The sequence below is a fragment of the Ovis canadensis genome, chromosome 4 (assembly GCF_042477335.2).
Source record: "Ovis canadensis isolate MfBH-ARS-UI-01 breed Bighorn chromosome 4, ARS-UI_OviCan_v2, whole genome shotgun sequence".
NCBI lineage: Eukaryota > Metazoa > Chordata > Mammalia > Artiodactyla > Bovidae > Ovis > Ovis canadensis.
Genome location: NC_091248.1, coordinates 64,392,491 through 64,507,703, shown reverse-complemented (window position 1 = coordinate 64,507,703; position 115,213 = coordinate 64,392,491). Strand labels below are relative to the sequence as shown.

Sequence of the window (115,213 nt, the reverse complement as noted above, 5' to 3'; positions counted from 1 at the left end):
GGTTCAAGGACTTATTGTACAACACAGGAAATACAGCCAATATTTTGTAATCACTGTAAATAGTAACCTTTAAAAATTGTATAAAAATTTGAACATTTTTCTAAAGGTGCTCTATAAGGTGGGCAATCAGTTGTATGTTTTGCAAAACTATGGCCAGCTCCATAATGAACTCTCTGTCCTTCATTTTTTATTTCCTGGCACTGAATTCCCATAAAGCAGTAGCTTCTAAGAAAAAGAAGTCAGAACTGTTAGGAGATACAGGTTCTTACACAGAGTTTTGTTTGTTTTCCCTGGAGGATTATAGAGTGTCTGTCTGTGTGCCACGTGTTAACTGTCCATGAACATGAACATGAATCTTCCTTGGGTTCCTTTCCAAGGAGATTTAATTTTTAGAGCAAGGCCACCAGTGTGTTCTGGGGCACAGCATAAACTATGTGCAGATGTTAAATCAGTGAGGCCTAAACATCCTGCTCCCTGGTGTCAAGGTTGTTTACACATGGGTCCAACTGCATGTGTCACTGGACACTAGTGTGAACAAACCTAGAGTTTGTCACTAGAGTGACCACAAACAAGATTGCATCCGGCAAAGGGAATTCTCTCACGAGCGTTGCGCAAAACAGACCCTTGTCCAGCTGCTAGATTCTGACGTTTCAAGAACAGGAACTCAAAATCCCCTAGGGCATCAATCCCTTACCGAGGCCTGCGTTTTCGCGGGGTCAGTTCAGCCAAGAGCAAGTCCCTGGGGTGCGCAGCAGGCCTGGGTGGCGGCCGGACTTCCGTGGAGCCGATGCTGATGCTGGTGCTGGTCCCGAGGATGAGGATGAACGCCAGGATGGTTCGGGCAGCGGAAGAACGCCAACGTTTCCCTCCACCCGTCTCCCTGCCCGCGAGCCCCGTCCCAGCCACCTACGGACCGAAATCCCAGCACGCAGACCTGGGCGGCAGTTACAGAGCAGTTGGCTCCCAAGTTCGTCCACTTGGTGCTGCCTTCTTGCGTCTGGGTACTTGCAGCGTCTCCTTTCCTCCTCCGAAATGCGTTGCTCAGTGCAGATTCCATCATCTCGTGCACTTGACGCCGGCCACGGCTGCTCACCAAGGGCAGTGTGAACTCTATGCGCCTCTGGTTGGAAAGACGGGCTCCCCAAAGTCCAGACCAGCCAATCCTCCAGATTTCCTTGTGCCTACCTCCCTTCTTCATCTTTAAAAAGTCATTTAGAAAGCGCTTTAGACTTACAAGAAAATTGCAAAATGAATACCCAGAGCTTCTATACCTTCTCCCCTTACCTTATCTTTCACAATCATATTGAAGCCAGGAGGCTAAAGGTTGATACAATATTAGCTACACTACAGACCTCATCAGGTCCTTTCCATTTTCCCAAGAATGTCCTTTTCCTGGCCTGGGATTCAGTCCTGAGTCCCACATTTCATTTACCTCTCCTTGCTCTTCTCTCATCTAGAACCATTTTTCTAGACTCTTTATCTTGTAAAGCCTTGGTGTGGGTGTGAGTATGTGTGTGTTATTTCATTATGTCATTTGCAGAATTTATATCAGGAAATTTTTAAAGTAACAAAAAAATAATACTCTCCTTTCATGCCATATTAATTTGATCACTAAAGTTACTTTAACTGCCTTTTCAGCTTGCTCTTTTTTCTCTTATTCTTAGGATTCAAATACACCAAATACATTGGGTCAGCTCACTATTTTTCATGATGATTTTTTGCTGTTGTTGTTTTTTTGGTGTCTATGACTTTTTCTGTGAGTTAGTTTTTAACAAGGATTGCCTTTTAAAAACTATTATTTTATTCAAGTATAGTTGATTTACAATGTTGTATTAATTTCTGCTGCACAGCTAAGTGACTTGGTTATACATATGCTTGTATTCTTTTTCATGATGGTTTATCCCAGGATATTGAATATAGTTCACTGTACTATACAGTAGTACCTTTCTGTTTACCTATTCTGTATAAAATACTGTGCATCTTACAGGGATTGCTTTTAGTCTGAGTGTCTGTGACATGGTTTCCCTGGTGGCTCACATGGTAAAGAATCTCTTGCAATGCAGGAGACCTGGGTTTGATCCCTGAGTTGTGAAGATCCTTTGGAGAAGGGAGTGACTACCCCCACTCCAGTATTCTTGCCTGGAGAATTCCATGACTCTGGAGGGCTACACAGTCCATGGGGTTACAGAGTCAGATACCACTGAGCGACTGACTCTTGCACTTTTTTTCACTTTCTGTGACAGGACTGCAGAAGCATGGCTACACAATGTCCCATGCGCCTTTGATTAGATTTCCTACTTCCCGCAGCAGAAAACCCGAATCTGTATCTATGATTAGCATAATTCTGGGACCTGAACTTCTCATCAGTGAGTTTTTAATCCACATAGAATTCCAATGGTTGGCAAGCACCTCCTGCCACTAGTCCAATTGGAGGAGAAATGTTTATAGTCCCACTTCAGAAATGGGATAGCCCATCTTTATTTCTAGCAGTATACAAGTAGTTTCAGCCAACTGTGAATCATAGCCTCTCAGCCCCAGAGTGTGCGGACTGGCAGGGATGTAGAGGTCAGAATCCCAGCCCCATCTGTGAAAGTTGGTTCTCCATTCTAATACTCCTATGAAGCCTTTCTGGTCCAATAATGCTCACCCCATGATTTCAATTTCCTGTGGTGCTTCTCTCTCCTAAATATTTCTTTCTCTTAGTTTTCAGCTGCATTTAAAATTGTTGTACTAAAAATTTGAGTTATTTTATTCAGTATTTCCACATACTTAGACCTAAACTGGGCATCTTTGTGCAGCAGTTCTGTCAACCACATTGACTGGATCTTAGCCTGCTGATTTTTCATCACGACTTCCTCTGTGATTATTGCTTCCCTTATCACTTTATGATTCTTCACTTGGCTTAAAAATCCATACAATATTGTAAAGTAATTAGCCTCCAATTAAAATAAATAAATTTATATTTTTAAAAAATCCAACATTCCTCAAGTTTTCTTTAGTGTCCTACAGTAGGTAATCTTAGAGCTGGTGCTTCTGAGGCTTCCTTAGTGCCTGCCTCTCCAGGGGTCTGACTTCCTTTTCCCATTGCCCCATGATGTGTTCTTTCTCATCACCCCTCCTCAGTGGGAGACTTGTTCTATTTTGATACGGTGAGTGGCTGCTTGGCTTGGGAAGTATTCTGTACCCACTTTTATGGGGGATGGGGGCTGAATTCTCTGGTAATATCTATACTTAGCGTACAAGTCATGTGTATAACTTCCAGTCTATTCCCTGCTTTTAGCAAGTTTCACATGGGTCACTCCATTCCTTTGAGGTGGCATCTTTCTCACTAGCTTTTCAGTTGTCTGATTTTCTGGAGAAGGACAAATTCAACTCTGACTGCCAACATTCCCTACACGGGTCCATCCTGATTCCGATGATGCAACCTGGGAACACGCCTTCCACCATGAATTGCCCCATTCACAGTGTGCTTGGGTTCGGGGTTTGTTTGTTTGTTTGTTTTTGTTTTGTGTGTGTGTGCGGGGTTGGCAGCGCCATGACAGCGTGCAGAATTTCTCAGACCAGGGATCAGACCCGTCCCTGCTTCAGGGAAGCACAGAGTCTTAAACACCGGACCACTAGGGAACTTCCTGTAGCTTTTTTTTATAACGTATGTCACTATTTCTTGATTTTAGGCCAGCAGTCAACCTAATTTCCGGAGTCCATTTCACAAGCTTTACTGTTTTTATCCCAGTTCTTCTCATAAGTTACCCCCAGGAAGCCATCTGGTAAACCTCTGGGGAACCCAAGTTTTCCTTTGGACTCACGTTGACAACAACATAGGTACCAGAACTTTCCTCTTTAGGAACCTCCTCCTCTGTTGACAGCTGTTGAGATGGATCCAAGCCAATTTACTGACAATCTAACCCTGGTGAAGCAGCAGTGATTGAAAATATATAATACTCCTTCTAAAACACCAGACGGTGAAGCGCAGGGACAATACATACTCTTGATATATATCCTTGATAGGGTAAGGTCATATCAGAAATTCTCTTGCAAGTAATTCTGCTCATCTACTTGGTCCACTGTGGGAATAAGGAGCCTGTTTACAAAGGTCCATTGCATCTCTTAACCCTATAGTTGCTTCCTGTACTCCAACCCATATGCAGAATCTGAGGATCTTTTTTTTTTTAATGAAATTTGTGTTGTTAACCTGAAAAGATGCTAATGTGCAGCACCCACAGGAAGCATTTAGCAAGTGCCACAAATGTTCATGCACATGTTTCAATATCTTCACATATGCTTTTACTATTTAAGGGAAAACGTCACTACTACAAAAAAAGTTTCAATCTATTCTCAAATGATCACATTTACCAGAGTTCAAGACATGCATGGCAATAGGTGAAACTGAGTTTTTAAATATCATTCCTACTAATTGCACAAAGCTTGAATGTTGAGGTTTGGAAACATAAACTTGAAAAGCTTTTGATTTGGGTCTTTTTAGTAGAGACTGCAAGGACAAAGTGCACTCTGAAACTGTTATTTAAAAGAAAATATATTTATATTTGATTAAAGGAGAGTGTAAGTTAGAAATGTCAAAAAGTCTCTGAGAGGTTTTACTCCTGAAGGATCTAGTACTTTGTTTTTCTTCTAGAGTGTATTTGACATTATCTTTCAAGTTTCATTCAATTTTCATTTCAATTCAATTGAAAGACAAAATCTTTCAAGTTTCATTCGAAATGCTTTTTCCTACATTGACCTGCCACTTTGTTTGTTTTGGTCCTCACACAACACTATCTGTAGCATTCCATTCTTTTCTTGGCTCATAGGTTTATTAGTATCTTACTGATTCACTTCTAGTTTCTCTGTATCTCTGAATATATAGGAAGGCCCATAGGAGAGGAACTGGGTTGTAAAACTGCCAAATTTTTTTCACTTTGCTCTCTTCTTGTGGTTATCTCTGGCACCTGGCAACATCACTTGCACAAAAACACTCAAAAATTAGTTGGCAAATTAGTGCATTTGGAAATAGCAGACATCCTTGACACATTTGCAAACTGCTTGATGAGGATTCCTATTTTTGAATTTTAAACAAAATCCCTATTTTTAAATTTAAGCACTCTGGTCCAGGTCATTAGATGATAAAATAAATACTGTAGGGATTTACTTTAAGTTTATCACTTGAGCTAGAAATAGAAACAAACTAGTCTATCTAGGAGAAATTTATGTACATTTTTGTTAATTTTCCCTATCTCCTTCAGATCAAACATTTTAGATTCTGAATGCCAATTTAAATGTCATTCAAATAATAATACTCTCTTTTCACACTAAATAAAAAATTAAGGTTCTGAGAATAATTAAAACATGTAGTATGATAAACCCTAAAGATAAAGAAATAAATATCGTTTAGTTTCTTCTCTGCTCTCACTATCTGACACCGAGGCTTATAATGCTAGACGAAAGGTGTTGTGATAGAGATCTATGTAAGATAACAGGGGGGTTGCTTAAATAGGAGTTCATAACTCATTCTGGAAATAGGGAAGGGTCACCACGAGATCTGGTCCATGCCTTTGGAAAAGACAAGAATACAGTAAGTCCCCTACAAGTTCTGTTCCAAGACCATGTTCTTAAGTCTAATTTGTTCAGAAATCCAACAAAATTAGCCAACTAATACCATCAGCTATATAGTACTGTACTGTAATGAGTTTACAATGCTTTCACACAAATAATACACCAGAAACAAACACAAAAAATTAAAACAATTGTTTTCATCTTATATTCAGTACCTTGAAAAGTACAGTTGTGCAGGACAGCAGTTGGCATAAAGGGGCTGGCACCAAGTGAGCAGGCAAGAAGAGTTACTGACTGGAGCGGGGAGAGGAGGTGGAAGATGTAGAACCGAAGGATCATCAGCAATAGGAGATGGAGGGTAAGTTGCAACATGTGAACACACGTTCGCATCTTTGAAAGTTCCCAACAGGAAGGTTCATATGTAGGGGACTTACCGTAGTTAATTGCTCCCTCCACTCACCGTGAAGGACTGGAGGCAAGAGCAGAAGGTATGGCAAAGCTCAGCATGGACCACAGAGTGAGGCCATTGGGATGAAGGGGGTACGAGGAAGGAAGGTGACTACAAGATGGAGAAAACAGAATGTGCCAAGTCATAGAGGATGAAAGAGTCAGACACGGAGAGTTCAGAAAAGCCATCTGTGGCTGGAGCACAGAGGTCCCATACGAACAAGATTAAGTGTGGGCTTCATATGAAAACAGCGTCAATGTTCTCAAGGCTTAAAGTGGGAGGATTTAAAATTGACAGTTGACATAAAAAGATTTCAATTCTAGGAAAACCACCGTGACATCAGCCTGGTAATAGAAGCAAATATGATTGGTGGGGGGCGATGAAACAGGAGGTAATAGATAGAAGACTATTTTAGCCACCCAGGAGAGCTGGGCTAAAGACCTCAATGAAGGCAGAGACTAGAGGTACAGGATAAAAGAGACAGGTTTGTGGAATACTTGGGGCTGTTATCAGTGAGACTTGGAGACCAACTCTTTGTCAAGGTGAGCAAGTGGGAGAAAATAGAGAAATAAGTTTCAGGTTTGAGTGAGTGAATGATGTTTTTCACATGAATGTGAGGTACAAAAGGAGGATCAGACCTGGAGGGAAAAATGTGAGTTCAGGTTTTAGGATGACAAGGTGGAAAGAGAAGACTCATTACCACTATTGACAGTCAAATCCCCAGAAAACAAGTAATTCTGCAAAAGCCCTTGTGCATGATCGCGTTGAGTAATCACACCCTCTGACTCAACCTTGCTCTGTGTGACTGGTAGTTTGTGACTAAATAAGGTTATTACGCTAAGGCTTTTTCTAGAGCCTTTCCTGGTGGTCCAGTGGTTGAGACTTTGCCTTCCAGTGCAGAGGGCACAGGGTTTGATCCCTGGTTGGAAAGTGAAGATCCCATATGCCTCAGGGCCAAAAAACAAAAACATAAAACAGAAACAAATATTGTAACAAATTCAATAAAGACTTTTTTAAATGGTCCACATCAAAAAAAAACTTAAAAAAAAAAAAGTCTTTTTCTAGCTAATTTGTGCTCTTCCTTCCACCCAACACACACGTTTTCTATGAAATCCCCATGAAGCAATATTAGATACGGTAGTCTTTGTGATCTTAGGCAAGTTTCTTAACCTCTCTGTAGTCTTTGTTGTTGTTTAGTTGCTAAGCCACATCCAACTCTCTGCAACCCAGTGGACTGTTGCCCACCAGGCTCCTCTGTCCATAGGATGTTCGAGGCAAGAATACTGGAGTGGGTTGCCATTTCCTTCTCCAGGGGACCTTCCTGACCCAGGGATCAAAACCGAGCCTCCTTCTTTGGCAGGTGGATACTTTACCGCTGAGCCACCCAGGGAAGCCACTCTGTAGTCTTTACTGGAGCTAATAACAGAGCCTATTCAATGACTGCTGTGTGGAGTCAATGGTTTAAAAGATATAAAATGCTTAAAACCATCTCCAGCTAATGGCGAGTATTCAATTATTGTTTTCTTTTGTTGTGCAAAGATATAACTCTAAAATATTTTGATTAGCCCACCTGTGTGGAAGTCCTGTCTACCTAAAACTTGCAAAACCAACTTTTCACAAAAATGCCTATCTAGTTAAGAATCGAATGGAGATGGTAGAGAAAGAAAGCAGGGGAAACGGGAGTGGGCATGGAGAAGGGAGAATTACATGACTGAAATGTTTCCAGATGATCAATGCTGATGTCCTTTTACACAAATGAGTCAGTGATTAATCAATAAAAGAAAGAAGTAAAAATCTGATTACAACCTCTGTAAGTAGGTCATCTTCATGCATGTGTGCTAAGTCACTTCAGTCGTGTCCAACTCTGTGTGACCCTATGGACCGTAGCCCACCAGGCTTATCTGTCCATGAGATTCTCCAGGCAAGAATACTGGAGTGGGATCTTCCTGACCCAGGGATTGAACCCACATCTCAGGCAGATGAGTTCTTTACCACTGGTGCTGCTGCTGCTGCTACTAAGTCGCTTCAGTCGTGTCCAACTCTGTGCGACCCCATAGATGGAAGCCCACCAGGCTCCCCCGTCCCTGGGATTCTCCAGGCAAGAACACTGGAGTGGGTTGCCATTTCCTTCTCCAATGCATCTTTACCACTAGCACCATGATATTATCTGAGACAGATTGCTGAGCCCATAGATAAGAAAAAAGATCATGAATAGTTGTGACATGTTGTTATATATTAAATTCCTGTGGTTCTGGCCAAGATGGAGTGATGGAAACCAGATTAAACATACTACAATAACAACAATAACAAACTGACAAGATATGTGTAACAATGGTTTTCAAGACATTGGATGAACATCAGGTAAAGAAGGGCAGTGATCAGTGAGAAACAGGAAATAAAGGAGATGAACCCTCTGATTGCTTTAAATCACTGCCTTGTCAGTTTCTAGTGTGCCACATAGGGAGGAGAACCCAGGTGGAACCAGACACAGTCCCTGGGTTAAGGAGGCTGAGCTGAGAATGCAGGCAATGAGAATTTTTAGGGAGAGGTAACAGAAAAGAGAGAGCAAAGCAGAGAGAGAACTCCAGACACTTATATAACCACCTTCTCCTTGAATGTTCAGCTGAGTACTGATCTGTCTAGGGAAGGAAGAATGAATATTAGAGGATCAGTGGGAATTGTGCCCATTGTTCACGTAGAGTTGGGAATAGTACATGTTCCCACCAGGCATATTGAAGAATTTAATAATTTATGGGACACTAGGTATAGAACTCAGCAAGTTCTTGCTTGAATAATGTGGAATAAATAATCCTAGATGTCGTATTGCTCTGGATCTGCCTCAGATCTTAAAAACAACACCTTAATGAGGAACAAACTGCCTCCCAGAAGAAAGTTCAAGAATACTTACAAAAATACAAAAACATCTAACATCTAACCAAGTGAAATTACAATGAATTCTAGTAGAGGGTAGGAAATAATAAGATTTACAGTGGATATAAATAAAAAACAGGGAAAATCAACATAACCGAAAGTTGATTCTTCAAAATGATAATAAAAATTAATGTTTAGCTAGACCAACAAAGAAAATAGGGGAGAAACACAAATATACAAAATCAGATATAAGAGTGAGAACATTACTACCAAGCTTGAAGAAATAACTAAGGATTTTAAGAGAATACCATGAAAATTGGATAACAGGTTAAATGTGTAAATTCCTACCAACATAATCTTACATAAAATGATTCAAGGTGAAAGGGAAAATCTCAACAGATCTATAAGTAGAGAAATGAAATCACTAATCAAAGACCCTGCAAAGAAAAAGAATCCAGGATCAGATGACTTCAAAACTGAGTTCCAGCAAACATATAGAGAAGATTTAATGCCAATCTTTCTCCAACTCTTCCAGAAAATAGAAGAGGTATACTTCCAAACTCATTTAATGAGGCTAGAAATACCCTGAAACTAAAGCTCTAAGTAAGAAGACAGTGGAGGAAAAGAACTGTCAGCCTAGAATCCCATGCCCAACAAAAGTGTATTTTAAAAGAGAGATGAAATAGAAACTTCTAAAAAAAATACCAATATATATGTTAGAACTCCCTTTCTGTGGTCCACAACCAATCATTTTCCTGTTAATTCTTCTTAATTTTTGAAAAAATTTTCATGTAATTGTTTGCTTTTACTGATCCTGACTGCCAGATTCTTTACCATGTTCTAAACAAATTCTCTTTTATGAAGTTTTCAGTATGAGCTTCATCTCTGAAATTTTTATGTTGCTTATTCTTTGAAATGTGTCAGCCTATATTTTATCATCTTTTGGACATTTTTTTTTAAATCACATCTTACCATCAAATTTGAGCTCTGCTTTTTTGCTTCTGTTTTAGGAGCAATGACTTCAATAAAGAATATTTTTGAAAGTAGGGGTTTGCCAACATTTTTGTCCATGATTCTCTATCCAGAAAAGCTTACTTGTATTAATCACCTCAACAATCTCCCTTGCCTTCTGGTGAATTCAGCAAATAGAGAACATCACCAAAACATTGGAGGGGTGGAGAAGGATAAAGTGATGGTATGTATTTCACTGCTTTGTTTTCTACAGCTTTGCCATGGGATGATTGATTTTTTGGCCTAAGGTCATAGCTTCTTTCAAAGCAGCTCACTCCACAGTTGGGCTTCCCTTGTGGGAAAGATTGAGGGCAGGAGGAGAAGGGGATGACAGAGGATGAGATGGTTGGATGGCATCACCGACTCGGACTTGGGTTTGGGTGGACTCCAGGAGTTGGTGAGGACAGGGAGGCCTGGCGTGCTGCGGTTCATGGAGCTACAGAGTGAGCGACTGAACTGATCTGTGGCTCAGCTGGTAAGGAAGCCTCCTGCAACGCAGGAGACCTGGGTTGGATCCCTGGATTGGAAAGATCCCCTGGAGAAGGAAAAGGCTACCGACTCCAGTATTCTGGCCTGGAGAATTCCATGGACTGTATAGGCCATGGGGTCACAAAGAGCCAGACACAACTGAGCAACTACTCCACAATACTCCTGTTTCCACCTTTTGGTCACCAGTACCCCTGTTTGTCATTTTGGGCATAAGGATAGTGACAGCACTACTATTACTAGCCTTGGAGTGCCATTGTTTTGGATTTCCCTGCATTGTATACACTTCTTTATAACTAGTCTCTCATCATTGTGTTATCCTTGAATTAGCCTAATTTGTGTGGGACTTCATTTCCTGGTGGGAACTTGACGACAGGAAATGAATATTTGATCAGCTCACAGTACTTTGTCCAACTGATATCCCCTTTGTAAGCCTGAAGCACTAAAGGTTCTGGATTTAGTATAAACAAAGTGGGTAGACAGTTTATCTTTGTTTTAGCTCCTTACAAATGAAGGAGTTAATAGTAACCTTTTATGCATAGAGTTTTATTGAAGATGTATTTGCTCTAAAGTGGCAAAGTAACTGCTTGAGAGAAAAAGAAAATTACTGGTAAATCAGCTAATCTGAAGATGTATCCTTGATCTGGTTAATATCTGAGATCTAGAGTACTCTTGATCTTAGTAGTTTTCACTCTGAAATATCAATATTTATCATCATCCAGATTGAGAGAGACCAGCACAAACCTCCATCTGACCAGATTTATGAGGTCATTGGTTTATTACCTGTTGGGTAAGCAGCTTCCACCTTGGGCTCATAGGACAGATGATCACTACTTGAGGACCAAATTTGCAATTCCCAGATCTCACAATATCCAACCTATAGGGTCTGATTTCACACTTTTCTAACTTCAAGACCAGTTTAATTTTCAAGGCAGGCTTAAATATACGCAATCAAATAAGACCCATTCCTTTGGTCTGAAGTGTGGAGCATATAAGGGATAATTACACACAAACATACTTATAAGCAGAGAAGGCAATGACACCCCACTCCAGTACTCTTGCCTGGAAAATCCAATGGACGGAGGAGCCTCATAGGCTGCAGTCCTGGGGTCACTAAGAGTCGGACATGACTGAGCGACTTCACTTTCACTTTTTGCTTTCATGCATTGAAGAAGGAAACGGCAACCCACTCCAGTGTTCTTGCCTGGAGAACCCCAGGGACGGGGGAGCCTGGTGGGCTGCCGTCTATGGGGTCACACAGAGTCAGACACGACTGAAGTGACTTAGCAGCAGCAGCAGCAGCATACTTATAAGGCAATTTGACAAGGGCAAAAATAGATGGTCTGTACAAATACATTTGTTAGGTATCTGATGGTAATAACATATGCTTTTCTATATTATCTTGATAGTTACATTTCATTAAGATAATTTCACTAAAGAAAAAATGTTCTTATCCCTAAGAGAAAAACATTTTTACAGGGAATATTGTCATTACTTGAATAGTCTTCAGGAACAGTGAATTTCAGATTATTTTGATCTTATATCTTTATCAGTAAAAAAAAAAAATTGTATATATCCTCATTAAGTAATATTTATACATAGTTTACACCCATACATTGCTGATAAGTTCCTTTATGAATATCAGTACAATAAACTATATTTTAATATAAAATAAATAGAAATAAATTTCTACTACTACTCTTTTTACATTCCACTAAATTATTATTGTACCCACTCCCACTCTGAAGACTACTGTTCAAAAGTAAATGCATTTTAAAAAAAAAGATTGTTCCCATATAACAGGTTTATGATATTGACCTTACAGTATGGTAAACTTTAGGTACTGTACAATTTCTGTCTGGCACAGGGGGTACAATTTTCCCTGCTTTTCCAGTAATCTACTTGACCTTCTGTCTGATAGACCCAGTAGAAAATCACAAGGAAATGAAAACTCAGAAGCCAATTTCAAGATGCATGTACGTTTATAATTCTTGGTGAACTTTTTTCATTTCTCTCCAAAATCCAGAATGAGTGGGAAGGATTTTTGATAAGAGGGTAATGGAGCCAAGTCAGAACTTCCTGCCAGATTTTTCAGTGCCCTGGCATGAAGTTGTCTTGGCCAAGACTAAAGCCTCTGGCCAATTTACTAGAAAGGGAAGAAGTGGTAAGCCCTTTCTATGGAGTAAAATTATAAGCAAAGCAAAGTGTAAGGACCTATCGATGTCTGTGTTTGATAAGTAGAATCTGAGTTGGTTGTCTTGGTTGTTTTATTGAGTTTAACTGACACTGACTGATCTTGTATAACACTACCTGGTTGTATATGGTGTCTTAAAGAAGCTTCGGAATAGTCCCACAGCCTCAGAGGCATGGCTCTAATACAGTCCGCCAGCATGCCTAGACTAAGTCCAGTTGTTTTCCACCTTTTGCTATTTCTTTTCCTGCTTTATAGCTGCATGTCTGGAAAGGGAGATCTGGGGGGTAATCTCAGCTTCCTGACTCTCTGTTATATCTTAATCAGAATCAAACCACAACAATGCCCCATCAATTCCGAAAGAATTTCCTCTGGGTCTCTTGACTTTCTGAGCTAATTCTTTCCTCCAAATATGGTAAAATATCAGTAATTTTCAAGATAGAGCCATCGCCAAGTTGGCCATAAGTTGAATAAGTTAAGGCTTCTGTAGAGTCTTTATCTCTGGGTTCTCTGGACCTTGAAGAACATTCTAGGATCAAAGCTCAGTGAGACTAAATGCAAAGAGACTACATTGAAAAAGCCAACAGCTGTGTATAGTGGAAGTAAATATTACAAGAAAAAAAGACATAGGGGTTGAGTCTGGATGGTTGGGATCAACTTGTGTAGAGTTAAGGCAATTGAACATATTCAATTAGTGAAGAACTAGTAACAGTTTGCTGAGAAGATGGAAAAAAAAATCAATCCTCATTACCTTTTTGTGAAAAAATCATTTTGGTGATGATTAAGAACAAGAATTTGAAAAATTTCGAAATTGTGGAAGCAGCTACTCAATGGAAACTGTTTTATCATAACAGTGAGAAACTGATCACAAAGCAAGCAACATAGGCATATTTAATGGATAACACCACCTACAAAACACAGCATATCCAGGCAACAGGCTGTAGTTAAAGCAACAAAAATTTCATTATAAAGAACTAACTCAGAATTTTCTGTCTCTGAGTAATGTTGAATGAAGTGTATCCGGAAGGCATGATGGGGTATAAAACAAACCACTATTATGAGAAGGAAGAACAAGCTCTTGATTTGAGCTCTGTACTCTTGATGGGTCCACATGTCTGGCCAAAGAACTTTTACCAGTTGAACAATGACCCACATCTGTATCAGAAAGAGGATCACAACTGTTGTCATCATAATGACAATCATAGAGTAGTTCAAGACAATAAACTCCTCACGTTTGACGTCTTTGTAGAACTCAAAACATTGTTGTTCTGAGTAAGTTGGATTGGTGCCATATTGTAAAAAAAATATTGGCAAAAAAATGACACTGCCCACCATCCAAATAATAATGCTTAAAACCACCACATGGTACTTTTGGAACTGAGTTTGGAGTTTCTTAAAATACATGAGCAATCGACTTATGATGATGGCCACATAGAAAACAAAGGTGAAATACATATGACCATATATTATGCTGCTAACCAATCGGCAGGTGAAGGATCCAAACTCCCAGACAACTAAGACATAATAGCTGAGGCGGAAGGGAAGGCTGAACAGGAGGATGGAGTGAAGCACGATGATGTTGAGAACAATCGTGGCGACGATTGATTGGCTGTTCCTTTTGAGCATCATATAAGACATCGCAATGGCCCCTGCAGCGCCTCCCAGCAAAACCACACTGTACAGTGATAGGAGAGCTATCCTGCAGCGCCTGTCACAGCGACTCAGCTCTGTGTTTGAAGCGTTTGACAGGGTGGTCACGTTGGTCAGCTCCATCTTTCACCGCAAAATGCTTAGGAGGCCATATGTCCTTAAATTAAAAGTTTTACAAAATTAGAATGGATATATTAAAAAGGCACAGCAACTGCCCGTGAACTGAGTACCCAATAAATATTGTCAGAGACTCATCTTCATTACCCAAAAATACTGAAAAGACAGAGAGTGAAACAAAAGGACAAAAATAAGATTGAATATAAAACTTGTCATTGGGCAGTCAGGCATTCTGTTCACAGATGTGTCTAAATTCACGTACCAGCACAGGGCTGAGCATAAGACATATTATTCTCTGGCATAAAATTTAAGGAAGGGCTAGAGACTCAGTCATCAAAATAAGTAACAGTCTAATGCAATATTTTTTAGAAACAAAACTAATGCAAAAAAATCATGATGAACAAAATTAAGTTTAAATGATGGTAAGGTCCATATGTACCCAGCAAACATCCATATCAGATCTATAATATAAAAGCCATCCTTCCTATTGTTGGGAAATCCAGTTTGAGATACTGTAGAGATCATGTAAGTCACATGAAATTGTTGTAAGAAGATCTATCAGACACTTGAAAATATTTTCTGTGAACAGCTTTGAGGAAGAAGTGGCCTATAAGATACATATTACCATCACTCTTTTCTTCTTCCAAACTCTGAAACTTTCCTGGATTGGTGTGCTACATTTGGTAAAAAGGTGGGGTTTGAGGGTAAGTTCTGTTTAGCTTTCAGTTTTTCAGGTACTGGATTCATAAGGGGCAGTGATCGTATAGCAGAAAGACAAGAATGCTTGGCAATGTGCTTTGCCATACTTGAGTGCCACTCGATAATTTGTTCACTGTTAGAGCATGCACAAGTCATCTGGCCTCATGGAACTCTAGCTATGAAATACAGAAGATCACACTGCCTACAATAGCTCAGTTGGTAAAGAATCCGCCTGCAGTGCAGGAGACCCCAGTTCCATTCCTGGGTTGGGAAGATCAGCTGGAGAAGGAATAGGCTACCCACTCCAGTATTCTTGGGCTTCCCTTGTGGCTCAGCTGGTAAATAATTCGCCTGCAATGCAGGACACCTGGGTTCTATCTGTAGGTTGGAAAGATCCCTTGGAGAAGGGAAAGGCTACAGAGAATTCCATGGCCTGTATAGTTCATGGGGTTGCAAAGAGTTAGACAAGACTAAGCGACTTTCACTTCACATATTGCCTACATCACTGTAAAATTAAATGAGTCAGTGTGTTTGAGACAACTTTATATTTTAAAAAAAAAGAGCTACACAAAGTAATGATCCTAAGGTGAAACAGCAAAGACAAAAAAGACATTATTTACTTTTCTTCTCCTTACTCTACATAGGGGCAGATACACAGTTATGTTACATAAAATTGTTGTTGTGTTATTAAGTACATAATAAATATTTGACAATTAAAAAAAACTTTTTCAGATCTTTGATTAGATCATATGAGATCCAGGCTTCAACAAGTCAAACTTTCCCATCTGGAATGATCTGTGTCCATTTTCCTCATGTCTCTGCTCTCCATGTGGCCAGAAGTTTGAGCATATGTTTCTGAGAGAGAAGTTATTCCACAGTGAATACCTTAATATCCTAGGATTTTTCTTCTGCTACCATGGAATCTTCTTAGAACAATTAAATCTTTGTTTATGAAAAAATTTCCATTGGCCCTGTCAGGTTGACTACCCTCAAATAAGATTTTATTGTAACTTAGAAATATAATTATATTTTGCATAACAATCTAAATTTTATATGCTGAAATATGCATTCTAGATGAGTACATATACATAAAGCACATAATGCTTATATACTTTTTGTGTGAAACAAAATAGTTTTATGTGACTTATGAAAAACAAATACAAAACTACTAAAATTTTAAAGTGTCAGTAGTCCTGCTGTCTAAGGAGACAAGATGAAAGTTTGAAATAACTTTAAAGCAAGGAAAACTTAAATAATCTATCAAGTCCAACCAATTTAAGTGGTTTTTTTATGCTTAACACAGAAGTTGCCTCTTCAATCGCAAATATGGGAGTGAGATCTAGTTTGTAAGAATGTTATGAGAAGTAAGAAAGATTCCATGTCTAAAGAGCCAACAAATTCCCTGACATGGACTTGGTCTTAAAAGTCTCAATGCTACTTTTGCTTCTACAGTGTATACAAAGATATATCATAAACATAAAGTTCCACCCTTTTGAAGTTATCTCTCAGAATCACCCTATAAATATTCAAATGCATTGGGATAAATTTTTAGCAAAGAGACAAGTTGGATCATCCCCTTTCCTTTATATCAGGACCTTACCCTTAGGACCGCCAACCCCAGGAAATTTCTAAGTATTTCTTTGCTTGTAAAAACCAAGCACTGAGATTTCTAGCTCTGTTTCACATGCAGAAACCATTAAATAACCACCCAAACTACTTACTTGTTCTTTTCCTCTTATGATTTTCTGCTGGTGGAAGACTCAAGACAACCTGGTCATTTGTTGGTGATCTACATCAGAGCAGGTAATAAGAATCGTTTTCTAGAATCAAGTCTTCACTAACAATAGTCAAAAGAAGTCAGGGGATGAGTAATGAACTGGTGAAGAGCTCAAGCTTTAGACTGAGAACTTCCGAAGTTACACAGTCAGATGGAGGGTCCAGATAAAGCATCTGGGCCACCAACGGATGTTTATCTCTAAAGCTAGTGGTGAGACAGACTCAAATCATTCTTCTTAACTTAGGACTTTCATTTTCACTATCCATTATGTCTTTGCAGTTATTTTTCTTATTAGCATGAAAATTTTAGAGCTTTTTTTCAAGCCCAGTGCTGTTCCTTATTGCACTTATTATACCCAACATGTTTCATATTCAGTACAAGAATGATGGAGAGGAGTCTTCCTATGAGACTTTCATATTCTCAGCAGTAAGCTCAAAATATTTATCTCTCTAGTGTTCAGTTTCCAAAGACTCCCTTCCCTCAATAACTGCCATTTGGAGATATGACTCCTTTGGAGCTTGACCATCTGATGATGTAACTTCCACAAGAGGGCTCGTTTTGTTTTTCTCAAAAGTCTTAAATATTCTTCCATCAGTCTTCTTACTTCCTGTTCTAATTACATAGTCATCTTTAGCTGTCTTAAGGTCTCAAAGCGTAATTTTAAGGAAATTGGGTTTAGTACCCTGAAAGATGAAAGAAACCAACATGCCTTCAATACTCACAGGCAAATGCAGTCCCAAATCATATTACTAATGTTCAGCTACAGGTATTTAAAAGGCCCCAAACTCTATAACCTTTAACGCAAACTCATTATGACCTACATTTCAGTAACAACTGATAACATTTTCATTTACTTTGGAAAGAATGAATATCATCACCACCTACGCCATCTGCTAGATGATCACCCAACAGTGTTTGTAGCCACAGAGATATAAAACAATAGAATCTAAACATAATAGAGTCATGCACTTGATTATTTCAAGAAAAACAGTAAAAGATGAGATTTCCAGCTCTTACAGTCAAAAGCAGATCTGTACCAATTCAACTCAGAAAGATTTCTCATGGAGTCAACTTTTCAATCCATTTTAAACATCTCTTCTTAAATCATATTATTTTGAAAATAAAAAATCTGGATCGTGAGCCTAGACTTTCACATTCTATCTGGCAGGTCTCATTTTTCAGATAAAATGTGTTTCTTGGAATCTTCAAGATAAAGTATGTTCCCATAGAAACTATGCTATATTTAGGATTTGCTTCTCTGACGAAGGACTAACTAGGAAATGTCAGTTGTGACCAACAGTGGAGCCTCAAAATGTCAGCTATAATTCAAAACAATGGCCAGCACACAGATTAATTGTTCACACTGACAGCATAAGGAATTCAAAGTATTAAAAAGTGTATATATTGTAGTTAAAACACAGCTAGAAGAATGAATGTGTTTAGTATATTTTTCTCACTATACTCAGAATTCAGCTCTTTTCATTCAGGTGTGCCAAGATTTTTAAGAAAAATAACAAAACCTTAGTTTGAGAGCTTAGAAATTCCCCAGTTCAGAACAATACAATCCTCTTCTTTTTTTAGGTTTATAATTTAATCATAAGTATGATTTATTGCAGTAGAGTTGTTTACAGTTTTGTGTTAAATTCACGTGTATAGCCCAGTGATCAGTTGTACGTATACATATATCTATTCTTTTTCAGATTCTTTTCCCAAATAAAATAGGTTAATACAGAATACTGAGTAGAGTTCCTTGTGCTATACAGTAGGTCCTTGTTGATTATCTATTTTGTATATACCTGTAGTGGTGTGTATATGTTAATCCTAAACTCCTAATTTATCCCTCACCACCCACATTTCCCCTTTGGTAAACTTAAGGTTGCTTTCTGCTTTTGTTTTTTAAATAAGTTCATTTGTGTCATCTTTTTTTAGATTCCACATATACTGATATCATATGATGTTTAGCTCTCTCTGTCTGACTTCCTTCACTTAGTATGACAGTCTCTAGGTCCATCCATGTTGCTGCGAATGGCATGACTTCACTCTTTTTTTGTCTGGGTAAAGTTGAATTACAGTGTTGTAATTTCAGGTGCATCTGTGAGTCTGCCCAGAGTGCTTTTCTCACTTTCACACATCAGGCTGCCTCTGGTCACTCAGTTCTCAGTGCTAATGTTAACCACCTCTGAGAAGCCCTCTCTGACTGCCGCAGTGTTAGGCAACTGCTCAGGGAACACACCACACTGCCCCAGTTGAAGTTTTTACATATGATTTTCCACAAGGTGTTTTAATTGCTTAATTGTTCATTGTGGGTCTATTGCCTGCCTTCTGGTCTACTGAGATAAGCTGCCTGGAACATACCTAAGGATATGCTGTGTCCTTAACTTTTGGACTCTAAATCAAATAGGGCACCCTGCTTGGCATTTCAAAGTCTCAGTCAGTGGCTTAGACATGTAAGCGAGGTTTGAGAATTATCAGCTGCTGATTGATTACCGCTTTCCTGAGCCAGATTTCACTGACCCTAACTGTACCATCATTGTCACTTCCCAGTGCCCAGACCAGTGTGCAGCACATACTTGTTGAATGAGTTCAGTATTTGTTGAATAAATGCATAAATGTATATGATTTTCTAAAAGTGACTGTGAAATGATCCTTCTTTTGGAGATAATGACTTAATCATTTTAACTTCATTCTTACAGGTTTTCAAAGATGAGTGTAAGAGCTGCTGCTGCTGCTGCTGCTAAGTCGCTTCAGTCATGTCTGACTCTGTGCGACCCCACAGATGGCAGCCCACCAGGCTCCCCCGTCCTTGGGATTCTCCAGGCAAGAACACTGGAGTGGGTTGCCATTTCCTTCTCCAATGCATGAAAGTGAAAAGTGAAAGTGAAGTCCCTCAGTCGTGTCCAACTCTTAGCGACCCCATGGACTGCAGCCCACCAGGCTCCTCCGTCCATGGGATTTTCCAACTGACCTAAAAGAGGCTCTAACAAATCCAAATACTTCATTTTACAGAAGGAACTGAGGCAGCCCAAGTAGAAGCCACACAGGCACCCTGCCTCTGAGACTTCCAGCCCACCCTCGTTTATGACCTGCCCCATCACCCAAAGTGACCGTCTCCCAAGCCACTACATCTGGAAGCTTCACTATATTCCAAAGAGTCTTGTCTCTTTTTTAGGAAATTGAGTCTTTTTAACTCTTGGGATATCCCAGAGCATGGAGACATTCAACAGAAAATGAGAAAACATTTGTTCAATGTAAACTTTTTCTCCAATCTTTTTAGCTTCAGATCTTTAAACGCTTTGCATGAGTCTTCTCATAAGCCTTGGGTAGTGACCTGATTTCACAGTCAAGCTGGTTACCTGTTTGGAGAATGTGGTTTAATTTTTTTTCTCTTCTATATTCTACTCCTTTATGAAAGAAAGATAATACTTCCTCAGAACAAAGGAAAGGAAGTAGTGGTTTTACTAACACATGATACCCCCTCAAGAGAAGGATCAGATGTAGCTCAGGTCAATAGATTAAACTCAGTTGCTTTCTGAAATGAAAGACTTAGTATTTTGACATCCAGTGGGACTTCAATCAAGACATGATTAATGAAGTATTTAATTAATGTATTGAGAAGGATTTTGTAAAAGTTCACAGAAGGAAACGTCTTCAGGTATATTAGTAGCCACAGATGTACTGGGATATAAACAGGTGTCCATCACTATAGTGCTTTGAAATTAAACTTTCTAAGCAATATTTCTCAAATGTTACTGTGCTTATGAATGACCTGGTGATCTTGTTAAGATGCAAATTCCACTTCAGTGGATCTGGGGTGGGGCCTGAGATTTTGCATTTCTAACTGGTACCTAGGTGAGGCGCAACCTGCTGGTCCCACAGACCATGCACCATGCACCATCCTTTATGTTGTGAGACTCTACACTATCCTGTCCAATATGGTAGCCATTCTTCACATTGTGGCCATTTCAATTAAGTTAAAACAATTCACTTCCTCAGTCATAAGTCGAATGCTCAATTACAGAAAGTTCTGTTGAATAGACTTACTAAGGAAAACATAGTGCATTAAATAGTTCCTATTCCTTCCGATCTCACCTCCTTTCTTTTCTAATTGTAGGTTGCCAGCTTTTATGTGGAGAATAACAAGCATTGGTAAGATAAGCAGGTGTGCTTGAAGCTGGGGGAGGTGGGGCAGAGGAGAACCAGGAAGAAGAGTTGTTGAGGAATCCAAAGAATAAAAGGATTTCAAGAAAGGTAAAGGTCAACAGGAACAAATATTGCCATGAGAACAAATAAGCTAAGGGTTGAAAATTGCCCATTGAGAGGTACCACTTCACACCAGTCAGAATGGCTGCGATCCAAAAGTCTGCAAGCAATAAATGCTGGAGAGGGTGTGGAGAAAAGGGAACCCTCTTACACTGTTGGTGGGAATGCAAACTAGTATAGCCACTATGGAGAACAGTGTGGCAATTCCTTAAAAAATTGCAAATAGAACTGCCTTATGACCCAGCAATCCCACTGTTGGGCATACACACTGAGGAAACCAGAATTGAAAGAGACACGTGTACCCCAATGTTCATCACAGCACTGTTTATAATAGCCAGGACATGGAAGCAACCTAGATGTCCATCAGCAAATGAATGGATAAGAAAGCTGTGGTACATATACACAATGGAGTATTACTCAGCCATTAAAAAAAATACATTTGAATCAGTTCTAATGAGGTGGATGAAACTGGAACCAATTATACAGAGTGAAGTAAGCCAGAAAGAAAAACACCAATACAGTATACTAACACATATATATGGAATTTAGAAAGATGGTAATGATGACCCTGTATGCAAGACAGGAAAAGAGACACAGATGTGTAGAGCGGACTTTTGGACCCTGAGGGAGAGGGAGAGGATGGGATGATTTGGGAGAATGGCATTGAAACATGTATACTATCATGTAAGAAACGAATCGCCAGTCTATGTTCGATGCAAGATACAGGATGCTTGGGGCTAGTGCATGGGGATGATCCAGAGAGATGATATGGGGCAGGAGGTGGGAGGGAGGTTCATGTTTGGGAACTCATGTACACCCGTGGTGGATTCATGTCAATGTATGGCAAAACAAATACAGTATTATAAAGTAAAATAAAGTAAAAATAAAAATTAAAAAAAAAAACAGATAAATAAGAACCTACTGTATGGCACAGGGAATTCTACTCAATGCTCTGTAATGACCTATGTGGGGAAAGAATCTAAATAAGTGAATTCATGTATGCATATATCTGATTCATTTTGTTGCTCAATGGAAACTAATAACACATGGTAAATTAACTATAATCCAATAAATTCATTTAAAAATTTAAAAAAAATTGCCCATTGAATGTAGAGGCATGGGAAGCAGAACAGGTGTAGTTGATGGAATATAAAACTAAACCAGGGCTGTTAATGAGGAAAGCTTCTGGCTTATTTACACTGGAGTTTGGACTCATATGGGCACCATATCACTTTGGGCAAGGGACAGAGTCTTTGAATCTCTTTATTTGTAAAATAGGCAGTATATTGACTGTACCCACTTGACTCATAGCTTCTGTGGGGGCAAAGTGGAGATTTAAACCCAGGGCCTCAGGCATCATCTCTAGAGCCCTTTCTACTACTGTCTCTAAGGGGCTGGCAGGAAGGCAGGACCCCGGTCCTCAGTCTTGCTCTCCACTCACTCACCTTTCCCCACTTTCATCTCTTGGAGCAGGAGTCTCTTGGGCTCCTGGGAAGGGAGGGTTTCTTGGGCCCATGGGTTGGAGTGGGTCATATAGCACTGTCTTCATGACCATGTAGCTCATGTTGAAAATTAAAGGTTTTGGGTTTTCTTGGGACTTCTCTGGCAGTCCAGTGGTTAAAACTCTGCGTTTTCACTGTCAAGGGCCCAGGCCAGTTCCTGGTCAGGAAACTTAGATCTCACAAGCCTTGTGGCAAGGTCAAAAAATAGTTTGGGGCTTTTCTAAATAAATACATACATAGGTACATACATAAATACATAAATGAATGAAATAAGCAACATAGAATTTTTTCCCTGCCCTAAGAGTTTTTTTTTTTTTTTAAGGAACAAAATGCAAAGCTGACAGATATTTCAAAAGCATTTTGATTTCATAATATAGCCATGCAGTGCTGACCTAGCTCTCATGCGCCAATCATTCTCTAAGTTTATGGCTCAGGTTTTTCTTTTAAGGAATTTTTTTAAAAAAATCTGAGTTTCTAATAATTAGTGGATTTCAGACACTTGGACATTGGCTCACTGAGAACTTACAGATGCAATAATTACTAATTTTGGCTTAATAGTGGGCACTGGGGAGAAAGATTGAGCCAGAAAATATGGGACCAAGGAAATGGACTCTACTCAGTGGACTGGCCCCTAGGGGCAGGTGGGCAGTCCAATGACATGTCCTGTGGAAGTGACAGACTTTGGTGGGCTCAACCTGGTGTGAAGGGCAAGAAACAAGAGGAAATCCAGGGGGATGCAACCCAAATCTGGGTAGGTAGAGGCAATGAGACTGGTATTGTGCTTTTTCTTGCGTGGGCCCCATGAAAGGACAGTCAGAGGATAAGGCAGAGTTTTCAGCTTTCACCAACATCAGAGTTAACTAGACACTTATTACCACAGCACTTCCTGAGAGCCTGTGGGTGGGGCCAGGCACCCATACTTTTAATAAGCTGCCAGGTCATCCTGACTTATCTTGATGCAGTCCTTCAGAGGACCACTCCTGAGAAGGGTAAGAGTGGGTTTCATCCTTCAGGTGAAGGACTGGAGTTTATTTTGGGGCCAAAAGCCTAAAAGGAAACTGAAGTTGCAGAGGAGACACTGAGGCAGAGTCACAGCTTTATGGAGCATGGAACAGACTGCTAGGCAGAAAATGTCCACCTCAGTAGCCAGGCTCACTGTATACACACTGGCAAAACATCCTGCCCTACCTCCTGCATTGTTTATAGTCTGAGAGACATGACCCTAGAGGTGGGGCTTCAAGGCAGATCAGAGTGGGAATACACCACATCTAAATGTCAATAACCTCAGATATGCAGATGACACTACCCTTATGGCAGAAAGTGAAGAGGAACTAAAAAGCCTCTGGATGAAAGTGAAAGAGGAGAGTGAAAAGGTTGGCTTAAAGCTCAACATTCAGAAAACGAAGATCACAGCATCCAGTCCCATCACTTCATGGGAAATAGATTGGAAACAGCAGAAACAGTGCCAGACTTTATCTTTTTGGGCTCCAAAATCACTGCAGATGGTGACTGCAGCCATGAAATTAAAAGACGCTTACTCCTTGGAAGAAAAGTTATGACCAACCTAGATAGCATATTCAAAAGCAGAGACATTACTTGGTCAACAAAGGTCTGTCTAGTCAAGGCTATGGTTTTTCCAGTGGTCATGTATGGATGTGAGAGTTGGACTGCGAAGAAAGCTGAGAGCTGAAGAATTGATGCTTTTAACTGTGATGTTGGAGAAGACTCTTGAGAGTCCCTTGGACTACAAGGAGATCCAACCAGTCCATTCTGAAGGAGATCAGCCCTGGGTGTTCTTTGGAAGGAATGATGCTAAAGCTGAAACTCCAGTACTTTGGCCACCCCATGAGAAGAGTTGACTCATTGGAAAAGACTCTGATGCTGGGAGGGATTGGGGGCAGGAGGAAAAGGGGACGACAGAGGATGAGATGGCTGGATGGCATCACCGACTCAATGGATGTAAGTTTGAGTGAACTCCAGGAGTTGGTGATGGACAGGGAAGCCTGGAGTGCTGTGATTCATGGGGTCGCAAAGAGTTGGGCACGACTGAGCAACTGAACTGAACTGAACTGGACTGAAATTAGCCTCAGTGTGATTTAGAGCCTAGTGATTCTGCCTTCAAGTAACAATATCGATATGAATGTCTTGAATGAGATGAGAAAGCTCTTCTCTAGGGTTGCAAGAGTTCCAGGATGCATGGCTCCAGGGCAGTTTCTCTTGCGCCATCAGGGCTGGCCGAACTCTGGGCTGGTTTCCCAGGTGTCCCATGACTTTCCTCTCACTGATACGAAATGGCGGCTGTTCTTGCAGTCGTCCTCACACAACCGTGCAGACAAAAAACCATGGTGACTCTTTTTTTCAGGAAAGAAGACATTCTGGAAGCCCTCCAGCAGTCCTGTCTTTACACCTTGTTGGCTAGAGGGGTTATTTGTTGACTCCTCATCCTATCCTAAAACCTCCACGGTTTACATTCCGTGGCTGGGAAGAGGCCTCCCTTTCCTGTCTCGCGCTACTGAAAGCACTGTGGTACAGTGCACAGGGAGGGATGGGGTAGATATTTTCAGGAGGCAATTAGCAGCATCTTTATCTGTCATCTCAGGAACACGATGAAAGGATTCTGAATGCTGAGAACAGGTCCACAGTTTACTGCATGAACTCCTTATGGTCTGTCCACTGTTAAATGAAGGCAGTAAAGCTCAGGTTAAGGAGCTAAGCTTTTGCACGTGACTGAGAGCACTGCCAATCCTTCCATTTATCCTACTCTAGGACACAGCATACATTCCCAGCACACATCCTCCTGTACAGTGTCCTCCAAGTCTTCTCTTAGGGCCATCTCAACATCTGTGTTGCACTTCTTAACATGTTGTGTTGCACTTCTTAACACAGACATTTTCTCACATTCTATTTAAAAACCAAAGATCCCATCTTCCAACCTCCTTTTTATTCCATATTAATCAAACGTCTCAGATATTGAAACACTAATATACTTCCTTCTTCAAGGGAAAGTGAAGAAACATTTCTTCACAAATGCTGTAAGAAGGTAGTCTGAGTTCTGTTTTTGAAATAATATGAAGTCATGTTTTTCTGCATGCCCATGAAAACATGAATGCTTAATAATTTCTGAGAGTCATGCAACTTAGAAACCTGTAGATTTCTTGCTTGATTCCAGAATGATTCATTAATTTTATCATCTGCGTGTGTTCATGCTAAATTGCTTCAGTCATGTCCAACGCTGTGTGACGCTATGGATTGTAGCCCAACAGGCTCCTCTGTCCGTGGGATTCTCCAGGCAAAAATACTGGAGCAGATTGCCGTGCCCTCCTCCAGGGTTTCTTCCCAACCCAGGGATAAAACCCACATTTCTTACATCTCCAGCATTGGCAGGTGGGTTCTTTACCACTAGCACCACCTGGGAAGCCCCAATTTTATCATCTAGTTTGTGCTTTAAAGCTATTTCAAGAGAATAAACGCATGTGGTAAGAATGGCATCACCGACTCAATGGACATGAAATTGAGCAAACTCCCGGGAGATGGTGAAAGACAGGGAAGCCTAGTGTGCTGTAGTTCAAGAGGTCACAAAGAGTCAGAAATAACTGAGCAACTGAACAACAAAAGAATATTTTAGTTGATTTTTGTATTTCTTCTTTCCTTTTCCATTCCCAATATTAAAATAAAGAAATGAAATATGATCATGATATCAAGACAATATAAACTGTTGAAGGCAGTAACCAAGAGGATGTCACCACTGGCTGACTCTGAGCAGGATCCAGGCAACTGAAAGCTCCTCTCTCCTTCCCTGCCATCCTTGGACTGTGCAGTCCACTTGCCTTCCCTGAGCTGGACAAGTAGAGTAAGTAGATCTTCCAAATGCCCCACCCCTATTCCTGTGGTGGCCCCTGCACCCTGTGGAGAGAGAAGAAAGAAAATCCCCACTGATGGCTGATATGCAAATGGGTCTAAAGGAGACAATTCATCCACTTGGTCTGCAGTAGCCACTCAGTCCAGCAGTGACACCATCTGGATAAAAACAGGACAGCAGCAGCCAGTGCGTGAACCTCAGAGCACTGGCTGGTGGTCACTCATAAGCCCTGGTCATTAACCCTTTGAACTCACAATTGGGCCCTTCTAAAGAGATTGAACCTATGGCTTGGACAATGAAAATCCAAGGGGCAGGTGATATAAATAAGCCCTTGTGGAGTCAGGATATATGGAAAGACATTTGGGTTCACCTGCAAGAGCCTCAGGCAGTCCTCATTGTCTTCCATGTCCCAGCTCATAAAGCACTGACACCCCCTGGTAATCAGGAAGCTGATGCCTAGCTCTCGTACGAACACAAAGAACTGATCTTTCAGTACACACAACAGATTGAGTGCAAAGAAAGTGACCACCACAGTGCCCTGGTAAGATACCATATTGCTAAGGACCCTGGGTTGCTCTTGAAAGACAGTGACTTGATTAAAGCAGCAATAGCATGTCCTGGATGCTCTAAACAATGCCCAAAGCAACTGCCAAAGGAATCTGGGGGCATACACTGGAGATCCCACCTGGTAAGAGGTTGTCATGGCATCCGGTCCCATCACTCCATGGGAAATAGATGGAGAAACAGTGGAAACAGTGTCAGACTTTAGTTTTGGGGCTCCAAAATCACTGCAGATGGTGATTGCAGCCATGAAATTAAAAGACGCTTACTCCTTGGAAGAAAAGTTATGACCAACCTGGATAGCATATTCAAAAGCACAGATAATGCTTCGCCAACTAAAGTCCGTCTAGTCAAGGCTATGGTTTTTCCTGTGGTCATGTATGGATGTGAGAGTTGGACTGTGAAGAAGGCTGAGCGCCGAAGAATTGATGCTTTTGAACTGTGGTGTTGGAGAAGACTCTTCAGAGTCCCTTGGACTGCAAGGAGATCCAACCAGTCCATCCTGAAGGAGATCAGCCCTGGGATTTCTTTGGAAGGAATGATGCTAAAGCTGAAGCTCCAGTACTTTGGCCACCTCATGCGAAGAGTTGACTCATTGGAAAAGACTTTGATGCTGGGAGGGATTGGGGGCAGGAGAAGAAGGGGACGACCGAGGATGAGATGGCTGGATGGCATCACTGACTCAATGGATGCGAGTCTGGGTGAACTCCGGGAGTTGGTGATGGACAGGGAGGCCTGGCGTGCTGCGATTCATGGGGTCGCAAAGAGTCGGACACGACTGAGCGACTGAACTGAACTGAAGAGGTTGTCAAATCGATTATATTGGGCCCCCTCCCTGTGAGTAAGGGTTCTAAATGTGCCTCGGTTTGTGTGACCACCTTGTTAGGCTTAACTAAAGCTTTCTCCTGTCATTGTGCAATAAAGGGTGCCTCCATTGTTGGTTTAGAGAAGCTGAGTACCTTGCGTGGATACCTGAATAAAATCGACAGTGATCAGTGGTCACATTTCAAAGGTCATGACTGATCAAAAGACCATGACATTAAATGGAAGTTCTGTCTCCCCTGTAATCTGGTTGGTAAAAAAGAAAGAATGTATTAAAACAACAGATTAAGTTACTAACAGGTAAAACCACTTTGGCCAGGTGACCTGAAATACTGTCCCAGGCTTATTTTACATTTGAGTGATCAAACACTAGGACCTATTATCCTGTATGCCATAGTGGGGACTTCTGCTGAGGCATCCAAAACCATAAAGGTATAGAAGTCACCAGAAACAGCCTTTGCCCTGAGTCTCATTCTGCATGAAGAAGCTACGCTGCTGAGAACACCAAGCACCATCATGCCTGGGTGTGGCATTATCTACTGGAATTTAAGATAGGAAGTTCTGCTGGGATGGGTAAGCCACTTCGCACCCCAGGGTTGGGGCGGAGAGGGGCTAGCCAGTCTCCACTGAGATCTCATTGTCCTGCTGTAAGCGGAACACACACCGTTAAAAGAGGGGAGAGACTGAGGGTACTGCTGCGGCACAGCCCGCCCCTGACAGTGCTGCCTCCCCGGCTAACATGTCTGGTAAATACAACCAGGCCAAGTTCCTCAAGCTGCCAACCTTGTCTCCTCGTGGCCAGATGAGTATGTTTTGTTTTCCCCTGGTACACTTGGCCAGCAACTAAGTCCCCTCCTGGAGGACGTTATAACACACACAGAAACAATAACTAAATTCACCCAACGTCTTAAAAAATATAAAATTACATTAAAAAAAAAACTCAGAGGGACCTCTTGTGTTATAGAAAAGCATACTATTATTATTTCCAAGTTTTCTGTAATCATTTCTTTCCATCATTTTGCTATGCCAAATGATATTTGCCAGGTACTTTGATTTTTTTTTTTTTTTTGCCTCTGGTACCTCGATTTTTAATCTGATAGAGGATGTTTTAGATAGCATGTATCCAAAAAAGCCACATAGCCTCTAATGTAAAAATATATCTTGGCATTCTTTTGAATCAAAGAGTAAAATGGTGGTTACTGGGGAGCAGGTGGGGTAGGATGCAGAGATTTGTTAAAGGGTACAAACCTCCAGATGAAGTTCTGGGGATATAGTATTCCACGCGGGGATTATAGTTAATAACACTGCATCCTATACCTGAGCATTGCTAAGAGGCTGTATCTTAAATGTCCTCGCCATTAAAAAAAAATGATAATTCAGTGAGGTGACAGAGGCGTTAGCTAACAGTGTGGTTTTCGTAATCATTTTGATATATGTAAGTGTCTCCAATCAACATGTCTCAAAATTTAAACTTACACAAGGTAGCATTCAATTATATCTCAAATCTGGGACAGGGAGAGAGAACACATGTAATAAAGAATTCTGACTTTCTGCACTGTGAAGTGTTTTATCAATGAGTGGGTATGCTGCCCAGTCTATATACACAGATAGAGATATTAAAGAACAAATGTAATTAAAATGTACTACTTGGGGGGGAAAAAAAACTCCTATGAATCTGAATAAAGTTAATTCATTTTTTAAAAGTCTGACCATACCTGAAGCTATAAAACTGCTTTCTTAAATACACATGCTTGAAGACAGAATATTGCATGCACAGAAAGCCCACTCTGAAACAACTTGCCAGTCTTGTGCAGCACAATACTGTCAGTTGGAAGAGATGTGTAGAGGCAATGAGGCTTTACATCCAGTTGTACAAATCATTTGGGAATTAGTAGGAACTGGTTGAGTTTATGAAGAATCACAGCCTCCCCTAAACTTTGTTTTTTAATCAAACATTAGAACTATACCAAGGAGTTCTAATTTATTGGGCCTCTGAGAAATGATTCCATCATCATTTATTTATCAATAATAAATATTATTTTTAATTATTATGCTTAAAAAGAAATTTTAAGACATCTATATAAGTATTATAAAGCTAGCTAAATCACACTAGTCAAAATATCTTGAGTTCTTTAGATTTAAGATCCATTATATGGAATATATATATATATATACATATATATATATATCGATTTTATTCTGGGCATAAAGCAAAGGCAAGAAATTTGGGTGTGAGTTTAAAAAAACTATGAATATAATTACTTTATAATATAGAGTATATAATCACACCTATATAGTGCTACTAGTCATTTCTTTTATTGTTTAGAGAAGCTGGTTTTTTTTTCCTTTGAGGTATAGTTGATTAACAATACTGTGTTAATTTCTGCTGTACAGAAAAGTGATTCAGATATATATATACACACACACATATATATATATACATTCTTTTTCATAGTCTTTTCCAATATGCTTTATCATAGGATATTAAATATAGTTCCCTGTGCTATACATTTGGATCTTCTTTATCCATTCTATATATACTAGCTTGCATCTGATAATCCCAAATTCCCAATCCATCCCTCCCCTACACTGGCAGCCACAAGTCTGTTCTCCATGTTGGTGAATTTGTTTCTGTTTCATAAATAGGCTCATTTGTGCCATATTTTAGATTTCACATATAAGTGATTAAAAATGATATTTGTCTTTCTCTTTCTGACTAACTTCACTTAGTATAATAATCTCTAGGTCTAACCATGTTGCTGCAAATGATATTCTTTTGTTCTTTTTTATGGCTGAGTAGTATTCCATTGTATATATGTACTGCATTTTCTTTATTCATCTGTTGATGGACATTTAAGTTGTTTCCATATTTTGAGTATTGTAAATAGTGCCACTATGAACATAGGGTTGCATGTGTATTTTTGAATTATAGTTTTGTCTAGATATACGCCCAGGATTGGTATTGCTGGATCACATGGCAACTCTACTTTTAGTTTTCTTGAGGAACTTCCATACTGTTCTTTGCAATGGATGCACCAACTTTCATTTCCACCAACAGTGTAGGAGAGAGCTTTCTTTTCACCACACCCTCTCCAGCATTTGTTACTTGTAGATTTTTTAATGATGACTTTCTGACCAGTGTGAGGTCATTGTACTTTGATTTGCCTTTCTCTAATAAATTAGCGATGTTGAGCATCCTTTCACAGTGCCTATTGGCCATCTATATGTTGACAAGCTATTTTTTTTTATTTTTTTTGAAAGTTTTTTTTTTTTTAATTTTTATTTTTACTTTATTTTACTTTACAATACTGTATTGGTTTTGCCATACATTGACATGAATCCACCATGGGTGTACATGCGTTCCCAAACATGAACCCCCCTCCCACCTCCCTCCCCATAACATCTCTCTGGGTCATCACTGTGCACCAGCCCCAAGCATGCTGTATTCTGCATCGGACATAGACTGGCGATTCGACTCTTACATGATAGTATACATGTTTCAATGCCATTCTCCCAAATCATCCCACCCTCTTCCTCTCCCTCTGTGTCCAAAAGTCCGTTATACACACCTGTGTCTTTTTTGCTGTCTTGCATACAGGGTCGTCATTGCCATCTTGCTAAATTCCATATATATGTGTTAGTATACTGTATTGGTGTTTTTCTTTCTGGCTTACTTCACTCTGTATAATCAGCTCCAGTTTCATCCATCTCATCAGAACTGATTCAAATGTATTCTTTTTAATGGCTGAGTAATACTCCATTGTGTATATGTACCACAGCTTTCTTATCCATTAATCTGCTGATGGACATCTAGGTTGTTTCCATGTCCTGGCTATTATAAACAGTGCTGTGATGAACATTGGGGTACACGTGTCTCTTTCAATTCTGGTTTCCTCAGTGTGTATGCCCAACAGTGGGATTGCTGGGTCATAAGGTAGTTCTATTTGCAATTTTTTAAGGAATCTCCACACTGTTCTCCATAGTGGCTGTACTAGTTTGCATTCCCACCAACAGTGTAAGAGGGTTCCCTTTTCTCCACACCCTCTCCAGCATTTCTTGCTTGCAGATTTTTGGATTGCAGACATTCTGACTGGTGTGAAGTGGTACCTCATTGTGGTTTTGATTTGCATTTCTCTAATAATGAGTGATGTTGAGCATCTTTTCATGTGTTTGTTAGCCATCCGTATGTCTTCTTTGGAGAAATGTCTATTTAGTTCTTTGGCCCATTTTTTGATTGGGTCGTTTATTTTTCTGGAATTGAGCTGCATAAATTGCTTGTATATTTTTGAGATTAGTTGTTTGTCAGTTGCTTCATTTGCTATTATTTTCTCCCATTCAGAAGGCTGTCTTTTCACCTTGCTTATATCTTCCTTTGTTGTGCAGAAGCTTTTAATTTTAATTAGATCCCATTTGTTTATTTTTGCTTTTATTTCTAGAATTCTGGGAGGTGGATCATAGAGGATCCTGCTGTGATTTATGTTGGAGAGTGTTTTGCCTATGTTCTCCTCTAGGAGTTTTATAGTTTCTGGTCTTACATTTAGATCTTTTATCCATTTTGAGTTTATTTTTGTGTGTGGTGTTAGAAAGTGATCTAGTTTCATTCTTTTACAAGTGGTTGACCAGTTTTCCCAGCACCACTTGTTAAAGAGATTGTCTTTACTCCATTGTATATTCTTGCCTCCTTTGTCAAAGATAAGGTGTCCAACACAGAAAATAGTGTAAAATGTGCCTTTTGCAGCTTTCAAAATTGCTTAAAAAGTTTGAAAATATTTGAAATAATGTTTTCCAAGGAGGTTGGAGTCAGGTTTTACTTCCTCTTTCTATTTGAATTGCAAATACATTTTAAAGTTAAAATTACTTTGGTAATGTCAAAGGAAGAGGAGGAAGGAACGCCAATACCCTCAGATGGTTTCCAGCAGGTTGTATTATGGATGTTATTGGGGTAGCATGCTCCCCATCTCTTCCCATTGCCCACACCACGTTTGGTGGACTATTTTACTTCAGTTTAGGAAATTCTCCCCTGCACAGTCTAATTAACTCAAAACCATTCATTTGAGTTATAGTACCTGGCACATTAGCTAGCAGGGCACCTCTCCTTCCACCATGCTGCCAAATTACTGACATTTGTATGTTTTTGGCTGAGGGAAATGGAAAACTTTTCCATCTGTGCTTTCTTGACGTGCTAAGATTCTCTCTTGACTCACACAGTGTGATTCCCTTGAATAGTTTCACTTCCTGCTGTTTGGGGATTTGTAAGTACATCATAGTTTCTGAATATTTCAACTGCATACAGGCTTGCTTTGCCTTTGTCTATTACTCACATATCTAAGTATTAACTAATTTTCCTAGAGAGAACTAACTTCCCATTTCTTTTAAACAGATCTTTTCCTCTTCTCAAGGTGTTCAAGTATTTTTGGTTGTTTATTCATTTATTTAATTTAAATTAGCTCATTAATAGTTCTGCCACTATTATAGCCACATTACATTTGTAATGAATTTAAAAATGGAACAAAAAGTTACAATACCTATTTCACCAAAATTATACCCCACTGTAAATCATCATCAAAAAGAGTGAATTTCTAAGTCAACCATCCAAAGCTATTTGTGATTTAGCTCTTGTAAAATTTTCAGCTTTGTCTCCCCACCCAGAATCTAAATTTTGACTTTTACCCCATTCTCAGGAAAAGCTGTGTACAGCCCTTATTTTCATTTATTTGTTCTGTTATTTTTCTTATACTAAATGTTTTTCTTTACCTATTCTACATTTTACACATCCTTCCATTTGGAAATAATTATCAATGGCTTCTCATCAATTCTTCCTAATTAGTTTAGCCAAATAAAACACAAGATGCCCTGTTAAATGTAAGTTTCACATAAGCAACAACTAACTTCCATAAGCCTCTTATCCTTCTCCATCAGAGGGTAGACAGAATGAAAACCACAATCACAGAACACTAACCAATCTGAGCACATGGACCACAGCCATGTTTAACTCAATGAAACTGTGAGCCATGCTGTGTAGGGCCACCCTAGACAGATGGGTCATGGTGGAGAGTTCAGACAAAACGTGGTCCACTGGAGAAGGGAATGGCAAACCACTTCAGTATTCTTGCCTTGAGAACCCCATGAAAGTATGACAAAGCAAAAAGACATGACACTGAAAGATGAGCTCCCCAGGTTGTTGGGTGCCCGATACTCTACTGGAGAAGAAAGAAGAAATAGCTCCAGAAGGAGTGAAGAGGCTGAGCCAAAGTGGAAACAACGCCCAGTTGTGCATATGTCTGGTGATCAAAGTAAAGTCTGATGCTATAAAGAGCAATATTGCATAAGAACCTGGAATGTGAGATCCATGAATCAAGGCAAATTAGAAGTTGTCAAACAGGAGATGGCAAGAAGGAATACTAGCATTTTAGGAATCAGTGAACTAAAATGTACTGGAATGGGTGAATTTAACTCAGATGACCATTATATCGACAACTGTGGGCAAGAATCCCTTAGAAGAAATGGAGTAGCCATCACAGTCAACAAAAGAGTCTGAAATGCAGTACTTGAATGCAATCTCAAAAATGATAGATGATCTCTGCTCATTTCCAAGGCAAACCATTCTAAGACTCCAAGTTTATGCCCCGACCAGTAATGCTGAAGAAGCTGAAGTTATATGAAGACATACAAGACCTTCTAGAACTAACACCCCAAAAAGATGCCTTTTCATTATAGGGGACTGGAATGCAAAAGTAGGAAGTCAAGAAACACCTGGAGTAACAGGCAGATTTGGCCTTGGAGCACAGAGTGAAGCAGGGCAAAGGCTAATAGAGTTTTGCCAAGAGTATGCACTGGTCATAGCAAACACCCTCTTCCAACAATGCAAGAGAAGACTCTACACGTGGACATCACCAGATGGTCAATACTGAAATCAGACTGATTATATTCTTTGCAGCCAAAGATGGAAAAGCTTTATACAGTTAGCAAAAACAAGACCGGGAGCTGACTATGGCTCAGATCATGAACTCCTTATTGCCAAATTCAGACTTAAATTGAAGAAAGTAGAGAAAACCACTAGACCATTCAGGTATGACATAACTCAGATCCCTTATGATTATACCATGGAAGTGATACTTAGATTCAAGGGATTCAATCTGATAGACAGAGTGCCTGAAGAACTATGGACAGAGGTTTGTGACATTGTATAGGAGGCAGTTATCAACACCATCCCCAAGAAAAAGAAATGCAAAAAGGCAAATGGCTGTCTGAGGAGGCCTTACATATAGCTGTGAAAAGAGCAGAAGCAAAAGGGAAAGGAGAAAAGGAAACATATACCTATTTGAATGGAGAGTTCCAAAGAATAGCAAGGAGAGATAAAGCCTTCCTCAGTGATCAATGCAAAGAACAGAGGAAAACAATAGAATGGGAAAGACTAGAGATCTCTTCAAGAAAATTAGAGATACCAAGGAAACATTTCATGCAAAGATGGGCACAATAAAGGACAGAAATGGTATGAACCTAACAGAAGCAGAAGATATTAAGAAGAGGTGGCAAGAATACACAGAAGAACTGTACAAAAAAGATCTTCACAACCAAGTTAATCACAATGGTGTGATCACTCACCTAGGGCCAGACATCCTGGAATGTGAAGTGAAGTGGGCCTTAGGAAGGATCACTACGAACAAAGCTAGTGGAGGTGATGGAATTCCAGTTGAGCTATTTCAAATCCCAGAAGATGATGCTGTGAAAGTGCTGCACTCAATATGCCAGCAAATTTGGAAAACTCAGCAGTGGCCACAGGACTGAGAAAGGTGAGTTTTCATTCCAATCCCAAGGAAAGGAAATGCCAAAGAATGCTCAAACTACTGCACAATTGCCCTCATCTCACATGCTAGCAAAGTAATGCTCAACATTCTCCTAGTCAGGTTTCAACACTACATGAGAGATTGAAGGCAGGAGGAGAAGGGGATGACAGAGGATGAGATGGTTGGATGGCATCACTCCCAGAGTTTGAGCAAGTTCTGGGAATTGGTGATAGACAGGGAAGTCCATGGAGTCACAAAAGAATTGGACACGATTGAGCGACTGAACTGAACTGATGGTTGGTGGGGAGAAGGCGTAACAATTTGACAAGGAACACAGCTGGCATTAGAAGAGCAGCTCCTGGCTGACAGCCAGCAAAGGAATCAAAACCTCAGCCCTATAGCTGTAAAAATGAATTTATGCCTACAACCTAAATAACTTTTAAAAGAATGTTCTCTGACAGAGCCATCAGAGGTCAGCCTAGGCCAGCTGACACCTTGATTTTGATCTCCGGAGACCTGGAGCAGAGGACCCAGTTGACCCTGCCTGGACTTCTGACCTACAGAATTGTGACATGATAAATTTGATTTAAGTAATTGACTGTGATATTTTATTTCAGCAGCAAAAGAAAATTAATACAATTACCTTTACACAGTTTATAGACATTTTGTGGGACATACTTATACTAAAATGTTCAGTTCAGTTCAGTCGCTCAGTTGTGGCCAACTCTTTGCAACCCCATAGGCTGCAGCATGCCAGGCTTCCTTGTCCATCACCAACTCCCGGAGCTTACTGAAACTCATGTCCACTGAGTTGGTGATGCCATCCAACTTCTGTCGTCCCCTTCTCCCCCTGCCTTCAATCTTTCCCAGCATCACGGTCTTTGCTAGTGAGTCAGTTCTTCCCATCAGGTGGCCAAAGTACTGGAGTTTCAGCTTCAGCATCAGTCCTTCCAATGAATATTCAGGCCTGATTTCCTTTAGGATGGACTGGATGGATCTCCTTGTTGTTCAAGGGACTCTCAAGAGTCTTCTCCAACACCACAGTTCAAAAGCATCAATTCTTCAGTGCTCAGTTTTCTTTATAGTTCAACTCTCACATCCATACATGACCACTAGAAAAACCATAGCCTTGACTAGACGGACCTTGGTTGGCAAAGTAATGTCTCTGCTTCTTAATATGCTGTCTAGGTTGGTCATAGCTTTTCTTCCAAGGAGCAAGCATATTTTAATTTCATGGCTGCAGTCACCATCTGCAGTGATTTTGGAGCCCAAAAAAATAGTCTCTCACTGTTTCCATTGTTTGCCCATCTATTTGCCATGAAGTGATGGGACCAGATGCCATGATCCTGGTTTTCTGAATGTTGAGTTATAAGCCAACTTTTTCACTCTCCTCTTTCACTTTCATCAAGAGGCTCTTCTGTTCTTTGCTTTCTGCCATAAGGGTGGTGTTATCTGCATATCTGAGGTTATTGATATTTCTCCCAGCAATCTTAATTCCAGCTTGTGCTTCATCCAGCCAGGCAGTTTTCATGATGTACTCTGCATGTAAGTTAAATAAACAGGGTGACAATATACAGCCTTGACGTACTCCTTTCCCAATTTGGAACTAGTCTGTTGTTCCATGTCCAGTTCTAACTGTTGCTTCACTTGCATACAGATTTCTCAAGAAGCAGGTAAGGTGGTCTGGTATTCCCATCTCTTGAAGAATTTCCCACACTTTGTTGTGATCCACAGTCAAAAGCCTTGGTGTAGTCAATAAAGAAGTAGATGTTTTTCTGGAACTCTCTTGCTTTTTCTATGATCCAGCGGATATTGGCAATTTGGTCTCTGGTTTCTCTGCCTTTCCTAAATCCAGGCTGAACATCTGGAAGTTCTTGGTTCATGTACTATTGAAGCATAGCTTGGAGAACTTCGAGTATTACTTTGCTAGCATGTGAGATGAGTGAAATTGTGCAGCAGTTTGAACAATCCCTACTACCTGGGATTCTCTCTGTCTTTTCTTCTACCACATCACTACTGCTGCCAGCATGAGAAAAAGCTCATGTAATTAGATTGAGACCTCCTGGATAATTTGGGATAATTTCCCTTTTAAAAAATCTATATCCTTAATTACATCTGCAAAGTCCCTGTTGCCATGTATTACAATGTAACATGGCTTCCCTGGTGGCTCAGAGGGTAAAAACATCTGCCTGCAATGCGGGAGACCTGGGTTCAATCCCTGGGTTGGGAAGATCCCCTGAAGAAGGAAATGGCAACCCACTCCAGGATTCTTGCCTGGACAATCCCATGGACAGAGCAGCCTGGTAGGCTACAGTCCACAGCGTCACAAAGAGTCAGACCCAACTGAGTGACTTCACTTCATAAAGTAACATATTCAGAAGTTCAAGGGATTAGGCCATTATTCTGCCTATCACAGTATAAATTCTTCTAGGATTATTTTCTGGCATATCCTTCACTTGGATGATTTGGAGAAATATCTTACAGCAATATTGCTTAATTTATTTTGGCTACAGCATTGAGTTTTGTGTCAACAAAAAGAGGCTAGAAGTTCTTTGAAGAGTTCTTATAAGCCAAACTTTAATAATCAATAGAAGGAGAAGTTGACTATTGATTTAGAGAAAGAAAGGTCTATAATAGATCACTGGTGAAACTTGTAAATCAAAGGAGAACAAATAAATGATACAGGAGTGATGTGGATATCTATTTTATCTAGGAGCCAAAGGATATAGGGTAGAACAATGACTGTATTTAACACATTATTGCAAGTGTGATCTTTTCCTGAAGGATATTAAATATCATTAGCCTGCTCTTAAAAATAGAAGACAATTTCCTATTTTGCACACCACTGAATTTATAGCATTTAAAATGAACTGAACTTCTCTTTTCTCTTGAATTTTTTTCTAACATCAAAAGAATCATGATGGGTTTTAATTTCCATTTGTAACTTATTAACTGGTAATCTGAATGAAATTAAAAGTCAATAATATAGAATTTTAGAGAATCTACACTTTGCTGGGTAGTATGCTAGACCCAAAGGACACACATACAGTTATGTTATACTCCATGCCTACAGGAAACTCACAGGCATATAAACAAATACATAAAAATACTGTGCAGGCAGGGAACCTGGAGAAGCTAGCACACATGGAAGGCATGTTTTACTCACTGTTGCTGTTTTTCTCTTTTCAATTGCACTTTTTTTAGAGCAGTTTTAGGCCCACAGCAAAACTGAGAGGAAGGTATAGCTATTTCTCATATGCCTCTGCCTTCACACATACATTACAGATTGTGATATCGCTCAGTCAAATCCGACTCTTTGTGACCCCATGGACTGTAGCCCACCAGGCTCCTCTGTCCATGGGGTTCTCCAGACAAGAATACTGCAGTGGGCAGCCATCGCCTTCTCCAAGGGGTCTTTCTGATCCAGGGACTGAAGCCGGCTCTCCCACCCTGCAGGCAGATTCTTTACCATCTGAACCATCCCGAAAGTCATCCCCACCAGAGTGGTACATATATGTTTCAGTCAATGAATGTACGCTGGCACATCATAATAACCCAAAGTCCACAGTTTCTCTTAGGGTTTGCTTTTGGTAATGTATATTCTATGAGTTTGAGCAAATGTGTAATGACAGGTATCCATCATCAAATATCACAGAGTGTTTTCACTGCCTTGAACATCCTCTGCCTAATTCACACACTGCCCCCATCCCAATCCTTAATAACTGCTGATTTTTTGTTTGTTTTTACTATCTCTATATTTGCCTTTTCAGAATTTCATATGGTTGGAATCATACGATATATGGCCCGTGTAGATTGGTATAAACATTTAACATTTCGCCACATCTTTTCATGGCTGAAAGTTTGTTTTTAGCTCTGAATAGGAGATCCAACCAGTCCATTCTGAAGGAGATCAACCCTGGGATTTCTTTGGAAGGAATGATGCTAAAGCTGAAACTCCCAGTACTGTGGCCACCTCATGCGAAGAGTTGACTCACTGGAAAAGACTCTGATGCTGGGAGGGATTGGGGGCAGGAGGAGAAGGGGACGACAGAGGATGAGATGGCTGGATGGCATCACTGACTCGATGGACGCGAGTCTAAGTGAACTCCGGGAGATGGTGATGGACAGGGAGGCCTGGCGTGCTGCGATTCATGGGGTTGCAAAGAGTCGGACATGACTGAGAGACTGAACTGAACTGAATAACCCATTATCTGATGTACCACAGTTTACTTAAATATTCACTTACTGCAGGATATCTTGGTTACTTCCAAGTTTTGGCAATTGTGAATAAAGCTGCTATAAACATCTACATGCTGGTTTTTGTGTTCACACAGGTCGCCAAATCCTTAAGGTAAATACCAAGAATAACAATTGCTGGATCGTATAGTAAGAGTATGTTTAGTTTGGTAAGCTTTTCTAGTTTTGAAGGAGGTATGAGCAAAGGTACTGAAGCATGAAAAAGCACAGGGTATTCGAGGAACCATAATTATGGCCAGTCTTTGGGGTCACAAAGAGTTGGACACGATTGGGTGACTGAACAACAAAGCACGGCCAGAGGGTAAAGAGCAAAGGGAAAGTAGTGAAATTAAGGCTGGAAGCTCGGTAGGCTTGAAGCCTATCACGCCCTGCACTTGATTCCATGAAGAGGAAGCATAAACTTCTTAATCAGTGAAATCACGTGATTGGACTTGCACTTTAGAAAGACTACCTTGGCTTCCCAGAAGAGAATAACTCTGGGTTGGAGGTCAGTTACAGGATTTCCCTGGTAGCTCAGATGGTAAAGCATCTGTCTACAACGCGGGAGACTTGGGTTTGATCGCTGGGTCAGGAAGAACCTCTGGAGAAGGAAATGGCAATCTACTCCAGTACTCTTGCCTGTAAAATATCATGGATGGAGGAGCCTGGTTTGCTACAGCCCATGGGGTCGCAAAGAGTCGGAGTCGACTGAGCGACTTCCACTTCACTTCACAGGCTGGAAAACCAGTTTAACAAGATTGAGGATGAAAGCTTAAACTAAAGCAATGGAGGCCAAGATGTAGAGCAATGGAAAGACTTGAGAGATCCTCCACTAAGATCCTCAGACTTCAGGATGGTTAAAGTTATGGGGAAGAAAGAATAAAGGAGAAGGATTCAAGAGTTTTTAAAAAATTCTGGCAAGGGAGGAAAATGTAGATATTTGATAAAGTCTGACTAAATTAGGAAGTGAAGGAAAACAAGCAGGGGAGGGGGGGATGGATGATTGGATGGTGACAAAAGAGTTTCTCATTCGTCAAACTTTGATTTCTCTGAGCCCGCTTCCATCAAGGCTTCTGCCCCAGGTCCTGTCTTTGGTCTTCCAAGTCCAATTTTATCAAGAATCCTGCTGAGTCAGTTTAGAGAAAATCTCCCACCCTTGATATCTAGTCACACTGGTCAGTCTTTAGCAAGAATCACCCCTACCCTTGGCGTCCCCTCTTAGTAACTTTTCATCCACTGGCCCTTCTGCTCCTTGGCTACACATCTCCAACTGTCTTTGTTGTACTTGTAATTCAGCCCAATCTCTTTCCCCAATGGCAAAAATCTTGACACCTATGGCAAAAGTCCTAAATAAAGTCTTTACTGTTTTAACAAGTATAATTTTTTTTAACAACAGGGAGGAACGTCTCTCTGAAACTAAGGTTACTTCCATATGCCTCTAAAGTGTAGCTGGTGCATGTACATTTTAACTATAGTATGGCTAAATAACCTGTCTAGATCACACACTGCAGGGGTTTATCAGGCATTATGATGTACATAATCCAGCCGTTTGTGTCCCAAGAGCTTGGCAAGCTGGCTTCCTCCCCTTAATTAAAAAGAAAAAACGAGGTGTAAGTCTGACACCCACTATGTGACAGCTCACACAATTCCTCCCTTAAACACTTCACAATCATCTTATATGGACTAAAGCAGTAACACTCACCCGTGCGAGACATGACAAGGCTAGAGAAAAGAGAATCTGTCATGGCAACATTTTGAGGTTAGTAATGACTACTTTTCTGTTTTCTAACCTCAACTTATTTAAAGGAAGCTGCAGTAACCATCCAAATTTTCTGTTTTAGCAGTAAAGCTTCTTGACATATAATGGCTATGCTCGAAAAAAATACCTTTTTTTTTAAAAGACATTGAATTTGGATTTCTTGTCAATGTCACGTGTCCCAACAAGTTTGGTTTTTTTTTTTAAAAAAACGATTGAAAATGAAAACCCCATTCTTACTTTGCAGACGTACAGAAACAGGCCATGGGCTGTATTTGCCTTATGGGTTGTATAGGCTATTTGCAGACATGGTAGGCATAAAACGTTAGGACTGAAAAACCAACGTGTGAAGTGTGGGACCTTCTGGAAACAAGAGCATAGCGGGGCTTTACTGGCTGACTTCCAACAGGATAACGTATGTGAAAGAGCTTTCCAGCGATTTTTAGTCCATGTGGCGAAGCTAAGGAATGATGACAGCAAGAGTGGTTAGGACCCCGGTCCATGCCGCTCACCATCCTCCAGGCGGCTGGTACGCAGCCCCGGCTCCGAGAACCTGAAGAAGAGGGGACAAAACCTCAATGGACGCGGAGACAGATGCTTAGCTCAGCTGATCGCTTACTGAGTCCTGCACACAAGCCCGCAGAGCCAAAGAAACTCCCACGGCTGGTCGCCAGGCGGCGCCTCTCCTGGTACCCGCAGGCGCGTGCACGCACGCACGTCTCCCGCCCGCGCTCAGCCGTGCTCTATTGCGCATGTCTGGGAAGGGGGCGGAGCGGCGGCTGACGGACAGGCAGAGGCCTCAGCCAGGCGGAGGAGCTCCTCCCCGGTCGGCGAGTAGACCTGGGCCGCCCTGCGTCACTTCCGCTGGGGCGGGACGGAGCTGGGGGAGGGTGGCACCCCAGCTGCCGGCCGGGTGTTTGTGCTGGAAGCTCAGCTGATGCTGGCGGGCGGAGGCGACGCGCGTCCGCGGAAAAGGCGCTTCGCCCCTGCAGCCCAAGTAGTTGCGGCCTGCATCCGGGTAGGTGGCCCGTGGGGGGCCGGCGGGACGGTAGGCTGGGGGAGAAGGCCGCGGGTCGCCCCCGGGACTCCTTTGGCCCTCCGGGACTTCTGATCTCTCCTCGGAGGGCGCTTCCGGGGCGAGAGGGCGGGGAGACGCCCGGACCCGGGCTCCAGAAGGCGACCGGGCACCGGAAGGGTCCGCAGGTCCCAGCCCTGAGGGGTGCGCGATGCTCTCCCCGTCTTCCGGCCTGGTGGGCTTTGCTGGTCCGCACGGCTCAGGCTGTTTAGGTTTTTCTGGTTCAGCTCCGAGCTGTCTCTTCCACCCCCCCGAGCCTCGCAGCCGAGGGTCCCTGAGTCTGTCGGACTTCCCCTGGGCAGTAGGTGCTCCGACAGTTCCCGGTTGCTTGTCAGAATCGCGTCCCTGTTCTACCTACATGATTCACCACTGTCAGTGCACCTGATGAGTCGGCTGCTCCAGGTTTTTAATTATCAGCAGTTTCTTTGTAACCCCACCCACACTGAACTCTGTCCCCCGCTCCTGTTGCTTAATCGGTTTCAGATGTGTGCCGTTTAATAGGTGAAGGTTTGTTGCACTGCTTCCAGTCGCTGTCATGTAAATCATCATGCGGGGAGGAAACTGGTTTCTATACCTAATACTATGATAACTTTAAATAATAAGTGGTGACACCTAGGAAAAACTTAGATGAGGAGCTATCACATAATCCTATTTAAAGTGGTGCTTTTTACTTATGCTAACATCCCTGTTGAACTCCATCCCAATCTACAGTCCCGATTATTGAGCTTTCAAAAATGACAAAAGTAGGTTTCAGTGTATCGAGGAAATGCTGTTAAGACAGTGAAATACTAAGCATTTTTAAATCTGGGAGTTTTAGAAACGTTTATTACACTGTAAGCTGAGAGTTTAATGCCTCTTTTCATGCCCATTGTAGCTGTTTATGTCAAATCTCTTGTGCACATTAGTTGTACTTTGAGTATAAGAACATATTCTTACTTCATCATTTTTCTTGAACTTTTTTTCTCAGTGTTGATCTTGTTTTTCTCTGTTCCTGGGTCAGATCTCAATTAAAACCTTGAGAGCAATGTCCTTTTAACAAGTCATGTTGGATGAAAAGATATAAACATGTTGGATGAAAACATAAACTTTCACTAGTTTATATGTTTACTTGCTTCAAATGCAAAGTTAATCAAGGCACATCTTTTGAGTTGTTTTTTGCTTAGTAATAATGACGGAGGATTTGTGCCGAAGGGCTCTTACTGCTTGGTGTGTAGAACATATATTTGTGAAAAGGTCATAGAACTCTTAGCAGGACATCTTCCTGTCATGTCTGACCTTTATTTCCCATGTCTTATATTTTATTTCATTCACCGTCCAGTACTTTTTCGGACGTCCTGCCATTGCCCTGAGCTTTTCTGGATGTCTTTTCTCCTGTGCTTTTTTTATTCCTGCTTGGCAAGCTACCTCTTCCTCACTCTGAATGGCTGTCAAGGCTCTACCCTTGTTCTCTCTACACCAGAATTTTAAAATTTGAAACCCAAGGAATACTTTAGTACTTCTGTAAATATCCTGAAATGTCTTGGGAAATATAGTGTATATATGCAGATAAACATTTTTTCAGGGAAGAGAAACTTTTATCAAATTTTGCAATCCCCAAATTCTGGAGAAGTGTTAACTGTATATCCTTCTTTGGTAAATCCAGTCTTAGGATTTCAGCTGTCATTGTGCTAGTAACTCCAAACATAAATCCAACAGCCTATGTTCCTGTAGTATGTCTCCATGTGAATGCCCCACTGTTTCTGCATTCTGTAAAACCAAGAGATTTTTTATTAAATTGGCTCCCTTCCAAGCTATCTCATATCCACAAATGGCATTCTCCCTGTTTCTCTGACTAAAAACCCTTAAGTTGTCTTGACACCTCCCTCTATTTACCCTATTCTTTCCTGTCACCAAGTCCTGTGTTTCGCTGATTGCTCTGTTTTCAAAGTGTGGCTCAGAGCAGTAGTCATCTCCATTATAGTTCAGTTCAGTTCAGTTCAGTCGCTCAGTCGTGTCCAACTCTTTGCAACCCCATGAATCGCAGCACGCCAGCCTCCCTGTCCATCACCAACTCCCGGAGTTCACTCAGACTCATGTCCATCGAATCCGTGATGCCATCCAGCCATCTCATTCTCTGTTGTCCCGTTCTCCTCCTGCCCCCAATCCCTCCCAGCATCAGAGTCTTTTCCAATGAGTCAACTCTTCGCATGAGGTGGCCAAAGTACTGGAGCTTCAGCTTTAGCATCATTTCTTCCAAAGAAATCCCAGGGCTGATCTCTTGTAGAATGGACTGGTTGGATCTCCTTGCAGTCCAAGGGACTCTCAAGAGTCTTCTCCAACACCACAGTTCAAAAGCATCAATTCTTCGGCGCTCAGCCTTGTTCACAGTCCAACTCTCACATCCATACATGACCACAGGAAAAACCATAGCCTTGACTAGATGGACCTTAGTCGGCAAAGTAATGTCTCTGCTTTTGAATATGCTATCTAGGTTGGTCATAACTTTTCTTCCAAGGAGTAAGCGTCTTTTAATTTCATGGCTGCAATCACCATCTGCAGTGATTTTGGAGCCCCCCCAAAATAAAGTCCTACACTGTTTCCACTGTTTCCCCATCTATTTCCCATGACGTGATGGGACCAGATGCCATGATCTTCGTTTTCTGAATGTTGAGCTTTAAGCCAACTTTTTCACTCTCCTCTTTCACTCTCATCAAGAGGCTTTTCAGTTCCTCTTCACTTTCTGCCATAAGGGTGGTGTTATCTGCGTATCTGAGGTTATTGATATTTCTCCCGGCAATCTTGATTCCAGCTTGTGTTTCTTCCAGTCCAGCGTTTCTCATGATGTACTCTGCATAGAAGTTAAATAAGCAAGGTGACAATATACAGCCTTGACATACTCCTTTTCCTATTTGGAATCAGTCTGTTGTTCCATGTCCAGTTCTAAGTGTTGCTTCCTGACCTGCATACAGATTTCTCAAGAGGCAGGTTAGGTGGTCTGGTATTCCCATCTCTTTCAGAATTTTCCACAGTTTATTGTGATCCACACAGTCAAAGGCTTTGGCATAGTCAATAAAGCCATTACAGTACTTTTATCTTAATCCAGTCCAAACCTCTGTCACTTCATGTCTGCATAATTGCAGTATAACCAAATGAAGTCCCCCATAAATTAATTCTTTCCTTCCTTAGCGGAGCCTCCACCTGGCAGTTCCTGAATATCTTGTAGTTACAACTTCATTCCATTCCCCAGTGGTTGGTCTAAGCCTCACTCTTCTGTTTGTGCCTACATCTGTATTTGTGTAGTATCCTACAAATAGAGAGTCTGGTCCTCCTGCTCTTTTCTGTTGATGATGGCACTTTACAGTTTACCTTCTTTATCTGTTTGTAATCTAACTTTTGCCTCAGCTCAATTTGCTTTCCAAACCCTTATCTGCATTTACTAGTGTTGTGATTTGGGATCAGTTAAATTCAGCTTGTTGATTTTGTTGACAACTCTTTTTGGCAGTTTTGGCCTGATAACTGTCGTTTCTAGAGGGGTGTTTTTAAATTGTATGATCATGAGATTGTCTAGACTTCCTTAATTGTTCCCCTTTTCAGATTTGCTTTATATGCTGTATTTCTTTGCCAGATTGATTAGGTGTATTGTAGTTGGTCTTGAGGATTATCTCTTACTGGAAAGAAACAATGCAGATCCCTTACTGTAATCCCAGCTTTTATAGCTCTGTTCTCTGCTTGACTCTTGGATCCATGTCTACCATTTTTCCTTTTCCTTACTTTCCTTTAACTACCTTACTCTTACTGTTCCTGAATAGACAAAGTTCATTCCTGTCTCCAAAGCTTTGATTGCTTTCCCCTCTGCCTTGAGTGCTTTTTTCCTGGATACTTTTAAATAATTTGCTTCCTCACTTCATTCAGGTCTCCAGTAACATGTCAACTCAATTCTCCTGACTACATCAGCTGAAATAGCCCTCCCTGGGCCCTTTTCTCCCCAGCCTCCAGCTTAATTTTTCTTCATGGTACTTCTCGATCTGTTGCTTTACATTGTATTAGTTACTTGTTTATTAATAAGTTGTCTTGTTCTCTAAGACCTAGGAAACTGAGGTTTAATAACTCTCAATAAATAGATTATTCCTTTTACTATGAAATAGTATGCCTTTTTTGGAGAAGGCAATGGCACCCCACTCCAGTACTCTTGCCTGGAAAATCCCATGGACGGAGGAGCCTGGTAGGCTGTAGTCCATGGGGTCGCTAAGAGTCAGACACGACTGAGCAACTTCCCTTTCACTTTTCACTTTCATGCATTGGAGAAGGCAGTGGCAACCCACTCCAGTGTTCTTGCCTGGAGAATCCCAGGGACGGGGGAGCCTGGTGGGCTTCCATCTATGGGGTCGCACAGAGTCGGACACGACTGAAGCGACTTAGCAGCAGCAGCAGTATGCCTTTTTAATCTTATTTAATGCTTTTGCTTTAAAGTGCTTTTTGCTTTCTTTTGATTATATAGGCCTTGGTGTATATTTTCCCCTCTTCCTTTATTTTCATCCTTTCTTTGTCATCATGTTACAGTAACATCTAGTAACTAGCTTGTAGCTGGAATTTTCATTTCTAAAATTTTACTCTTCCTGTAAATTTTGTGGAGGTTTTTTTTTTTCTTCCTTAATTTTGTTCTATCATTGCACGTCTTAAACCTACTTACTTTTTTTTCTATTATTTCTAATCTCGATTACACTTTTTCTTGTTGGCTGTACTTGCCAGTAGTCTTGCAGTGATGGTTCTTTAACTGTGAGTTCATCTTCAGTGGGGGTTGCTAAACGAGAGAGTCTCTTGCCTGAGCTTTGGAAGTGTCTTTCCATGGTGGTTTCAGTGAACTCTGCAGGGCCACATGGAGTTCCCTAGCTCAGACTAGTTTCCATTTCTTAGTCTCTGCACCTTAAAGGAAATGTGACTGCACATCCAGGTATGTGATACCTCTTCAACCGTGGGTTTTCCACTGTTGGTTTTGTTTTATTAGGGGTTTCTTTTAAAAAAAAAAAAACAACTTTATTGTGGTAAAAAAAATCATAAAATTTAATATGTTAATCATTTTTAAGTGTATAGTTCAGTGGGATCCTCTAGATTCAAAATTGTCGTGAAACAGATCTCCAGCACATTTTCATCTCGCACAACTGAAACCCTGCCCCATAAGCAATGCCCCTCTGCCCCATCCCTGCAGCCCCTGTAACCATTATTCTGCTGTCTGTCCCTGTGAGCGTGACTGTTGCAGAGCTCTCCTGTAAATGGAGTCATATAGTACTTGTTCCTATTGTAACTGGCTTATTTTACCTCATGTCCTCAAGGGTCATCCATGTCAGCGTTTGAGGGGATTTCCTGCCTTTTTCAGTCTGCATAATGTTCCATTGTGTGCATATACATGTTGTTTATTTAACTGTCCATGCACATTTGGATTGTTCCCACCTCTGCTACTATGAGTGCTGTTGTGAACATCGGTGTGCGAACTTTTTTAAGTCCCTGTTTTCAGTTTCTTTGAATATATACCTAGGATTGCTGGATCTTATGGTAGGTCTATATTGTGAGGAATTGGTATACTGTGTTTTTGTGGTTTACCTTTTATTGAAGTGTAGTTGATTTATAATGTTGTGTTTCACTGTTTTCCATAGTGACTACACCATGTTCCAGTTCCACCACCAGTGCTCTGGTTCAGTGCTCAGCTTCTCCACATCTTTATCAACACTTGATATTTTCTGGCATTTTTGTTTTGTTCTGTTTTTTGGTTTAAACAACAGAATTTATTTCTCAGGTATTTTTTTCTTTTCTTTTCTTTTTTTGGTAATAGCCATCCTGATAAGTGTGGGATAATACCTCATTTGGTTTTGATTTGTATTTCTCTGATATCAGTCTTGTTTTTCATCTTTTCTTGTGCTTATTTACTGAATGTCATCTTTGGAGAAAGATGACGTCTTTCATCTATTCAAGTCCTTTGCCCATTTTTTAATTGAGTTATTTGATTTTTGTTGTTAAGTTACAGGAGTCCATTATTAGTTTTGAGTATAGCTTTTTTATCCATGAGTCCTTTAGATGTATTTTATCGTGTATTTCTGTGTTGGGGGTTGTGGAACATTTGTGTTAATTCAGCTTATTACATTGACTGCAGATCCTGAGGGGTTCAGAAGAGCCAGCAAGGCAGATAGGTTTGCTTCTTTTCTTTCCTCCCCTCTACAGATTTTAAAATAGTATGCTCACGTGAAATTTGGAAAGATGTTAGTTCAGACTATCTTCTGAAGAATCACGATGGGTTCTTGATTCCTGTCGTTCTGTCTTGTCCTGTTACTCCATCTGTCAGAGATCTGCTGGAAGCATCTTCCTAATGTCATTCCTTTGCTTAACATAGTTCATTGACAGTTTGATCTTTAATGTCTTTGCTAAGATTGTCAGACCCTTCATAATCTGGCTCCTCCTGTCTTTGCAATATCACCTTTGGCCTGTCCCTCATTAATGGCTCCAGGTCTTAGAAAGAATTGACTGTTTGCAATTTTTGCTTATATTGTGTGTGCTTTCTTAAATGCTTGTTTGTTTGTTTGTTTGTGTTTGTTTTCCCCATTATTTAGAATTCTCTCCTTCCCCTCTCCTCTTTTACCATGTGATGAATTACTTTTTTGACCAGTTTTCAGCATTTTTTTTTTTCAGACTTACCTGGATGTCTACTCTGACTTTGTGTCTTCCATTCATATAGTTCAGTTCAGTCGCTCAGTCGTGTCCCACTCTTTGAGACCCCATGAATCGCAGCACGCCAGGCCTCCCTGTCCATCACCAACTCCAGGAGTTCACCCAAACCTACGTCCATCGAGTTGGTGATGCCATCCAGTCATCTCATCCTCTGTCGTCCCCTTCTCCTCCTGCCCCCAATCCCTCCCAGCATCAGAGTCTTTTCCAATGAGTCCACTCTTCGCATGAGGTGACCAAAGTACTGGAGTTTCAGCTTTAGCATCATTCCTTCCAAAGAACACCCAGGACTGATCTCCTTTAGAATGGACTGGTTGGATCTCCTTGCAGTCCAAGGGACTCTCAAGAGTCTTCTCCAACACCACAGTTCAAAAGCATCAATTCTTTGGCACTCAGCTTTCTTCACAGTCCAACTCTCACATCCATACATGACCACAGGAAAAACCATAGCCTTGACTAGATGGACCTTTGTTGGCAAAGTAATGTCTCTGCTTTTGAATATGCTGTCTAGGTCGGTCATAACTTTCCTTCCAGGGAGTAAGTGTCATATGGTACCATCTGTTAAAGTGCGTTGCATTGTTTTCTTAAATTACAAATATGATGCTTTCTCTTTGTAAATAATAGAATCCATCCAAAAGTAAAAGCCCTTCTCAAAAGCCCTTCTCTCAAAAGCCTTTCTTTTTCAATTCTACTTCTCAGTTCACAGGAATAAACAAACAGGTGCTTACCCTTTCAGAATGTGTGTATGTGTGTGTAACCACAGATTTCAGCTGCATATATAGGTTTTTGTTTTCTTGTGTTACATAATATCTTTGTGTCTACATCTGTGTATCCTTGTGTGTATGATATTCATACATATGTTATTGCAGCTTGCCTTCCTCTCTATACTGTATATAAAGGAGATACATTGGATCATCTAGTTCCTAACTGCTATATAACATTACATTGTAACTCATTGTATTATATGTTATGTACCGTAATTTATTTAACCATCTCTTTCTAGAAGACACTTAAGAGTTGTTTATCAGTGTTCTGATATTTCAAGCAGTGTGGCAAAGAATGTATGTATGTACCTGTACTCCTATGCAATTATTTCTGTAGGATAGATTCTTTATGGTGGAATTACTAATCAAAGAACATGTGCCTTTAAAATTTCGATAGATAGCTATTAAAATTTCATTAGATTCTGTCAGGTAGCCCTCTGTGTCCCTTTTTCCCAGGTTATTATCAGTATTGGATATTATCAATTATTTGCATTTTACCAACTGAAAGAACAGAATGTCTGTTTTAAACAGCCTTTATGCTGTGGTTTTGAGCCCCTTGTCTGTTAGGTGTTGCACATAGTTTTGGAGAAGGTGTGGCAACCGTACTGTTGCCTAAAAAATCGCTTGGACAGTCCATAGGGTCTCCAGGAGTTAGACTCTACTGAAGTGACTTAGCATGATTGCACAGTTTATTCTAGTCTGACTTTGATTAAATGAGCAGTTACTACTGGACCATGAAATCTTCTTTACAAGGCTATCTCAAGCTCTAGACTGAAAGTTTCTTGGTATCCTCTTTGTGGTCTCAGCATTTAGGACTGTATCTGGCATCAAGTTGTTGAATGTGTGCCCGACACACAGTGAGGCCAGACAAACTGAAATGTCCACGTTTGGAGTGGAGAAGGGTTTATTGCAAGAGCCATAAAGTTGGCAGCTCCTGCTCGAAAGACCTGAACTCTGATGGGTTTGGGGGAAGAGATTTTATAAGCAAAATTTGTGGGGAGGTCTCTTCTGATAGGTTGAGGTGACAGAATGGTGTCCCGGGAATCTTAGTCATCAGCTTTCTGGTTCCAGCCAGTCTGGGGTCTCAGGGCTTGTGCTCAGCCTGCCATTAACCATCGTCTTCCCGGGAATGGGGTTAGTTCCTGTAGAAGAACTCAGAGATTTCTATAAGATTGTTACATACATCCTCCCAGGATGAACCAAGACCCTGTCCCATCTCTGTGCTGATGTCTGTCTCTGCATTCCCTCACTCTCTTAATTAACTGTTTGAATCTGCCCTTTGGAACTCAGGGAGGGTCTCAGAGGCTGAAGGGCTTTTTCTTACAAACAAGAAATTGGGAACACAAGCTTTCATGCATGGGAGGGTCCTATAGAGTCCTGCTTGGTTTCAGTCCCCCCTTTTCTTTGATATGCCTCAATCCTGAGGGGAACAGGTATTGGACAGAAGAATAACATTTTGGATAGAGGTTAATAAATTTGACAGAGGAACTCGGTTTCATGGGGACTAAGTTTCAGATTAAATGTTCTATAAATGGTTTACAGTGAATAGGAGTATAAGACTTAACTATTGTCCTCAAAGAACTTAAAGTCTAATGTCACATAAACTAGTTAAGACTTAATAATAAAGAAGAAAAACAGCAGAATATTGTGTCAATGAAAAATTAATCAGTAGGTCTAAGAAAGAATTGGGAGATTTTATTTGAGCCAAATTTGAGGATTATAACCCAGGAAGAGTCTCTCAGAAAACTCTGAGATACGTTCCACCTATTAGAAGTCAAGACACAGTTTATATAAGATGTTTTGAAACAGAGGGCTGTACATAAAATAATAATCCAGACTTAAGTACCAGCACAGTGAGTCACATGGCCCTTTACAAGGTCAAGAAAAGATGTTCTATCTTGCTGATGTTGGGAGAATGTGGAACAGGTATTCCTGCTGGTGGGGGAGGTGTGGTAGGTAGAGAGTGCAGGTAGAAAGGAGGCCAAGGGGCAGAGAAGAACCTTTATGTTTAAGTTTTCCTTGTCTTACCATGAATATAGATTGTGTTTCATAGTTGCATGTTCGGTTTTGTGTTGTAGGAGACCTTATCTACCCGGTAGTAGTAGTAGTGAAGTTGCTCAGTTGTGTCCGACTCTTTGCGACCCCGTAGATTGTAGTCTGCCAGGCTCCTCTGTCCATGGGATTTTCCAGGCAATAGTCCTGGAGTGGGTTGCCATTTCCTTCTCCAGGGGATCTTCCCAACCCAGGGCTTGAACCCGGGTCTCCCGCATTGTAGACAGAAGCTTTACCATCTGAGCCACCAGGGAAGCCTTCTCTATCTGGTAGCTTCTCTAAATTAGTTTCCATGAAACATCCTACTACTCACTTTCTTTTCTCATTTATTTCTATACTAAAAGATTAATTACCTTCTGTTTGCTTAAAAATGTAATCTCTATTGCCATCCTGAAAATATATTGCCCTATCTTCTTTTGAGACAAGTTCCTGAGTTTAGTGCAAGTAATGTATTTTATCTCTTCCCCAACTTCAGTTTTACCTTGAATCCTAATCTTTTTTTTTTTTCTTGCCATTTTAGGTAAGACCATGAATTATGGCATTTCTTAAATGAAGCATTCAGGAATGAAGTGAAAGTCATAACGTATAGAAAATAAGTAATTTTTAAGTTATGTCTATTAATTTGACTATAGATCTATATTATATTTACCTCCTTAGTAATGCGAGAAGTCTTTGTGGGAAGCAGAGGAGCAAGCAGCTGCCTTTCTTGTGCTCACCTGAACATTACTGGAGGATAAGCCACATCAGTCTACAGAGAGGTGTTCATACGAGCAGAATAAGATGTAAATGGACCAAAAGTGAAGCTCATTCTTGCAGTAAGCACTGTTCCCCCCTAAGCCACCATGGTTTACATCTTGGAATCTTGAGACTTAGCACTTCTGCTCCCAAGGGACTTACAAAAGTGAGCCCTCGTATGTCCCGTATTAAAAATACTTTGAACTCTATTTCAAAGGCTGTTTTTGGCAAACAAAATGAAATGATCTCTCGTTTAGCTCAACTTAAGCCAAGTTCTCGAATATTAAGAAAAGTGACAGATAGCGGTTGGTTAAAACAGAAAAGTGTTAAACAAACCATCAAGTTTCTGAAAAAGTATAGTGACAAGTCAGCAGAAAAGAGTTCTGTTCCAGCAAAGGAAAGTCAAGTTATAGAGAAAGACAATATAGGTAAACCAAGCCTTTTTCATTACACAAATAATATAACCACAAAATTTGGAGAGTCATTCTACTTTTTGTCAAGTCATATTAATTCATACTTCAAGCGTGAGGAAAAAATGTCTCAACAGAAGGAAGATCAACATTTCCAGGAAAAATCAGAACTTGAACTTAAAAAGGTTGAAGATGAGAAACCCAGTTCTCCAGATCCTGGCATCCTGTCTGATAAGAAGTTAGATTCAGAAGCTTCTTTATATTCTGAGGACAAGCCTGGAAGTCCCAGTGGGACACCTGAAGTTCTTCTCATTTCTACTAAACAGAGTATTGCTAACTTTCTTTCTCGTCCCACGGAAGGTGTACAAGCCTTAGTAGGTGGTTATATTGGTGGACTTGTCCCCAAACTAAAGTATGATACAAAGAGTCAGTTAGAAGAGCAGGAAGAGACGACAAAAGCTGAGCAGGCTGTCAGCAAAGACAAAAACGCAGAGGAGAAAAGGCGGTTATCTCTTCAGCGAGAAAAGGCAAGTTGTTATTCATTGTGATTTTAAGTTTTAATTTTGTCAGATTTCTAAGTTTCATTTCCTAATGTGATTTAAGAACTTTGATCATCTGTTGGTATCACTGGAGCAGTTTTCATACTCGAATCATACATATTTTAATATGTCTTTGCAGATCATTGCCAGAGTGAGTATTGATAATAGAACGCGGGCGTTAGTTCAAGCATTAAGAAGAACAACTGACCCAAGACTCTGCATTAATAGGGTTGAAGAACTGACTTTCCATCTTCTAGAATTTCCTGAGGGAAAAGGAGTGGCTGTCAAGGTAATTTTGATTACCTTTAATCTGTTTTCTTCTTGGAATAAAAGTACTAGTAAACCTTCTGAAATGGGGAAGATGACACCTTTCATTTTTCTGTTTAAACATTTTTGTGGTTTTATCATATGTGTGTTTTACATACTCAGTAATTACCCATTTATTCTGTGATATACATTGCACTAAATGCTCATTTTTCTTCTGTAATATGTTATCCTCTTGGTACTCATATCTGTACTTTTAAAATATTTCCACCATTTAAAAATAGAAGATATATCTCAGTGTATTAGTTGAATTGCCCAATAGCTACCAAGGTTTTCTTAAATGCAACGTTAAGTGTTTATGCTATGCAGCAAGTAAAACCATTGCTTGTTTTTATTTCATGATCTTTTTGTATTTGAAAGTCTAAAATAAATTTTATGATCTTATTGGCAGTTGAACTTGTGATTCTATTAATAAAACAAATAGATTTTCTTTGCCTCAGTTTTTTCAAATATAAAACAGTGAAAATAATTTAGATCTGTTTAAGTAGACCGTTTTCGTGCTAGCATGCGTGCTACGTCGCTTCAACTGTGTCTGACTCTTCGCAACCCCATGGACTGTAGCCTGCCAGGCTCCTCTGTCTACAGAATTCTCCAGACAAGAGTACTGGAGTGGGTTGTCATTCCCTTCTCCAGGGGATCTTCTTGACCCAGGGATCGAACCTGTCTCATGTCTCCTGCATTGGCAGGCAGGTTCTTTACCACTACTGCCACCTGGGAAGCCCTGAAATACCATAAAATGTGAATGATGTCTCTCTACCTCTGTAATAAGATTATTTGTGACCTTATCTATAATTAACAATTATAATTAACAATTTGGACATGTCATATAAAGAATAGACAGTGTTAATATTTTGTTAGAGATCCATCAGTGCTTATTTTTTACTTGCCATCCAGAAGATTGTCAGTTAACTTAGTTCATATTTATTCAACAGTTTGATAACAATCTTGCTAAAAAGACATTTTACATTAATTTTCCCTCTGAAATTTCATACAATACATATATTGTAATAGCTAAACTTTAGAATATCATGTTCATAGAATTTGGAATTATCTTTCATATAAATGTAATCTCTTACCTAAAAGATAAAATTTTCCAAATATGGAAATGCTTTTAAGTCATTTTAACATTTGGGTGATACACTGAAAGCAAACCTCTAAGATAAAGATGCACACTTTAATGAACTTAAGAAAAACATTTTATTGAAGTATGATACACATGCAGTTGTAAGTGTAAAGCTCAGTGAGTCTCCATGCACCTTCACGTAGCCAGCACCCAGAAGAAGCGCAGAATTTGTCAGCACTGCAGAAGCCTCCCCTGGACCCCGTTTCAGCCACAGTCTCCCAAAACAAGGATCACAAATTAGTTCTGTCTGTTTCTGTACATTATGTAAACTGTTGTTTCTGTCACTCAGCACACTGGTAGGAATCTTTTACATTGTTGTGGGTAGTTGTAGGTCATTCTTTCTTGTTTCTTCCTTATTCCATTGTGTGAATGTATTGCAGCTTATTTACTCATGGTAGTGTTGATAGATTTCTGGATAGTTTTCAGTTTTAGTCTGTTGTCACCTGTTTTTGTTAATAGAAACTTTGAGAACTCATAACTGACCTTAAATCTAGGAACTCTTCAATACCTTGGAGAAATGTGATATATATTTTCTTGTAGAGTGGCTAACCTTCCGAATTTGCCTGGCTTCCTTTTTGTTGGTATTGTTGATGTATTCCTTCTTCCTTTTTGTTTCTTGCACATTGGAATTTAAATATAAAGACTTGATTGCGTTGAGCGTTTTCTTGTTGGAGTACACTGTAGATGATATTATGCACCTCATATTGCATCATGTCAAAACGTAATCGGCTGAACAACAATTAGTAATGCTAAGGTTGATCACTGAATTTGGAAGATTACAGTCTTATCTTTTCACTGTACAGTTAGGCTAGAAGTATTAGTCCACCAACTGTTAACCTAATTGTTTCCAGAACTTGTCATTTTATTAGGGTTGCAGAATGATAAATTTCTAATTCTGTCTTTCCTTCTGCTTTATAATTGACATTTTCCTGTAAAAGTGGAGATTTCTTCACCCAACTAAAGCTATTTGGTTACTCTCAGAAATCAGTGTTGCAGGAAAAGTAAAAGGATGCGTAATTTCTTTCTACTTAGTCACCAGTTTTCAAAGTAAAGAGTTTGCTCTAAAAGCTGCTTCAGTGGTGAGATGAATTATTGGTGTTTTTTTCTTTTTATTATCATTATGAACTCATAATTTTTCATAAGTTGTGTTTCCATAATCTTTCCCCAATCCTTTTTTTTAATGTGTAATTTATTTTAACTTTGACTAGTAGGGTGCCCTTCAAGCTGTTTCTTGTGTCTTTTTTGAAATTTTTGTAAAAATATTATACAGAGAAAATATACATACTGTAAGTATACAGCTCCATAAATTTTCAAAAATTGAACACATCTATATAACGACCACCCAGTTAAGAAACAGAATGTTTCCGAAAGCCTCTTTATGCTCCCTTCCAATCATTCTTTAAAAAAGATTGACCAGTTTTCTAGCAGTATAGATTAGTAGTACCTCTTTCTGCTTGTTACATAAATGGAATGATACAGAATGTGCTCTTTTAAGTCCCCCCACCCCCATCAGCATTATGTTTGTGAGAACCTTCTATACTGATGAGTGTAGCTAAGGAACATTTATTCTCATTGTTATGTATTCTCTTGTATGAATATAGTGCAATGTAGTGGACATTTGAATAGCTTCCTGTTTGGAAATATTTAGGAATAGTACTTCCGGGATGTATCTTTTGGAAAACATAAGAGTAGTAGTCCTGCTTGGGCTTCTCTGGTGGCTCAGCAGTGGAGAATCTGCCTGCAATGCAGCACACCAAGGTTTCATCCCTAGGTTGTGAAGATACCCTGGAGGGGGGGACATGGCAACCCACTCCAGTTTTCTTGCATAGAGAATCCCATGTACCTGGCAGGCTGCAGTCGATAGGGTCGCACAGTTGGACACGACTGAAGCAACTAAGCAACAGCAGCAGCAGTAGTCCTGCTGGTAGAGTCTGCCTGTCCTCGTGTTAGTGGCTACAGCCAGGTGGTTTTGCAGAGTGCTCTCGTCAGTTGATACTTCCTCCAGGATCGTGTGAGCCTTCTGGTTATGCTTCCTCCTCTCCAGTGCCTTGTATTATCTTCTTAGTTCAGCCATTTTGTTCTGTGTTTAGTGATTTAAGTTGGGGCTTTAATTTGTCCTTCTCTGGTACCTGTGAAGTTCAGCAGCTTCCCAGTGTTTACTGGCCATTTGTTTACTGCTGAGGCTGAAGCTCCAACACTTTGGCCACCTGATGTGAAGAGCTGACTCACTGGAAAAGACCTTGATGCTGGGAAAGATGGAAGGCAGGAGGAGAAGGGGACAAGAGGATGAGATGGTTGGATGGCATTGCCGACTTCATTGGACATGAGTTTGAGCAAGCTCCAGGAGTTGGTGATGGACAGGGAAGCCTGGCGTGCTTCAGTCCATGGGGTTGAAAAGAGCTGGACATGACTGAGTGACTGAGCTGAACTGTTTACTGCCCTCATGAAGTGCCTCGTCCAGGTCTTGCTCATGTTTCCATTGGGTTGATCAGCTTTTTCTGTTTGATCTGGAAATTTATCAATTATGGATATGTCTTTATATATTATAACATGTATATGTTATACATGTATGTGCCTTATAAATATATTCGCCTACTCTGTGGGTTACCTTTCATTCTTTCTAATGGTTTTTGATGAGTAGATGTTCTTAATTTTAATATATTACAGTTTATAAATATTTTCCTTATGATTAGCACTTTGTGTGCTATTTTAAAATCAGGCAAAGATTTATCCTGTGTTTGCTTCTGAAACTTTATTGCTTTCACTTATACATATATACTCTTCATCTAGAATAGGTTTGATTGTATAGTGTGAGGTAGGAGCCTTGATTTTGTGAAATGCCTATATCGAGTTGACCTGGCACCATTTATTGAAGAGTTTCATCGTAAATCAGGTGATTATTTATGGATATATTTTTGAACACTGTATTCTTTTCTGTTAATACATTGTTTATCCTTGTTTCAATATTGTACTGTCTAATTTATCGTGTGTGTTAGTCACTCAGTCGTGTCCAACTCTTTGCAACCCCATGGATTGTAGCCCACCAGGCTCCTCTGTCCATGGAATTCTCCAGGCAGGAATACTGGATTGGGTTGTTATTTCCTTCTCCAGGGGACCTTCCCAACCCAGGGATCAAACCTGGCTCTCCTGCATTGCAGATGGATGCTTCACAGTCTGAACTACAAAGGAAGCCCAGTTTATTATAGCTTTGTAATAAATTTGATGTCTGTAGTGTAAATCTTCCAACATTGTTCTTCCTCTTAATAATTGGCTTAGTTATTCTTGGCACTTGTGCTTCTGTATAAATTTGAGAATCAGCTTCATTGTTGTTCAGTTTCTCAGTTGTGTCCAATGCTTTGTGACCCCATGGGTTGCAGCACACCAGAGTTCCTTGTCCCTCACCATCTCATGGAGCTTGCTCAGACTTATGTCCATTGAGTTGGTGATGCCATCCAGTCATCTCGTCCTCTGCTGTCCCTTACTCCTCCTGCCTTCTATGTTTACCAGCATCAGGGTCTTTTCCAATGAGTTGGCTATTCTCATCAGGTGGCCAAAGTATCAGAGCTTCAGCTTCAGCATCAGCCTTTCCAATGAGTATTTAGGATTGATTTCCTTTAGGATTGACTGGTTTGATCTCTTTGCAGTCCAAGGGACTCTAAAGAATCTTCTCCAGCACCATAGTTCAAAAGCATCAATTCTTCAGTACTCAGCCTTCTTTATGGTCCAACTCTCACATCCATACATGACTGTTGGAAAAATCATAGCTTTGACTGTATGGACCTTTGTTGGCAAAGTAATGTCTTTGCTTTTTAATACGCTGTCTAGATTTGTCACAGCTGTTCTTTCAAGGAGCAAGCATCTTTTAATTTGATGCCTGCAGTCACTGTCCACACCCAGGTAAATAAAGTCTTTCACTATTTACATTGTTTGCCTGTCTATTTGCCATGAAGTGATGGGGCTGGATGCATGATCTTTGTTTTTTGAATGTTGAGTTTTAAGTCAGCTTTTTTACTCTCCTCTTTAACCTTTATCAAGAGGCTCTTTAGTTCCTCTTTGCTTTCTGCTGTAAGGGTGTTGTCGTCTATGTATCTGAGGTTATTGATATTCCTCCCCCAAATCTTGATTGCAGCTTGTGCCTCATTCAACCCAGCATTTCACATGATATACTCCGCATATAAGTTAAATAAACAGGATGACAATATACAGCCTTGACATACTCCTTTCCCAATTTGGAACCAGTGAATTGTCCCATGTTTGGTTCTCATTGTTGCTTCCTGACCTGCATACAGGTTTCTCAGGAGGCAGGTAAGGTGGTCTGGTATTCCCATCTCTCGAAGAATTTTCCACACTTCATTGTGATTCACCCAGTCAAAGGCTTTAGTGTTGTCAATGAAGTAGAAGTAGATTGTTATTCTGGAATTCTCTTGCTTTTTCTGTGATCCAGAGTATGTTGGCAATTTCATCTCTGGTTCCTCTGCCTTTTCTAAATCCAGCTTGAACATCTGGAAGTTCTTGGTTCACATACTGTTGAAGCCTGGCTTGGAGGATTTTGAGCATAACCTTACTAGCATGTGAAATAAGTGCAATTATGCAGTAGTGTGAACATTTGTTGGCATTGTCCTTTGGGATTGGAATGAAAACTGACCTTTTCCAGGTCTGTGGCCACTGCTGAGTTTTCCAAATTTGCTGGCATATTGAGTGCAGCACTTTCACAGCATCATCTGTTAGGATTTGAAATAGCTCAGCTGGAATTGCATCACCTCCACTAGCTTTGTTTGTAGTAATGTTTCCTAAGGCGCATTTGACTTCACAGCCCAGGATGTCTGACTCTAAGTGAGTGATTACGCCATCATTGTTATCCAGGTCATTAAGATCTCTTTTGTATAGTTCTTCTGTGTATTCTTGCCACCTCTTCTTAATATCTTCTGCTTCTGTTTGGTCCGTACCATTTCTGTCCTTTTTTGTGACCATCTTTGCATGGAATGTTCCCTTGATATCTCTGATTTTCTTGAAGAGATTTGTAGTCTTTCCTGTTTTATTGTTTTCCTCTATTTCTTTGCATTGTTCACTTAGGAAGACTTTCTTATCTCTCCTTGCTATTCTTTGGAATTCTGCATTCAGATGGGTATATCTTTCCTTTTCTCTTTTGTCTTTCACCTCCCTTCTTTCCTCAGGTATATGTAAGTCCTCCTCAGACAACCTTTTTTTTTTTTTTTTGCATTTCTTTTTCTTGGGGAATTTGGTTTTATCAAAAAAAATTTTTAAAAAATCATCCTGAGATTACATTAAATTTATGGAGTAATTGTGGTGAATTAAGTCTTTACGGTATTGTCTTCCAAGCCTTGAAAATCTTGTCTTTTTCCATTTATTTGGGCTGTTTTTATTTTCCCTCAACATCTTAGTCTGTTAGGGATGCTGTGTTGTAACAAAATGCTACCAACTTGGTAGCTTAGAAACAGCAGACAATTATTTCTCAGAGTTCTGAAAGCTGCAAGTTCAAAATCAGGGTTCCAGCATGATTGGTCTCTGATGATGGCCCTCTTCCTGGTTCACAGCAGGTGCTTTTCTCACTGTGTCTTCACCTGGTGGAGTCTCCAAGGGATCTCTCTGGAGCCTCTGTCATAAGGGCACTAATCCCGTTCATAAAGGCTCCACCCTCATGACCAAGCACGTCCCAGAGGCTTCACTTCCTGTCATTTTGGGAGAGTTAAAATTTCAGCATATGAAATTTTGAGAAGACACAAATATTCAGACCAGGGCACTCAATATTTAAAAACTTTTCAGTGTAGGTGTCTTGTATATCTTTTGTTAGATTTTTTTGAAAATTTAATTCCTAGGTATGTGAGAGATAGGGAAGATGCCCTGGAGTAGGAAATGGCAACCCACTCCAGTATTCTTGTCTGGAGAATTCCACGGACAGAGGAGCCTGGTGGACTACAGTCCATAGGGTTGCAAAAAGTCGGACGGGACTGAGCACACACACATACACATATGTTTGAGGATAGTCATTTTATTTTTGTTATTTTTATTATATTTAAATAATATCAAGATCACGTTTGGTACCAGATTCACATACCTTATAATTTTCCTGGATGCTGGATGTTGTAAATTTTTAAAAATTGCATAGGATCTAGACCATATCAGATGATTTCTTTTTCCAGAGATAGGCTGTTTGTTCCTTTATGTACAGAGTGAGGCACTGATAGCTTCAGTTAAGTTAGGGTCAGAGCTGGGTCATGGCTGGCTTACAATTGGCTGACACCTCTAGTTTGCCCTCTTCTTAGGGTATATCTTTCAAGGACTTTTAGTTGAGAACTTGACGTGTTCTCTACCACCACCACCCTCTTGACCACTAAATTTCAAAACTACGGAAAATTCCATTCTCGTATTCAGAGTTTTTCATGCTAGCTTTTGAACTTGTCATTCCACATAAAGACTCTAGCGAATGTCTTGAGGTAAAACCAGTCATGTGATTGAGGCCCCTCAAGGCTTCAGTATTGTGTGGCTCCAAACCCTTGAGATTCTAAATGCTCAGCTGATTTCTCTGGCCTCTATTCATGGCCCGCTGTCTGAACCAAGCCCAACTTTTCAATCGTTTTTTTCTCCCCCAAGTCAGCAAGTGCCTCAAGGGAAGAAAAGTTATACTTCCCAGCAGTCATCCCCCTTCCAAATCTGATTTATCATAGTAGACAAAATGACTGCAGCATTGTGAAGTCTCTTCATTTACTGAACGACAGGGAAGTCTGGTATGCCGCAGTCCAGGGGGTCGTAAAGAACTGGACACGGCTGAGCGACTGAACAACGGCAAAGCACAAGTATAGCTGTGACTCAATCGTTCTCTTAAACTTGGGGTGCTGGCAAGATGAGATGCTTCTATATAGTAGCTAGTAGCTCAGGTAAACTCAACATAGAACCCCTAGGATTTATTTAATCTCCTGCCTTTGATCAACAATATGAAGTTGAATGCTTAGAATCTTGCGGTCCCAGTTTTGTTTAAACTGATTACTTGTTTGTAATGGTCACCCTTTGCCTTCTACCTTAGTTTTATTTATTAACATTTGTTCATATTTCACAGTGAGCTGCCCTTGTATTCCATATGCAGTATACACGAGTTGGTTTATTTTTTTCTGTTAATAACAAGTTTAATTTCCAATAATTACTATGAAGCAATTTCATCTTCTTTAGGATTCGGACAAAATATTGTACGAACTATATTACATTAACCTTTTGTTGTGACGGTACTTTGTAAATTTGTGTTAAGCAAATGGCATTTTCTCTAATTTTTAAGCACTGAACCTTTTAAAAGATATTTGGATTGAAGTTAATCTTTGGCCTGGATATTAGGACAAATACATTCTAGATATTAGTTGACAGTAATATGTGAAAAGCTAGTCTGTCATTTAAGATTACTGAGAAAGTAATAAACACTGGCATTCTGATTACATGAGTTGATCTACCTGTGTTGATTAAAAACAATCATGTATTTTCACTCTTGTGACAAAAGCAGCAAAATGTCTTTACTTTCAATATAGGAAAAAATTATTCCTTATTTACTACGACTGCGACAAATTAAGGATGAAACTCTACAGGCTGCAGTTAGAGAAATTTTGGCCTTAATTGGCTATGTGGATCCAGTGAAAGGACGAGGAATCCGGATTCTCGCAATTGATGGTGGAGGGACCAGGTAAAGCTAGAAAAGTGATTTTTTAAAAAATTCTTTCTAATGAAGTTAGTTGATTTGCAGTGTTGTTTTAATTTTTGCTGTATAACAAAAGTGATGCAGTTATATGTACGTGCATTCTTTTTTTAATATATTCTTTTCCATTATGGTTTATTGTAGAATACTGAAAAGAGTTTTCTGTGCTGTTCAGTAGGACTTTGTTGTGTTTCCATTCTGTATATAATAGCTTATATCTGCTAACCCCAAACTCCCACTCCATCCCTCCCCAACCCTCACCCCCTTGATGACTATAAGACTGTTCTCTCTGTCCATTAGTGTATTAGCAAAATGATCTTTTTAAAATTATAGATCCTAAATAATACAAATAGAACTACCATATTATCCAACAATTTCACTTTCTGAGTATTTATCAGAAAAAAATGAAAACACTAATTTGAAAAGGTATATGTACCTTTGTTTGTTACAACATTATTTACAATAGCCAAGATGTAGAAACAGTCTGTGTCCACTGATGGTGAGTGGGTAAAGAATATGCGAGGGATATGTGTATACACACCCACAGGAACACTGCTTAGCCATAAAAATGAATGAAATGCCATTCGTGACAGCATAGGCAGAACTTGAGGGTATTTTGCTAAGTGAAATAAGTCAGGGAAAGACAGATACTGTATGATCTTACTTACATATGAAATATAAGAAACAAACAAAGCAGAGAAAACTCAGAGACTCAGAGAAGAGCTTGGTGATTGCCATATGGAAGGCAGGTTGGAGGGTGGGTGAAATGAGTGAAGAGAAGTGAAAGGTACAAATTTCCGGTTATGAAATACCTAGGTCATAGGGATGTAGTGTACAGCATAGGAACTGTAGTTAATAATACTGTGTTTGCAAATTTGAAAGTTGCTTTAAAAACTAAATCTTAAATGTTCTCATCACTAGGAAAAAATTTTATACTTTATTGGTGACAGATGGGGCGGTCATTTTGCAGTGCATACAAATGTTGAATCATTGCATTGTACATGTGAAACTAGTACAATGTCGTATGCAATTATACATCAGTTGAAAAAAAATATACCTATAGATCAGTGCAATTGTAAGAATTTTTTAAACTGATTCAGTATAATTATGTCATTATAAAATCAAATTCTAAAGTAAAACATGAAATTGTTTTTCTTGATTTACTGATTTATCAATCTAAGAACTTTTAATTCTAAGAACTTCTTTTAACATATACCTGAATTTCCTTTTATTTTAATGTGACCAAGTCTTTATGTTTTAGTTTGATCTTCTCAGACATTTTTGGTAGTTTAGGACAGTTTATCAACCATGATTCTCATAAAATTTCGGCAGTGTTATGTAATGTTACCCTTCTTTTATTGTGTGTATCTTACCTATATATGTCAACTAGTAATAATGTGATTGTTAGAAAAGGAGCCTATATCAGTAACTTCCTGACTCCCTACATCTTGTAGATGCCAGTTCTGGTGTACACAAGAAATATTTAATACATTCTTAGCTCAGAAGGAGATTTCACCATCTCCTTTCCCCAATTGGTAAAATGCACCAGTTTCACCATCAGACTCCTTTCTTACTACTGGCAATCCATCCATGCTTGCTAATTGTGTAGTTCCTTATTATTTGTTGGCTAGACACTTTGGCTTGGTTTTATAAATCTTTTCCCCCTAAAATTTCTAGCTTGTGTTCTACTTCCCTGCCATCTCTACTCTTCCCTTAAGAGATAGCAACTGGAAAAACAGAAATGTTTAATGTGTGCTATGAAGAAAAATAAGGCACAGGGAAGGGATAGAGCTTAAAAGTGCTGTTTTAAAGAGTGATCATGACTGTGAGTTTTTAAAGAAATAACATTTGAGTTGAGATCTGAAATAAGAACCTTAAAGAGCATTCAAATGTCTGTTTAGAGTGAGGAATCTATAGAGTGAAAAGAGGTTTGTGAATGAAGAGTATTCGTTTTATTAGTCAATACAGGGAGAAAATCGAAGTGAAGACATTTGGGAAAATCCAGAGATTGGTTAGGATGAAGGTGGATTGAGACCAGTGATTATCTCCACTGGAGATGATTTTGCCCCCTGGAGAATATTTGTCAGTGCCTGGAGACATTTTTTCCTTGTTACGACTGGGGAACAGTTGGTGCTAATTTAGTGAGAAGAGAACAGTTGGTGCTAAATATCCTGCAGTGCCTGGAATAGTTCCTACTGCAAAGGAATATTGTGCCCAAAATGTCAGTGATGTTGCTGTTGGGAAACCCTGGTTTAGGGGACTATGAGAAAGCACCTAGGATGGGAAATTTGTATAGAACGAGTAAGATAAGAAGGCTCATGAGAAAAGGAACCTATGCCCTGTATTTCTTTTATAAAAGAGAGCCTGGTACAGCATTAAACATAGAATCGACCTAGAAATAATACTGATTTTAAAATTAGTCCAGAATTAATACTGCATTTTAAAAACAGTTTTCTTCTGGCTTATACAAGTAAAACTTGGGAGGAAAAAAAATAATAAAGAGAAACAAGCCAGAGATAACAGTCATATCTCACGTATCCAGGATTATTTTTACTATTTTGATTTATTTCTTCAAATATTTTTTCTGTATGAATATATATGCACGTGTATGTGTGTGCATGTTTTATTTTCCTTTTCATAAGATAATGGAGGGCACACTGTTAAATATATTTTATCCGGCATGATCTTTAATTTTTCATGTCTCACATTAAAGGCACGTTACATTTGCAGTGTCTCTCTCATAAACCATCTTATCAGCTGTCTTCAAATTTACATTATTTCTACAATTAATAATAAACAATCTTCATTTTCTGCTTTAATAATACAATATTTTCTAGTGACTTTGTGCAATTTTATTTTATGGTACCTGATTAATACACTGTTCTCTGCTCCACACCTTGTATTGAGATTAAAACTTTTCATTGTGTATGTATATCCTCCAATATTAAGGACTGTCCACCTGTTACACACATCCTGAATTGGCCTGCATCTCCTAGGCTCTTTAATCTTTCACATTTGAAGCTACTTGCTACCTTTGGTGAGGATTCAGAAATGAACAAATTCGGCAGCGTAAATTAATACCTCCTTAGTGAAGAACCTTGTCTTGAGATAGTTGAGAGTTTAAAAAAAATGAAAAAAGAAAGCTTAAAAATAGGACTGATGAAAAAAACATATGGCTGATAAATTACAGAAAATGAAATGTGTAGAAGCATAGGTTTACCAACCATGTTGGTAAGTGGAGAAACCAATGCATGATATCCCAAAACCAGTGAATACAGAGTTTAAGCAATTTCCAGAGTTATAGTGTCTGCTAAAATACCTTATATTGCCGTATCTTCATTGTCTTATTTAAAGAGATACTAGTGTAAATTCAAAATGTGCTGCCGTAACTCAGGTTTTAATTCCATTATGTAGATACTGTATTTTCAAAAGCAATCTAGAAACCTTTGGCAATTTTAACTGATGCTAATTTGTATTACTAGTTTTCATATTAGCATATAAACTAGAAAACCAGGGATTGTTTTAGTAAATAGATTAGCTTTCCTTAAACAGGAATTCTCATTTTTGCCTTTTATTTTTCCTACAGGGGTGTGGTTGCTCTTCAGACACTACGAAAATTAGTTGAACTTACTCAGAAGCCAGTTCATCAACTCTTTGATTACATTTGTGGCGTAAGCACAGGTAATTGTTGCTATTATATGGAAGTGGTGCATCCCAGCAGTGCGTTAAGAAAAAGAACATTAAACTCTCATGATTAAGATCATGGTCATTTCCTGAAATGATGGATGTTAATTTCATATTTTGATACTGAATAGTCTTTTAATTTGCTTAATGAGCTTTTAAAAATGCTTATTGGAAATAAGTTAACATTCAGAAGTAGATTTTAGTGTGCTTTTCTAATATGTTTTAAATAAGCCACAGTGACAAGAACAATTTGTAAATTAATTGCCTTACGGAAAGTAACAAAATGGTGAAGAAGTGAGTGTTAGTTGCTCAGTCGTGTCCAATTCTTTGCAACCCCATGGACTGTAGCCCGCCAGGCTCCTCTGTCCATGGGATTCTCCAGGCAAGAGTACTGGAGTGGGTTGCCATTCCGTTCTCCAGGGGATCTTCCCGACCCAGGAATCAAACCTGGGTCTCCTGGATTGTAGGTGAATTCTTTATGTCTGAGTAACCAGGGAAGCCCACAAGATGGTGTGTATTCAAAATTGTACTTGAACCAGTAGAACATCAAGGATGGATAAGATTTTGCTCTCTTTTGGAAAGTGTCCCTCTGTGAGGAAATCTTTCAAACAGATTCTCACATTTATCTGTTTAAGTTTTGATTTCAGACAACTAGATAATAAAGGATATAAGAAGCAGTTTCCTCACAGAGGGATACTTTTGCTACTCTAATATTCCTAACTAATGTACATTTAAAATTCTAGTTTCGTATTTATATAGAAGAAATTGGCAAGTTAGGGTATGATTGTTTCTGAATAATGTTCTAGTTTTTCACTGACTCACTATCAGATGAATGTTTGTTTTGCTTCCCGTTTGTTTTGTTTTCGTGTTCCCTGTATCAGCTCTAACCCGTGTGTCACCGCCACCCATCCCCACCCCTACTCTCCTGTGTGTGCAGGCAGCTTCTCAGCGTACCCTGGCCATTGCGTACTGTCCAGGTGACGCTTAAGGACTATTAGTCTTACAGATCCCTGCTGTGTATTTTACTGCTTTACCTGATAATTCCTTTCCATTAGTTTATCATCACAATTTTTTTTTCTGTTTTTTTCTCATTCTTTAGAATTATAGTAGTCCTAAAGGCTACCAGCATCAAAGCCAGATGATTTCTCTGTATTATCTGGATCAAGTATGACATATTCCCAAAGGACATGTTAATTTATGCTGCATTTTGAAAACTCAGTAACGGTTGTTTTTTTTCTCATTCTTTAGAATTATAGTAGTCCTAAAGGCTACCAGCATCAAAGCCAGATGATTTCTCTGTATTATCTGGATCAAGTATGACATATTCCCAAAGGACATGTTAATTTATGCTGCATTTTGAAAACTCAGTAACGGTTGTGGGGATAATTTCAGAAGCATAAGGAGTTGGTGATTCCTTTGATTTTCCGCTGAACAGTGATTCCTCAGATGATAGCAAATTTTGAAAAGCCTGGGTTAAAGAAAGTTAAGGGGCTTCCCTGGTGGCTCAAATGGTAAAGAATCTGCCTGTAATGCAGGAGACCCAGCTTCGATGCCTGGGTTAGGGAGGTTCCCTGGGGGAGGGCGTGACAACTCACTCCAGTATTCTTGCCTGGAAAATCCCACAGCAGGCTGCAGTCCATGGAGTCTCAAGAGTCAGACATGACTGAACAACTAACACATACAAAGAAAGTCAAACAGATTTCTTTACAGACGCACTTCTTAGATGTTCTAGTATGTTAAAAATGCATCGTGACTCACTGTCAGGATAGGAAAGTAATACTTATACACCCAATTGATTTAACTATGGAAACTTTTCTTAAAGAGACCTTTCCCAGGGCAAATGTTCTTGGAATTTTTTTCCTGAAGCTGTTATCGTGGCCATTTCTGTTAATATTTGGAATGGTCCTAGATTCATACCTTTAAATGTATCTACAGGCACCATGGTTAGTAGGTGGATGCTCAATAAGGGGGATGTAAATCAGAGATTCATCCATGGAGTAGAGTATCTTGTGTGATAGGCGCATTTCTGTACTTACTACAGTGTATCTTTTCCACTGTGTCTTCTTGATTATGTTAACCTTAACTGAGTTCTGGAGAAGGAAATGGCAACCCACTCCAAGTATTCTTGCCTGGAAAATCCCATAAATGTAGGAGCATGGTAGACTACGTCCATGGGGTCGCAAAGAGTTGGATACGACTGAGTGACTTCACTTTCACTCTAACTTATAGTGCTCATAATTTTCCTTTCTTTTCCATTTTTCATATTCTAATGTGAAACTTTTGTTTGCACATATAGTTTTTATAAAGTTAAAAATACGTATTTAGTTTAAGGTTAACATCCCTGTTGTTCTTTTTTCTCCCCATACAGTAAAATTCAGTATTTTAAAATATCTGTTTATCTTTCCTTAGAAGCAACTTAATTTTTTTAGCAAGTTATTTTTAGTGTAAACATTTTCTGAAACTTGATAAATAACAATTTGTTACATAGTTATACCATACAGTGAATTTTAAAACAAGCTGCAGACTTCTTTTACTAGAATAAGACTTTAAAAATACATAAAATATCTAAAATGCATTATGATAATGATTTACTATTTTTGTTTCTTTTTGTAAGCAGTGATGCCATACAGATCTTTGTCCCTCCCGCTCTCTCTGCATCCCCCAAAGCATTCTTTGCCCCTTTTCCTCCTTAGTTCAGGGTTATGCCAGTTAGGTACACTAGATGGCAGTGTGTGATATCAGTTGCAGCTAGGGTATTAAATCAGCTGTTTAAAAAGACATCCCAGAGACCTAATTTCTTTGTTATGTGACTTCCTGGGACCAACATGAAGGTGTAATTATTTTAAGGAGTTGCTGCTGCTGCTGCTGCTAAGTTGCTTCAGTCGTGTCCAGCTCTGTGCGACCCCATCAACGGAAGCCCACCAGGCTCCCCCGTCCCTGGGATTCTCCAGGCAAGAACACTGGAGTGGGTTAAGGAGTTGATAAGTTGTCAAATATACTGTATTCTGTGACTAAAACTAAGAAATTAAGATTAGAAAGGACATTACCTACCACAGTATCTTAATTATATGTTATTTAATGTAAAATAACACCTTTTTATATATTTTAAAATTATCATCCGTGGTTAGTATTTGTTGACTCTTCATTGAGGCCTGGTAATGCCCTTTACATGTGTTATCCCAGTGTTACAATAATGTATAAATTTTAGTTATTGTAATTATCCTTATTTTATAGATGAACAAGATTAGAGCTCTGGGAGGTTAAGAGGTTTGTCTCAAGTGATAGAGTCAGAAAGTATGAAAGCTATAGTTTTAACCAGGTCTGTGACTCAGAAGGTCTTACAAGTGCTATAATGGTCATACTGATAAAAACTAAGGATTCTTTCTTTCAGGTGCTATATTAGCCTTCATGTTGGGATTGTTTCATATGCCCCTGGATGAATGTGAGGAACTTTATCGAAAATTAGGATCAGATGTGTTTTCACAAAATGTCATTGTTGGAACAGTCAAAATGAGTTGGAGCCATGCATTTTATGACAGTCAAACATGGGAGAACATTCTGAAGTAAGTTGTATTTATTCTTTTAAAAAATGTCTTATATTTAAACAAAGCAGAAAAATGTTAAATACTCAATTTTTGATCTCATTAGAAATAACCACTGCTAATATTTTGGTGAAGTGTATTCTATTCACTGCTTTGTTGGGCTCACATGTGTGAGACTGGTATGTAAAAATTGTAGTCACCTTTTTAAAAGTTGCGACCACATTGTGTGTAGGACATGTTTACCTCCTGTTGATTTTCCTTCACATACAGTTTCCCCTAGGCATCTGCAGGCTACTAGTTCCAGGAACCATCAGGGTACCAGAATCCACAGGTGCTCACCGGCCTTATTTAAAAAGGCATAGTAGTATTAGCCTTTCTCAAATCATTAACAGATATTGTTCTAAAAGATTTAATAATTTTTAAACATTTTCCCCAAAATACTGTAAAGCCATTATACTCACTTTGTAAAAATATAAGCATAAAGTAGAAACTTAAAATCACCCACAGTGTTATTCAGAGCCAAAGGCCTTATATTTTCTAATATTTTTCCCTTGGTGATACATATTTTCACTATATTTTATATAGTGGAAGTTATATTGTATTTATAATTTTCTATCTTTTTCCCTTTTTTCAACTTTATTAAAAGCCCTTGACATATTTTAAAAAAGACTCTGGTACTTTCTGCAGGGTGATGCCATATTTTCTTAACCTAATGTTAAGATTTATGATTTTATGTTTTATGTTTCTGATTTTTTTGTGATTATGAACAGTGCTGTTGTAGGAAGGTTTACATTTCTGCCCACACTTCAGAATATATCAGTAGGTCAGTTTATAAGAAGCATAATTATTGGGTCAATGTTGATGTTTTTCTAAAGTAATTATTAAATATGAAATAGAAAATATATAAAGAAAATAGTGAAAATGTATAGTTCTGCAGAGACCAAAATCACTATTAACATGGTGATGTACATTTTCCTAGAATTTCTTAGAGATAATAAGTGTATGTGTGTGTGAGATTGTGAGCATGCATTTATATTCATACCATTCATAAAATTGGGATGATAATGCATAGGCATTTTCACTTAGCATTTTATTTTTATTGGTTTCCTATGTCATTAGATATTTTTTGAGACATGTTTTAATGATTGTTCACAGTCCATTTTATGGATGTACTATTTTTTAACAAATTTAATAGTGAAAAAAGGATATTTCAGATATTTTTGCACCTAAAATAAAGTTTTGGTGGATACCCTGCATCTCTACCTAAATCTCTGGGTATGCTTTTAAGATAAACTTCTTCAGTGAAATTTTCTGGGTCAGAAAGTTTACATGTTTTAAGAATCTCATAAAGATAGATATATTTGTATACCTGAATTGTTCTTTAAATCAGTTGTCCCAGCTTAGCCACCAGCATCAATTTGTGTTTCCATTTCATGAGATACTTAACACCAAGCATTTTAATTTTTAAAAATTTGTCAGTTTTAGAGATTTTTAAACTGGTATTTCCAGTTGGCATCACGTTGGTTATTGATAAATTTGAACATTTTTTTAAAATTTCTTTTTAGTGTACAGATTTCAAGAGCATAGTACTTGCTCATTTTCCTACGGGGGCTTTGTGCACTATATTATAAATATATTAATCATTTGTTGATATGTTGAAAATGTGCTTTTTAATTAACAATATTTTTTAATGTGAGCTTAAAATCTTCATGTAGTCAGATCTTTTCCTTTAATTTTGAACTTTGATATTAGAAAATGTTTTCTACCTCGAGATCAGGCAAATCTTTATATTATTTTCTAGTCCTAAAGTTTAAATTTATTTTTTTAGGTCATGATTAAGTCTCATGATTCTGTGGTTTGAACTCACTCATGGCTGCTGGCAACCAGTGGGCAGCTCAGCTGAGATGACCGGGACAACTGGTCTTTCTCATCCTGGGCTTTATCCCACTGTGGCAGTCTCAGAATTCCATCAGGGCAAGCCCAGAGCATGAGGACTCACCACACCTTAGTTTAATGACATGTTTGCTGATTCCTGTTGACCAAAAGCACTCAAACCCAGGATCTGTGTGGAAAGGGACTGTATACAAGGGTATGGAAATCAGAAAGGGAAAATTCAGTGAAGGCCTTGCTGTTAATGCTCTACCATGCCCAGTCCCTGTCCTTTTGAGTCATTTTTTTTCTCTCATTGTTTATTGAGAACATATTTATGTTCTTTTTTCCTTGGGATAATGATTTTGTGTTACTGAACGAACTCTATTTTTAATTACAACATCAGTAGAATCTGAGAATATTTTATTTTAACATCTCTCTAAAACAAGCAATTAATGTTTCGATTTTCGCTTCAAATTTATATTCATAACAATTCACTAAGACATTTTAGCTTTTTATAAAATTAAGGCTGAAACAAAAAAATAAATGTGACCTTTGCTTGAAGTGTGAAAGTAGCATATTCCCAGGATCTCTGTCCCAGTTTTACAGAAGATTTCTATGAAAAGATAAAGTGAAAGACCCTTAGGAGAACAAAATTGCCTTGATCTTCATGCAGAAGAAACATGCACATCTGGTTGGGGAAGACAAAGATCTTGTCCTTTATAGAAAGCATTTTACATTGTATTTATAAAAGATAATAAAGAGTATGCTGCTAAGTCACTTCAGTCGTGTCCGACTCTGTGTGACCCCATAGACGGCAGCCCACCAGGCTCCCCTGTCCCTGGGATTCTCCAAGCAAGAACACTGGAGTGGGTTGCCATTTCCTTCTCCAATGCATGAAAGTGAAAAGTGAAAGTGAAGTCACTCAGTCGTGTCTGACTCTTAGTGACCCCATGGACTGCAGCCAACCAGGCTCCTCCGTCCATGGGATTTTCCAGGCAGGAGTACTGGAGTGGGGTGCCATTGCCTTCTCCAAATAAAGGGTATATTGCTACCTAATTTGTAAATATGTGGAATTCAGTAATATTCTAGTTGAGAAATGTAAGTACTGTTTGAAAAAAAAAGTTGTTAGAAAGGCATTTTTCCTTATTGAGCCAAGTTGGAGGAAAAAAAAAAAAAAACACCCAACATTCTTTATATTTAGTACAGGGGAAAAATACATAATTTTTAAGTCTGGAAAAAAAAATCAGCACTGAACAAAATTTCCTTTTAATGGAGTTGTGGAAATTGCTGCCCAAGGGTAATTTCTGTAATGTTGCAGTAATTCAAATGCCAGTTCAGATGGTTTATAAAGCATTTTTGAGGGGTGGCATATGCTCTGTATTGCTAAAACAGGTTTGAAGTCTGAATGTCTTGATCTGGTTTTTAGACTGCTCTGTATATAGCCTGCCATAGTTCAGCACTCTTATTTCAGCACAGTTCCTTTATCCTATCAGGAGGACCCTGAAAACAACTAATTTGTTCTGCCTCTGTGCCTTTCACTCTGTATATGTTCTGGCTTTTAATGGTGTTTTCTTGCCATCAGTGGTGTCCTTGTCAAGCTACACTTCCATCCATCTTTCCTAGATAAGAAAGCCTGTATTGACCCCTCCCCCCACACACACAACCTCCTGCAGAACTGTAGATACTTGTAGTCTGAATTGGAGGTTAATAGGTAGTTATATATTGTTTTATGTGCATTAGTTGGATTGTAAGCTTCCTAGAGGAGAATTTTCTTTTTTGTCCCACATAACAGGAACTGCATAGTGTATGTTCCCTGATATTGGGAAATAAAAATATTTTGATATAATTTAATTCTTCTCCTTTAATAAAGGGACAGGATGGGATCTTCACTAATGATTGAAACAGCAAGAAACCCCACATGTCCTAAGGTAAGCTTAGAGTCTCTTAAATATAACACCTATATGAAATTTAAGGTCAGGTGAATGGAATATTACGAAGGCCCTTTATTAAGGGAAAAGTTTTCTTAGGAACTGCTGTTAATAGATTATATTGATTCCTTATATATTGGGTCATTTTATGAAGATAAAGAATGTGAACAATGGAGCTTTTCTATATCAAGTAAAGGAAAAATTTAAGAACATGAAAGACTGGGACTAAAGAATTATTATAGGGTTAATCTAATCTAGGGATTTAAGGGAAACTGTGGCATTTCCCCCCATAGATTTTTTTAAAGAAACTTCATGTGCCTTGTGAATATGTATTAGATTAGTATACAAATGGAATCCCAACTTTTAAAATGTCACTGTTACTAGAATATGTCTTGGTATGGCTCCTCTTTTTATTTATTTTGTGATGTGAGTATTGCTTGAGTTCTGTGTCCTGTATTAAGACTCGTTATTTGATTAAGGATTAAGGGTTTATGTACCTAGGAATCCCATGCAACTTGTATTTAGTCTTGAATAACAAGCTGTAACCATGAAAAATCAAATACAACTCTCTCTATTGCTCTTTCACTCCTGCTTACACATATTTTCATTCATTCGTTAGATATTAATTATGTACCCCATGTGCCAGCACTGTGCTGGGGACTTTGGATACATTAGTGAGTAAATGCAGGCATGGAGTTTACAGTCCAGTAGGGCAAAGTAAGCATTAGTCAAATGATCACACAAATGAGATACAGTTTTCCTGAAATAAGTGCTTTGGAACACAAAAACAGTTCTCTGAAATCATGTATTTACAAGGACATGAGGGAAAGCTGCTGTAAGGAAGTGTACTTTGAGGTCTCAGTGTAAAGGCTGATGAGCAGTCCTGGCAAAGGGAACAGTCTATACAAGAGGAGTCTTCGAGAAATGCAGGCCCTAGAGACTGGAGCTTAGAGATCCAAGGGCAGCATGTGCAACGAGATTAGAGGGATAGCGCCATCAGACCACGTGAGGCTGTGATGATGAGATGCAGTAGGTTGTTGGAAAGGACCCAAGGATGAGTGCTACACCTCTTGTTTGTTCTCTGGTATCTTCAGGGCTTCTTATTTGTTTGTTCTTAAAATGTGAGCCTTGCTAGACTTTAAAAAAGAAAAAAAGAGTGGGTGTGAGGGAACTGCAGCCACCTCAAAAAGTAATTCACTCCTGATAAATGAGGCAACCGCCCACATATTTCTTAATTGAGCCTGCCTGTATACCAGTTAATGAAAAGGCTCTAGATTTTAGTAAATGGCCAACTCTTATCCGTAGTGGCCTACAGACACACTTGGGTCACTCACAGGAACTTGGAATGTGACTTTTGGTTTATAAAATAGCAAAGCACACAGGCCTCTTGCAGGACTTGGCGTAGAGCCCTAATAACTTAGGCCTCACCAGTACCATTCAGCTTCTTAAAGTTCATATAGCAGGTCATTAACAGATACATCACATTTTATATAAATTCAACTGATACTGATAAAATCTGAGACCCTAGGTAATAAAGATTAGTTTTTTTAATTAAAAAAAAAAAAAACCTCAGCCGCCAGTTATTAACTATGATCAAAAAGCCGTGAGAATTAGTTTGTTGTGTTAGAGTTTCAGTTACTAAAGTCATAATGCTTTCAAAGAGCACAGGAACAAAGATTGATTTATAAGTGATATGAAAATAGTGTATTATTCATCTTTAAGTAGTTTTTGTTCGTTGCTACTACTTCAGTATCATATAAAGTTCTGCAAATTTATGCCTTCTCGAATCTCTTTTTAAGTAGCTAATCAAATCAGGTAGTCAAAGAATATCTCTTATTACTGTTCTTTCATAATGCATTTCTCAAAATTGTCCCAGCCCTTGTTACTGTTTTCCCATTAAAAAAAAAAAAACCTGTTTAAAAGGATCTGCTTCTGTTTGCTTAACATTGGGGTTATGTTATACACTCTACCTTGATGGGTAGAGTTGTACAGTGTTCATTTATACCACTAAATATTTAATATTTACAGTCCTAAATATTGCTGCTTACAATGCATATTGTCCACTTTTTAATCGACTAGGTCGCTGCAGTAAGTACCATAGTGAACAGAGGGGTAACACCAAAAGCCTTTGTGTTCAGAAACTATGGACATTTTCCTGGAATCAACTCTCACTATTTGGGAGGCTGTCAGTATAAAATGTGGCAGGCCATCAGAGCCTCATCCGCTGCTCCAGGCTACTTTGCAGAATATGCGTTAGGAAATGATCTTCATCAAGTAAGTTGACTGTGTGGCTTGTCTTCTAAAACTTTACATGAGTGAAAAGAGTGGGCACTTACAACTGAACTCAGAGGGATGCACCAAGGAAACTTCCTCATGTCTCCACGTGGCAAAAGATGTGTGTGCAGTATAGGATATTTTTAGCCGTTTGTTTTTCTTAAATTAACAAGCCTTCTGGTTTGAGAGCGTATTTTAGGAAAGATTGTATCTTCTGAAATGAGATTCATGACCATTTACGATCATTTTAATTTGATGGAAAAATGTATTATGTGTGCTTAGCTTTCCAGATGTGATAAAAATTAAAAGTGAAACCGTCCCTAAAAGTGCAGAATGCAGTCTGTTGACAGTTTTAGTGGACGTATTTGGAAGGAGATGTAATAAAATAGTAATACTAAACACTCAGTAGGTTAGCTAGGTGCCAGACAGACACCTGTACAGTCCTTTGTACACATTTCCTCATTTAATTATGACTGCTTATGAGACAGAGTGATGTCCATTTTGCAAATGAGAAATTGAAGTCTTAAGAAAAATCATGTGACCAGACTAGGCTTGCAGCTGTTAATTGATGGAGTTAGGATGCTGTCTATAATTATACTATTTTAAAATTTATGGCTAAATGATCTATTAAGCTGAACATTGTTTCTATAATGTTGAATAATATATTCTTTTTCTTTGACAGAGATTTTATTTATCATAAATTATTTTTTCTATCAAGTTTTCCCACTATTTATGAAAATCTTAACTCATAGTTTATACTCAATGATAAAAAGAGTCAACAAACCTTTTGAGCTGATAACTTCCAAAATACATGTTTTAATGTATACTTACATTAAAGAGTCGGACATGACTGAGCGACTTCACTTCACTTCAGTGTATGCTTAATTTATTATATGCTACTACACTTAAAATTCTTTGATGGAGTCGATAACCTTAACTCTCCTGTCTGGCTCAGTATTCAGATATGGTCAAGAAGAAAACTAATTTTGAAAATAAATTTTAGATATTGTTCAAAAACTCATAGTTTTTTATGTAAATGCATAGCATCTATATATGTGTTAATGTTACAATATCTAAAACATTGTTATCAATTTCATCTTCTATAATTTTATGTACCAACTTAGATATATTGTATTTTTAAGTGTTACATTCAGCTATCTCATTTTCTTTCTGTCTTACCAGAAGTAATATTATAATCTTGGCAATTAAGAGATTAAAATTGGTTCCTTTGGCCTCTGGAGTCAGTGCAGACTGTTTCCTACTTGGTCAGCTCAGTCATTGCAGAGTTATGTAAGGCACTTCCCATTCTCGCTTTCCTTTGCTGTATTCCTCCCCCTCAGGGCAGAAAGTGCTAGCTGTAGAGCTTGGTTCTAACATTTTATTTCAGGATTTACTGGTCATAATAAAAATTGTATTTTAATATATATGTTGCCATTTGTAACGATGACTTCATATTCCATGGTGTTTTCACCATGTCATAAATGGAGAAATAACAGTTTATTTGGAAATGTAATTGTTAATGTTTATAGCTTACAACTTGAATACTTGTCATGCTACAAAATTGCAATTATGCCAAATGTTAGTGAAAGTTTCAGGACCATACATTCCCAGACTTCAAAAGAAGTTATCTCACTTGCTCTTTATGCTTTACCTAAGAGGAAGTAGTTCTAAGATTTAATTTAGTCCTATAGAATGCAAATCATAAACCAAAGTAATTCAGTGATTCTTTTTCCATTTCAGATTAGCCTAGTGATATTTCTTTCCATGCAAAGCAATTTTTATTTTGATGACCATAATATTTGAACTTAGGCTGGTCTACAGAGTAAAATAATTTATATAAATTTTATTTAAAGCATGTAACTATGCAGGGAAATGTGCTCAATATTTTGTAATGACCTCTGAGGGAAAAGAATCTGAAGAAGAAAATATTTAGTTTCATAAATATATATATATAAATGAATTGCTGTGCAGACACGACTTAACGATTACACCACCACCACCTCCATCACACCTGAAACTAACATATTGTAAATCGACTATTCAACTGTAAAAAATTAAAAAATAATTCATAAAATCATATATGCAGAGAATATACTTTCATGTAAATCAATGACTTGATTCCAGAAAGATTAGCACATCTAACTTAAGAATATTCTGATAGAATCTAGAATCTAAGCAAACCATATTTGAGCAAATATTTTCCTTATTCCGTATTCCTTTCTGGATACTTGAAGAAATGGGATATTTTTCTCTTCCAAAGACACCATGTAAGGCTGATTAGACTATTCTAAGATATGCTGCTGCTGCTAAGTTGCTTCAGTCGTGTCTGACTCTGCAACCCCATAGATGGCAGCCCACCAGGTTCCCCCGTCCCTGGGATTCTCCAGGCAAGAACACTGGAGTGGGTTGCCATTTCCTTCTCCAGTGCATAAAAGTGAAAGTGAAGTCACTTAGTCGTGTCCTACTCTTCACGACCCCACGGACTGCAGCCCACCAGGCTCTTCCGCCCATGGGATTTTTCAGGCAAGAGTACTGGAGTGGGTTGCCATTGCCTTCTCCTTCTAAGATATGAATGATCTTAATTGCTTAAACAAAGAAAACATTCAAGTAAAGTTCCCTTCCTACTCTTTAAAAATTGCCAAGAAGTTTAAAAACTATAACTCACTATTTATTACAATCTTCTTCTCCTTAGCTCTTAGAAAAATTATATTCAGTATTTCTAGTCTCATTTCTAAAATGAGACTTGTCATGTCTTTTTAACTGTCATGTCTGACATATGTTTTAATGTAAGTTCATATTCTTTATATAATCAGGTAAAGTATAAATTATAAATTATGGGACTTCCCTAGTGGCTCAGACTATAAAGAATCTGCCTGCAATGCAGAAGACCCGGGTTCGATCCCTGAGTTGGGAAGATCCCCAGGAAAAAGGCATGGCAACCCACTCCAGTATTCCTGCCTGGAAAATTCCATGGACAGAGAAGTCTGGCGGGCTTTTCCCATAGTCCATGGGGTTGCAAAGAGTCAGGCACAACTGAGTGACTAACACTGAAGTACAAGTTGGTGGATGGGTAGATTTCATTTGTCTTTGTAAAGAAATGAATGTTATTACAGTATTGCAAGGTTTATTAGACATCCTGGGAAACTATAAAGTAGGAAGAATTCTTCTTGAATAGCTTCTAATGTATTATTTGTCTCCCCCAAGCCAAATAGCATCATATTTATCTTGAAATAACTACTTTTTACAAAATTATCCCTTCTCTCTTTTTAACAGCTTTATTAAAGCAGAATTGATAGACAAAAAACTATGCATATTTTATGTGTACAGTTTAATGAAGTTGATCATATGCATATCCCTTCTCTCTTTCCACCTCCTCCTCCAAAATTAAATCATTTTTTCACTGTCTGTGGAGAAAGATCCTGATAAATTAGTTTGCACTAAAGGTTTTGCTGGCAGATTCTAATATATTATTTCTTTTAGTCCTTATTTACATTTTAAAACGTTGGGTTCAGAACTCAGAATACATTAACCTAAAACAAATCATGATATTTCATATTAACCTTCCAAGTAAAGCAGAAAGAGCCTGCCTAGCATTTTCTGTGCTAAATTATGCCTGTGCCAGGCCACAACTAACAGTATTCATTTTAACTGGATAAAATGTTGAGAGTGCTTACTCGGTTCCAGACATTATGTTAACCATAAAGAATATGAAAGTTTTTAATAATTGCTGACATATTGTTTGTGTTTCCTGGATCTTATCATCAAATAACTCAAAACTAGAAGAAGATAAACAGTTATAGAATGAGATGATAAATTCAATAATAAAAATATGTACAGAGTTAAGAAGTAGTATAAAAGATATGATTTGTCAGGATTGGCTTTACAAAGAAGTCTTCTGAGTTTATATATAAAGAATGAATAGTTGATTAGGATAGAAATAGGATGGAGAAGACAGGGAATCATTGCTTAATGGTTGCAGATCCTATTTGGTATATAAAAACATTTTGGAAAACATTCTGAGTGTTACTGATGCCACTGAATTGTAACCTTAAAAATGCTTAAAAGGACCAAATTTATGTTATATATATTTTTTCATAATAAAAGACAAATTTTTAAACACCCCATTAGGGAGTTCCCTGGTAGTTAAGATTTGGCACTTTACTGCCATCACCCAGGTTCAGTCCCTTGTCAGGGAACTGAGATCCCCTAAGCTGTGCTGCATGGCCAAAATTTAAAAAAAAAAAACAAAAAACAACTAAACATGAGTTGATTAAGCCACATTCATTTGTATGATGCATTGGTTATTTTCCAGTATAAATTCTGATTTATGATGTGAAATGATTAAATATACATTAAAAGCAGTAAAAAGTATCCAGATATTAGGCTTTTAAAAAAGCACATGCATGATGTACTACAGTTAAAACACAGTGCTGTGTACCTCTAAAAGATAAGTATCAATTTATTTTGATGCTTATACAATAAGTATGAATAAGTTTATTTTTCAAGTCTGTTTTACCTCAGCGCTTCGAATAAGCAGTGGCTGATAAACGTGAAGTACACAATAAATAAGTAAATGTGAGTATGAATACTGTGTGGGTGGAAAGGCTTCAGGAGATGCCATAAACATTACATTAGCCTAATGACTTGCCAATAGAAAAGGCATCTAACACGAGTAGGCTCTCATCTAACAAGAGTGGGCTAATAACTCTGTAAATGGCCTAAGGAGTGGTATGCCTTACCATTGGGCTGAAGTGAATACCAAAAATGTCAACTTCTGCACTGTTTCGGATGGAAACCAAGTAAAGTTTAAGGAACAGGAACTTTAATTTTGAAGCAAGCTATTAAAACCATTGAAAACTTGGCAACTTTTGATGGGGGGTTAATTTTATTATTATCTCTTCTTGCTAAACCTTGTTTGCCCCTCTTTTCTCCCCTTTTTCTCTTTTCTTAATCCTTCTTTATCAGTTCAGTTCAGTCACTCAGTCATGTCCCACTCTTTGCGACCCCTTGGACTGCAGCACGCCAGGCTTCCCTGTCCATCACCAACTCCCAGAGCTTGCTCAAACTCATGTCCGTCGAGTTAGTGGTGCCATCCAACCATCTCATCCTCTGTCATCCCCTTCTCCTCCTTCCTTCAATCTTTCCCAACATCAGGGTCTTTTCCAGTGGGTCAGTTCGTCTCATCAGGTGGCCAAAGTATTGGAGTTTCAGTTTTAGCCTCAGTCCTTCCAGTGAATATTCAGAACTGATTTCCTTTAGGATTGACTGGTTTGATCTCCCTGCAGTCCAAGGGACTCTCTAGAGTCTTCTCCAACACCACAGTTCTAAAGAAGCAGTTTTTTGGCACTCAGCTTTCTTTATAGTCCCTCTCTCACATCCATACATGACTACTGGAAAAACCATAGTTTTGACTAGACGGACCTTTGTTGGCGAAGTAATGTCTCTGCTTCTTAATATGCTGTCTAGGTTGGTCATGGCTTTTTTTTCCAAGGAACAAGCATCTTTTAATTTCATGGCTGCAGTCACCATGTGCAGTGATTTTGGACCCCCCAAAATTAAACTCCCTGTTTGCATTGTTTCCCCATCTATTTGCCATGAAATGATGGGACCATGATGCCATGATCTTAGTTTTCTGAATGTTGAGTTTTAAGGCAACTTTTTCATGCTCCTCTTTCATTTTCATCGGGAGGCTCTAAAGTTCTTCTTTGTTTTCTTCCATAAGGGTGGTGTCATCTGTGTATCTGAGGTGGTTGTTTTTCCTCCTGGCAATCTTGATTCTAGCTTGTGCTTCATCCAGCCCAGCATTTCACATGATGTGCTCTGCATATAAGTTAAATAAGCAGGGTGACAATATACAACCTTGACATACTCCTTTCTCAATTTGAAAGCAGTCTGTTGTTTCATGTCCCATGGAACTATCCTTCTTTATAGTTTTTATGATAATGAAATGTTTCATCTAAAACAGCCAAATGATTAGAAGTTATAGAGTATAAATATAGAATTGAAGATAAAAATAATTTCATGAAAGAAATAGCTTTCTGCTGAATTAGGAGTGGAATATGGTATGGCTGTCGTTCATTTTATCCCATTCCTGGCATAAACCTCACGTGATATATCTACTCAATTTTGAACAGCTATAAACTTTTAGAAAATTATTTTCTTTCCTTGTGGATTCTTCAAAATAATCTAGATTATTGATAATGCTTAGAAATATAAAGCTCACCTACTTTGTTTAGGTTATATCTGCAGTAAATGAAATTGATACTTTGAAATTGTATTGTTAATAAAATTTCAACTTAAATTGCTTTAATCAATTTGGTTTTATTGGATTTGTGAAAGAACTGGTCTTTATTTATTTGGTAAAACCACAGTTATTTTGTTAGACTTTATATAGACTCTGTTAACCACTAAACAAGGATAAAAACCTTTAAAAGTAATTCTGTTCATTTGAGTAATTTTGAACAAAATATTCAGAGCAATCCAAAGTTGAAAAACAACCTCCGTAATAGTAAAGGAAAGTTTAATAAAGCCAGTGGAGCCAGTGAATTTTCATATGACTTCTTTTGTAGCTGTAGTTTATAAAATAAATCCACTTTAAAGGAATCTCTTATTTTTAAATAATTTGTTAAGTTTATTATGTAGTTCAGTTTTCCTAATTGAGTAAATTTCAAACTGTGGAAAATGTAATTTGTTTTCACATTTGTAAAAAAGAATTTGACTTCAAATTTACTTCCTATATTTGTTTGACTTACATTTTGCAGGATGGAGGTTTGCTCCTGAATAACCCTTCCGCATTAGCAATGCACGAGTGTAAATGTCTTTGGCCAGACGTCCCCTTAGAGTGTATAGTATCCCTGGGCACTGGGCGTTACGAGAGTGATGTGAGAAACAACGTGATGTACACGAGCCTAAAAACCAAACTGTCTAACGTTATCAACAGTGCTACAGACACAGAAGGTTAGTCTGTTTATTTGCTGTCTTAGTGTACTTTGCCTTTAGAATTCAGTTTTTGGTAGGCTATGCTGAAGCTCACTGCAAGAAGAACATTGTTACGTCTGTATTGCAGGCGTAGGAAGCACATGGGAGCAGGTCTTTGTCATTTCTCTTTCTCCTCACTCATTTCTACAGTGGCAACTTCTCTGTGTGGGAGCTAATGGTACCTTTGCCTCCTTACAGTTGGAGAAGTAGCTGAGGCAGGAGTAGCAAAAAGGCTTGGTTGGAGACTCTTAAGAAAAAGGAGGTTGGTTCAGATAAACACAGGATAACAGGGAGAGAATCAGAATATTTCTGGATTATTTAATAACATGGAGGCAAACCAGAATAAGCCCTTACTTCCACTCTGGCTACCCCTGTAATCTAGCCTTCGTAATAAAGCCCAAGTGATCCTTTATTTATTTTTTTTAAGGTTTTTAAAATAACATTTATTTCTTAAAAGTTAACATGTGCATAATAGGAAACCAAAATCACAAGAAGCAAAGAACGAAGTCATTCATAATCACAAGCAGTTTACCATTTGACATGTCCTTTTAGGTCTCATTTGTGTATTTTCACAACTATTAAAATGTAAATTACATCATGTCTTTACCTGGTTCCAAACCCTCTAGGCTTCCCATCACACTTAGAACAAAATCCCAAAGCCTCATTCACTGAAATTCACCAGGCCTTGGAAGACCTAGCTTTTGAATTCATCTCTTCCCCTTCTCTCAAGTGGTGTCCCCTCTGTAAAGTGTGTCCAGCTACACTTGAATTCTTGCTGTTCCTCAACTTCCTAAGAAGGCCCTGCCTCAGATATCTGTCTTCTGTTTGTAAAGCCTTGCCCAGATATCAGTACGTGCTTGAGTCCCTCCCTTAACTTCATTCTGGTCTCTGCTCAGATGTCACTTTCCCTGAGAGCCCATTTCTGTTCACTTTCTAATCTCTGTATCCCACCAGAATGTAAGCAGAAACTTACCCAGCTAACTATGTTGACTGCAGTGCCTGGCACATAGTAGGCAGTCAGTATTTGTTGACTTTCTAATTTTGGCCTTTGAGATCTAGAGCTTGAAATCTGTTATTAAATTTGTAACAAGAATTGTTCCCACTTAACAGCCCCTTGCTTCTGAATCTCATTCTCTCTCTATTATCTTATTACTGACTGAGTCATCAGCCAATGTGAGCATCTTAAACTTCCCACTAAGGACGTTTATTTACTAAATGATAACCCAAGAAACTTCCCTGGTGGCTCAGATGGTAAAGCGTCTGCCTACAATGCAGGAGACCTGGGCTCAATCCCTGGGTCAGGAAGATCTCCTGGAGAAGGAAATGGCAACCCACTCCAATATTCTTGCCTGGAAAATCCCATGGACGGAGGAACCTGGTAGGCTATAGCCCATGGGGTCGCAAACTGTTGGACACGACTAAGCGACTTCACTTTCACTTTCAACCCAATAAAAGGTGACATTCTGGATTTTTCACTGTCTACAATTTTGTTGTGAAATCAATAAAATATTCTTACCATAAGCAGTCTTCTTAGAAAAAGATAGCTTTGATCACCCAGTCTCATGATACTTATATGTATACCTTGTGCAAACCACATTATTGGCTAACTTGAAATTTTTAAGAAATATGAAATACTGCCTTTGTGCACATATACTCTAGTTAATGAAGAATTAGAGTGAAACTTGTAACTGCTGATATTAGATGGTTATTGATGTATAAAAACAGCAGTTTCCTTTGAAAGTTATATGCAAGACCTGAATGGTAAAAAGCACAAAACATTACTGAGAGAAATTAAAGCAGCCAATTATCAAATAATTAATAACTGTGCTCATGAATTCAAAATGTCAGTATTGTTATGCTGGCAAACCACAGATTGATTTATTGACTTCATGCAACTGCTAGAGAAATGAAAATGAACTTTCTGTGGGGTAGAGATTAACACGATGACTGTAAAATTCATATGGGTATGCAAAGGACCTAGAGTAACCAAAACAGTTTTGAAAAAGAACAAAATTAGAGGACTTAGATCCTCTGACTTTGAGGCTGTAAAACTACAGTAAGCAAGGGTGGTGTTTGCATTAGATCAGTGGTACCCAATAATACAGGAATTGATCCATACATGTGTGCTCAAAAGATTTTTGACAAAGATAACTCGAAGAGGAAAGGATAATCTTTTCAACAAATAGTACCAGGACAATTAGATAACTGTATTTAAAAAACTGAACCTTGCTGAACCTTGACCCTTCACACCATATACAAAAACTAACTTGAAATGGATCATAGATCTAAATATAGGAGTTAAAACTGCAAATCTTCTAAAATACCCTAGAGAAAATCTTAATGACTTTGGGTTAAGTAAAGAGTCTTTGATAGTACATAAGAGGAAAAATAGATAAATTAGACTTCATTAAGTTATAAATTTTGTTCTTCAAAAGACACTTTTAATAAAATGAAGAGATAAGCTATCTACTGAAGTCAAATATTAGTAAAATATGTCCATCATCAGAACCAAATGTACAATCAGATGCAAAACATACAGAAAATGTTTCCAGTATATCATATATGGAATATATAGAGATGAAAACAAAAAAATCAATGGAAAAAAATGGCCAGAATATTTGAACAGACACTTCACTGAAGAAGATATACAGGGGACTGATAAGTACATGAAAGATTTTTCAACATTATTAGTCATTAGGGAAATGAATATTAAAAGCACAAAATACCAGTATACACCCTCTAAAATGATTAAAAATAAGACCCAGCAATAACAAGTCTTCGCAAAGATAAAGAACAGTGGGACTCAGATAATCCTAATGGTTGACGTGCAGAATGGTGCAGCCATTTGGAAAAGAGTGTTGTTGTTCTTGATAAGTATACTTTTACCGTATGAACAAGCAGTTTCATCCCTGAGTATGCAACAAAAATAGAACCATATATCCACAAAATGATTTAGGATTACTTCTAATAGCTGAAAACTGAAGAGAAGCAGACCCAGACCAGAGAGAACAAATTGTGTAATACCCCTACAGTGAATTACTACTTAGCAATAAAAAGGAAGAAACTGTTGATCCATACTGCAACATGCATTTCAGAAGCATTTTGCTGAGTACAAACAATAACCAGACACAGAAGAGCTGTATATATATTTGTAAGTTTGTTTATATGAAATTCTAGAAAAGGCAAAAGATGAAGAATCAACCATAAAGAGGCATGAAGAAGCTTTCGGGGTGATGGACAATATTCTGTGTCATGGTGGTTGTGATCAAACAAGTGTATACAGCTGTCAAAACCTGACAGTTTAGACATTTAAAATTTATTAACCTTACTGTATATAAACTATACCTCAATAAAGATGATCTCAGGAAATTAAAAAACAACAAAAGGAAGGTTGAAAAGGCATCTCAGCAGTGGCTAACAGTATGACCGAAAACAGAAGAGAGTCCTGGAGCTGGGATCCTAATTTAACAGAATTATATGGTATATATCAGGAATTGAATTTCATTTCATAGTTATATTCAATATTATGGATTCTTTACTCCTGCCGTTAATTAGCTAGAATGTGAAAAATAAGCAAGGCTTTCTGATTTGCCTGAAATAGTATAATTTAAATAAACATAAAATTAGATCATTGCAGAATAACTTGATTTTTTAATTTGCCCTGTCCTCTCTTTGTTTTAACAGAAGTCCATGTAATGCTTGATGGTCTGTTACCTCCTGACACCTATTTTAGATTTAATCCTGTTATGTGTGAAAACATACCTCTAGATGAAAGTCGAAATGAAAAGCTGAATCAGCTGCAGTTGGAAGGGTTGAAGTACATAGAAAGAAATGAAGAAAAAATGAAAAAACTTGCAAAAATATTAAGTCAAGAAAAAACAACTCTGCAGAAAATTAATGATTGGATAAAACTAAAAACTGACATGTATGAAGGCCTTCCATTCTTTTCAAAATTGTGATGAGTGTGTATGTGTAGTCTCCTAACTGAATGCTTGTTGAGAAGATCCACAGAATAAGGAATCATGGGGTTCAGCATGATTTATCATTAAAATGCTCTTGAATTCTGGGGAATCCTGAAAAGACAGTGTTTGGACCAGCTTGCACAGTACAGAGAGAGTGTACTTGATTACAGAATTCATATGGAAATTAGGTTTTTATGATGTTAATAATTAACTGTGCTTTAGGAATCTTACTGTACTAGTTGGTTTTAGTACATATCGATGTTGTATTGTTTGATGTTTGAAAATTTATTAATATATGTGCCAAACAAGAACTGAAAACTATCACATTATACTTGGAATTTTTACTTTAGTCACCATAATCATGTTAAATTTATTTAATCATTGATTTTCTTTCATGTGGAAAAACTAATTTCTTCTTCATTACTTTAAACATTACTTAGGTTTTTGGTAGCTACATTCTGTGATCCAAATATTGCCTCCCACGATTGTCATGTGATCTAAACAGATGCAGAAAAAAAATGAAATTCTCTCTATCAAAGGACTTTTACATTTGAAATATGAAAGAGCCAGATACCATTTTCTATTCCAAATATGTTTATTTCAACGTTGTTTGGTTCCGAAAGATAGGTGAAGTTCCAGTCAACCACTTTTCCCTCCCTAAAACTTGAAGATAATCCTGTGTGTCAATTTTATAGCTCTAGCTTATCATTCACTCATATGAAATTAATTATTTAAATTTACTGAGGAAATACCTCATCATTAGCAAAAAATAAACTGTTGAAATAATCTGTTAAAAGGCTGATGTCATTTTTAAATTAATTACTATTTATAACGTAGCCTGTCATCTCTTTGTAGCTCTGTCAACAGTATGCTTTAAAAAAATGTCAGGCTTGTTTTATCTTAACTCCTTTAACCATCTAGACTTCACAGAGATTAATAACATATACAGCAACTTGCATCATTGTTTATGCTAACCAAATTCATCTTTGTTGTGTTATCTATCTGCCATATAAATCCTTTACCATGTTTAGATTTGTCAAGAAAAATGAAAAGAGGTGAGTGTCCTTTGCTTTCTCTACATAAACTGGAGCTAAACCCATTACTGTGTCTTTGTATCAGTGCTGCGTAGAGCCAGTGAGGCATGGTTCACAGATGCCGGGGGAGCTGAGAGTCTGGATGGTAATTTGGGCTCCAATGCACAGTCCTTCTGTTTTGACTTGGAGGAGGGTGGATAACCTCTCTGGGCTTCAGATATTTCATTCTGGGAAAGTGGGAAGAGCTAGCTGTAAAATTTTATTTACTATTAGGGCAACTGGAAAGAAAATTCTACAAATGTAGAAGCAAACGATTAGAAGAGATGTGAAAATGAATTTTCGGTCCTACAGAGGTAAAATATCTGCTCTTTTCAAAGAAGCAAAGAATTCTCTGTTTCAGAAAAAAAAAATGTAATTATCCAACTCATCAACTATTTTAAAAATATAGAAAATAAAAGTTGTAGCTCAGTCTTCTTTGGATAAATCTGTTCTTATTTATATGATCAGTGCTGTGTTGGTAATATTTCACTTCTGTACTTGCTGCTGATGATGTCCATTATTAAAAATGGTGCCTTGGGTAGAGTTGTCCTTAGAGGCATATAGGCTGGGGTGGAGAGAGCCTGGCCAGGGTTATAATTACACTCTGCACCTCTCCCTTTCCCATGCCACACTTTATCCAGGAGAAAGTAGGTGACAAAGAAACCTTCTGAGAGGGAGGGAAGTCAGGAATACTGAGCATGCAGTCTGACGGGACACAACCCTGCGTCCTGCCCAGCAGTTTCTGACAATTGCCTTCTCCTTTCACTTGGAATAAATCTGCTAATGACTGAAGGACTGGGACCACTAGAGTTCCAGGCTCAAAATTTTACCTGACCCGCTATGCTCTAGAAATACTGGGTTGGCCCAAAAGTTTGTTCACACTTTTCTGTAACATCTTACAGAAAAACCTGAACAAACTTTTGGGCCAGCCCAGAAATTCCAGTTACAGTTTTAAATATTCCATAAGTATCAATGCTAGTTAATGTGACTAGAAAGATAGCCCTGTAACATCCAAATTACAGTTTTTAGGGCCCCAAAATCACTGCAGATGGTGATTGCAGCCATGAAATTAAAAGATGCTTACTCCTTGGAAGGAAAGTTATAACCAACCTAGATGGCATATTCAAAAGCAGAGACATTACTTTGCCGACTAAGGTCCGTCTAGTCAAGGCTATAGTTTTTCCAGTGGTCATGTATGGATGTGAGAGCTGGACTGTGAAGAAGGCTGAGCGCCGAAGAATTGATGCTTTTGAACTGTGGTGTTGGAGAAGACTCTTAAAAGAGTCCCTTGTACTGCAAGGAGATCCAACCAGTCCATTCTAAAGGAGATAATCCTGGGTGTTCATTGGAAGGACTGATGCTAAAGCTGAAACTCCAATACTTTGGCCACCTCATGCGAAGAGTTGACTCCTTGGAAAAGACCCTGATGCTGGGAGGGATTAGAGGCAGGAGGAGAAGGGGACAACAGAGGATAAGATGGCTGGTTGGCATCACCGACTTGATGGACATGAGTTTGGGTAAACTCTGACAGTGATGGACAGGGAAGCCTGGCATGCTGCAGTTCATGGGGTCGCAAAGAGTCAGACACGACTGAGTGACTGAAGTAACTATGAAGCTACCGTTGATTTCTAAAGATAGTGTAAAAAAAAATAAAAAAATAAAGATAGTGTAAAACAGTCCTTTCAGACCACAAATATTGCATATTCATATACATCTAGAAGAACTTGTACATACAAGAAAAATGCAGATAATTGGAAATCAAAATCTTCTGAATTTTCATTGCAAAGTTCAAGTACAATAAAAGTATTGCTTAATGCCATTTACATACTTGTAAATTGCATTCTTGTCCTAACATGATGCAGTTCATCTGTTTTATAGCTTAAGTTAACTCTCCATCCCTTGTTTTTGCTTGACTGATTATTTCCCTCTTAAACATCACAAGGTACTTTAGTCATAGCTTTTTTCTGGAACCACACATATGGCATCTAAGTATGTTCCCATGTCCCTGTCTCTGTCCTTGTTGCTTTTGCTTTTCTCACTCTCCAGCAAAAGGTACACCAGTTGGGTGGCACACCCATTTTCAGTTGTCCTCATTTATACTTGAAACTGATTATCTGAAGAATTGTGTCATTCACCTGAGATAACCTTCACTTTACAATGAAGCCAGTGCTTTCCTTTGTCCAAAAGCAGAGCGGATTTCTTTTCAGAAAAGAACAGAAGAAAAGGATACTCTCCTGAAATATGAAGACACACTACCAGGTGGGTTATGGGTTCTTTATTGGACTGTTTTTGACGTACGATCAGTTGTTCACGAGAAGAATGTTCTAAAGATAGATAATGGCCTAATTAGGTTCCTTCCAATGCAATAATTCTGTGATAATTTATAAAAGTAAACAGTGATCAAATGAGTTAAATGTCAGAGAAGAAATTAGGATATTCCTACTTATTCATTCATATCACTTATTCTTGTAAGATTTAACTGATGTCTTTGGCACAGTTTATGCTTCTTGACAAATTCATTTAAATCAATTAGTTTTCATTCATGCTAATAAATATATCTCATTCTTTATTTTGATTTTTTAAAAATACAGCAATATGTGCCTTGCAGGTGGCTATATTTTGAAAAATGATTGAAAAACCAAAATGTATCTGCTGTCAATATGTTTACAGCTAAACCAGTAAAGTTCCATTTTCACCATAAGGGAAATTCCATAGCTCTGAAAGTAGAGAAACAAATGTGTTTAAGTGTTTTTACATCTATAGAGGAAATGTGAGTATCTTTATGATTATTACTAGCAGTACTCTTGCCTGGAAAATCCCATGGACGGAGGAGCCTGGTAGGCCACAGTCCATGGGGTCGTGAAGACTCGGACACAACTGAGCGACTTCACTTTCACTTTTCACTTTCATGCATTGGAGAAGGAAATGGCAACCCACTCCAGTGTTCTTGCCTGAAGAATCTCAGGGACGGCGGAGCCTGGTGGGCTGCTGTCTATGGGGTCACAGAGTCGGACAAGACTGAAGCAACTTAGCAGCAGCAGCAGCAGCAGCTAACATCCAGCACTTACATGCCAAACACTATGCTGAAAGCTTTATGTCCACTATCTCATGTTATTTATATCCCTGTAGAAGAGGTACTATTAGTATTATTCCTAATAATTTTAAAAAAGGAAGTTAAATAAGGGGCTTCCCTGGCAGTCCAGTGGTTAAAACTCTGTATTTCCAGCATTTTACTACAGAGGATTTTAGGAAGTAAAGTCACACATGCCAGAAAAAAAAATAAAAAAATTAAAAAATTATAAATATTTTGAACTTTTTGTTTCTCTCAAGTAGCCAGGTTCAAAAGTTCATTATTGATTGTGCAAATATTTATTAACTGACATCTTTGTTTCAAGATTGACTCCACCGTTTACATCACCCATATTGGATCATTCCTGCTTTCACGTGAAGTATCTTTTTCTCCTTCATTTTTTATAGCTTGATTGAGGTGTAATTTCCATACCAAAAAAGCCTTCCACTGCAAGTGTCTAGCACTTTGTAGTAGATTTATAGAGTTGTGCAACCATCAGTCCAGTTTTAGAGCAATGCCGTCACCCACAGATCTTGCCTCATGCTTGTTTATAGCCATTGCCTCCTGCTGTCCCCTGCTCCAGACAACCAGTGATGTGCTTCTGTCTGTGTAGAGTTACTGTTTCTGGATATTTCTTATAAATGGGATCATATATAATCTTTTGCATCTGTTTTCTTTTCACTTAGCATGTTGCTGAGGTTTATCCACGCTATAGCATAACAGTAGTTGGCTCTTTCTCATTATGGTCCATGGGGTTGCAAAGATTCGGACACGACTGAGCGACTAACACTTTCAATAGCTATTGATATTGAGTATCTTTTGAGGTATTTATTAGTTATTTGTATGTCTTCTTTGATGAAATATCCATCAACTCTTTTGCCCATTTTTAAATGGTTTATTGTTATTGAGTTGTGCAAAAGTTCTCTATATTCTGGATACAAGTCCCTTGCCAGATAATATGTATCTCCCAGTCAGTGGCTTGCCTTTTCATATTTTCAGTAGTGTGTTTTAAGTATGCATATGAGTTTTTAATTTTGATGGTCAGGTTATCAACTTATTCTTTTGAGTTAATTTTGTATATATGTGCATTTGTGTTCAGTCACTCAGTCGTGTCCAACTGAGTTTACAACCCTATGGAAACTGTAGCCTGCCAGACTCCTCTGTCCATGGAATTCTCCAGGTAAGAATACTAGAGTGGATTGACATTTCCTTCTCCAGGGGATCTTCCTCACCCAGGGATGGAACCCATATCTCCTGCATTGGCAGGCGGATTCTTTACCACTGAGCCACCCGGGAAACCTATATGGTGTGAATGAGGGTCAAATCTCTCTTTCTCTCTTTTGCATAAGGATAACAGTTGTGCCAGCATCATTTGTTAGTTGCTCAGTCATGTCCGATTCTTTGTGACCCCCTAGACTATAGCCCAGAGAAGGTAATGGCACCCCACTCCAGTACTCTTGCCTGGAAAATCCCATGGATGGAGGAGCCTGGTGGGCTACAGTCCATGGGGTCGCTAAGAGTTGGGACACGACTGAGCAACTTCACTTTCACTTTTCACTTTCATGCATTGGAGAAGGAAATGGCAACCCACTCCAGTGTTCTTGCCTAGAGAATCCCAGTGACGGGGGAGCTTGGTGGGCTGCCGTCTGTGGGGTCGCACAGAGTTGGACACAACTGAAGCGACTTAGCAGCAGCAGCAGACTATAGCCCGCCAGGCTCCTCTGTGGAATTTTCCAGGCAAGAATACTGGAGTGGGGTGCCATTCCTTTCTCCAAGGGGATCTTCCCTATCCAGGGATCGAACCCAGGTCTCCCACACTGCAGGTGGATTCTTTACCTCTGAGCCACCGGTTTGGGAAGATCCCCTGGAGAAGGAAATGGCAACCCACTCTAGTAGTCTTGCCTGGAGAATCCCATGGACAGAAGAGCCTGACAGGCTACAGTACATGGGGTTTTAAGAGTCGGACACAACTTAGTAACTACACCACCACCACCACCAGAACCATTTGTTTAAAAAAAAAAAATCCTCTCACCACTGAATTGTCTTTGTTCTTTTGTCAGAAATCTGTTATCCTTATATTTATGAGTTGATTTCTGGACTCTTTTCTGTCCCATTGACCTATATGTTATTTTTCTACTGGTACCATAGTGTCCTGTTACTATAGCTGTATGTAAGTTTTAAAATCAGACAGTAGAATTCTTTCAACTTAGGCTTTTTCAAACTTACTTTGTTTTTTCTAGTCCCTTTGCATTTCCACATAAATTTTAGAATCAGTTTGTTAGAGCTCATGTACACATACACACATACACATACCCACACAGCTGAAATTCTGATAGGGATTGCATTGAATGTATTAAGTTGAGGGAACTGACATATTAACAGTATTGATCAATTATGTCTGTCCTTTGAAGTATACAATGAACATGGACTATCTCCATTTTATTTAGATTAAAAAAAATTTTTTTCTAAGTAGTGTTTTGTAATTTTCAGTGTATATAGCCTGTACACCTTTTGTAGAATTTATTTCTAAGTATTTTTAAGTGTGCAATTCCAATTGTACTGCAATATGTATATATACTAAATATTGCAGCTAAGTATTACACAGAATTAACTGGTGTAAAGGATTTAAATCTCTGGAAATAATATTGATTGAGAAAGATCAGATCTAATTCTGAATTAGATGATATTTTATTGTTGCAGGTGCTCAGTAACTGGTAAGTTACTGAGTTAGATTTTAACATTTTGTCTTTCCTTATTCTTATGTAAAATATTTTGAATTATTCTGATTAAATGAGTTGGGTTAGTGTTCAGTCTCAATCAGTAAAAACAGGAATTATAGACTGCTTTAGAGAAGATCAGTGCAGTAGATGCTTAAGACATTCATTAGATTTAGAGTTGAGGAGTTAGCTTGTTTTCCTTTTCATATTGCTTCATTGTAGATTTCTGTGTTGATACTAACTAATGAAACAAAATCCTTTTACATAGGCTAAGCAATTACAAGCTCTCAAGTGTAGAAGTTCCTGAAATGTATTTAGTTAGAACAGGAGCCAGTGATGAATTTAAACAGTGACTCAAAACAATCAACATATGCAGGATATAAAATTAATACACAGAAATCTCTTGCATTCCTATACACTAACAATGAGAAAACAGAGAAATTTCTCTAAGGAAACAATCCCATTCACCATTGCAATGAAAAGAATAAAATACTTATGAATAAATCTGCCTAAAGAAACGAAAGACCTAAACATAGAAAACTATAAAACACTGTTGAAAGAAATCAAAGATGACACAAATAGATGGAGATATATACCATGTTCGTGGATTGGAAGAGTCAATATAGTGAAAACGAGTATACTACCCAAAACAATCTATACATTCAGTGCAATCCCTATCAAGCTACCAACAGTATTTTTCACAGAACTAGAACAAATAATTTCACAATTTGTATGGAAATACAAAAATCCTCGAATAGCCAAATCAATCTTGAGAAAGAATGGAACTGGAGAAATCAACCTGCCTGACTTCAAAGTATACTATAAAGCTACAGTCATCAAGACTTATCGTACTGGTAAAAAGACAGAAATATAGCTCAAAGGAACAAAATAGAAAGTGCAGAGATAAATCCGTGCACCTTTGGACACCTTATCTTTGACAAAGGAGGCAAAAATATACAATGGAGAAAAGACAATCTCTTGAACAAGTGGTGCTGGAAAAACTGGTCAACCACGTGTAAAAGAATGAAACTAGAACACTTTCTAACACCATACACAGAAGTAAACTCAAAATGGATTAGCGATCTAAATGTAGGACCAAAAGCTATAAAACTCCTAGAGGAAAACAGGCAAAACACTCTCTGACGTAAATCACAGCAAGATCCTCCATGACCCAACTCCCAGAGTAATGGAAATAAAAGCAAAAATAAATGGGACCTAATTAAACTTAAAAACTTTTGCACAGTGAAGGAAACTATAAGCAAGATGAAAAGACAGCCTTCAGAATGGGAGAAAATAAAAGCAAACAAAGCAACTGTCAATTATTCTCCAAAATATACAAACAGCTCATGCAGCTCAATACCATAAAAATAAACTACCCAATCAAAAAATGGGCCAAAGAACTAAACAGACATATCTCCACAGAAGACATACAGATGGCTAACAAACACATGAAAAGATGCTCAACATCACTCATCAGAGAAATGCAAATCAAAACCACAATGAGGTACCATCTCATGCCAGTCAGAATCAAAAAGTCTATCTATCAAAAAGTCTACAAACTATAAATTCTGGAGAGGGTGTGGAAAAAAGGGAACCCTGTTACACTGTTGGTGGGAATCCAAACTAGTACAGCCACTATGGAGAACAATGTGGAAATGCCTTAAAAAGAACAAAAGAACTGCCATATGACCCAGTAATCCCACTGCTGGGCATACACACCGAGGAAACCAGAATTGAAAGAGACACGTGTACCCCAATGTTCATCCCAGCCCTGTATATAATAGCCAGGACATGGAAGCAACCTAGATGTCTATCAACAGACAAATGGATAAGGAAGTCGTGGGACATATACACAATGGAAAATTACTCAGCTATTAAAAAGAATGCATTTGAGTCAGTTCTAATGAGGTGGATGAAACTGGAGCCTATTATACAGAGTGAAGTAAGTCAGAAAGAAAAACACCAATACAGTGTATTAACGCATATATATGGAATTTAGAAAGATGGTGACAATCTTATATGCGAGACAGCAGAAGAGACGCAGATATGAAAACAGACTTTTGGACTCTGTGGGAGAAGGTGAGGGTGGGGTGATTTGAGAGAATAGCCTTGAAACGTGTATATGTGAAATAGATCATCAGTCCAAGTTCGATGCATGAAACAGAGCACTCAAAGCTGGTGCACTGGGACAACCCAGAGGGATGGGCTGGGGAGGGAGGTTGGAGGGGGGCTTCAGGATGCGGGACACACGTACTCCTGTGCCCGATGCATGACAGTGTATGGATACCACAGTATTGTAAAGTAATTAGCCTCCAATTAAATTAATTAAAAACAATCAACATGAAAGCTCATCTCAGGCTTTGTGAGTTTATGAAAGTGTACACTTTCTTATTTTTCTTTTACCAGTTAGCAGGACAACAGATAAAAGACATTTCTAGTAGCAGAAATTGGCCACTTGATTTATTTTTTAGTTGTTTTTAAAGCTGCCATAATTTACCTTTGTTCATCCAATGTATGTTATTCTGACAGATTTGTGCTCCTCATGAATGACAGCTATTAAATGCATAAGCTTCCTCTTTGCTCCCCTTATGCATTACAGCCATGACATTCGAGTGTTTGCTAAGTACCAGGAGCTGAGCTAAGCAGGCTGCATGTATTATTTAGCACATTTAATACTCACATGTAAGCCTATGAAGTGAATAGCATAATTACCCCTTATAAAGAAAATGTTTCCCAAGATATCCAAGCTAGGAAGTGGCAGATGAACCCATTTTCTAAACCATGATTCTTCTATACGTCTTCCCTAGAATGTCATTTTGTGAAATGTTGTGAAGAGATTTCAGATCCTGTTTGCTAAACTGAATCTGTAAACTCTTAAGTTTAATCAGTGAAGTATAATTCTAACATCTAATTGTGTGAATACTTTCTGTGTCCTTGTATACCACAGTGGTTATCTACTAGGAGTGGTATTACCCTTCTCCCTGGAAGGATTTGAAAATCTGAGAGAGTGAGGGGAGATGGTCTGGGGGAACTACTGCCCTTTAGTACCCCCAGGAGTCAGAGACAGTAAATATTATATATACAATGCACAGGGCAGCCTCTCATAATGAACTCTTCCACCCAAAATACCAATATTGCTCCCTTTCAGAACCATGAGCTGCTTATCTTCACAATAGAAATGATGTATTTCTTCCACAAGAAATTGAGGGTATATTTTGCCCAGAGTTAAGGTGCATATTTGTAAAATTCCATTTTGATTCCATCTCAAGAAGAATTCTTTGTGCATTCATTTCCCCTTGTTCAGTTGTTCTTTTTTTTTTTTTTTTTTTTTTTGCCAAGTTTAAATACAACTAAACTGTTCACTTAGTCTTACTTTTTGGACCAAATCTGTGGCAGTTACTCTGTCATGACTAGGAAGGAGGGAGATCACGTTAAAAAACAGCTTGTTCTGTTCCTGGCAGAGCTATCCACCCTCCAAAAAAGGGTTCATAGAGTGCAGATGGCCCTGAACGAAAGTGTCTTCATGTGCTGGTCCAGGGGTTTGATAAATGTGTGTCTCTCAAGAGTCAGACCGATTGCCTTGTTCATTATAACCTTTATTCAACTGATGCAAGTCAATTGAATATTCATTACACCCCACAGATACATATTATTAATTGAGTCTTTTGAAGTATTGACTGTAATGTTGACTCACATTCATGACAAAAAATTTTAATATGGATTCATCCCTTACCTCTAGACAATATATATGGTGAGTTGTATTTTAAAGATTTTAGTTTGATTAAATGTGAACAGATTACATGGTCCAAAATGGTTGAGACCCAGTAATAGTCATAGCTAACATTTATTTCCATGTAATCTTCAGACCAAGGTGCTGTCATTATCCTTATTTTATATTAGCACTGAGATGATGATGGTGGTGATGAGAAAAGTCTTACATTTCTTGCCTGCTATCAAGTTTGGGCTCTGTAGGCTTCCCCGAAGAGAAAACAAATAACCTTTTCATTATAAGGGGGAAGTAATTGATCATAATGTGGACATGGGGGGATAGCTGTCTTTCTTAAATTATTTATCTAAAATAACAAATACCTTACTATCCCTTTATGTATTTTATTCTCATCTACATCACATTTAATACCTGATTTATATTTTTAGACAATTTTCAAGGATCAGACTGAGGTAAATGTGCTCATCTTATAGAAGAATAAAATAGTTAACAATTATGACTTGGTAGCACTCTTTCTTGGCTACAGTCCATGGGCTCGCAAAGAGTCGACACAGCTAAATGATTAAGCACAGCACTCTTTCTTATACAGTGTACTGCTACTGACAATATTTGTAAAAAACAAAATGATAACAGCAAGCCAAAAATCAATCCAATTATCTGCAAAGAAAGGCTGTGTAATTTTACATTAATTGTGTGACATTATATTCCCAACACACCTTGCCCCAGAAAGTATTTAATGTAGTGTTATAATTAAATAGCCTATCAAAATAATTTTAAAAGAACTCTGAGTACAATTAAAAATAACCCATACCTTGGCCAAACAGAATATGAAAAAGAAAAAAAAAAGTCATCCAACGTTTTATGCCAAGATACACAGTCTTTGGAATTCACTGTAGGAGTTTCGCAAAGGTCTTACCTTTCATTATGTTTTGTACAATTGTACCACCTTTTCAAAAGCAGATGTTCTACGGTAGCAAACATGTCACTGTGCTTCTGTGTTTGTGATACTGTAGGAACAATCTAAGGAATTCTTAAAAGTCCTTCAAATTTAAAAAGTTAAATAAAACTAGGGTAACTTGCCCCTCTCCCTGCCTTTCAGATTTGGCCTTAAAAACATGTTTTTAAAAAATAATACTAGTAGAATTAAGAGCCATTTAAAATCACTTTTTTTCTGTGTCTCAAATGTTAAAACTACAGCTTGTAAATTATGGGTGCTGTTATTTTGCTAATTTTGAATGAACTTGTTAGGTATCAGGATACAGTTAATCCATGCACATCTAAACATGTTGAATTCCATTTCCTGAATTGAATTATGTGAAAAGTACCCATGCTGACACTCAGAAATTCTAGAAGTAATGAAACTCGAGACTATTTGCTTAGTATATAATGCAGATATACTAACATATGCATATAGTGTATAACAAAGAAATATGCACTTCACAGGTTTTGATGAAGGTTAGTTCAGTTCAGTTCAGTCGCTCAGTCGTGTCCGACTCTTTGCGACCCCATGAATCACAGCACGCCAGGCATCCCTGTCCATCACCAACTCTCGGAGTTCACTCATCCATCGAGTCAGTGATGCCATCCAGCCATCTCATCCTCTGTTGTCTCCATTCCCTCCTGCCCCCAATCCCTCCCAGCATGAGTCTTTTCCAATGAGTCAACACTTCACATGAGGTGGCCAAAGTACTGGAGTTTCAGCTTTAGCATCAGTCCTTCCAAAGAAATCCCAGGGCTGATCTCCTTCAGAATGGACTGGTTGGATCTCCTTGCAATCCAAGGGACTCTCAAGAGTCTTCTCCAACACCACAGTTCAAAAGCATCAATTCTTCGGTGCTCAGCCTTCTTCACAGTCCAACTCTCACATCCATACATGACTACTGGAAAAACCATAGCCTTGACCAGACGGACCTTAGTTGGCAAAGTAATGTCTCTGCTTTTGAATATACTATCTAGGTTGGTCATAACTTTTCTTCCAAGGAGTAAGCGTCTTTTAATTTCATGGCTGCAGTCACCATCTGCAGTGATTTTGGAGCCCAGAAAAATAAAGTCTGACACTGTTTCTACTGTTTCCCATGAAGTGATGGGGCTGGATGCCATGATCTTTGTTTCCTGAATGTTGAGCTTTAGGCCAACTTTTCATTCTCAACTTTCACTTTCATCAAGAGGCTTGTTAGTTCCTCTTCACTTTCTGCCATAAGGGTGGTGTCATCTGCATATCTGAGGTGATTGATATTTCTCCCAGCAATCTTGATTCCAGCTTGTGCTTCTTCCAGCCCAGCGTTTCTCATGATGTACTCTGCATATAAGTTAAATAAGCAGGGTGACAATATACAGCCTTGACATACTCCTTTTCCTATTTGGAACCAGTCTGTTCCATGTCCAATTCTAACTGTTGCTTCCTGACCTGCATACAGATTTCTCAAGAGGCAGGTCAGGTGGTCTGGTATTCCCATCTCTTTCAGAATTTTCCAGTTTATTGTGATCCACATAGTCAAAGGCTTTGGCATAGTCAAGAAAGCAGAAATAGATGTTTTTCTGGAACTCTCTTGCTTTTTCCATGATCCAGCAGATGTTGGCAATTTGATCTCTGGTTCCTCTGCCTTTTCTAAAACCAGGTTGAACATCTGGAATTTCATGGTTCATGTATTGCTGAAGCCTGGCTTGGAGAATTTTGAGCATTACTTTACTAGCATGTGAGATGAGTGCAATTGTGCAGTAGTTTGAGCATTCTTTGGCATTGCCTTTCTTTGGAATTGGAATGAAAACTGACCTTTTCCAGTCCTGTGGCCACTGCTGAGTTTTCCAAAGTTGCTGGCATATTGAGTGCAACAGTTTCACAGCATCATCTTTCAGGATCTGAAATAGCTCAACTGGAATTCCATCACCTCCACTAGCTTTGTTCGTAGCAATGCTTTCCAAGGCCCACTTGACTTCACATTCCAGGATGTCTGGCTCTAGATTAGTGATCACACCATCATGATTATCTGGGTCGTGAAGATCATTTTTGTACAGTTCTTCTGTGTATTCTTGCCACCTCTTCTTAATATCTTCTGCCTCTGTTAGGTCCAGACCATTTCTGTCCTTTATTGAGCCCATTGTTGCATGAAAGGTTCCCTTGGTATCTCTAATTTTCTTGAAGAGATCTCTAGTCTTTCCCATTCTGTTGTTTTCCTCTATTTCTTTGCACTGATCACTGAAGAAGGCTTTCTTATCTCTTCTTGCTATTCTCTGGAACTCTGCATTCAGATGCTTATATCTTTCCTTTTCTCCTTTGCTTTTTGCCTCTCTTCTTTTCATGGCTATTTGTAAGGCCTCTCTAGACAGCCATTTTGCTTTTTTGCATTTCTTTTCCATGGGGATGGTCTTGATCCCTGTCTCCTGTACAATGTCACGAACCTTATTCCATAGTTCATCAGGCACTCTATCTATCAGATCTAGGCCCTTAAATCTATTTCTCACTTCCACTGTATAATCATAAGGGATTTGATTTAGGTCATACCTGAATGGTTTAGCGGTTTTCCCTACATTCTTCAATTTGAGTCTGAATTTGGTAATAAGGAGTTCATGAGCTGAGCCACAGTCAGCTCCTGGTCTTGTTTTTGTTGACTGTATAGAGCTTCTCCATCTCTGGCTGCAAAGAATATAATCAGTCTGATTTCAGTGTTGACCATCTGATGATGTCCATGTGTAGAGTCTTCTCTTGTGTTGTTGGAAGAGGGTGTTTGTTATAACCAGTGCATTTTCTTGGCAAAACTCTATTAGTCTTTGCCCTGCTTCATTCTGCATTCCAAGGCCAAATCTGCCTGTTACTCCAGGTGTTTCTTGACTTCCTACTTTTGCATTCCAGTCCCCTGTAATGAAAAGGACATCTTTTTTGGGTGTTAGTTCTAAAAGGTCTTGTAGGTCTTCATAGAACCGTTCAACTTCAGCTTCTTTAGCATTACTGGTTGGGGCATGGACTTGGATTACCGTGATATTGAATGGTTTGCCTTGGAGACGAACAGAGATCATTCTGTCGTTTTTTAGATTGCATCCAAGTACTGCATTTTGGACTCTCTTGTTGACCATGATGGCTACTCCATTTCTTCTGAGGGATTCCTGCCTACAGTAGTAGACATAATGGTCATCTGAGTTAAATTCACCCATACCAGTCCATTTTAGTTCGCTGATTCCTAGAATATCGATGTTCACTCTTGCCATCTCTTGTTTGACCACTTCCAATTTGCCTTGATTCGTGGACCTGACATTCCAGGTTCCTATGCAATATTGCTCTTTACAGCATCAGACCTTACTTCTATCACCAGTCACATCCACAGCTGGGTATTGTTTTTGCTTTGGCTTCATCCCTTCATTCTTTCTGGAGTTATTTCTCCACTGATCTCCAGTAGAATATTGGGCACCTACTGACCTGGGGAGTTCCTCTTTCAGTATCCTATCATTTTGCCTTTTCATACTGTTCATGGGGTTCTCAAGGCAAGAATCCTGAAGTGGCTTGCCATTCCCTTCTCCAGTGGACTGCATTCTGTCAGACCTCTCCACCATGACCTGCCTGTCTTAGGTTGCCCCGTGGGCATGGCTTAGTTTCACTGAGTTAGACAAGGCTGTGGTCCTAGTGTGATTAAATTGACTAGTTTTCTGTGAGTATGGTTTCAGTGTGTCTGCCCTCTAATGCCCTCTTGCAACACCTACCATCTTACTTGGGTTTCTCTTACCTTGGACGTGGGGTATCTTCATGGCTGCTCCAGCAAAGCACAGCTACTGCTCCTTACCTTGGATGAGGGGTATCTCCTTACCACTGCGGTTCCTTACCTTCAATGTGGGATGGCTCCTCTAGGCTCTCCTGCGCCCGTGCAGCCACCGCTCCTCGGGATGCTCCTCCCCGCTGCCGCCCCTGGCCTCAGGCGCAAGGTGGCTTCTCCCGGCCACCCCTGACCTCAGACGCGGGGTAGCTCCTCTCAGCCGCCACCCCTGACCTCGGACGCGGGGTAGCTCCTCCCCGCCGCCACTGACCTCGGACTTGGGTAGCTCCTCTCGGCTGTTCCTGCGCCGTGGCAGCCTGGCACTCTGGGCCGCTGCCTCTGACCTCGGACGTGGGGTAACTCCTCTCGGCCGCAGCTCTTACTGTGCCGGGTAGCAGCCGTCCGCGCTTAGTGCGCCAGGTCGCAGCTGCCGCACTATGAAGAATTGTGTGATACAGGCTTATACTACTCTCATTTTTTGAGTATGGATGAGTGGCTATGTCCTGATCTCCTGATGGAATATCCCAGGTGTCTATAATAGTGTTTGGAAAAATACTGCTACCATCCGTCCCATCACAAATAGAATCATCAGCTCACAGAGTAAGACTTCAATTTTCTTTAGAGTAATTTTCACAATCTTATATGCACTGCAGTCATTTAGAAACCCCTGAAAAGTCATGACGACAAGTTTAAAAGATGTAAACAGAACTGTCATATATGCTTCTTTATGAAGCATGAGAGAAAAAGAAAATTCTCATTGGGCAACAAATAATTGCTATAATGTAGCTTTCTTTATTTTTATCTGTATTATGCATTCGCTACCCAGCTGGTCACATGCTGCTTCCAACTCTCAGTGTCTAACACCCTGCTAGATACATTATAGGCCCTTAGTATTTGTAGAAAGTGCAAGTCACTCAGTCGTGTCTGACTCTGTGTGACCCCATAGACGGCAGCCCACCAGGCTCCCCCGTCCCTGGGGTTCTCCAGGCAAGAACACTGGAGTGGGTTGCCGTTTCCTTCTTCAATGCATGAAAGCAAAAAGTGAAAGTGAAGTCGCTCAGTCATGTCCGACTCTTAGTGACCCCAGGACTGCAGCCTATGAGGCTCCTCCGTCCATTGGATTTTCCAGGCAAGAGTACTGGAGTGGGGTGTCATTGCCTTCTCTGCTTATAAGTATGTTTGTGTGTAATTATCCCTTATATGCTCCACACTTCAGACCAAAGGAATGGGTCTTATTTGATTGCGTATATTTAAGCCTGCCTTGAAAATTAAACTGGTCTTGAAGTTAGAAAAGTGTGAAATCAGACCCTATAGGTTGGATATTGTGAGATCTGGGAATTGCAAATTTGGTCCTCAAGTAGTGATCATCTGTCCTATGAGCCCAAGGTGGAAGCTGCTTACCCAACAGGTAATAAACCAATGACCTCATAAATCTGGTCAGATGGAGGTTTGTGCTGGTCTCTCTCAATCTGGATGATGATAAATATTGATATTTCAGAGTGAAAACTACTAAGATCAAGAGTACTCTAGATCTCAGATATTAACCAGATCAAGGATACATCTTCAGATTAGCTGATTTACCAGTAATTTTCTTTTTCTCTCAAGCAGTTACTTTGCCACTTTAGAGCAAATACATCTTCAATAAAACTCTATGCATAAAAGGTTACTATTAACTCCTTCATTTGTAAGGAGCTAAAACAAAGATAAACTGTCTACCCACTTTGTTTATACTAAATCCAGAACCTTTAGTGCTTCAGGCTTACAAAGGGGATATCAGTTGGACAAAGTACTGTGAGCTGATCAAATATTCATTTCCTGTCGTCAAGTTCCCACCAGGAAATGAAGTCCCACACAAATTAGGCTAATTCAAGGATAACACAATGATGAGAGACTAGTTATAAAGAAGTGTATACAATGCAGGGAAATCCAAAACAATGGCACTCCAAGGCTAGTAATAGTAGTGCTGTCACTATCCTTATGCCCAAAATGACAAACAGGGGTACTGGTGACCAAAAGGTGGAAACAGGAGTATTGTGGAGTAGTTGCTCAGTTGTGTCTGGCTCTTTGTGACCCCATGGCCTATACAGTCCATGGAATTCTCCAGCCCAGAATACTGGAGTGGGAAGCCTTTCCCTTCTTCAGGGGCTCTTCCCAGCCCAGGGGTCGAATCCAGGTCTCCTGCATTGCAGGCGGATTCTTTACCAACTGAGCTATCAAGGAAGCCCAAGTATTTGTAAGTTGAACTTAATTGAATGATCTGTCTTACACAGTTATGAGGAAGTGGGGAAAATGAAGATGCTTTAAAGGTACTTTCTGAATCCGTTTACTTTAAAATCTGAAAATGAGGCTAGTTCCCTGTGCTGGTGCATAGAATCATGGCTGGGATCCTTTTCCTCAGTGTGCGCACAACCTTTCCTGACTGAGAATCACACAGGTTACAAAGCCTATCATTCTCTCTCACCTGGTGCCCGAATACATCATGAATACATCATTCATAGTGTTTGCATGTCTTACCTCCTGACAAGGACTCAAATACAACCCTCTGGGCACAGAAGAAAGGTTTCTTTTGTTTGAAATGTGAGCTTTTTTCCACCTTTTACTATAGTATATGTGCATTCTAAAACTATAGTATATGTGCAGTTCTTATTGGACTGCCTTGTTGTCAAGATCCTTAAACATTCATCTTTTTCTAGTAAATTTGTGGGTGAAGCCCTCAATGGTCAAAATAACTGTAGCCTATATTTGTATACAAAATTTATTTATAGTTGCTTATGGCATTTGTGTACTTTCCAGAACACCTTCAAATAAATTTCTTCATTTTATTATAACAGCTGTCCTGTGGGCTTGGCAAGGCCAGCATTGTTATTCCACGAGGAATATATAAAATATAGCACTTAACCCAAAGGCTTGTCTGACTTCACCGTGTTTAGTATGATGGTTTGAGCCAGTAAATTCCCAGCCAAGAACTCTTTCCACCGCTTTCCAAATAATCACTGGGGATGGGGGTATTGGTTGCAATAAATAGGCTCTGATCATAGTGGGGATTTGTATTCTTACCCAGTGTCACACAAGATTTGCATTTCTGGGAGATTTGCTTATATTTTTCTAAAATAGGAATACTTAGTCATCTAAATGACATGTATTAAGTGCCATTTGTATCATGAACCTGACTCTGAGATTTAAGTATATGAAAGAAATGTGTCTTTGAATGATTCTGTGATGACCTGGATGTCAGAAAAATAAAACAGTACAGTGAGCAGAATCTCAGACACTGTGGGAGTGCACAGATCAAACAGTGTTGTCCAGTTCTGTATCTACTTTCTCTCAAGTCCCTGATCATAGCCTAAGGGAGTCTGTGTTTTGTGTTAAGATGAAGGTCTTTGTCAAAACTCAGATGGGCTCAAAGTGAGGCCCTAGGCAAGTTCAACTCCCTGAGAGTTTTCATACCTGAAACACAAAGTTCTTTGAGCCTTAAGAATAATGTAGGTTAAAGGACCTGGAATATAGTATGTAGGTGCTCAATAATTACATGTTTGTAATGTGTATTACTAATATGTATTAAAAAGCCTCTTGATGACAGTGAAAGAGGAGAGTGAAAAAGTTGGCTTAAAGCTCAACATTCAGAAAATAAAGATCATGGCATCTGGTCCCATCACTTCATGGGAAATAGATGGGGAAACAGTGGAAACAGTGTCAGACTTTATTTTGGGGGCTCCAAAATCACTGCTGATGGTGACTGCAGCCATGAAATTAAAAGACGCTTACTCCTTGGAAGAAAAGTTATGACCAACCTAGATAGTGTGTTGAAAAGCAGAGACATTACTTTGCCAACAAAGGTCCGTCTAGTCAAGGTTATGGTTTTTCCTGTGGTCATATATGGATGTGAGAGTTGGACTGTGAAGAAGGCTGAGCGCCGAAGAATTGATGCTTTTGAACTGTGGTGTTGGAGAAGACTCTTGAGAGTCCCTTGGACTGCAAGGAGATCCAACCAGTCCATTCTGAAGGAGATCAGCCCTGGGATTTCTTTGGAAGAAATGATGCTAAAGCTGAAACTCCAGTACTTTGGCCACTTCATGCGAAGAGTTGACTCATTGGAAAAGACTCATGCTGGGAGGGATTGGGGGCAGGAGGAGAAGGGGACGACAGAGGATGAGATGGCTGGATGGCATCATTGACTCGATGGACTTGAGTCTGAGTGAACTCCGGGAGTTGGTGATGAACAGGGAGGCCTGGTGTGCTGCGATTCATGGGGTTGCAAACAGTCAGACACGACTGAGCGACTGAACTGAACTGAATATCTATTACATGAGTATATACTAACAGCAATTATTTTTGTGTTCTGGGAAATTAAGATCCCAAGGGAAAATAAATTAATAATTTTTACTGAGTTATATACTTCTGAAATCACAGTGTTCTTTTTCTCAATGTCACAGATTTATGTTGTGCAATACCCCTCCCCTTCAATCCTTGAAAGGATCAAGTCATCCTTTGATATGACCTCTTTATTTTTCTGCATTATCTTTTATTACTCTGTTCTGTTGTGCCATAGGATGCATTGCTAAAAACACTACTATAAGTATTATGCTTTGGGGTTATAAATTGAGGATATAATGTCCATTTTTGTTTATGTGAAAATAATGTTATCGACCTTGGAGGCAAATGATCTTGTTGCACATAAATTACTGTGTCCCGTGTTATTTGCTGCCAAATAATTTCCAGCAGTTGTCAATGCCCTTGTTTCTGAAATTGATTTGAAAATAAAACAAGCATGAATTTAGAAGCTGTAAACCTTACCTGTTTTATTTATGCCTAAAAAGATACTTTGAGATATTCCACAAATTGTATTTCCCTTAAGTTGCAGAAGCTACTAACTGTGCAAGTCACATGATTGAAAATGAAACCGGTTAGATGTGAAGAAATGTATCATGGGCCATCTCATCATTACTACTCACATCCTGACTATGGAGTCTACTCACACCTCCCAGAGACTACTCCATCAAGAAATGAGAGGGAAGTACTTCAAGTTTAATTCAGATTACATGGCAGGAATTTTGGCAGGCAGGGAAGGAACAGTGTCCAGAGAATACATTGATGTTTGTTGTCCTGGACCTAGGGGGTTAATCTTCCTCTGTAATGTGGAAAGATATTCTTTGGGCTGTCCCACTATATGGTCCCCACCCCTGAATATACACACACCATGGTTCCTGAGACCTATGAGTTCCCTGTTGCTGGCATTTCATTCACTCATTGAGGGAATACTTTTTAAAGTATAAATAGAATATTTAATTTAAAAAATGAAGCATATTTTGAACACAACAAAATACCTATTAAATCTGTATTTAAAAAGAAGTGCAATGTTTTCTGCAAAGAAACTTGTTCTATGCATAAAGCAGACTCCCTGGAAAAGACCCTGATGCTGGGAAAGACTGAGGGCAGGAGAAGGGGGAGCAGAGGATGAAATTAGCAAACATCACCAACTCAATGGACATGAATTTAACCAAACTCTGAGTGATAGTGAAGGACAGAAGAACCTGGTGAGCTATAGTCCCTATGGTCGTAAAGAGTCAGACAAGACTGAACGACTGAACAACGACTTGTTCTGTAAACTTGGATTTTATATATTGGATTTTCTGTTATCATTTTCTCCTCCACTTAAGTTATGGCATCAAATTTGCATTGGAATTTTCCCCAACCTTTGGGATGATCAATCTATTGGTATAAATGCAAAGCTATTGTTTTGAAAGGAATAATAAAAGTCATTGAATTCAATGCCTTCTCCTTCCCCTGGCTCTAACTCAACCAACCCTAGCCAATGATTGAAATTATTTTTAACATCCCTACCAAGTCTTTGCTTCCTCTTTTAGTAATGAAGACCCCACATCTCCTCCATGAAGCTCCTTCCATGCTTGGCAGTGAACCTTGGCTTTAGGGAAGTGATTCTCAATACTTTTTCTAAACAACCATAAGGGAATCCCAGGATACCTCCATCAGTAACAGTAGTTTTACATATAACCAAACTTTTAATAGAGGCTATCTCTAGAGAGCAAGATGGTGATGGGATGAAAACTTTCTCTTTTCATTTGATATACTTCTATTGGTAATTTTTTTGCAGTGAATATATATTACTTTAATACATACATGCATACAGTTAGAAAAGTGGTCCCAGGGGGTAAATCTTAATCACACTAGGGATACAGTGTTTGATGGGAACAAGTCCCCCTAGAGGAACAACAGAATGAGAGGGAATAGTTTGTGTTATGATTTGACACCTCCATTGGCTGTGATATTCTTGGGTGTAGAGTGAGCACTAAATTGACTGGAGATAGTTGGTAGGGAAGGTTGAATGCCCCCTGCCTCCTTGAAAATCTTGTCTAATCTCTATCTCAACTGAGTAAGCCAGCTCTTCAGGCATTTTGTGGGATTCCCTGGTAGCTCAGCTGGTAAAGAATCCACCTGCAATGCAGGAGACCCTGGTTTGATTACTGGGTCAGGAAGATCTGCTGGAGAAGAGAGAGGCTACCCACTATAGTATTCTTGGGCTTCCTTGGTGGCTCAGCTGGTAAAGAATCCACCTGCAATGAAGGAGACCTGGATTCGATCCCTGGGTTGGGAAGATCCCCCTGGAGAAGGGAAAGACTCCCCACTCCAGTATTCTGGCCTGGAGAATTCCATGGACTGTATAGTCCATGGGATCGAATTAAGTGAATATTGATAAAACACCTAATATATGCCAAGTGAATTTAAGAAATTATGATAAAACAGTGATGAACAGTGGTGAAAACACCCAAGTACCAGACCTTATGTGTCCCAAAGAGAGTTGCTGGCCTTTAAAGCAGTCACTGTGGGAAGCTTTACAGTTTTATCAGTGATTTTCCGATCTCTCTTTTGGAACTTTATTCCTGAGTGCATACAATATGTTTGTATATGTACTATGTATATTAATAACTTCAGTTATATATACACATTATAAAATTTCTGTTATGTATGTAACCATGTAATTTCTGTTATATACAGAATATATAATATCTGTTGTACATAGGCATATGTTTAATTTTATATAAGTTATTTCTTTACTAGTAGAAGGAGATCAGCCCTGGGATTTCTTTGGAAGGAATGATGCTAAAGCTGAAGCTCCGGTACTTTGGACACCTCATGCGAAGAGTTGACTCATTGGAAAAGATTCTGATGCCGGGAGGGATTGGGGTCAGGAGGAGAAGGGGACGACCCAGGATGAGACGGCTGGATGGCATCATGGACTCGATGGACATGAGTCTGAGTGAACTCCGGGAGATGGTGATGGACAGGGAGGCCTGGCGTGCTGCGATTCATGGGGTCGCAAAGAGTTGGACACGACTGAGAGACTGAACTGAACTGAACTGAGTGTGGCAGAAATAACTGAAACTTTGGAACAAAATAACTGAGTGTGAATACATGATCTTTCAGGAAGTTAACCCTTCCAAGGCTTTTTTTTTTTTTTTTTCTATCTGTAATACTGGATGAACAATGGAAAAATCATACAGTTGTGAAGATTTATTTATCATTATGAAATTAACCCAAAATGGTATCACTGGCATTGACAAAAATCTCTCTGGACATTTAAAAAAAATTGAGTCAATCATACTGCTTTTTAACCAGAAATACCTTCTATATTGCACAGACCTTTTATGCATTCATGTAGAAGCATGCAGTGATGAGCAAAAGTCTATCAAAGTGTTTTGGTTTTTACTTCTGCCTTTAGGTTTTTCTATTTCACAACATCATGCACTTCCAAAGAGACTCACCAATGGGCCAGAGTCCAGGAGTTCCTTAAGCAAGTATGTAGTCTCTGCCTTTTTGACTTGTGCCTCTCTTGCTGGAAGGAGGCGTGACTGGTAGGCATGTTTTATTTCTGGACTGTCTACTGAAGATCAGAATTCAGAGGCCCGCCCCCCACGGCGTGCATTCATGGGACATAGTATCCCTGGGCTCTGGAGTGAAAACGTTAGCTGTCTTAGCTCCAAGTTTCAGTGCCAAGTCCAGGCAATATCCTGCAGCCCACCAAGAACCACTGTCTGGCCTAGGGCACAACAGTAGAGAAGGGGCAGCAAAGAAAAATAATGCGAAAATAGCCCAAGATTAGATATAAATGCTTTATTGGAAAGATAAGTCTCAAACTTTAGACAATTTTTAAATCCCCTGTAATTACATCATTTTAAATAGATCTTTTTTTTTAAGTTTGAACTATAACTGATTTACAGTGTTACTTTCAGGTATACAGCAAAGTGATTCAGTTATACATTTATCTATTCCTTTTCAGATTCTTTTCCCTTATAGGTTATTACAGAATAGTATAGTTCCCTGTGCTATACAGTAATCCTTGTTGTTTTTCTATATTATATATAGTAGTGTGTGTATGTTAATCCCAACCTCCTAATTTATCCCTCTCTCCCCACTTTAGTAACTATAAGTTTTTCTTTTTTTCAAAAGTCTGTGGGTCTATTTCTGTTTTGTATGTAAGTTCCTTTGTATCGTTTTCTGTTTTTTTTTTTTTTAGATTCCACATATAAGGGATACCATATGGTATTTGTCTTTCTCTTTCTGACTTAACTCACTCAGTATGATAATCTTTAGGTCTATCCATGTTGCTACAGATGGCATTATTTCATTCTTTTTTATGATTAAGTAATATTCCATTGTATATAGGTATAATATCTTCTTTATCCATTCATCTGTTGATATTTAGGTTGCTAAATTTAGGATATTTCGGTTACTTCCAGGTCTCTTACTGTAAACAGTGTTCCATTGAACACTAGGATGAATGAACATTCATTAGTAGTTATTATAAGAGTTTTCATCTGCATATGATCTTTCTCTTGTATGTGTTTCATAGTTTCCGTAATAATGCACATACATGATTTTGCACAGCACTATTTTCACTTTAGCTTATATTTTCCTTATTTCTCAGTCATAATTATCATTTTAAACTCTTGCATGATATTTCATGTTGTGCTACACCATAAGTTGTTAAACTATTAAAACAGAGAGGTCCTCTAATTTTAGCAAGTTGAATCAAGGAGGAAGTGAAGTGATTTGATTTTTGAAAAACAGTAGTCCTAGATAATCAAACAACTGGATAATCAAAACATTAAAGGACAGAACACATTTACCTTTAAATGTAGGCTTTGGATGAACATCCAGAAGGTTTTTCCAGATAGGGAAGAATAGTCAGAAGGCACTTTTTCTGTACCTACAGCAACGTCAGTCAATTTCAAAAAAATTTTATTACACCAATAATCCTTGCCTCAAAAAATATAAATTAAGATGAGATCCAAAATAAACTGTTGGTAAACAAAAATTATTTAAGTCTAGAAGTAGCATTATTATTCTAACAATGTTTTAATACATCAGTATATCTATTATATTAAGAAATAGGTTCATTTTAGGATCTCCCCTAACAAGTGATGGTGGTGGTGGGAGGCAAGGCTGGGAGGTTAGGGAAAGAATGCAACTGGAGATCAAAATACTAAATGTTTAAAAGTTATAAGCTATGTTCCATCTTTCTACCTTGATGAAGATGCCTTCAAAAAGATCTTGACATCCACATTCGAATTTAAAATTCCTGGAGTTCTGTTCCAGGACATGGTGGCATAGGGAGTGCGGCCCCAGGCCCCAGCCCATGGCCCTCTCCCCAGCCTAGCTGTGAACCTTCAAGGGCCCAGGCATGCTTAGGTGAACCTCCCAACCCACCTGTCCAAGTTCTGTCCACACCCCTGCACTGGCCACTTACCAGAACTCCAATTGTTTGTTTTGTTGTTGTTCTCCATCTTTATGAAGATATATTTGACATACAACTGTCTGTAAACTCAAGGTGTCCAATGAGATGATTTGATACATCATAAAATGGTTACCACAACATTAGCACAACCATTACCTCACTTTTTTTTTTAATATTAAGATATAATTGACATCTAACATTAGGTTACTTTCAGGTGTACAACATAATAATGACTTGATGTTTGTGTGAAATAATTACCACAGTAAGTCTACTTAATATCCATCATCACACATAGTTATGGATTTTTTTGTTCTTGTGATGAGAACTTTTAAGATCTACTGTCTTCAGGCCTCCAGTTACACATACCAGCAGAGCAGTTTTCTGTTAGGAGCCTGAGAAGGAAGACTTTACAGGTCCTGAGGGGATCCTGGGTACACAGACAAGGTCAGGAAGGAGAACAGGATGGCATGGGCTCCTGGGGGTGGGCAGAGCAAGGCTTCCTAAAGCACAAGGCCCAGGGCAGGATGGTACTGGACTTGCTCGTCTCCTATGGCTATCTGACATTTAAAAATATTGAATGACCTTACAGTAACATTTAAATTTTCTTTTAGAAAATGCAAACGGAAATACAAAGTCAGTTTTTATTAACCCAACACCTTTTTTCTTCTTTACAAAACCCCGTGAAACACCAAATGAGAAAGCCAACCATTCATGGAGACCCCAGAGTATTGTATCTGAAGCCATTCCTTTTCTTTCCTCCACAGTGAATTCATCTTCATTGTACTTGTCATCTGGTCCCTCTTAGGCCAGATGAAGGGCATGGATCAAGAGTGCTTCTCAGCATCTCTGTTTCCAGACAGAGCGACAGTTCCCTGATGACCCCATCTGTAACGGCTGATCGCACACAGACCTTGGCTGGTCTCACGTTCATCCGGCAGAACCTGTGTACATTCTTGTAGACAGGAACCTGAGGAACAGATGGAGGGGTTGGCCATAAAACATGCTTGTTATCACAGAGAATGTTACTCCTCTTTCCGACTTAGTGCCCCAAGCACGGGGGTGGATTGAGCCGAGCAGAAGATCCTAGTGACTCAGAAGCTTCCAGGGAAGAAATCAACATATGGCAACCACTGAGGTCACACTTCCCTCCACTGCTTGTACATGGCATTCTTGACATAGGTATAGGGATGCTGCGTTGCCAAGCACCAGACAAGGAATGGGTTGTGTATTTCTGGATTCTGTCTGACACATACCCAAGCAGCACCACACAGGCACACAGAGTTCTGTGGTTACATGGCAGATGGTGAAGAGAGGCATGACAGAGTGATCAGCGTGTTTGCATCCGTGGAAACTTCCCACTGCTTACTGGTCAGGTGATCAATGAAACAGCACATCCTATTATTATTTATAGTATCTATAAATGTGCATCCTGTTATTATTCATGGTGAGTAATCACCCACTCTGTAGCTCAGGAGGTGTGGCCCAGCTGAGACTATGGCTGGTGTCTAACAGCAGAAAGGAGCAGGGCTGGGTGGGTACCTTGATGGCCAATCCCAGGCTTGGCTATAGGAGCAAAGTGTGACTCTGGGGCATGGAAGTCAGAGATTAGCCTCAGCCAAGTCACACTGATATCTCATCTGTTTTCCACAGTTGCTTCTTAACTCAGCACTACGTCACATCTTATGACAGCTGTCGTTTCATTCATCTGCCTCTTTCCTGTCCTGAAAATGTAAATGCTATGGCTCAGACAGTAAAGAATCTGCCTGCAATGCAGGAAACCTGGGTTCTATCCCTGGGTGGGAAAGATCCCCTGGAGTAGGAAATAGCAACCCACTCCAGAGTTCTTGCCTGGAGAATTCCATGGACAGAGGAGCCTGGCGGGCTACAGTCCATGGGGTGGCAAAGCATCAAACACGACTGAGCGACTAACACTTTCATTATCCTGAAAATAAACGTGATGTCAGATGCAAAGTCAGTGTTCTGAAATGCACTTGGACAACTGTACCAGCATTGCATTTAGCAGTTTAAAGCCAGAAACATTGACTATCTCTTAAGTTGCTGCAGGTTGAGAAGCCATGGGGCTTCCCAGGTGGCAGTTGGTAGTTGTAAAGATCCCGCCTGCCAATGCCAGAGACATAAGAGACACTGGTTCAATCCCTGGGTTGGGAAGATCCCCTGGAGAAAGAAATAGCAACCCACTCCAGTATTCCTGCGTGGAGAATCCCATGGGTGGAGGAGCCTGGCAAGCTACAGTCCATGGGGTTGCAAAGAGTCAGACACGAGCAAAAATGAGGAGGAGGAGAAGCCACGGGCTGGTGAACTAACTGGGCCCCTTGAGCTCCGGGTCTCTCTCACTAGGCTGCAGTCACAGGTCAGCCTGAGCTGAGGTCATCTCCAGGCTCTCCTGGGGGGGTGATCTGCTCCCAAGGCCACTCTGATGGTTAAGGCAGGATTCTGCTCTTCATGAGGCGTTGGACTGATGCCCTCAGTTACAGGGGCCTCCCTCAGTTCCCTGGATGTGGACCTCTCATAGGACAGCTCCCAACATGGCAGCTGGCTTCCCTCTGAGCAATAAGGGAAAGAGAAGGCAGCAAGACAGAAGCAGCCAGAGTCTTTTTTGTAACCTAAGAACAGAAGTGGGCTTCTCAGGTGGCACGAGCGGTAAAGAACCCATCTGCCAGTGCAGGAGACATGAGATGCAAGTTCAATCCCTGGGTCAGGAAAGATCCCATGGAGGAGGGTATGGCACTGCACTCCAGTATTCTTGCCTGGAGAATCCCATGGACAGAGGAGCCTAGCAGGCTACAATCAATAGCATCACAAAGAGTTGGACACAACTGAAATTATGCAGCAAGCAGCAGAAATGCCATCCCACCACTTCTGCAGAATCATTTGT

General features: G+C 39.1%; 1 protein-coding gene and 1 long non-coding RNA gene across 3 annotated transcripts; one reads left to right on the top strand and one right to left on the bottom strand.

The window, feature by feature from the left end:
• Window positions 1–12,329: 12,329 nt before the first annotated feature.
• On the bottom strand, window positions 12,330–17,009 carry LOC138439304 (uncharacterized). Its single transcript, XR_011256673.1, has 2 exons — window positions 16,745–17,009; window positions 12,330–14,364 (listed from the first exon to the last, which is right to left on the bottom strand). It is a non-coding gene; the product is annotated as an uncharacterized lncRNA (long non-coding RNA).
• A 25,343-nt stretch (window positions 17,010–42,352) lies between these two features.
• PNPLA8 (patatin like phospholipase domain containing 8) lies at window positions 42,353–88,030 on the top strand. Of its 2 annotated transcripts, none has more exons than XM_069587928.1 (10): window positions 42,353–42,601; window positions 52,825–53,839; window positions 53,991–54,140; window positions 62,831–62,982; window positions 66,581–66,675; window positions 70,070–70,241; window positions 73,963–74,020; window positions 76,100–76,294; window positions 83,056–83,251; window positions 86,957–88,030. In XM_069587928.1, exons 2-10 carry the CDS (start codon window positions 53,081–53,083, stop codon window positions 87,229–87,231), a joined length of 2,052 nt encoding a protein of 683 aa, XP_069444029.1. In that variant the 5' UTR covers window positions 42,353–42,601; window positions 52,825–53,080; the 3' UTR covers window positions 87,232–88,030. The 2 variants fall into 2 exon arrangements, with proteins under 2 accessions (XP_069444029.1, XP_069444028.1); XM_069587927.1 differs by having other exon boundaries at window positions 42,368–42,601; window positions 52,688–53,839.
• Window positions 88,031–115,213: the final 27,183 nt, after the last annotated feature.

Excerpts from the sequence above, each read along its gene's own strand:
- PNPLA8 (XM_069587927.1), top strand. The coding sequence starts at position 52,778 with ATGTCTATTAATTTGACTATAGATCTATATTATATTTACCTCCTTAGT. Across the intron at positions 74,021-76,099 it reads GAAACCCCACATGTCCTAAG|GTCGCTGCAGTAAGTACCAT; the intron begins GTAAGCTTAGAG and ends TTAATCGACTAG. Across the intron at positions 83,252-86,956 it reads CAGTGCTACAGACACAGAAG|AAGTCCATGTAATGCTTGAT; the intron begins GTTAGTCTGTTT and ends TTGTTTTAACAG.